At 41.2% G+C, this 140,519-nt stretch overlaps 12 protein-coding genes and 1 pseudogene across 20 annotated transcripts; 9 read left to right on the top strand and 4 right to left on the bottom strand.

Annotated features, from left to right (window-relative positions):
- Positions 1-12,396: 12,396 nt before the first annotated feature.
- On the bottom strand, positions 12,397-15,213 carry LOC119727941 (tripartite motif-containing protein 45-like). The gene is made up of 3 exons (XM_038200020.1): positions 14,070-15,213; positions 13,769-13,932; positions 12,397-12,420 (listed from the first exon to the last, which is right to left on the bottom strand). Exons 1-3 carry the CDS (start codon positions 15,211-15,213, stop codon positions 12,397-12,399), a joined length of 1,332 nt encoding a protein of 443 aa, XP_038055948.1.
- A 3,879-nt stretch (positions 15,214-19,092) lies between these two features.
- Positions 19,093-21,192, top strand: LOC119728363 (retinol dehydrogenase 11-like). Its single transcript, XM_038200578.1, has 2 exons — positions 19,093-19,482; positions 19,923-21,192. Exons 1-2 carry the CDS (start codon positions 19,133-19,135, stop codon positions 20,107-20,109), a joined length of 537 nt encoding a protein of 178 aa, XP_038056506.1. The 5' UTR covers positions 19,093-19,132; the 3' UTR covers positions 20,110-21,192.
- A 5,263-nt stretch (positions 21,193-26,455) lies between these two features.
- LOC119728362 lies at positions 26,456-47,746 on the bottom strand. Of its 2 annotated transcripts, none has more exons than XM_038200575.1 (12): positions 47,629-47,746; positions 45,005-45,146; positions 44,201-44,503; positions 43,089-43,215; positions 41,410-41,579; positions 38,213-38,391; positions 37,297-37,441; positions 34,350-34,444; positions 32,694-32,823; positions 31,125-31,223; positions 30,537-30,676; positions 26,456-29,250 (listed from the first exon to the last, which is right to left on the bottom strand). In XM_038200575.1, exons 2-12 carry the CDS (start codon positions 45,117-45,119, stop codon positions 27,346-27,348), a joined length of 3,408 nt encoding a protein of 1,135 aa, XP_038056503.1. In that variant the 5' UTR covers positions 45,120-45,146; positions 47,629-47,746; the 3' UTR covers positions 26,456-27,345. The 2 variants fall into 2 exon arrangements, with proteins under 2 accessions (XP_038056503.1, XP_038056505.1); XM_038200577.1 differs by having other exon boundaries at positions 41,410-41,576.
- Positions 47,747-51,908: 4,162 nt separating this feature from the next.
- On the bottom strand, positions 51,909-56,624 carry LOC119728361 (monocarboxylate transporter 14-like). The gene is made up of 6 exons (XM_038200574.1): positions 56,396-56,624; positions 55,669-55,971; positions 54,995-55,440; positions 54,396-54,621; positions 52,904-53,050; positions 51,909-52,382 (listed from the first exon to the last, which is right to left on the bottom strand). Exons 1-6 carry the CDS (start codon positions 56,550-56,552, stop codon positions 52,216-52,218), a joined length of 1,446 nt encoding a protein of 481 aa, XP_038056502.1. The 5' UTR covers positions 56,553-56,624; the 3' UTR covers positions 51,909-52,215.
- Positions 56,625-66,767: 10,143 nt separating this feature from the next.
- On the top strand, positions 66,768-75,506 carry LOC119728355 (monocarboxylate transporter 13-like). 3 transcript variants are annotated; one of them, XM_038200570.1, is made up of 8 exons: positions 66,768-66,939; positions 67,577-67,806; positions 68,230-68,532; positions 68,736-69,181; positions 69,876-70,101; positions 70,597-70,688; positions 71,033-71,127; positions 75,450-75,506. In XM_038200570.1, the coding sequence occupies exons 2-7, from the start codon at positions 67,650-67,652 to the stop codon at positions 71,114-71,116; spliced, it is 1,308 nt and encodes a 435-aa protein (XP_038056498.1). In that variant the 5' UTR covers positions 66,768-66,939; positions 67,577-67,649; the 3' UTR covers positions 71,117-71,127; positions 75,450-75,506. The 3 variants fall into 3 exon arrangements, with proteins under 3 accessions (XP_038056498.1, XP_038056497.1, XP_038056496.1); XM_038200569.1 differs by lacking the exon at positions 75,450-75,506 and having other exon boundaries at positions 66,770-66,939; positions 71,033-71,408; XM_038200568.1 differs by lacking the exon at positions 75,450-75,506 and having other exon boundaries at positions 66,773-66,939; positions 70,597-70,743; positions 71,033-71,408.
- Positions 75,494-79,882, top strand: LOC119728353 (monocarboxylate transporter 14-like). Of its 2 annotated transcripts, XM_038200562.1 has the most exons (7): positions 75,494-75,582; positions 76,063-76,292; positions 76,705-77,007; positions 77,289-77,734; positions 78,299-78,524; positions 79,035-79,181; positions 79,515-79,881. In XM_038200562.1, the coding sequence occupies exons 2-7, from the start codon at positions 76,136-76,138 to the stop codon at positions 79,646-79,648; spliced, it is 1,413 nt and encodes a 470-aa protein (XP_038056490.1). In that variant the 5' UTR covers positions 75,494-75,582; positions 76,063-76,135; the 3' UTR covers positions 79,649-79,881. The 2 variants fall into 2 exon arrangements, with proteins under 2 accessions (XP_038056490.1, XP_038056491.1); XM_038200563.1 differs by lacking the exon at positions 79,035-79,181 and having other exon boundaries at positions 79,515-79,882.
- Positions 79,883-81,095: 1,213 nt separating this feature from the next.
- On the top strand, positions 81,096-90,250 carry LOC119728350 (monocarboxylate transporter 13-like). 2 transcript variants are annotated; one of them, XM_038200558.1, is made up of 8 exons: positions 81,096-81,674; positions 82,038-82,264; positions 82,715-83,017; positions 83,560-84,005; positions 84,720-84,945; positions 85,444-85,590; positions 85,920-86,014; positions 89,931-90,250. In XM_038200558.1, the coding sequence occupies exons 2-8, from the start codon at positions 82,108-82,110 to the stop codon at positions 90,207-90,209; spliced, it is 1,653 nt and encodes a 550-aa protein (XP_038056486.1). In that variant the 5' UTR covers positions 81,096-81,674; positions 82,038-82,107; the 3' UTR covers positions 90,210-90,250. The 2 variants fall into 2 exon arrangements, with proteins under 2 accessions (XP_038056486.1, XP_038056487.1); XM_038200559.1 differs by lacking the exon at positions 89,931-90,250 and having other exon boundaries at positions 81,102-81,674; positions 85,920-87,303.
- LOC119728354 (monocarboxylate transporter 14-like) lies at positions 89,975-95,900 on the top strand. 3 transcript variants are annotated; one of them, XM_038200565.1, is made up of 7 exons: positions 89,975-90,063; positions 90,557-90,786; positions 91,200-91,502; positions 91,781-92,226; positions 92,791-93,016; positions 93,529-93,675; positions 94,008-95,891. In XM_038200565.1, exons 2-7 carry the CDS (start codon positions 90,630-90,632, stop codon positions 94,139-94,141), a joined length of 1,413 nt encoding a protein of 470 aa, XP_038056493.1. In that variant the 5' UTR covers positions 89,975-90,063; positions 90,557-90,629; the 3' UTR covers positions 94,142-95,891. The 3 variants fall into 3 exon arrangements, with proteins under 3 accessions (XP_038056493.1, XP_038056495.1, XP_038056494.1); XM_038200567.1 differs by lacking the exon at positions 93,529-93,675 and having other exon boundaries at positions 94,008-95,900; XM_038200566.1 differs by lacking the exon at positions 89,975-90,063 and having other exon boundaries at positions 90,455-90,786.
- Positions 95,901-101,491: 5,591 nt separating this feature from the next.
- LOC119728360 (protein ALP1-like) lies at positions 101,492-104,175 on the bottom strand. The gene is made up of 2 exons (XM_038200573.1): positions 104,115-104,175; positions 101,492-103,561 (listed from the first exon to the last, which is right to left on the bottom strand). Exon 2 carries the CDS (start codon positions 103,435-103,437, stop codon positions 102,556-102,558), a length of 882 nt encoding a protein of 293 aa, XP_038056501.1. The 5' UTR covers positions 103,438-103,561; positions 104,115-104,175; the 3' UTR covers positions 101,492-102,555.
- A 915-nt stretch (positions 104,176-105,090) lies between these two features.
- LOC119728357 (monocarboxylate transporter 13-like) lies at positions 105,091-109,209 on the top strand. Its single transcript, XM_038200571.1, has 6 exons — positions 105,091-105,561; positions 105,986-106,288; positions 106,513-106,958; positions 107,658-107,883; positions 108,367-108,513; positions 108,836-109,209. Exons 1-6 carry the CDS (start codon positions 105,405-105,407, stop codon positions 108,967-108,969), a joined length of 1,413 nt encoding a protein of 470 aa, XP_038056499.1. The 5' UTR covers positions 105,091-105,404; the 3' UTR covers positions 108,970-109,209.
- A 1,203-nt stretch (positions 109,210-110,412) lies between these two features.
- Positions 110,413-116,887, top strand: LOC119728358 (monocarboxylate transporter 13-like). The gene is made up of 7 exons (XM_038200572.1): positions 110,413-111,108; positions 111,486-111,712; positions 112,165-112,467; positions 112,599-113,044; positions 115,008-115,233; positions 115,772-115,918; positions 116,247-116,887. Exons 2-7 carry the CDS (start codon positions 111,556-111,558, stop codon positions 116,378-116,380), a joined length of 1,413 nt encoding a protein of 470 aa, XP_038056500.1. The 5' UTR covers positions 110,413-111,108; positions 111,486-111,555; the 3' UTR covers positions 116,381-116,887.
- Positions 116,888-118,894: 2,007 nt separating this feature from the next.
- Positions 118,895-125,505, top strand: LOC119728356 (annotated as a pseudogene).
- Positions 125,506-125,649: 144 nt separating this feature from the next.
- LOC119728351 (monocarboxylate transporter 13-like) lies at positions 125,650-138,214 on the top strand. 2 transcript variants are annotated; one of them, XM_038200560.1, is made up of 7 exons: positions 125,650-125,806; positions 133,088-133,313; positions 134,193-134,495; positions 134,943-135,388; positions 136,634-136,859; positions 137,203-137,349; positions 137,744-138,214. In XM_038200560.1, exons 2-7 carry the CDS (start codon positions 133,157-133,159, stop codon positions 137,905-137,907), a joined length of 1,443 nt encoding a protein of 480 aa, XP_038056488.1. In that variant the 5' UTR covers positions 125,650-125,806; positions 133,088-133,156; the 3' UTR covers positions 137,908-138,214. The 2 variants fall into 2 exon arrangements, with proteins under 2 accessions (XP_038056488.1, XP_038056489.1); XM_038200561.1 differs by having other exon boundaries at positions 125,652-125,806; positions 133,092-133,313.
- The last annotated feature ends 2,305 nt before the right edge of the window (positions 138,215-140,519 follow it).

Here is a 140,519-nt window from a genome sequence, read left to right as displayed (position 1 = left end):
ATGTCAAGTCTGTAACGTGAATGATCTACTGAAACGGGGTTGGCAGAAATGAATGCTTTAATGTACTCTTCTGTTTTAGATATAGATTCATTTACTTCTTGTTTACATTTGCTGAATGCCTCATCAACACTGATGTGAGAATGAATGGATTCTCTGTGATTAAAGTTTGTGCATTCATTGCATATGAGGACTTCACATGTGTCACAATACAGACAGAGATCATGATCTGTATGCTTGTGACACTTGGGGACTTTCTTGAGTTCAATGTCCTCTGTTATTTCTTCTGACTCAACATTTAGCTCTGTCAATGCCACAATTTTGTGAGCCCTCAGTACTGCCATTCGATTGTGTGCCTTCTGGCATTCTTGACAGAGATAATGCTTGCAAACCATACATCGAGAAATGGCTTCATTTTTCTCATCGCATGCCTGACACATGACTTTTAGCCCCTGACCTTTAGTCAGCTCTTGTTGATTGACATCCTTTGATCCTCCAGGTAGCATGTCCACACCAGCTTCAGTCAGGGCAGTTTCCTTGCGACACAAAGGACAGACAATATTCTTGTCCTTATTTTGTGTCAGTCTGAGTTCTTGGAGACATTTCAGGCAGAAGCTGTGTGAGCAGTCTAGCATCCTAGGATCCTTGTACTCAGTGTAACAGATAAGACATTCTTGAAGTTCCTTCTGAGTCTCATCCAAGACAAGATCGGTCACACCCCCCTGTGCCATCTTGCTCAGTTGTCCTGTATAAGAATGAAAAATAAATATTTGAAGGACTATGCATGTGAACATACAGTACATGTACATATAGATTGGTCATGTTCAGTGAGTCCACTAATAAAACTTTATTCAACTCACTTCAATTTTCAATTTTTAATCCATTCAGAAGAAATCAACAACATGCAACTCAACGGGCGTGAGTAAAACACACAATATAGTAGTGCCTCTGTATTCTATACGCCTCAAGACCTTAGTGGCATAGGGAACACAGACGCATTATCTGTGTTCCGCGAGTGCAATAACAAAGTTGTCTTCAAGCAAACTTAATGCACAGTAATGTTGGAACACTCACCAGACATACAACTTTACAAGCATGAACCTTGAGCAGTTGTACGTTAATCATATCACTTGTTCGTGCGCTGCAGCAGGAATGGTGCAGGCATCGTAGAATATCGCAATATGTGCAGTGCGATAGGGATCATATGTTGTATATGGGATAATACCACACTGTTGTCGCCATGGATTGACCAATCAGGATCAAAGATTAAGTTTGCCTGAAGATAGAGATACATGTAGTACATTCAGAAAGAATCAAAGGACAATCAATTTTGTCTGGATGTGATACAGGGTCCCAAAAGTTAATTACATTGGCTTATTCCATTAGGGTCCCATGGTGCTGTATTTCTCCTGTGCTAGCTTGATTATCATCCTCCACTTACCTACAATGTAGCCGTTTTATGGGTCGAGTTCAAAACTTTTTTCCCCTTTATGCATACAGTCTGTCAGCAGAATCAGCCACACCCTACATGTACTGCTACATGTACTACGCTAGTGCTCACTGCTGTACTGTACGTGCTGTACCCGTTGTGTAGTGCCTCACTACCACAGTCAAGTTCACAGTTACTGAGTTGCAACAGCTATCATTGCGACGTCACAGTTGAACTGTCTCCTCATGAACACAATTTCTCATATGGGAAACTCCCAGGTTTTTACGAATAGCTTTTCATGAGACACCTCTGACCTCAAGCATACACGATGTTGTCGCTGTGTGCACATAATACTTGTACACCACCCAACTGCTTGTGCATGCATGTAGGCGTATGGATCTGTGTATTACAGTTTATTTTTAAAAAAATTGTTTAAACGTTATGAGGGTAACCATTCTAGCAAATGGTGATCAATGAGGTCCTTCTCATATGAATTAATGCTTTAAGGAACGTTAAAACATTAAAATGTAATAGAACATATTATACAAATACTATATTTTACCAAAAAAGTGTGCACATATTAAATAATCAATGCACTTGATTTCTGTAAGACATTTAGTGCAATATCCATAGCTCCCACACAGATCAATGAAACACACTGATCTATAAAACACCATCCAGTAGTTGAGGCCCATCCAATTAGACAAACAATTTCTTTTGAAAACAATATCCTTAGAATTGGAGAAAAAAAGCACAAAAACTAACTCCCTACAGCCTTATCCAATGACCAAAATAAACCATTGCTGAGGTGGCACCACACTAGTCTTTGTTCAAGACTTGGATTTTTTATTTTGATTCTCCTATTTTGCAGCCAGTGCCGTGACAATACTGTTCAGTTGCCATGGCAGTGGAGGCATCTATCAACAAGATGAATCGAATCTATAGTCTTGGCAATATTTGGCAGCACTTCCTGGGAAATTCTGAGCAAACCTCACGCACAGGCATTAACTCGATCGTATACAGCGCGTGTAAGGTATCAGATTTTCCTGGGTAGCACTGCCAATATTGCCCAGACTGGATTTGATTCATCTTGTTGGTAGCGACCTCGCTTGTCATGAACTGGCCTTATGAGGGGAATACAATCCAAATCCAGTTCTTGGATCAAGACTAGCACCACGCTTGTACACAGGTAGTATTGCATACACTCTGTGCTAATATGGTTTTCAAATTATAGGCATGCCTCAAATTTGTAAGAAATTGTAGAAAAAGCTTGGCAACCTGATTAATCAAGATTGTACTTCTCTAAGACACACAAAAACAATTGATGCAAACATTCTATCACAGTTTAAAATTCATCCTCAGGAAATTATGTATGTAGGTATAGACATCTTGAAATGCCTAGTTTAATTTTCCTATCTCATTCATGTCAGTACCCAGTCTGTAGGGCTGTCCATTTTCGAGTAATTTAGTATTCGATTTCTTGAACTGTGTTTGACCGAATATTCGGATATTCGAAACTACCACCTGCAACTGCATGCCACATCGGTCAAAAGTTGCATGCAAGTGTTTTGCAGTAATTATTTTATAACTGTCAAGCTTGGGTTTAACCTGCTAAACATGCTAAAAGGATAGCGAAAATGAACTGCCGTGACCAAAAAATTACCATCGACAAAAAAAGTTGCACCTGACAATAAAGCGCTGATCTTTATGATAAAATAACATCACAGTCGTGTGTGTACATGCGCAGTTGTTTTGTTTTCGTATTATATTCCAACCAGCAAAACGCTATTCAATTATTCAGTTGATGATCGAATATTCTGTATAATTGGGACAGCCCTACCAGTCTGTGTAAGTGTACCTCTAAACCCAATGAAGTTGCCAATGCATTAATGTGTATCAAAGCCAAAAGAAATAAGATTTTCCACACATTTTTCCGTGTGCCGCAGAGAGGCCCAGTGCATGTTATAGGCAGTCTGTTACATGGGCCCATAGCACTGGTCTGGGTAACCATCCATAGTGGTTAAAACTCAAAATGAAACAGAATTAACTCATCTGCAATAACCAATGTCTTTGGTAATCATTGTCAATGAAAGGTTTGTTTCCAGTGGTGCAAAACAATGTTACGCAGTCATTGAAATGTAGGTTAAATAAATAAACCACAGCAAGAAGGAGAAAACTAGTCAAACTGTTTAGGTTTAATGGAGAATCGTCCTTTATTCTGAGGCTACAAATGCCTGATCAAATTGTATGCTTGATCAATAATAAAGCCAAACTATTAAAGTAAATAAAACTAAAACTACCAAACCAAAGGCTCCAATGCATACCGGTACATGTGCTTATAATACAAAGCAAAGCAGTATAAAAGTTCTGATACATGTAGTGTTTCTGAATCTCCAATAAGAATGAAGCTGATCTTATCTCAAAAGAATATTTAACCGATTGTGCAGAATATTCCAAGGTAGGCCTATATAACAGTTCATTCTGATGGAGCTGGCCCTCCATGATTTGCATCTATTTTGGAAACATTTAGCACATCTTCCGGGGGTATTTCAGCCCAATGTAAAACGTTAAAACCTTTAGCCACGTCACACAGGCTGCATGCCACCTGCACCAGTGTTTGCACACGAACATGTTAGTTACAAGAATATACATTAAATAATTATGGTACACAGCAAACGAAGGGCAGCATCGACACTGATCTACAAAGAAGATCATTCATAATGGACTGTCTTTTGCTTTGTAAATAAAATGGTTTAAAGGTGCCCTTTAGTATTATTGTGTGTGTGTGGGGGGGGGGGGGGGTGCGTGTATGTGAACTATATACACCCCGAGGACAGACAGACAAAGGGAGAACAACAGATTCTTTGTTGTCCTTGAGAGTTCATCTTTTGTTGAAATCGGTCCTCGGTCGTGCGTTTGTGCGCTTAGTCCATGGGAGAGTGTTATATTACAGGGACAAAGGAAAAGACAAAGCATTGTCCTCGAGAGTATAGTAAAACACGACTGTGTGTGTGTGTGTGCGTGAGTATGTAAACACCGGCAATCGTGGAGGACAAAAGAATTGGGGCGCAAACAATACGTCCATGATTGACCGAACGTCCACGATCTCAAATCATGTACAAAACCAATGAGAGCTGTCGCTAAAAAGTTAGAGTACAAACAAAGGAAAGAGGATTAGGGACTATGGGGCATCCACGATTGCCGGCATTTACACACGTGTGTGTGGGAGTTCCTGTATTGTATTACGCTCGAGGACAGACAACAAAAGGAGCACAAAGGGGTCATTCATCCTCAAACGCCTATTTGTCCTCGAACGCAGGTTTGTGCACTTAGTCTATGGGAAAAGTTTAGATCAGGGAACAAAGGAAAACACAAAGCCAATCCTCGGAAGCATAGCAAAAACCGACTGCGTGTGTGTGTGAAATGCATACGTATGAGGGCAGATACATTACAAACATACAAATTATGTCACATTATACCTGTATACAATGCAGATTTCGTTTAAACATTTTGGAAAATTAATTGAAAATGGATTAAGAATGTTTATCGTTTAAATGTGTAGGTGGCACACAGTTTATCACCAACCACGCACAAGGGCAACAGCATGTGCGCCTCTCATGTCCTAGCTGCTCTACTCATATTCATAATACAAAACAGTTTTAATATTTGAGAAAAGTGCACAGAAACTGCAGTGAACCAAGTTACAAAGAAGGCTTGGTTGGGAAGTTTAACTTGCTGAAGTTAGTGTTTTTGACTGTCCAATAAGAATAAAGCTGGTCTGGAAATAGCCCTTGATAAATAAACCATTCTATTTGGCACCGCCCACCATACATGTATACATGTATGTGGGCAACAAATCGTGTGCCATGTGCCAGATGTGCACATGTACACTGTATGTGAATGCATGCATGTCTATGATTGGTCAAAACTTCATGGGGGGGTGTTTGAAATTGAATTCGTCTGTACTTTCCCATTTCTTTTCTTGACAAAGAGGAGAGTGTGGTATATATGTACCAGTAGCTGGAAAAATGGATACTAAATGAATGTTGCACGATAACCATCAGTATTTACACTTGTATAGATAGCAATACAAGTAGAGAAGAACATGCGACACATTATGCGGTATTTTTTCAAGGCTGACACCTCATGTTAGATTTATTGTTATATTTCTGAGGCAATGTGTTATCAGTTTGGGACAAATTTTGTCATTTTGGGAATTAAAAAAAAAAGGAATATCAAACTAGCACTTCTGTTAAAACACATGTACAAGCTCCAAATATTAATGTAAGATACCAAATGTAAGATTTTATAACGCATATAAACTTTCTATTTGTACAATCCATATCCGGCTCAAAGTGTTTAAGTCTGTCCTGTTTGTGAAGTTGCAATCAAAAAGTTTACATTGCACATGTTCATGGGTGCATGGCGCATCAATAATGTACATGTTTATGTAGATATTATAATGTGTTGATATCATTTTTGTACAAAATAAATGGGTTTTTTTTTTATTCCCTGCCTATTATTTTGATTGCTTGAATTTGCAAATTTTCCATTTATGGCTGATATTTCTAAACTGAGTGATACATGTACATAGTTGAGCCCCACAAGCCCCGCCCTGTACGGATAGTAACTACTAATTTATGTGCAGGTGTGTATGTGATATCAGAATTACCCTGACAGCCCCATGAATCAAAGTACACGTACTTGCCATCTGCACTGAAATGCTGAATTGTATTTGAGGCACGAAGGTAAATATCACCTGCATCATCACAACACAGCCCCTCAGGAGAAGTGCAACTTTCATTAAACAGTTTGTTGCCATGTAAGTCAACAGCCATCAACAAACCCTCCTTGCTGTTGGTGTAAATAAGTCGCTTGTTGCTGAAGATCAAATGTGCATCAATCTTTGGAGCAGGCAGTGTTCTGACGAGGGAACCATCTGGGTTGTGTAGAGATATCTGTTCCTTGTCCTTGTAACCCACTGCTATCAGATTGCTGCTGTCCACTGCCAGGCATGTCGGCGTGCCATCCACGCTGGCCTCTTTACCCGGTAGGAACTGATGAAGGAGCTGGTATTCCTTGTTGAAGATCTTGACTGCAGGATTGTCTAGGATCAGAAGTTGATCATCCTTGTTGGTGGCTAGAGCTGTTGCTTTCTGTATGTCATTAGGGTCATGGGGTTCGTTTGGTTGATCAGGGTCAGGTTTGTAGGTCTTTGTAGAAATTACCTTCCCCTCTGGATCCAATGTAACCAGTTTATCACTGCCTGCCACAACCATTTCACTTGTTGAGTATGCTGCTACCGGTAGATGTGTGGAACTGTCAATACTTGATGAAAAGGTCTTATCCCTCTCCCATTTCTCCTCCAAGAGCAGAGTCCCAAGCTGACCATCCTCTTCACTCTCCTTAAAGCCAAGGAATGACTTCCCATGCTTGATATCCAAACTCTCATGCACCTCCACCTGCTCATTCAAATCCCGCAGCATTTTCTTCTTGGACTTCAGGATCTCATAGCACGTCGCTGTAGTCATCACTTCATTAACTTCACTCACAGTCTGCTGTGGTGTTGCTGCATATGCAAATTCTGTATCTCGTTCAGTGGCAATGTCCCTGGCCTCCATTTTGAGCTGTTTTTCTTTATCTCTGATTTTGGCAATTTCCTTTTCTGCTTTCTTGGAAATTTGTTTGTACGTTTTTGCCAGCATCTTGTCAAGTCTGTAACGTGAATGATCTACTGAAACGGGGTTGGAAGAATTGAATGCTTCAATGTACTCTTCTGTTTTAGATACAGATTCATTTACTTCTTGTTTACATTTGCTGAATGCCTCATCAACACTGATGTGAGAATGCATGGATTCTCTGTGATCAAAGTTTGTGCATTCATTGCATATGAGGACGTCACATGTGTCACAATACAGACAGAGATTTTGATTTGGATGCTTGCGACATTTAGGAACTTTCTTGAGTTCAATGTCCTCAGTTATTTCTTCGGACTCAACAGGTAGCTCTGTCAAAGCCACAATCTTGTGAGCCCTCAGTGATGCCAATCGATTGTGTGCGTTCAGGCATTCTTGACAGAGATAATGCTTGCAATCCATACATCGAGAAATAGCTTCGTTCTCCTCATCACATGCCTGACACATGACTTTTAACCCCTGACCTTCAGTCTGCTTCTGTTGATTGACATCCTTTGATCCTCCAGGTAGCATGTTCACACCAGCTTCAGTCAGGGCAGTTTCCCTTCGACACAATGGACAAACAATCATCTTGTCATCACTTTGTGTCTGTTGAAGTTCTTGGAGACATTTCAGGCAGAAGCTGTGTGAGCAGTCCAGCATCCTAGGATCCTTGTACTCAGTGTAACAGATAGGACATTCTTGAAGTTCCTTCTGAGTCTCATCCAAGACTAGACATGCCAGATTGGTCACACCTCCCTCTGCCATTTTAGTTGTACTCTATAAGTGAAAACAAATTTTTAAATGTTAACTTGCATGTTACGGTAACTTGGTCTAGAGTGGCTGATGTTCAGTTACTCCACTAACAACAGTTTTCATGCAATTTCATTCTGTTTTATGCTGATGAAATCAACATCATGTGTATTGCGTATACAGACATGTAACAGCTGGTAAAGATAAGTCAATTGAACAGTTAGGCATTTTTTTTTTGATACAGAGCCCATTTCCATGGGAGTTCCATGGTGCTGTTTTTTATTTTCTTCTTCTACCGCATACTGTAATTGTATCCACTCACCTGTACAACGTATTGTAGATGTTTTCTAGGTACAGTTTGAAAGTCTTTTCCTGTATGCACTCTAGCTGTCAGCAGATTATCAGCCACACCCTACTTGTACAGCACTACTGTACGTTTCTGCTCACGTACATGTACTATGTACAAGTATGCATACAGCTCTATGATGCACCAACACTTCCTAGCAAAGCTTCCGTTGTGACGTCACAGTTAAACTGTATTTCTCACGAATACAATTTCTCATTGGGAATTCCCCGGTATTGAATGAAAAGCTTTTTATAGGACACCTCTGACCTCGCTTACACATGTACCGTACACACTTGTACATTTTGTACAATGTTGTTGTGTGCCCATTTCAAGTAGATGTACACCTGTATGTATACCCAGCTGTTGTTGTCCATGTAGATGTATGGGTCTGTGTACCACAGTTTAAAAAAATTGAAACAAGACTTTATGATGGTAACATTTCTAGAAAATGGTGATGAATAAGGCCCACCTCATATTTAATGTTTCAAGAAATATAAAAACATTGAAGGGTCCATGAAATGATTTTTACTCTGAAGCATATTTGAGGAAATTATACATTCTTCTAAATTGTGTACAAACTATGAGACTTCTTTTTTTGGGGGTAATATATTTTGCAAAGTGCACGTTTTTAATTTAAAATGTGATCGTGCTTTTCCTGACAACAGAGGGCGCAAGCGCGAAGCGTGAAGCCCTAACAGCATGGGTATGGGGCCCGCTGAAGGGGCCCAAAAAACATTGGATTCTAGACGATCTGTGGTGCGATCTGAGGCAATTTTCGACCACTTTAACCAATTTTTGTTAGCAAAAAGATAATTATCATTTTCCGGGATTTTTTTTAAGCGTGAGAAATCCGGCGAGGGCGCGAGGGGGGCGTGGGGGGGGGGCAACAGTCCCCACATGAAACCTTGTGGCCCCCCCCCCCCAGTTGCCCCCCACTGAAATTTTGAGTTTCTTAAAAAATTATCATTGATCTACATGATGCCCCCCCATGAAATGTTCCAGCCCCCCCCCCCCTTGCCCCCCCCCCCCCCCCCCCCCAGTGAAAAATTCCTGGCTACGCCACTACGCGAGAGAGTGTGAATAACCTGAAAATGCGGGAGTCTCACCGTTATGCGTGAGAGTTGGCAGGCTTGGGTGCAGTTGTTGTGATGTCACTTTAGGCCCACACCCTTCAGATCAGAGTTTTCTTCAAATGGTAAACCCACAATTCTGCTTATTGAACACATTTGTGCTGATTACAATGTAAAGCTTTCTCAAAGTCTTGCTTTCAGTAACAAAAATTGATTTGAAAATACATGTAGTTCTTAAAAAAAAAAAAATGGGGAAACAAAACAAATTGCCCTACAGACTTATCCTATAGATCTTTATCATGCTGCCACCATTTCAGTCATGTCCCCAGTATCCAATAACAGTAATGAATAATAATGTTTTTGTGCAAAAAGGAACCAGACTAGCTATTTTTCCTTCAAGCCTCGCTTCGGTTACGTTGATTTGAATGGAAAAAATCCTGATGGCCGCAACATGATAATAGTCTATGACCAGAATAAACCATATTACTGAGGTGGAAGCACGTTTGTTCGCAGTACCGGTAGTATGCATGCATTCAGTACTCCGGTACCTTCAACCAAGTGGGTTTTCTTTGAAAAGTTAAATTTTACAACATTATCTCTATGAAAACACTTTAAAACGTAACGCTATTCCAAATATATCGTTGATGATGAAAAATGTGACAACATCGCTTCACCAAGGTTTACCACGCCCACTTGGGGTCAACATGCAAATTGAGGTCAAAGTTATACAAATTAGTACATAACCCTTTTACCGTCAATCGTTCAAATTCTTACGATATGAATATTCAAAACCTGACTATACACGTACATGTATAATGAGCCCTTCTGAAAAATACGTCAATCGATGGCGCACCGATCCTTTGTAAGATTCACAGCAACGTTATATGATGATTAGCCTAATTCATCATCGTTGATAAATCTAAATTTTAACTTAAGGATTCCACCCAGCTACAGTATAGCGGATGCCACGACTCCACTAGCTCTTCACATGGCATCTTGCTAGTGTAAAAAGATCATGAACCAGATTTAGTCAAGAAACAGTTTAGACACCAAAAACCAATCAGTATCACAATTTTAAATTAGTGCAGAGTTCACACTTTCCAACTTTTCTTTTGGAAATAAGCGGGGGTACATGCACATGTAGAGTACCAGTAATTAGACAATATACTTCTTGAAAAGCCCACCTTTATTTTTTACATGGTATAAAGAGTTTGTGTTAAAAGCGTGCCTTTAAACTCCATTAAGTTGTAATGCATTAGAAAGTGTGTATCAAAGCCAGAAGAGATCAAATTGTCCACACATGTTTCCATGGGCGGCAGTGAGGCCCAATTCAGTTTAAAGAGGCAATCAAGTATCTGGACCCCATTTATGGTGCTTGGCCTGGGTAACCATAAGTAGTGGTTGAAAATCAAGATGCAATGCTAGTTTTTTTAATTGGTAATCATTGCCAACGAAAGGTTTGTTTTCAGTGGTAAAATAACAATGTTACACTGTCATTGAATGCAGGCCGGTTCAAAAGTTTTACAAACTACAGCAAGAAGGATAGAAAATAGTCAAACTGTTTGGGTAAATAAATGGAGAATCATCGTTTGTTCTGCCTGATCAAATTGAATGCCGTGGTAAACTACCCAAGACCAAGCCACTAAAACCAAAGGGTCCTATACATGTACATGCATGTGTTCATAATACAAAGCAGTACAAAAGTTCAGATAAAAGGGGCAATTAATTTAAACTATTGTGTAAAACCATTGATACAAAAAGGGCTTGGTTGGAAAGTTAACTTGTTAAAATAAGTATTTCTCAATCTCCAATAGAATGAAGCTGATCTCATGGGTTGCAAAAGAAATTTAACCGTTTGTATAGAACATTCCAAGGTATTGTGGTACATGTGTACATTCTTATGGAGCTGGCCCTTGATGAATAGACTGATCCATTTGGCACCGCCCACTATCATGACTATGGATGGGAATTGGCATTTAAATTGAAAACGTTTGGAAAATCTATTTATTAAAGCACAATTTAAACGATTAAACTTTTAGCCACTTCACATCACAGGCTGCTGCGGTATGGTTGCACTCGCATGTTAGTATGTCGGTATAAATAAGGGTGCCAATGCATCTTATATGCATAACTTTGTACTATAAGTATTTTCTGCACTCCAGTTTCAATATGGTAATGGTTTGTCCTTGTCACTCAAAACATGAATCATACAAATTAAATTTGTCTTCTTCAAATATGATGAAAACTTTGTTTCATGTGTAAGTCTCCGGTTTCTGGTATGGATCTTGCCCAAAAAGTGGCGCGGCGACGCAGCCTTTTTTTTTTTACTTGATTTGATTGCTTCAAATGTCGGCTGATGACTGCAAATGGTGCCCGACTAAACTTAGTGCAAATAATGGGAGTCCAGAGAGGCCACATAAAGCTTATTCTCGACCATAACCCAATTTAAAAACACGTTAAAATTGTGCAGCAGCAGGATTCCAGTCAAACCAGTGAGCTTGGCAGTTTTCGGACATCATCTTTCATTGAAAAAAAAACTTTTTCATTTTGCCGACGCGCATGGCTATGGCGACGCGCGCGCATACCAAAAACCAGAGACTTTTTGGGGGGGGCCTAAGCGTAAGATACATGTATAGGCTACATAAAAGTTACATGGTTTCACATGTGGGGACACCGACCTCTAAATATGGAAATAGTCACTATTTTGTGCAATATATCCATCTGAAAATGTCTGAGTTTTAATAACTGTCATTTATTAGCTTATGAAATGTATGCAATTCAGAAATTTTCAAAGAAAGCCAAATTTTGCTTAACACTGTAACAGACATTTGGGGGGACACCATGGTGTCCCTGTTACTTGTGACATTAGCAACTTATTTGCGCTATACCGGTATTTCTTAAGGGTAAGCCTGTCATTGAAAAGTCAAATGTTCATAACAGACACAAGTATCTTTACTGCTTTATATAATATATGAATTTTAGACATTTTTAATGAAAACCAACAGAAGTATGGCACAAATAAGTCACAAATTTCACATGTAACATGTTGGTGTCCCTGTTACACGGTAAACCATGTTTTGTGTCATGTAAAGAAGAAAATCAAGTCGGAAGATGAACAATTTATGTTTAAAGAACTAAGATCAACCAGTCCTACAAATTTAAACAGCAAAGGTTAAAGAATTTATTTTGCAACCAGACATAACAATGTCCCGCTTTGGACCCCTTATTAAATGCAATGACCCTTGAACATGCCCTCCCAATGTACATGTATGAGCTTTGTTGTGAAGACTAATTGATGTGCAGGTGTGTATGTGATATCAAAATGACACACATGGCCCCATGACACTATACGCTTGCCACTTTCCAGTGTACCCTTCACTATTTTACGGGCACGTTACTGCACTGGGAATGAAAATTTTGCAACTTAGTGGGCACGTAAAAATTTTGCAATTTAATAGACATGTTGCTGCAGCTTGTGGGCAGTAATTGCCTATTGCTGCAACTTTGTGGGCATGTAACTGCAACTTTTAAGGCACGTTTCTACAACTTTGTGGACCCATTACTGCAACTTAGTCAACAGGTTTTTGCTACCTTTTCACACGTTTCTACCACTCTGTGAACATTGCTGCAATGTTGTGGGCACCTAATAATGCAACCTATTGGATATGTTCGGAGATCTATACATTTCTACAAACAATAACAAAACAAATACACAGAGTTACTATTCTAATTTTTAAAAACAATGGAACTCAGTGATGCATGACCAGAGGAATGCATCCAAGATATCAATGGAAAGCTAACTACCCCTAGTTTATGATAAAATCATGATAACGCCCACTAAATTTATAACCTCTGCAAATTATCCCCCTGTTTGTGTGTGTTACTTTTTTTTTGGACATCCTGTACATGAATGTACACATATATATTTCCATATGGAGCATCAATACTGTACTTCTACATGTACGTTGACAATCATTCGGCTTTTAAGTTTGTAATTAAGTCGGCCTAAATGCCTTTTTTTATTGCCTGCCTAATATTTTGTTGGCCTGAATTTGCAATTTCATGTTGATTGATGTCTCTAAACCAAGTGATACATTCTCAACCACCCTGTTGACCTAGTTGCAAGTACTAATTTATGTGCAGGTGTGTATGTGATGCATGGTTGGATATACATGCAGTAAGGAGAATCATTGTATTTCCATGAGTCGGTGCACAAGTTGCCATCTGCACTGAAATGGCAAATTGTGTATGCTGGGGCAAGAAGGTAAATATCACCTGCATCATCACAACACAGCCCATGAGGATACCTACAACTGTGGTTAAACAGTTTGTTGCCATGTAAGTCAACAGCCATCAGCAAACCCTCAATGCTGTTTATGTAAATAAGTCGCTTGTTGCTGAAGATCAAATGTGCATCAATCTTTGGAGCAGGCAGTGTTCTGACGAGGGAACCATCTGGGTTGTGTAGAGATATCTGTTCCTTGTCCTTGTAACCCACTGCTATCAGATTGCTGCTGTCCACTGCCAGGCATGTCGGCGTGCCGTCCACGCCGGCCTCTTTACCCGGTAGGAACTGATGAAGGAGCTGGTATTCCTTGTTGAAGATCTTGACTGCAGGATTGTCTAGGATCAGAAGTTGGTCATCCTTGTTGATGGCTAGAGCTGTATGTCATTAGGGTCATGGGGTTCGTTTGGTTCAATTGGTTCATCAGGGTCGGGTTTGTAAGTCTTTTTAGATATCACCTTCCCCTCTGGATCCACTGTGAGCAGTTTATCTCTGCATGCCACAACCATTTCACTTGTGGAGTACGCTGCAAGTTGGCCGCTGCCGTACACATTTGCAAAGGTTTCATCTCTCTCCCATTTCTCCTCCAAGAGCAGAGTTCCAAGCTGAACATCCTCTTCACTCTCCTTAAAGCCAAGGAATGACTTCCCATGCTTGATATCCAAACTCTTATGCACCTTCACCTGCTCATTCAAATCCCGCAGCATTTTCTTCTTGGACTCCAGGATCTCATAGTATGTTGCAGTAGTCATCACTTCATTCACTTTACTCAGAGTCTGCTCTGGTATTGTTGCATATGCAAATTCCATATCTCGTTTAATGACAATGTCTCTGGCCTCTTTTTTGAGTTGTTTTTCTTTCTCTCTGATTTTGGTGATTTCTTTTTCTGCTTTCAGTGTAATTTGAGAGTAAGTTTTTGCCAGCATCATGTCAAGTCTGTAACGTGAATGATCTACTGAAACGGGGTTGGCAGAAAGGAATGCTTTAATGTACTCTTCTGTTTTAGATGCAGATTCATTTACTTCTTGTTTACATTTGCTGAATGCCTCATCAACACTGATGTGAGAATGCAGGGATTCTCTGTGATCGAAGTTTGTGCATTCATTGCATATGAGGACTTCACATGTGTCACAATACAGACAGAGATCATGATCTGTATGCTTGCAACACTTGGGGACTTTCTTGAGTTCAATGTCCTCTGTTATTTCTTCTGACTCAACATTTAGCTCTGTCAAAGCCACAATCTTGTGAGCCCTCAGTGATGCCAATCGATTGTGTGCCTTCAGGCATTCTTGACAGAGATAATGCTTGCAATCCCTACATCGAGAAATAGCTTCGTTCTCCTCATCACATGCCTGACACATGACTTTTAACCCCTGACCTTCAGTCTGTTCCTGTTGATTGACATCCTTTGATCCTCCAGGTAGCATGTCCACGCCAGCTCCAGTCAGGGCAGTTTCCTTGCGACACAACGGACAGACAATATTCTTGTCATCCTTATTTTGTGTCAGTCTGAGTTCTTGGAGACATTTCAGGCAGAAGCTGTGTGAGCAGTCTAGCATCCTAGGATCCTTGTACTCAGTGTAACAGATAGGACATTCCTGAAGTTCTTTCTGAGTCTCATCCAAGGCTAGATCGGTCACACCCCCTTCTGCCATCTTGTTCAGTTGTACGCTACATTCGTGTACATAAGAATGAAAACAAATTTGAACATTAATGCATACTACATGTACATGTAACTTTGATATGTACTGACTCATGTTCAGTAAGTCTACTACAGTTTACATACGGTACATGTATTCAATTCACTTCAATTTTATGCAGATGAACTCAACAACATGCTTGCACATGCGTGTACTGCAGATATAAGATAAGGAATCAAAGGACAGTCATTTTCTTCTTGTGTAAAAGGCCCATGCAATTAAAAGCCCATTGGTATATTTCCATAGGGGTCCCGTGCACGTCGCTATTCATTATATTTCTCATGTACAAGTTGCATTATCATCATCCACTTACCTACAATGTAGTTGTTTTATTGCAATGGTACGGATACAGTTTGGAAGTCTTTTCCTGTATGCACTCTGTCAGCAGAATCAGCCACACCATAGGTGTATTACAGCACTATACACTGTCCACAGATTTTTCAATACTGAACTCGATACCACAGTCAAGTACACAGCCACTGCATACATTTGTGACGTCACAATTGCCTGCCTTTTTCCTCATGAACACAATTTCTCATAATTGGAAATTCCCCTTATCATTTTGTTGATGGTTGTGTACATATGCCTAGTACTTGTACATTGTACCTGCTACTCTCTATCGAGTATCGTACCGGTATGTACGTACAAGCATAGATCTTGTATTAAAGGGAAAATACAACATTTGCAAACATCAAAAAATAAAACTACCAAATCATTTTAAAATACCTTGCTGGACTGTTAGTGAATGACAGTGTAAAGCACTGTCATTTTCAAGAAAAGTGGTATTTTTGTATCAATTTCCAACGCTGATCAGCCGATCAGCATTTGAAAAAACTGGCTTTTTTTTTCAAATACTGGCCCCAATTGACCATCGCACTTGTTTGCAATCGATTACAAACCTATGAACGGGTACGAGCCAGCTAGACTGGTTCCCTGACCTTACAATTCCCCAATGTATGTAAACTGCTCTGTTTCTTCTTATATGGAGTCAGGGAACCAGACTACAGGAAAATGATTGTTTTTCTTGTTTTTTTTTAGCATTTTCGAACCCAAAACCTCAAAAAAGTCAGCGTAACTATATTTGCTATATATTTCCAACCCCCCAATTCCATCCATTTCTGAAAATTACAGTAAAAGCAAATGATGTATATTCCCTTTAAGGCCAAAAAAAAAAAGTCTCCGGTTTCTGGTATGCGCGCGCGTCGCCGTAGCCATGCGCGTCGGCAAAATGAAAAAGTTTTTTTTTCAATGAAAGATGATGTCTCAAAACCGCCAAACTCACTGGTTTGACTGGAATTCTGCTGCTGCGCAATTTCAACGTGTTTTTAGATGGGGTTATGATCGAGAATAAGCTTTATGTGGCCTCTCTGGACTCCCATATATTTGCACTAAGTTTAGTCGGGCACCATTTGCAGTCATCAGCCGACATTTGAAGCACATTTGAAGCAAAAAAGTCGGGTAAAAAAAAAAAAAAAAAGCCGCGTCGCCGCACCACTTTTTGGACAAGCTCCATACCAGAAACCAGAGACTTTTTTTTTTGGCCTAAGAGTTGATTTTTACATTGAACATTTTATGAGGGTACTAACTGTTTGAGCAAATGCTTAGTGAGGCCAAAATTATAACTTACATGTACATGTACATGTGTAGTCAAGAAACTATGAAACCATTAAAACCTACATGTACACTAATTACAAGTATTATGCGTACAACAATTAAGAATTCTTGAATGTTTTTTTTGTAAATTACCCTATTTCTCAAAATAAAAATGTCATTAGTTTTGAATGAGTCAATCATTTACAAAAAAAATGGCCCAAATTTAGTTATGATACAATTACTTTACAAATGTTTGTTATTTGTTGCCTGATAATAGGGAAGGGATGACCAGTCTTCTCAAAGGCTGAAACTATTTGTTCACACAAGCAATCTAAAATAAGACTTTGTCAGAGGATTCCAGACACAAAAAATAGAGGGAAATAATGTATTTTAACAGTCAAATTAGGCCTAACTTTAGGAGACAAAATTGAAAAATATTGAATTGCACGGACAGAACATCTTTAATCAGTCAGTTTGCATGATACATGTGTATAGACAGCAACTCCTCCACCACACTATCTACATCTATGAAACTATTGAAAGTACTGTATTCCTTTCTCCAACGTGTTACAATGACTCAACTAATTAGACTATAATTATAGAAATTAGTTTCAATTCTTAATTCCATAAGAAAGTGGGCATGGCTGAAGATGGGAACTTTAATGAAAACTTCAGAATTACAAGCATCACAACTTCAAATGAGAATCAAATTAAAGGGAACATCAAGAACTTTCATTTGAGTGGTCTACCATTGAGATTGGATATGTACATATACAGGGTTCCTTATGGGGTAGAAAAGAACAATAGACCCCATGAGGAAGTCTTTAGAAATCAATCTACCCGATAAGGGAAACATTGAGGAGTTTCAGATTTCAATAGGAACACAGGAAAACAAAACAAAGGAAACAAACCTCTTCCCCACAATGTGTAACGCTGCGTGGTTGTGGGCGCCAGGCGGGCCGTCACTACGTTATGGGGAATTTTTTATTGTTAGGCAAATTAGGACTGAGTTATCGGGACTTTCTGCTGTCCCCACAATGTCTTCGGTCCCCATAGTACCATGGGACAACTCTTGTGTTGTCCACAGAACAAAGATGGGTGTTTGTGTGTTTTGGTTTTTTTTTCTTAAAAACCTTGGGTTTTTGTTGTTTTGGGGAGGTTTTAGATAAAATTATGACTTTAGGTAGTCATTTTGGCACCTTGTCCTTACGCGCAAATTACAAGTGTTATTGTGAGATTTTGGTTTTATATTTTGAGATTATAATATTCCGGTATGTTTTATCTTGCACCAAAGATGGATGGACAAATAAGTGATACGGTATCGTATGACATATACCCTAAATGATGTAAGGGCACTGAGAAGATTTTCCCAACAGTTCACAGTGTGAGGAAATTTGCAAGAGCATGGTTCTTAATTTTATTTCCTTTTCAGTAGTTCAATAAGAAAAGTTATTGCCAAACCAACAAAATTTTATTTTGTTTGCCGGGCTATTTTTTTGTACAAATGTACTATAAATCACTTAATTTTAAAGGTCCAACTTGAGAACAACACACCCTACATACATTTAAAAACTTTGACTTCATAAAATAGCAGTAGAAAGTTGACCGAAGTCCCCTTCAAAATGTAACGCTAGTTACCATGGAATTACCCTGTAGCTTTCTTAAATGATGATTAAAGGGAAAATACAACATTTGCAAACATCAAAAAATAAAACTACCAAATCATTTTGAAATACCTTGCTGGACTGTTAGTGAATGACAGTGTTAAGCATCCTGTAAAATCATGGCACCTGGTATACTGTCATTTTCAAGAAAAGTGGTATTTTGTATCAATTTCCAATGCTGATCGGCCGATCAGCGTTGGAAAAAAACTGGCTTTTTTTTCAAATACTGGCCCCAGTTAACCATCGCACTTGTTTGCAATCGATTACAAACCTATGAACGGGTACAAGCCAGCTAGACTGGTTCCCTGACCTTACAATTCCCCAATGTATGTAAACTGCTCTGTTTCTTCTTATATGGAGTCAGGGAACCAGACTACAGGAAAATGATTGTTTTTCTTGGTTTTTATAGCATTTTCGAACCCAAAACCTCAAAAAAGTCAGTGTAACTATATTTGCTATATATTTCCAACCCCCCAATTCCATCCATTTCTGAAAATTACAGTAAAAGCAAATGATGTATATTCTCTTTAATATATTATATCTCTTTTTTTCAACTTGAACCTGTTGTGCTTGCAGGTATAGGTCAACAGGGGAAAACAGAAGATGGATTTGACCTCATGTTTGGTGTCAATCACTTTGGTCCCTTCCTTCTCACCAACCTCCTCCTGGATCTGCTCAAGCGATCTGCGCCGAGTCGCATCATCAACTTGACCTCCCTGGCCCACAAGTTCTCGCCAGAGTTTAACTTTGTGGAAGCAGATGAAACTGACGCGGTACGCTACCCTAAGCTAGCCAGCTACCCAATCAGTAAGATGGCAGTCAACCTGTTCACGCACGAGCTCAGCCGGCGGTTGGCGGACACCCAGGTGACGGTGTGCTCTATCCATCCGGGTATAGTCTACACGGGGGCCATTGATGGTCTGTTACGCAGAGGCCGCTTGAGGAAGCTACTCATCCCATTGTTCAGGTAAGAACCTTGTTCCTTGCAAATCACTGCACTCTATAATTACTGGACTAGCTGTGCGAAACGCTGATCGGCCAAAACACCTCAAAGCAACTAATTGACCATCTTTGATCACCAAAACATCACACCATACGACGTACATGTACATTGTCATGCACTTGAGATTTTTTTTCACGTAATTCAATTTGCACTATTGTACGACTTTACACATGTTTCAGGAAAATAATTTTTCCTAGTAACGTATGAGATTTAAATCGGTTAGACGGTAGGGGATCATTAGCCATCCTAACTATCCCCCACCAAATCCCATCCCCCTTGAATAGTCATGTTGTCAACATGATAAAACAAGGCAAACGTGGACTTCACCGTACCAATTTTATTTCTTTACTTTTCTTTTTTTTATTTCCTTTTGGTTTTGGCCTCTCTTTGTGTTGGCACTTTAGATTGCTCATGCGTACGCCCGACGCCGGAGCCCAATGCGTGATCCACTGCGCAATCAACGATTCGGTCAAGGAACACACGGGAGCCTACTTTGTCGATTGTCAGCCGTGCAACGAGGCTGCCATGGCAACAGATAAGGCACTGGCAAAACAGCTGTGGGAAGTCAGTTGCCAAGCAACGGGGCTCTAGAAACAAAAATCAGCTGAAAAAGTACACTTTCTGCGATTTTAACGAGATGATGGTTAAATCCGTTTTAGAAACAAAAATTAGCTGAAAAAGTACACTTTCTGCGATTTTAAGGAGATGATGGTTAAATCCGTATCGGCAAAACATTAGCAGGGTCTGTACTTGAATACTTTTTTCTTAGGAAAATTTACCGAGACCATGGATAAAGTGTCTGAGCTGGGCGTAAACTTCGTATCTGTACAAACGACTGTCCTACATTATGTTCGTTGTGACATCGTGGAACATTATACGCTTATATCATAGAGCTAGGACCCTATAGAGCTCTATGCTTATATCAATGAGTAATGCCTTGTTAAAGTGTACACGATACTAGAATGATTTGTATCGGAAATGAACACAAAAATCCAGCGCACTTTGTGTAAAATGATTGAAACGCAAGCAAAAGAAATCATGCAAGTGCATAATGTGCCTTCGTAGTGTGATCTTCACGCTACGCAGGGATGTTAACAGCTTTCTCTTGCCACTCTGACCTAGGAAACTGGGCAGAGTTTATAGAGTAACTACCAAACTGGGGGAAATTAACCAAGAGGAAAGTATTTTCCAGTTCTGCGCTTGTCTTACCTGTAGAACCACTACATATGCATTATTCCCTAGAGGGCTCTAGCCATTCGTTAAGGTTTCCTCATCAACAAGTCAAAATCCCATCTCAACGGTCCACTTATCTCAGCACCGTCCTCGATCTACAACGGGGCATGACTTACCCGACGCAGGAGCGAATCGCCAATGTTTGTCAATGTGCCAACAGCACCAACCCTGACATGGTTGTGATTTCGTGGCCTACTTGTGAGCTTTGAGGACTTACTTCCGCTGTGCCGCCTATATATGCGACCCCTTCAATTCTATCTTCTGTCCCATCCTGTTTCCCATGTGGTACCGCATATCTGTTCACAGCATATCTGGTCGTATCTCCGGTGGTGGATCCAACCAGACAATATCCATTGGGCCTTTTTTCCAGCCCTCCAGTCCACCTGATCACGACAGATGCGTCTCTGCTGGGTTGGGGCGCGGTGATGGAATCTTACCTGTTGAGCATATTTTGCTTGATTCTGTTGGAGTGAGAACTGCGCTGGACATTCTAGTAAACTGATTATGCTTTACATGGTCATGTATACCACCATTTAATCAGAGTCCAACAGTTAGGGGGTTGAGTTTACCATATGGTGTTGAATTTTGCAAGTGTAAGGAAAGTTCCTAGTATCAGTCATTTAAGAAGATTAGGAGTTCATGAAATGGAAAATCATTGGCCCTATGATACACAATGAACCAATTCTGAAGAAAGTAATGTTTTTTTATAATTTTTTAATAGAACTGTAAATTTCAACTTTTTAAGGCTAAAAATAAATGTGTATATTTTGTTTGACATAAATCCTTAAAGGGAATATACATCATTTGCTTTTGCTGTAATTTTCAGAAATGGATGGAATTGGGGGGTTGGAAATATATAGCAAATATAGTTACACTGACTTTTTGGAGGTTTTGGGTTCGAAAATGCTATAAAAACCAAGAAAAACGATCATTTTCCTGTAGTCTGGTTCCCTGACTCCATATAAGAAGAAACAGAGCAGTTTACATACATTGGGGAATTGTAAGGTCAGGGAACCAGTCTAGCTGGCTCGTACCCGTTCATAGGTTTGTAATCGATTGCAAACAAGTGCAATGGTCAATTGGGGCCAGTATTTGAAAAAAAGCCAGTTGTTTCCAACGCTGATTGGCCGATCAGCGTTGGAAATTGATACAAAAATACCACTTTTCTTGAAAATGACAGTATACCAGGTGCCATAATTTTACAGGATGCTTTAGACTGTCATTTACCAACATCCTATTAAGGTATTTCGCAAAAACTTGGTAGTTTTATTTTTCGATGTTTGCAAATGTTGTATATTCCCTTTAAATGTTCATTAACTTCTCCATAATTATTACTAACATTGAGTGGTTTGTTGCTTTAAAGAACATTTGTGATGGAACATTCGATCCATACCAATACTGAGTTATATTTTGTAAAATAGGTTATGACAAATGAGCATTTAACATGTTAAAGTAAAATAAGCTACCAGTTCAATGTTACAAAGGGCTTTAAAGTTTCTTAACATAGCTTATAGTACCTGTAAAAAAACCAAATGCTTATGTTTTTAGTGTAAAAAAGGCAAAACACCAGTGTCACAGAAAGAGCTGCAGGAACTTTAAATTACATTCATAAATACCGTAGACAGTTTACCCATTCCGATTGGTTGAGCTCCGTCATGGGAGTGGTTTTAAACCGCGGATAAAACACTGGCTGGTTTTAAACACTTTCTCCTGCACCGAGCTGCGTTCTGCACCCAGTTGGGCAATACGAGCCCCGCACATGTCGATCGACATTTTCAGCACTACACGCGCACAGCTCGTACCATGGAAGTGGCCAGAGGGGTGTTTCACGAAACATGAACATACCCAAGAAATTTCATGACTATAGGTCAAAGGGTTTTGGAATTATGGCTAATTGATTATGTACGAATGGCAATTCTGCTCTGTGTACACGACGTATACGGGAACATTCAGTTTTCACGGCGCATAGCGCCGGAATTTTTTTTATGTTTTTGGTATCAAAAGATGCGCAAGGCTCGAGGCTAAAAAGTCATTACAGCTCGGGTCGCGAAAAAAAAAAAAAATTCAAGGTTATCTTGGAAAAAGTGGAGGGGGGGGCAGATTCTGCTTTCATTTGGTAAAATATTAATAACATTCCTCAAAGAGCATCAATATCCCTAAACAGGATTAGCACCAATAGCATGCAGCTTATGACATAAAACTGCATAATAAACATTATGGCAACTAGCTGTGGCAATACATGTAGTAAAATACTGTCAGCAAGATAAGTTCAGAATAATTATTTAAAGTTTGAACAAAGAAAAGTGACTGGAGCGGGGTTTGAACTGTGACCTCCGGATAACCATTCCGGTGCTCGTGACTTTGGGCGTGATCCCTGGCTACATGGCACACACGGGTTTATGGCTTCCGACTAGCACCCCTTGAACAAAGACACTGTTTAAAAATGAGGAGCCGCCAACACAGGGCTGGATGGCTCAGTTGGTATAGCACTGGAACAGTTATTCGGAGGTCCCAGGTTCAAACCTTGCTCCTGTCAATTTCTTTGTTCAACCTTAAAATAATTATAATACACCTAGTCAGTTTCCCTATGTGTCTTCTTTGAAAATTTAAGAATAATTTCACATATTTAGGTCAAAGTAAGTCCAAGAATCTGTCAAAAAAGCTATAAAACTACATATTTACACGTAAGCAGTGGCGTCGCCAAGGGGGGGCCAGGGGGGGCACGTGCCCCCCTCCCCCCCCCCCCCCATCAAATGCTGGTGCCCCCCTATCCTCTGCAAAATTCTGCGCGTTGTTAAAATCATTACCTCAAAAATAGCAATTTCTGGAGATATCTTCAGATCGAATTTAGCATCAAATGTGGCACCATTTTGCATCTAGCCCATCCTCCGTATGCGAAAATTTTCCAGAGGGGAGGGGGGCACCCCCTCCCCTTAGACCCCTCCCCCAGGACGGCGATCCGTATCCACCTAAGTGCCCCCCCCCCCCCATCAAATGCTGGTGCCCCCCCAGACTGAAAAGTCTGGTGACGCCACTGCACGTAAGCAGGAGGAAAAATACTCAACGTATCAAGATCAAAGTTTGGATTGTTGAAGTACATGTATATCTACGGTAAAGCTAATTCTAAATTGCAGTAATTGCATAAATACATATCTAATTGTATCTTAATTGCATTTATGGCATTAATTTACACAGCAGTTTGTGTAGCACCTATTTTTCAATAGCTCTTAATTTTGTAAAAAGAAAATTGAACCATTGCATGTCAAACCTCATACATACATGTACAAAATGTCGATATTGCAGTTAACATATAAAACAGTTATCTAAACAATGTACCTACAAAAAAATATTAATTGTTATTTATTTTTTTTGTTTCGATACAAATCAATCAATTGGTAAGAAACACTAGGGCAAAGCCACACTTTTTGTGATAATTTTCCCGGGTTTACCATGCAACAATGATGCCTTGATCCAAACATAAGCCTTGCTGTCCAGAACTCCCCAATTTTTGTATTTTTAATTTTACCAAAATACAGTTCTGATTTGGGCAAAATCCCTCTGTAAAAAGGTTTGCATCTACTTTGGGGTGCTTTTGCACACAATCGGATCCACCCTGCAAGTTGACTAGTTCCTAGACCCCACATTAATGATGCTGAGTTGGGGGCAGGAACCAGTCTAGCCTGTATTAGATATTAACAAATGTTTGGCAGCAAATACATGTACATATAATTCCCCATGTGTGTACTTTTCAACCATTTTTTTTTAGTGGAACTCAAAAATGGCACACACAGAATATTTTTTACATCCCATAAAAGAAAAAGAACATGACCTCAAGTTGACGCCCCACACATGGGACCTTGAGTGTTGAAATACATGCAAAACAAATTCAGGCCAACTTTACTCTCTGGCTGACGAAATTCTCCAAATTGTTTAAAAGGCAAAGACTTCGCATCACCAAACGTCGCAAACCGGTAAAGTTCACTTATTCCATCCACAACCATCCTCTGAAGGCAGTACCATCAGCTAAATACCTAGGGGTAGAACTCACTGACAACTTATCCTGGAATAGACATGTAGACACCACCTCCAAGAAGTGCTTGAGATCTCTTGGCTTCCTACGACGCAACTTGAGCAACTGCCCTCGTGAAGTAAAGACCCGCTGATATACCACCCTTGTGCGGCCTATTGCCGAGTATGCCAGTTGCGTATGGGACCCTTCCACAAAAAGGAACATCACCAAAATTGAATCTGTCCAGCGTAGTGCTGCCCGGTACATCATGAATAACTACTCCAGAGACAGCAGTGTCAACACCATGCTGAGTAAACTGGGTTGGGAGTCTCTACAACACCGAAGAGCCATCTCTAAAGTTGCAATGATGTACCGGATCACCAACAAACTCATCGACATCCCAGACAACCACCTTATCCCGGTCAACTCATCTACCAGAGGCAACAGCCAGAAATTCCTCATCCCACCCACCCGTACAACCTTACTGAAGGGCTCCTTCTTCCCAGACACCATCCGCCTGTGGAACTCACTGCCCCAGCAAGTTGTTGAGTCACCAACCCTGGATGTCTTCAAGACCAGAGTGAACGGTGTCACCTTCAGATAACCAACCTGTCCCAAAATAGCTGTTTTTACTTGCACATATTTGTCTTTTTATGCCTCGAGTTATGTCTGCACCTGCTTGTTTGCACTTCAACCAATGTGCGAGTATACTCCAGCGGAGGTTTCTGCACAGTATAGGAAGATGATGATGATGATGACTCCTTAGTATTTCACTGACCAAGTTTGAAGTCTAAATTCAATTTTTAAAGGAGACTTTTCTTTAAAAACAAAAATGTTTTTGCACGCGAGAGTGAAGTCAAGAGATATCATTTTGAGGCCAAAGACCTGACTGGTACATTTCCAACCATGATCCAACCATTTGAAAAGACTGACCTCTTCGCGGCTGACCGTCTATGGAAAAATGTGATGCAGTACTGAAGGGTTGTTGGACTGGTTGTTTCATACATGTGCCAGTCTATTTGTTTGTATTGCATGCTTCCATATGGCACTGTACCTTAAGTTTTGGGTCTCTCATACACAGTATTGAGAGTCCTAAATTTTCGGACTAGCCCTACACTAGTTTGCATTAATCTCGACAAGCAATAAATATACATCCAGCTATATGTTGAATGTTTTTTCCATCCACAAATTTCAGTAAACTTTCAAAGTTTACAACTTCACTCCAGTATTAAGTCAACTGTTTACACCACTGGTCTTAAAGTGGAATGAATGTCAATGCCTGTGCAATGAAGCAACCAACAGCCATCTTGAATCAACCACATGACGCAGGTTTTTTAAGTGTACATCGGGTATTGTGCTCAAGCATACAATACGGCGAGATAGTATCATGCCGCGGCAAGATACTATTTTGCTGCGGCAAGTTACTACGGGAACATTTACTTGCAGCAGCAAGACAGCATCTCTCCATGGCGAGATAGCATCTTGGCACAGCATGATACAAAATTGTCACAGTAAGATAGTACCGGTGTATGCAAGTCCCTGCGGCAAGATACAAATTGAGATTTTTTGAAATTGCTTGCGGCACTTTGATGCTTTTGTACCAACATGCAAAGAATAACAGATTATTAGGGAATTGTTGTTTTAAGTTTAAAAAAATCAATTGCAGAACCATGTACATTGTATGTTACAGCGTGAGATTTTGGGGATCCAAGATGGCGAAATCAGTTGCTTCAAAGTGCAAATCAGGTATAGCATCTAGTCCAGTTAGTATACAGTTCAGTTGTTTATACTCTACACATATGTACATTTTTATGCCTCTTAAATATTTGACCTATTGTGTACTGGCTGATCACAAGTTACATGTAATTCATCACACACACAAACTTGGACGGTCTTGATTTCAAATACTGTTGGCATGATTTCTTTTGGCAAGTGGTTTGACTGCAAATAGGAATTTTACTTCTTCATAAAATACATACATTACATGTACTGTGAGGCAAGCATTATTTTATAAAACATGGAATGTTAAAAATGGCAGAATGGTAACTATATACATGGCAAGCAAAAAGCCGTAACAACATCCACTTTTTTCAATGTAACTTAGTTGGCAAAGTATTATATGCAAATGTGATCTAATGCATTCATTTAATACATTTCTCATACTGTTTTCTCAAAAATGCATGTAAGGATGTTGTCCAGCATAATGTTTCAGGCTCTGCTTTCCCGAGCAACCGAAATTCCTGGCGAAAGCTTTCCAATGCAATATGTCTTGATCTTGATTTTCAAGATAGTTGCACTGTTGACCAGATGCTGTGTCACTGGAATGTGTAAGCTGACAACCACTGGGCAGCTCTTTTGTGGCATTCAGTATGCGTGGGACAGAAAATGACCGTACAGAAGTAGCAAATGCGCTCTTGTAAAACTAGAAGATTTCACAAGATTCCCTGCACATTGTTGCTGGCTCGCGGTTCCTGGGTGATAGCAGTTCATTGTGATAGCTTTCGTGGCGATGGCTTATCGCATATCAAATCACAACGACGTCTTGCCCAGGACTAAACAAAAACAGAAAGAGATGAAGCTGCAGTTCATGTTACCGGTACTTGCTTTTGTTGTTCTTCGAAGCCTTCATCTGAAGAAAGAGCTACATCGCTTGGCCTGTTATCACTCTCAGCAAGACGGTCCTCTAAACTTGTAATGATGCCCTGGCTGGAGTCCCTTTGCATGATTGAAGCATCGGAATTGTGAAGGGACCGTGTGGCCTCACTTGTTTGTTGTTCCTCCTCTTCTTCATCACTGCCATCCGTGCAAACAGAGATATAATTCAGACTTTCATAATCTTTAAGAAGACTAGAACCCTGTAAACTGCCATCTTCACAAAGGGGTGAGGAAATGCTGGAACCTGGACTGAGTAGGGGATCCTGCTCAGACGGAAACACCTCGCCATCACCTGTATCCCTATTCCACTGTGACCAATCATTCCCTTTGTTGTTTCCTTTTAAAGTCTCGGTAAATTCATTCAACCCAATCGGGTTCATCTCGCAGTAATCTGATGCTGGAGTGCTTTCTCCCTCGGACGTGGCTCTCTTTGAGCCCACCTGGTCCATCCTACAGTAACCTTCTGAAGGAGATAATTCTCCTGTCTCGGACACAACCAATGAATCGTCATTCTTTCTTGGAGGAGCAAGAGACGGGTGGTTTGGATTGCCGTTACCTTCAGCCTGACAATCTGCTGAACTGTTGTCCCTTTGCTTAGCTAAATCATCGGAATCATTGAGGGGCTTGCTGGTGTTAAGCTGTGAACTTGCTTCCTGTTCCTCCATGTCTTCATCACTTCCATCCGTGCAAACAGAGACATAATTCAGACTCTCATAGTCGATGGGCAAAGAAACAGTCGAATCTGGACTGAGCAGGGGCTCTTGGTCGGAAAGAAAACCCTCGGCATGACATGCATCCCTAGGCCACTGTGACCAAACACTTCCATCAATTCCCTCTGGAGACTTGACAGATTCATCCACGCCAATCTGGCTCTTCATCTTACAATAATCTGATGCAGCTGTTCTTTCTACTTTGGCCACTTTCTCTGAGCCCCCCTGATTCATCCCACAGTAACCTGCTGCAAGATTTAATTCTCCTCTCTTAGAATCCATCAGCGGTTCTGTTTTCGGTCTTGCAGCATCACTTCTTGGGATATTGGGAAGGCTTTCCCACATTACTGAAGGCTCCCCCCAATCGAAGAAAACATCTGGATTTTCTCTCTGCTCATGTGTTTCTTCCTTCTCATCTTTCTCCTCGGCAACTGGTACTAACCCCCATCCTGGAGACCTACTTTCACCTGTGACTGAGGCATCAGTTTGGGACTCATTAGGTGCGTGTCTCTTACCTTGAATGATTGAGTGGCAATGAGGGCATTTTTTAGGGCTATTTAAAGAAGAAGTAGGTGACCCCAAGGGATGGTCACCAGTTTCTGTGAAGATACTAAGACGTAAGGATCGTCCATCAATGATCCCTTCATCCCAAACAAAGCGGGAGGCCGACCCAGTGACATCATCCTTGACCACAAGGCCTGGTGACGGATCGCTTCCCATCCTCTGTCGATCCCTGTCATCCGGAGATAGACCCTCCCGAATGTGAGAGTGGATGGGATCCTTTAGAATCATGTAGCTGCCGCCACTGGCCACGCTCAATGGACTGTGGGGCGAGGAGGCTTCTGACGAGGGATACCTGATGCGGCTGCTAGGGAGTTGCTTATTGCCTGGCGAGATGGTACTTAAGCTGTCTGTATCACTGCCCGCATTCACTTGGCCGAGGCCTTGCAATTCCAATGCTACTGGTTGTGATCGCCCACCACAAGCGCCTCTGTGAGCCCCAATCAGAATCAATCCTCCATCCTGGCTACTGTCGCTGTGGACCTGCTCTTTGATAGGCAGCTCATCAAACACCTCCCTCTCTCGGACCAGTGTGAGACCCCGAGCATGGGTAATGTTGTTATTCTGCATAACCACAAAAAAGGTAGAATTTTCACATACAAGATAAAATACACGGTGGAGGGCATATAAACCCTAACAGATCACCCACCAAACCCCAACGGCATGTTTCATTGGAATCTGTAAGGATGGGCACAGTAAAAATGGACAGTCTTTTACATTGGGTTGGCACACCTCCAGAATCAAAGTCAGAAATACAATGTATGTGTGTGCAGTTTTTCATAATGGTGTTGCAATTTGCCAGGATGGGTATGGTTCCTAGTAAATCATGCTAGTGAGTTAGGGTTAAACTGCTTCACTTTACAGTGAAAATGAGCCAAGAGCATTATTTTCCCGAAACTCATTTTGCTCAATACTTTTTGTGATTTCTCTTTCTTGTATTTATGGGCTGGATGTCCTTTTTTTAGTATATTTTTCACAGCAATGCCATCAATGAATTTCACCATTTAGATAGCTAAACTGTACCAAATGGGGAACTGACTTTATATGAAGGGTATGGGCTCCAAGTTGGACAAGTTGAGAGAGCTCTTACTTCCAACTGTACTTCCTTGGAGGTACATGAGTTCTGGTTAGCATTGTACTGAAGTAAAACCTCAAACATTAAGTTGGTGCGATTCATTTCCATTTCAACATGCACAAAAAGCACAGCACCTACAGAGTAGCATGCAGTACATGGAAGCACAAATGCAAAAATGGTGCAACTACTGGGTTTTTTTAATACAGGTAAAAATCATGTGTCCATTTTCAATGTGCGTAATGCATTGTGCGTTTACTGGTTGCATATCTGTGAAGCTCTGAAAATCCACAGGGGTATATACACTCAGCAGGTCGCAAATAAAATAAACAAGTCATAATGGCATTGGATAATCGTTGGCAAAGTACATGATCTACGAAAACAAAAACTAACATTAACAATATTAAAAAAAATCTTGATAAGGTATTAACAGAGAGTATTAACGGAAAATTGAAAAATGAAAAACCAATAAAATTGAAACACTAAAAGTGCTTCCTTTTTAGGCCTACCATTAATATTTATCTTTCCAACCCACCACTACATTGTTTCTTTGAGTTATTCAAAAAAGAGCATGTGTGTATTGGAAGGGACCACCTATTTCAATTGCAAACGGAGTGCGTGAAATTAAAACAGATAACGGAACGTGAAAACATGCGCCAATTGCTTTTCAAACATATTTTTATGCACCACACACTACACAATATGCTTAATGCATGGCGGACACATGGATTTATTCAAACTTAAGACATTTACATTATGAGACGTTTACAACACTCACTATGAATTGCGTGGGCAGTCTGGCTGCAGGCCATCTCCTGATGGAGCTTTTGTATTTCTTCTTGGCCCAAACCATACACAACACAACGAGCAGGCAACACAGGATAGGTACGGACACAAACACTGGCCACAAGGATGCACCTTAAAAGGTCAGAATAAAGCTTTGTATTATTATTATTAAGGTGACCATAATGCCCAGTGTATGGCACAAGAATGCACCTTAACAGGTCAAAATAAAGCTTTGCATTATTATTAAGGTGACCATAATGCCCAGTGTATGACACCAAGGACGCACCTTAAAAGGTGAGAATAAAGCGTTGAATTATTATTTTTAAGGTGACCATAATGCCCAGTGTATGGCACCTTAACAGGTCAAAATAAAGCTTTGCATTATTATTAAGGTGACCATAATGCCCAGTGTATGACACCAAGGACGCACCTTAAAAGGTGAGAATAAAGCTTTGTATTATTATTATGAAGGTGACCATTAGATAGAAGTCATGCAGGATCAGGCTCAAATACATGGATTCCAGTATATGCATACATTTAAGGATATATGTGCAGTTTCTGATATGATTCCAAACATTACCTGGTGAAATGCTTGGTACAGAACACCACTTGGGGTCAGACAGTCCCATGGAGTTACGTGTCTGTAAGCTGATGTTGTAATGTCTACTAGTGAGCAGGCCTGCAGGGTCATAAAAAGAAACAAATCATGATCCTGCTTTATAACTAACAGTTCAACACTGCCTTGCGCAACATCTGTCACTTCACTTGAGGAACATTTTGTACGTTGGGCAAGTCTGTGACTTGTGCAACACTACCGGTAGTCTCAGTTGCACCAAATGGCCATTTTACTGAAAATACCGGTACGCGAAAACTATTTGTGAACATATCAACTTAAGCATGATTCAAACAGGAAATTTACAAGTTTCTGATTCCGAGTTCAATAAAAGGCTTGCTCCATCCATCAGAGGGTTGCGCCTGATTCATACAAGTGTAAGAACAATAAGTCAGTTCAGTATTTCAGCTGCGCATGCGCTAATGATATGGGTAACGGGTCATTTGGGATAATCGCAGGCGTATGAACGCGCACGGAGACGGTCGCACGATGACCATGCGCAAATTACAACAAGAATCGGCATCAGCGTAACATTGCGTATCGTCACGTCAGTGATTTTCTGCCGAATCACCTTTGACCTGGACTACTTCATCGAGAGTCCCAACTGGCTTATTGGTAGGAAGAGCAAATTTGCAACTTTTAGTTTTGTGACATTTTCCATAAAATCTTTGAAGTTGTGATATTTCTCATGGAGATTATTTTAAATATCCCCATTTGTTATTTTTTTTTATGTTACTGGGTCAATTCAATAAATGTGTGGTCCAAAAACTGACGTTTTTCCTGTCCCTGTTACCTTGGTATTTTGTAATTTGCCATTCAAGTATCAAAATATAAATAATAATCTGGTGATAGCGCTTTTAGCAAGATCAAAGCATTGAGCAGAAGACACAATCAAGAAGAGCTAGTGGTAAGAGCAAAGAGATGGGTTTTGAGAAGCTTCTTGAACATGTGGATAGATTGGGAGTCTCTGATGTGTGATGGGATCTTGTTCCATTCTTTTGGACCTGCAATGGAGAATGCTTTGTCTCCTGTTCTCTTGGTGATGATTGTTGTCCGAAGACCTGAGCCCCTCCCTACCAGGTTCATGAAAGGAAAGAAGTTCAGCCAAGTAGGGGGAGCTGTGCAATTCTATTCAATGTTGGGTAGCTAATAATAATATAATAATAGAATACGGGAGTCTTATATAGTGCACGTATCTGCTAATTAGGTACTCAATGTCTTTTTACAGGGAAATAATAATGATGAGAAATATGAGACCCATTATGTAGCACCTTACAAGTTCACTCTTGGAGGACGACTGCATTAAGGAAGACTGGATACCTCAGACTTATAAAATCACAGATGTCAGGTGTAAACAAGAACAGGAAAATGAGCGGACCCCAAATTTAAAGAATGACCCAACAGTGAATTTGTAGGAAAAAAGTAAGTTGGGAAGAAAAAATAGTCGACTCTGTTTCTTGCATTTTCCTTGGCTTTGGCCTGCACCCCGACTCCCTCTGATTTAAAGAAAATATTGCATCAAATATTTCAAATCACCTTGGATCCTGTGACTGGTGATGTTAGGTCCAACGGCCACTTCCGTAACATGATGCTTCACATTCTGGTTATGAACCACAATCTGATAGCCGAGGATTTCTCCATTCTGTTTGTACTCATTGGGCACTGCCTGGAAAATTTCAATGAAGGTTCCAAAGACTTCAAACATGTTTCATTGTCTTCTTCTTTTCATTCTTTCCATCAATATTGTCATCCAAACCATTCATTTTACATGACCACAGGATCAAAACAAAATTCTAAAATGGTAAATATACATCATTGCTATTACTGACAAACTAAGTCGGTTTGATTATTCATAAGACGGACTTTGTGTTTGCGTGATAATCAATATTAGGTTTTGCCCTTCACCAATTTATAAACACGTCGGTGAAAGGTACAATTTAACATAGAACTGGTTTGATTGTTACTTGAATAAAAATGAGAACTTCCAATTATTTGGGGTGGTGAAAGGTTGTATTTTAGTGTTGCGTCTATTTCTTTGTGGTCGTCTATTTTTCTCCCCAGTTGTGGGTTGTTTGATTTTCGTACCATTTGGTTTTGGGATATTTGATTCCATTGCCTTTGGGTTATTTATGGTGCAGTCACTCAATAAGTTACATCTACCAAGTATTTGTCCAAGTTTTTGAAAAAAGTTAATAGGATTTCAAAATTTATCTTGGCTGCAGCTGAAAATAACACTCACGCCTATGGAAGCAGACCAATGCAGCCACTTCCCATAGAGTAAAGTAAAAAGTCAATTCTGTCACAAACAAATGTGACCCATCAGGCCAGCGTTTTTCAGTAGCTTGAAACAACTGAGAATATTTCTATTCCTCCTTGATGGGATGCTAGTCCATCGCCGGTTACTCACCGGCTAATGCCAGTACCCATTTATACTCCTGGGTGGAGAGAGGCAAGTGGGGGTGAAGTGGCTTGCCCAAGAAATCAACATATGGCCAGCAGCTGGATTCGAACCCCTGACCCTTTGATTATGAGTCACAAACCCTAACAACCGGACCACACTCCCCACACTTCCCACAGACCCGTGTGTTATTTTCAGCCGTACAGCTAAGTAATTCAGACGCGGCCATTGTTATTTAGTATACTAGGGTGAGAAGAAAAAAAAGCGAAACCCAAATGTTTGGATTATTGTTTTAGTGAAGTTCTTCATGTAGCACTTCCAAATCTAGGACATGAAAGCCCAATTCATAAGCTTTCTTTCAGTGCAAGAATCATTCAAATCACTTATGTACTTTTCAAGTTACGGAATTTGAAACACAACCACCGTTTTAAAGTTCTGTCCACAGATCACAAAAAAAGGTGTGCGTTCTTTCAGCAAAACGAAAACAATTTACAAACATCCCTATGTGATTCATTTTTGTTTTGCTGAAAGAACACAAACCTTCTTGTGATCCGTGGACAGAAGTTAAAAACGGTGTGTGTGTTTGTAATTCTGTAACTTGAAAAGTACACAAGTGATTTGAATGATTCTTGTAGTAAAAGAAAGCTTATGAATGGGCTTTCATATCCTAGATTTTGAAAGTGCTACATGCAGAACTTCACTATTTAAATGGTTCCAACATTTGGGTTTCGGGGTTTTTTTACTCACCCTATAGTGCAAGTATCTTGCGGATCTATCTGAACCTGAATTATTACCTTCCAGCTGAGATCCACGTTCTGGATATCCTCCTGGTCAACCCCCTGGTCAAGAGAGACTGGACAAGTGAAACTCCCAGGAGAATTTACAGGCGCTGTTGACGGGAGGGGAGAGCAATTTGCCAGATCAACCACAAAGGGAAGAGTGAGTAAGCTCATTTTCATTGATTTCAGGCAAAACAAAGAACTTCAAGGGAGTTTAACATGTGACCTCCAAAATACGTGTACATGTACCAGTCACTCAAGTTTTGCAATTTACTTGATCTGGTGTAAAACAAAACTTGGAAAGACATTTTAAGGTTTGAAGGTTTATACTAGGGCTATCGGTTTTCCAATAATTAAGTATTTGATTATTTGAAACCGCAATTGACCAAATATTCGAATATTCAAAACTTGCCGATCAAGTTTTACACACGCCAGCTGCAGCTGCCTTCCTCGCTGGGAACCCTGGGCGGAGTGACCTGATGCCCCTGGGGCATCAGGTGACCGAATTTTTTGAATAAAAAAAAAAATTGATTGCCAATGACGGTCACCTCCTATCTAATCCTCATTCAACCCTTGCCAAATCAGCTGGTTCAATGAACTTTGCAGCCAGGGCTTCACCCAGGCCGTGTCAACAAACTTTCAAACAGGCCTCCTGCCAAGTCTCATTGAAACATCAACAAAGACCTGTAACTTGACACAGCCATCTCCCTTCATTACTGCATACCTAGGCCACCAGTCAAGTATCTTTCCAGTGCACTGTCTGGACACTGTCTGGACACTGTCTGGACACTGTCTGGACACTGTCTGGACACTGTCTGGCACGTGGCTTTTTGTTGTATTGCTATGAATAGGGTCTTGCGTAGTGCGGGAAATACCTGCTGCCCAGAGGGCCCCCGTTGACGAGTTGTATAGTTTTTTTGTAAACGCTGCGCAGGGTTTTAATTGAAAGTTGCATTCAAAGCGCGCGGATTAAAATTTGCAAATACCAATGGATATTATGGGCCACTGGAGGTTTTGCAGTAAGTGCTTTGTAACTGCTAAGGGACTTGGACCAAAGAATGGGACCAATAAATAGGCGTCAACAAAAACGATACAGTCTACAAAAAAAACATGGTGTCCGACAATTAAAAAACCCGCAAATTTACAATAAAAAAAACATCACAGTCTTGTGTGAACGTGCATGTTTATTTCTTTTTAAATATTTAAACCGGGGTAAAGCTATTCAAATATTCAGGTGGTGATTGAATATTCGGTATATTTGGGTAAGATATACTGGTGATCTACTTAATTGGGGGAAGATTGCAGGGAAGTTGTTACAAATCCTATATTGATATATTTAGAGCCAAGCCCTAAGGCCAAAAAAAAAAGTCTCCGGTTTCTGGTATGGAGCTTGTCCAAAAAGTGGTGCGGCGCCGCGGTTTTTTTTTTTTTTTATCTGACTTTTTTGCTTCAAATGTCGGCTGATGACTGCAAATGGTGCCCGACTAAACTTAGTGCAAATATATGGGAGTCCAGAGAGGCCACATAAAGCTTATCCTCAATCATAACCCCATCTAAAAACACGTTAAAATTGTGCAGCAGCAGGATTCCAGTCAAACCAGTGAGTTTGGCGGTTTTGAGACATCATCTTTCATTGGAAAAAAAACTTTTTCATTTTGCCGACGCGCATGGCAACGGCGACGCGCGCTCATACCAGAAACCAGAGACTTTTTTTTTTTGGCCTAAGGGGACTATAATATATCCATCAGTGTCAAATATTTTGGCCGAGAAGAGACTTAAGCAAGTCCAACTCACGAGTGACAGTGAGGCAGTCACAACCTCATTCCCCATGGGTACGATCTTGCTGCGCCATTTTGTTTCCCATCATGCCTTGCGCGATCTTAACCCCTGGAATCGTGTAATTTAAATGTGTCAAAATATGGCACATTATAATTAGGCTGCAGTTTATCCGTTTTACGTGCCGACGCCATCTTAAAATGTTAAAAGTTGTGATTTTGAAGAATCAATCCTTTCAAACATAACGTTTGGACGTTGCGTTATTTAGCAAAGATTTGTATTAAATGTACGTACCCCTTTCGTCCCTTTACAACCGAAGATACAGGGATTTTTTAGCGAAAAACGAGGCTGCCATAATCCATATCGTACAGGCATCGCGACTTTTGAATAACACTTTTTTTTCGAACGTGACATTTACGTGCAAAGCACGCGAGCGCATTATGGGCGCGCCCGGCGTGCAATCTTCGAAATGCGCGCAGTACGCAGTGAATAGCCAATCAGCGTCATTTACGTCATCATCACGGCCAGGGGTTAGTGTAGGGAATGCGCACGCGCCCATGGAGTCGAGGCTGAGGCACTGATCTCTATATAAAGACTGGATAGCGGATATGCATACAACATTCACACAGTAGACTTTGCATATTGACCAATTCGCCCCCGATCTCACGAAGATGGCCGCGTATAACACGAACGTTCTACGTGTAAATACGCGCGCGTTGTATCAACAGTTGACGCGCATTTTGGTCACGTACACATATTATGATGTTCTAAAAGGGACACATTTCCATAGTGATTATTATTTCAAAAACGCCGAAAAAGTGATTTGCGGCATTATAAAAGTAACCACGACGTTAGAAAAATTGTAGTAAACCTTGGTCAGTGGTGGTGGCAAAAATTTAAGTCAAGTGAACCGCGACGTTACAAAAGAAATCATGCTGTCTATAAAGACGGCAACTTGTCCTTTGTAGATCACCAGCCGGTCTCACCAATATGGCGTCAAATTCATTCATTGTGCGGCTCTTTATAAGCTATCCAGTCTTTATATAGAGATCAGTGGGCTGAGGCAGTCGGGGAGTGAGTCAGTCGGGGAGTCAGTCAGTCAGGTTAAAAATGGACAGTAGGTTGGCCCTCTGGGTCCCACAAATAAGGAGAAGGAAATAAAGGAAATAAAACTTGAGAAACTTACCAACTTCTGTTGTACGACCAAAGACCTTTTTTGAAAACTTCCAGCATTTTTTTTTTTCAGTGTGTTTTAAGAAGGTTCCAACCTTGACTTGGTACAGGCCGTATGGATGTGTTAGGTTATTTATTGTGTAGTCCGTAGAGTCAGCCTGGTGGGATTGGGAAGGGCAAAAAAGTACACATATTTCATTGCTACTTCAGTGCGATTCTGTGGCGTACAAAACTGCCAAAGTACAAAGAGACAGATTTCATTTAATCAAAAATTCTTCTAAAACCTGCAGCACACATTTCTGATTTTACCAGTTGACCACATATCCGATATTTTTTTTTCACTCTTGCTGTTACACCACAATGTTACCAGCACACGTGCCCAAATACGTTTTATAATTGGTCACATGATGTTCAGACACATGATGACCAGTAACATGATGCAAAGAAGCAGCCGTCAATTTTAAATCATGCGACTTCCTTCGTGAATCTGATTGGTTAACATAAATATTGCATAAAATATGGCATCCGATGTCACGGGAATGGTGCGCTGCCCACACACCTTTCCGATGACATCCGATCCGGTGACATCGGATGCGAAAAAAATCAAACATGTTTGATTTTATGCGGTCGTCTTGTGAACAGTCAGATCGGTCAGATTTTTCAGCGCACTTTTACAGCTTCAGTTACTTTTCTTGAAATCATCTCTAGTTTGATAAAAAAAAAACACAAGGGTTTACAATGGAGTATTTGAGGAACTTTTCCAGTTAACAAAATTTCCAGTTAACCAAATTCTTGCACGAACAAAGGCTTGTACCGGTACATTGGTGGGTGACATTTTGGGATATGAAATTACTAACTGAACTTATTACTAAGATAATCAAAGTACAGACAGACACACAGAGATTCCTGGAATTTATAGTTAGATGTACCTTGATTTTGGTGAAAGTCTTACTGCCCTCCCACTTGTATTGGAGACAGAAGCCAATAAGGTTTAGGGCCCCCTCCTCGGTATGATGGTGGGCCAATGCCGGGGGGGTGGACCAGTGAACGTTGAGGGAGGAGTAGGATCTGTTGGTCACAGTTACACCTGTCGGAGGATCCGGTATTGCTGTTGAGGAAGAACATATCATTTTGGTTTGCGGTAACACCATGTGGTGATAACTACTGTCGCTCAGTAAATATGTAGTTCAGATAAGAAATTGTTCTGCTTATTATCAACTTTCGCTAAGAAGTTTTAGAACAGTCTTGCGTTAAGTTCTAAACAAAATTGTCTTTGGTGTCAGTGTTTCGACTAGCCTGCTCTAGTCATCGTCGGGAGACTGACCGAGGAAGGCAATGTTGACACTAAAAAAGATTGTGGCCCTTTTAAAGGGAATATACAACATTTGCAAACATCGAAAAATAAAACTACCAAGTTTTTACGAAATACCTTACTAGGATGTTGGTAAATGACAGTCTCAAGCATCTTGTAAAATTATGGCACCTGGTGTGAAGTAATTTTCAAGAAAATGGTATTTTTGTAAACATTTCCAACGATGATCGGCCGACCAGCCTTGGAAAAACCTAACTTTTTTCAACTACTGCTCCAAATTAACCATTTTTTCAGTCCAAATTTTCAGTACCATTTTTTCAGTTTGCTATTGGTTACATGTTCATGAACGGGTGCAGGCCAGCTAGACTGGTTCCCTTGCCTTACAATTTTCCATTATCTATAAATTGATCCATTTTATCTTTTGTGGAGTCAGGGAACCAGATTGCTTGAACATTTTTGTTTTTCTTCGTTTTTCCAACCTTTTCGAACACAAAACTTAAAAAATGTCAGTGTAACAATATTTGATCTATTATACTAACCCCTCAAATAGTTCATTCCTGACAATTACAGCAAAAGCCAATGATGTAATTTCCCTTTAAAGATGTTCTGGTACTTGTCCAAAGTGTCTATTCTATTTTTGATTTTTAAACAGCTGAAGTTAGACTTGGCACGAGTCTGGTGTTGGGATTGGCATGTGCAGTATAATATTACTACTGACACCCGATACAAAATTTGGGGTTTGGTTTTTCCTCTTTGTTTTCATGTCATCTTTCATTTCAATTGATATTTCTGTTATATTCTCAGAAATTCTAGCATGTCTAGGTTTCCCAAATTTGAAACCTGAAACATGCCTTCTTTTTTTATTATTATTTTCATCCTGTAAAAGGTGCGCTTTTGGGGGTGGGGTTGCTTTTAATGTTAATATTCCGGTGATTTTTCTACTTTTTCTATATTTTCTTAGAGGTAGTGATTCTTAGAGGTAGCGCTTTTTTTATGCTCGAGCTGAAGTTAGACTCGGCCCGAGCCTGGTGATGCACATACGTAGTAAATGGCTGCAGACACCTGATACCAAATCTAAGGGGTTGTTTTTTCTTTTTTTTCCTTCATTTTATTGCTCATGCCACATGTTATTTCCTTTGCTTTCAAAGGAAATAACAGGGGCGGGGGTGTTGATGTTAATAATGGGGGAGGTTGAGTTGAATGAAGCTCCAGCACACCCTGCTATGGGATCCGGAAGAATGCCTCCCAGAACATTGTGAAATCTGCCATGCTTTCTCTTGCATTCGAAGGCAATTCGAGAATAACTTACCGGGTACCAAACTTTAGAAATCCATTTACTATCTTTGGACCCACTTTACAGGAATTATATCCTTAGTCCGCGGCTGAACAATGGTGGTGGTCTGCGGCTGAACAATGGTGGAGGGGGGTTGCGCAATGTCCCTTTAATTGCATGTACATGTAGCTTATCTGTGTCACCAACTCCTGTGCTAATGGGAGCCATTTTAGACTGCTACCAGTAATGCAATGGGCCTACAAAGGAGCTGGCTACTGTGCCATGTTGCTAAATACTGTACGTATGCTGTAATATCCAAAGTGAAGGTGGGCAATTCTCAGACTGGGACCTTGTGTGCATTAAAACCTTACGCTGGCCAACTCTGCTGATGTGTATTGTAACCCAAGGGAACAGTACATGTGACATATAGGCCTTGTTATCTGGTGACAGCAGCTTTGAAAAAGAAAATCTACAGTTTTATGTATTTACAACAGCAGACTCAATTTAAAGAGGCCCTTGGGATTAAGGGGGAACCAGACTGGTTAGGATTATAAGTTGACAAAATACTCTTTTTGTTTAAAGTTTGGCCACAAAATGTTGTGTTTCTAATGTTGTCAGAAAAGAAAGTGCAGCTTGGTTACGCTTTTCTTCTTATAGTTTCATACAAATATACTTATCTATAGAGTAGAAGTACATGTAGAAATACATGAACTGTACAAGTTAATGTACCAAAATACATAATTGTTGCCAGACTTTATTTTGGACATTTATTTCACAACTTACCTGGGCCATTCTTTAATCTTTGGTCACTGTGTGACGTAAAATTGGGCTTGTCTGATTTTTGAAGCTTTGCCCCTTGTTAACTACATCTGGCATATTACTTTCACCATGTTCACTGATTCATCAGGTTAGTAAATTTTACTCCCTTCCTCAGAGTATAGTTTCTACTTTCACAAACAGTGTCCAAATATTTGGAGTGGACATCAAAGTTTGGTCACGTGCGTGACATCAGACATAAATATGTTGTCCAGCCCATACTGGACATTCACACTTTTTCCAAAGTTCTAAGGACTCAAACACCAATACTTATTTTGATGTAAGACTATAGTCTTTTGTGATTTACAGAATGCATTCACAGCCTGTTTTACTTTTACTAAATGGAAATTGTGCTGTGGTTACGTGTGTGACATTTTGTTCGGTCACGTGTGTGACATTTTGTATGGTCACGTGTGTGACATTTTGTACTTAAACTTATGCTAACTTATGCAAGGAAAGACCAACTTATGACACATCTTAAGAACTTTGCATCTTTACTTACTAGCAACACTTTACTACTTTAGTGAACAATAATCATTTGTAATACATCACATAAGAAAACAAATTCCAAAAATTAATTTAGTTTCAATTTCTGACATGTATGTGCATGTTGTATGAAACGCTTTGTAAATCTACCATCTAAAATAACACAAGCATTCAAAATCATGTTCTGGACACAAATACTCGTTCACGCACAATTCTTCAATTCTAGGAGCAGTACTTACTTTCAGTGTCGAGATTAAAGATGGTTTCATTGGAGTAGACGGTAGCAAGCACATTGGAGGATTCCACACGATAGGTGTGCCACATATTGGCTTCAGAGCAGCACAAATGACAGGTTGTGGCCGTGCAGACGGCATCTGCCTCATCATTGCACAGCTGCCACTCTTTTCTACTGGAAAACAAAGGGGCAAATCCATCGTTAGGCCAAAAAAAAAATAAGTCGGTCTCTGGTCAGCGCGCGCATCGATTTTAATCATGCACGTCAATCTTTTTTTTTTCCAAAATGTTCCGCGGTAGCTCCAACAGCGCCCTCTATTTCCGCACCTCGTAATTTTTTTTTTACCAAAGAGCACCAAGGAATGGGAAATTGCACCGAGGCAAATGATCGAAAGCACCAAGGCAAATTATGGAGGACACCAATGTAAATGAGTACACCAAAAAAGCAAAATAGTACCCACCTTGTCTGTACAATCCAAGCTTGAAGAAAAAAAGAAAAGAAAAAAAAAAAAAAACGTGTGGCCGCGTCAATTCCGGAACTTTGGTCTGACCAGAGACCGAATATTTTTTTTTTGGGCCTTACAGACATTACATTTAGAGCTAAAAAAAAACAATTTCTAACAACAAAATAAAATACTTGCGGTATTAAAAGCAATTTTTTTTATATTTTGGCACAACTCTTGCTTGGGCTTTAATGTACAAGAGCTTACCGGCAAGAGCTTTAATACCCAAATGTGTATCATCTGCATATCAAGAAAACTTGCACAAAGGCACCCGGAGATTGACAGAAAAAAACATACATTGATGGAATTTGCAATTACACAATACTGACTGATATAGGCCTAAATTCAGTTAAATGTGTACAATTAACACATAACCAACCAATCAATCACATACACATTGATTTCCTCTTAACCCTAACTCCTTAGCATGATTTACTAGGAACCATACCCATCCTGGCAAATTCCAACATCATATGGATGGGCAATTCCATGGTTACTCACGTTACATTTTTTATGTACATGTACTTTTGAGTTTCCTTGGGCTGTAATTACCTTACTGAAAAGGTTTAATAACTGTTATCCCCATGGTAGATAGAGTAGACCTAGACCTACCTAAGCACCAAAGATGACATCCAGAAAAAAGTGTTTTGTATGATGAACAAGACGCACAAAATCGGTTACTCACGTTACGAAAATGTAACGTGAGTAACCGATTATGTGTGTCTGGTTTATCATACATAACACATTTTTCTGGATGTCATCTTTGGTGCTTAGGTAGGTCTAGGTCTACTCTATCTACCATGGGGATAACAGTTATTAAACCTTTTCAGTAAGGTAATTACAGCCCAAGGGAAATTCAAAAGTACACCAAAAATGTAACGTGAGTAACCGTGGAATTGCCCATATGGGAAACTGTACACAACTGTACACAGATTCCAACAAATCATGCTGTTGGGGTCTGATGGGTCGAGTTCTGTTAGGGTTAATGGCAAAAGCTGTACTGTCAATTGTATTGCATGCATGTGTAGTTGGCGCATGCAGTACAATAGCCTAAACGTTTTGAGTACATTGGTAAAATGCAGAGGGGAATCCAAAAAAATCCCTGACCGACTGACCCTCCTGATATGATTTTTTCATGTGAGGGTAACACAACCATTTTAATTTTTTGGGGGTCTTATTACCTTGCTTTGCGTTTTAGGACATCTTTGCTTGGGAGGTTACTGTGCTGTCCACCCCTTGTCCACGTGCAGTTTGCAATTTTGAGATCGTTGCTTGTGCATCGCAAATCTGTCGCTTTCTCCGGCGGCCCTGCATCACGATATCAATACCTGGTCAACACCGATCAAAACTCTGGGATTCATATCCCTGTTTCTGTTTCTTACTCAATTTATATTGGCATTAAAGTCATTAACCATCTTCTAATCTTGCATTTGTTTTTATTTATACTTTTGTATTTTTGTATTTGCTTATTTGTGCTAGTTTCATATGAATTCTTCACCTCTTGTTAAACTCTTCAGTTCCATTAATTAACGTTCTTGTAAGTTTTACATAAACAATGTGAAAAACACACAGAAAAAGAAACACAGGATCTTCCTTCATTATGGAACATATGTTTCCACATGGTTTCCTGGGTTTTTTTTTTTTTAGTTGGCTTGTACTACAAGTAACTTTTTCACTGTTTTTGTTTATCAGTCCATCATTTGTAATTCATGCATTTTGTTCGCTTGAAGCAACAAACGTACTCAAAATCTAGAGAAGGGTGCTGAACAACTAACCTTATGAACTTTTAGCTCAGCTTCAGCTGTATATTCCGAGAAAAACACCATTCTAGGTTTTCGATTTCATGCTGAATCATGTTTTGAATTGGGCCTGAATTCAGCGTCCGAGACATGTTCTCACTGAGCCGATTGCAGTTACGCAATGTCCCGCACCGATCCAACGAATTATAGCAACTGTGCGCCTGTGTGCGTCGTGCCAACGCTTGCGCGTGCTTTGCCGAATAAAAAAAAATGAACTATAGGCCTTCTAAAGAAAATTTCCAACGGTGCGTCTTTAGACGCACCGTTGGAAAGGGCTTTTTTCGTTGATTTCTTCAAAATGAAAGCTTGCCAGGGAGTTTAGTCCCCTTACTATCTTTCAACCAAGTATTTTTTTCAACAATTTTTACGTCAGTTACTTTTTTGATTGCTGCAAATGATGGACTGTAGCTTTAAACCGCCAACTTTTTGATTTTGAAAGAGTTCTGTTTTCAGGGATGGGGGGTACCAACTAGAAGGCCTAACCATTTACTTACAGCCTATGAGGATGTCTAGGCTGGCAAAGCAAGCTTCTTCGGCGCAGGACGCATTGAGACAGCAGCTGTACCTTCCGCCATGCTCAATCCTTACTCCATTCAAAATCAGTTGAGAAGTGCCTGCAGCTTCCACGTTCTGGATCCGGACCCCCGGCATCAGGCTGCTGCCATTGTGAAACCACTGCACGTTGCTGGCATTGTACATGTAGGGCCTTCTTTGCAGGTCTGATTGCGAGCCAAGGCTGCAGTTGAGACGAACAGTGCTGCCTGCTTGGGCGACCTTGGGGTCAGCCTCCAGGGTCACTGCATGTAAAAGATTTGTCACTGTGTCAATTTTAGGTTAACCAAGGGCAGTCCTGCATCAAAAATATTCCCGAATTTCAGGGCACCGACTGGGGGGGGGGCCTCATGTGACGCCAGACGTGCCTTTTTTTTTAAACCAATTCATTTCAATTTCATAAAGCCATAGGGTTAAGGGAGTTAAGGGGATTAGAATCAAATAAAAGAAAAAAATTACATTCTTCTTCTAATACAAGTATAGATCTCCAAAAGATACTTTAAATTTTTGGGTTTTTTTTGTGGGAGAAGGGGGCACGTACCAGTACCTTGGGGGGGGGGGGCACTGGGATTCTTTTGGGGGGAAGGCACGTTACTTCCCCCCCCCCCCACCCCCGCTACAGTGATAACATGTAGCTTTTGTGTTAAAGTTGTGATGATCAGTTATGATTACTTTTTTTTCACTATGTACATTAATATTTTCCAATTCTGATATTTAATTCCATTTATTGGTGCCTGCTAACTTACAAAGTGTGCAGTTGTAAGAGGTAGTGGTTGGAGCCAGAACGGATGCAGGTTGCCATGGCAACATGAGCACAATACAAGACCAGTACAGCCAGATGATCAAGCTAGATGATGCCATCTAACCGATTGACCCGTTTAAGTCCATCTATTTTTGAGATACATAAAATGAAATTAAGTGAGAAATCTGAGTTTCGACAGTTTCTTACCCTTTAGTCGGAATAATTTGGGACTCTCGAATATATCCTGTGTATATATGACTATGAGTGTCCTGAAACTAAAGATTGTAAAAACATGCAATACAAGAAAATCAGAGTTGTAACGAGTCACTGATTTTTGTGACTCGAGTCGAGTCGAGTCATTTTAAAGAAGTGACTCGAGTCGAGTCGAGTCATTAGGTCAACAAGGTCGAGTCGAGTCGAGTCGAGTCACAGAGTGTGGTCGAGTCGAGTCGAGTCGAGTCAAGTATTTAGCTCGAGTCAATTCGAGTCACAAATATTTGAACACTAAATTACAATAAAAAGCAACAAACACAAGAGAGAAAGAATACAAGGCACCAGTCTATTACGGAAATCCAAAGACATAAAGTATGCTGTATGGTACCCAACCAACAGTTTCCATTGCTAGCTCACGTCACAGAAAAGAAGATGTGAAACTTCGGTCTTATAACTGGTTTGGCTTCGGGTCTAGATTTTGTTGTTCGCTGATCGCTGACAACGTTAAAACCTAATTGCATTATACAAAACTGTTTCTGATTATTTAAAGGTGGGCCCGTCCGTATCCATTTTTTTGTGTGAAATCGGGACATGAATTTAGCCAGCGTTCCACCAAGAACTTCAAAATCACCCGAAACCAATGATGAAACCACGGATTGAGAAATGCGTTTTAAGTCTGGTTCCGGGTTTAGCATTACATGCTATAGAACCACAAGGTGGGAGTCCGCGACACGGTGTATGTTTGTTGTTTTATTATGGAGGAAGGAAACAGACTGCCGCTGTATATAAACGTACATTATTCGCGAACATTAACGTGACGTGAACAAAAACTGGCAACGCGAACGGCGCAGCGTAAGTCATTGCAAATATTTTTCGCAAGTAAGTTTTGCTTTTATTTTGGGACTCGAGTCTTATTAGCCTTCCTCGAGTCGAGTCGAGTCATTCTGATGAGGGACTCGAGTCGAGTCGAGTCATTTGCTCGCAGTGACTCGAGTCGAGTCGAGTCATTTACCCGTCGGGACTCGAGTCGAGTCAAGTCGCCAAAAAATGTGACTCAAGTCGGACTCGAGTCGAGTCATTGACTCGAGTCATTACAACTCTGAAGAAAATAGACTGGCACATGAAACAACCAATCTTTAGTACTACATGTAGCTGCATCAGTCAACTGTGTCAAAAGAAACATCTGGTACAGGCCTCTATTTCTACACATTTCCATAGTCATGCCACCATGACTACTGACGGGTCAATCTTGTTGGACATGTACCGGTCTAGTCTTGGGCTTCAAATTGAAATCACCTGACTTCACTTTCATGTGCAAAATGTCTTAAAAATAGTCTCCTTTAAAAATTGAATTGAGACCTCAAACTTGGCTGGTGAAATACTGCCTTGTCTTTGACTCATGAAAATGTTGGAGAATTTGGTTGGCTATAGAGTGGTCCGACTCCGCTGTTTTACAGGTTTTTCTGCATGTCAAAGTCCCACTGTGACCCTTTACAACTCCCTATTCTTAAAAGAATACAAACGGAGTGAAGGTATTTTAGCTGAATATTCCAAACATAAACAGTTATGAAAAGGCAAATAGGAATGAATGTTGCAACCAAGAGTTTGCCATGGAAAGCCTATGGAGACTCAAGAAAAGTTTCTCCAAGTATTTCCTAGCAAAATTGGAAATGTTTCTCAGTCCCAGATTTATCATCATTTTGCAACTGACCTTCATTGAGATTTAGATGATATATAAAAAAAAAGCAGTGTCAGGTTGCAACATTCTTTCCCACAAATATGGCTCTAGACTAAAGGCTTAAACCTGCAATTGAACTTATCACAGATCCATACAACTTTCTGGTGTCAGGCCTTAGTAAAATTTTGAGAAAATAGCTGGTATACATATAGGCATCATGTGATGAGCACCGACAATACATACAAAATAATTTTACATTAACTTAGACCTCATGTGTTCTTGAAACTCAATGGTTCCGAAGTGAGTCTGATGTGCTGACAGTGAATGGTGACACACCAAATGGTGTGCAAATATAAAATAAATGTTTTCAAGCTCCTGCCCCCCCCCCCCCCCCCCCATGCCCCCAAACACCCACGTAGCATAATGTGCGCATGCCCATTTACACTCAACATGTGTATACACAAACTGTAGTGTACAGTTGTTGGGCCTTCGTCGACCCATGGAGGAACCATGTTGAACGCAACTTTTCTCAGTACGCTGTACAGTATAGCCTACCGTACGTACCAGTATCACTGCACAATGACCACGTGTTCTACATGAGGTTTGTTGGTTTGATCATTGATCAGTCACTTTCTAGTTCTACAATAGTACAAAAGTTCGCCAATGTAAACTCTCTCCTTAAAAAGCTAGAAAACAAATACACGGTATAGTACGAAATTCAGAGATCAATTTCTTACCTGTTTACAATCCGATCTGATGACTTACCGATCGGGAAGCAGGAAGTAATAATGCCAACCTGTAGGCGTATACAGTAAATACGTACTGTGTACCATTCTCACAGCCATGACAGCCCGACGTCGCGCCCTCATTCGGTTTTTCACGACCACAACATGTGCAAACCACTGAGTCAACTTCCCATAGACATAAATCTCTTCAAAAGCAATCGGGGAAAAAATGATACTCTGAATTCTTACAGGTGTTCCAGAAATACACCAAGTAACTTGATTTACCCTCTTTCACCTTCTATTCCAATTTTGGGTTGGCCGATGATTTTTGGCTGATTTTTTTCCCTCCAATTTAAAATGATCATCATCCGGCCTTCAAAGTAATCCCGACTAAAGTACTCCCGAAAGCCCATCGCCGACCATTAAAATCATTGCAAAAATGAATTGAGTGTCCTTCGGGTCCATTGCCAAGTAGTTCAAAGACCGGTATTACTGCCTTCGTTACCTTTCTTTCCAGCCTATTTCACTCCACTGCATGCAGAAGGAAGACCCCTTCATCAATATTCTGTCCTGTGCTGTTCTCAGGCCCCTTCCATGTAACGCATTATTCTCTGATGTCATCTATCCACCTTCTGTTTAGTCTGCCTGATATGCGCTAGTGTGCAGTCTGTCAGCTTATGGGTCCACCTGTCTTCTAGATAGATAACCAGCCCACACTGGTTTTATTTCTTGTATTATATCTTTTGTTTTCTGCTTCAGGTCTTGGTTGCTAACTCTGCATGTCCTTTCTTGTAACACCAATCCAGATTCTTTCCATTGCTCTCTGTCTGTGACTCACTTTCTCCAGTCTCTTGGTTGCTGACCAAGTTTCAGCACCGTAAGAGAGCACCGGAAGAATTACACTGATTAAAGATCTCTTGTTTGGTTTTGTTTTCCAGCGTTATGGGAGCTCCTCGTGACGGAATTTGAGTTTGCCAAATTTCACCCAAGCCAGCTGGATATACTTCCCATTTCTGTACTACAAATCCTCAATTTCAGGAGCCACAAACCTCTTTATCAGAATTGCCGGTCGAAGGCAAGTGGGCCAATACTTTACCGTTTTCTGTACTGTGAAAACGCATTAATTTCTGTGGATGTTTAAATGACATTGGACCCAACAGTCATCATGGAGTGGGAGGAAGCTTTAATTTTGACCTGTTTCATGCAAAGGGTTTCAATGAGTATAATAGGAATATTCTTCTCGAGTTTTAGAACGGATGGTAGGCCTAATTACCAGTGCTGTTGTAACGAAGAAAAACGGTTCACTAAAGAAAATATCTGTAAAGGCCTGGTTCAAATTGATAAGTCGCGAAAAATTTAATAGAAAACTGGGACAAATTTTTTAAAAAAAGAAAGAGACAGACTGAATTGGGATGGAACTTTACAAAAAAAAAACAATTTAATCCACGATTAACTGCAAGTTTTACATTCACACAAAAAAACCTAGAAATGTGACCCAAAAAAAAACCTTTTGGGAAAACAAAACCAGAAATTAATAACTTTGGAAAAAAAATCAAATTGGAAACAAAAAGTAATTGGAAATGAAAAGTAAATAAACCCAACCAAAAAAAACTAAAGAAGACGGAATAAAACCCAAAAACCAACACAGTGCCAATAGCGGATTGCCTTCGAGTGCGTTCAGACAGAGCACATGATATCTAAACACAAAAAATACAAAAGGAATATACTTTTAAGAATTGGAAAAAATACACAAAGCAAACAAAGTTGGGCTACACTAAAAAGAATACTGGTTAAAAACAAGATAACAAAATTCTAATAACACAAGCAGGCCTTCATGAAGTATGTCTCTTATCTACCAGGCACTGCTAAACAACCCAACTTTTCGTGAATATCTAATGAGTACTAATCCTTGGCTCTTATCTGTTCCACATAACTTCTAATTAGACTTCACCCAGTCTACGACAATCAAACTAAGCCTCAATGTAAACAGGTGGTAAAAGTGGATTTAAACATAAAAGAAAATGCAGTGAAGGAAGTGGGACTAAGACAAGTCTAATTTCATGAATAAACATCTGGTGATCTTCTAAGAAAGGAATTTATACACTTGGGTCTCTAGATCTGTGGGAAAGTCAAACCACCTAGCTTAAACAATGGTAGAGATACACTACAAAAGTCATTCAATCTACATGTTCTAGGGGTAAAATATGAATCTTTCTCAACAAAAAAATCAATTCTCCAAGCAAATCATGTCATCTTTCAAAGAGGAACCAAAAGTTATAAAACAAAACTCAATAAATGTAAACTCATGAAAAACATTCTTCCAACCTGTAAAACTATAGTCAAAGAAACTTAACTCCTTTAAAAAACAATACTCATCCTTACCCCATGTATGTCAAAAAGGTAAGAAAGAAAATATAATTGTGCAGAATCCAAATCATAACCCATCATGGAACAGTAAAATCTCAATGCTTCAAAATTAAACTTTCACAAAAACTTTCCAAAGACAAAAACACACTTTAGACCATAACTAAGTAAAAACCTTCCAAAAACTGCCCTAGAACTCAAAACATGATTATACAATATAAAAGAACAACAATTTCACAATAAAACTCACCAGACGTGACTTGAGCAGATAAACACACAGGGCAGGCGCTCCCAAGAAAAGGGGAAGAGTGGATATATAATACACAGTCCTCTCTCTACTGCCGCTGGTCTGCTAAGTGAGGGGCTGTGGACTTACAGGGTGGCAGAGCACATGGGTCTTATCAAAGGGGCTATTGTTCTAAGGGGTCATGTTACTGGGGAAGAGGGAAAAGTTAATCAGGGGTACACACTCTATGAAAGGGTAGGGGACATCTAATAAAAAGGGGTGATTTATTCAGGGGAGCTACACCTATAACTAAACACTAAAAGCAATACAGTAAAAACTACAAGTTCAATTTGGCCCTGCCACACTGTCTGCAACTAATTTGTATTTGGTTTTTCGGAATTTGAATACTGAATACAGAAGTATTCAGTAACAGCCATGCAGGGTTCAGCTTTAAAGCCTTTTTTTATTTTTATTTTTTTAGAAAAACCACCGGATCCCAGTGAGTTTTCCACAAATCGGTTATATGTATTTCCTTGCTTTTGAACTTTCTGTAACCTAAGCTGGGATGTAACGTATTGGTCTGATGGTTGCCGTCAATACTGAACTCAGCAATTGAGACCTGACAATATCATTTTGAACTGTTCTGTTTTGATTAATGAATAACAATTATCGAGAATTGTTGATAGCGCCCCCCCCCCCCTAATTGTTGAAAGAGAATCTGACTCATGTCTTCACGTTAAAAGTTGCATGTTGTATAACATGGGACCGATGACGTATACGATGGCATTATATTGCTTGCTGCATACCACAGCAGTTTGGGGTAATAATGTAACCTGCTTTAAGGCTGTGGTATATATCACAACTTGGTTTTATACACTATAAGTAACCCATACACTCAGGCGCATTTGTATGCTGTTTCGTCCTGAACAATTCTTTATTTTTAACAAAAACGTAATATAAATCCCGAGAACTTTAACCTTTATGAATGAGACTACATGACTTTGTATCTATAACAGTACGGCACGGACTGAGCCTAAGCGCGGTTTCCTTTTCGGGTGCTATGCGCCCATCGGATGTTAAAACGGCATAGGCCTATCCCACATCACAGCAGTCAACAATTGTCAAGTACCGTTTTCTCTACTGAAGTATATCTACAAGCTTCTTTCCTCGTACGGAAAGAGCGTGCTTCTCATAACTTATCACAGTTCAATCAAAATATCAACTGATTTCTGTCTCTTTAAATTAATACTTTATTTCTTGTTTGTAGTTGTCACCTTCAGTGGCCCTTGCCTTTGCTGTTGACGATTGCAGCAAACTAAAAAAGTATCGTACCGATGTGTTTACTTCTTTATATTGAAAGTTGCTCTCCTCGTACGTGCTCTTGAACATAGTTTTTCTCCTAGCGAATTTCTGTTTCCAATACAGTGCGAGTAAAAACTATTGGCCATATTTTTTTTCTGTAGTAATATAGACAAGATATTTTCATATGTACTTTTAGAGTAACGCTTCCTGCTTCTTTTGGTGACATTTTCAATGGATTAGTTTTCATGCATGACTGCACAGGAGACAAGTCAGATTTCACCGACCCCTTTGTCTCCTGTGCAGTCATGCATGAAAACTAATCCAGTGAAAATGTCGCCAAAAGAAGCAGGAAGAGTTACTCTAAAAGTACATATGAAAATATCTTATCTTTATTGCTACAGAATAAAACTATGGCAAATTTTAAAAGTGTATAGTTTTTTTGACTCGCACTGTATGTTCGTCATCTGCAACCCTGTAAAAAAAAACGTCTGCTGGCTTATATCAAAGGGCTACTGTTATGATTCGGGCCTTATAATGAATAATGCACATAATGTGCATTATTCATTTAGTTAGGTAGTGTCCATCTTGGAATATGGCCAAGATCTATTTTAGGTATCGTCATCTGATGAGGTCCACTTCTGTGATTGTCACATCATTTTCCAGTTCAGTATCCTGCCGGACCTATATGATTTGACGACGCTATGACTTTATATGCTTGTAACGTTTGCAGAGGGTGGGCTTGATCTGTGTGCAGCACGTCGACGAAATCTCCTCCGTAGTGGTATGAATAAACAGGCTGCGGCGGCGCAAAGGAATATCGCAGCAATGACAAGAAGACTGAGGACGTAGTCACCCGTGGCGTCATACAGTGCACCTAGTAACAAGAAACGAGTACAAAAAAATGATCTTATTCAGTTTCAAATTGCAATTGCAAACAAGGACTTGTATAGTGCAGGTTTCAAGGCAACTGATCCCTTCTTTTCTAGAAGGAACACAAAATATTGATGGTGAACTTCAACAAATTAGCACTTTTTTTAAGCGAATGCCGCGAATTTCGCATGGCTTGTTTGATTTTACAGGTGCGGGTCCAGCTTAAAGTTTGGCTGGGGGCGGGGTTAGCTTTAAGGGGTAGTTTAGCAGACGTGTGTTGCTTTTTTTCCTGCTTTATTTTCCTATTGTTTCGGCTCAAAACTGGGGGGGGGGATAAGACCCCTGACACCCCCCTCCCATCAATACCCCGTTGATCCACCACTGTTCTAAATGAGAACGTCTTCACATGAGCACCAAGCGTGCAGACGGCATACGTTCCAACTCTCTTTCTTAGCTTTGAAACCGAGTGAGGTGGTACTATGTACACATTATCCAAAGTGTGAAATTAAAGATGATTAAGTTAACCTGCTAAGGGTGCACTGATGAGACTGCCCACTCCATTTGGAACAAACGATATAACCATGACGCCTTTGGTCCCGTACTGCTCGTGGAAAAGTTCTGCTGCGCTGACGAAAAGTGTTGCGTTGATGCCCGATCGTAGAAATCCAGAAACTAAAACAATAAAAATATATATAATAACTTAGCAAAATTGATATGCTAAACAAGAATTCTCTGAGAGGCAATATAATATTGCATGAGAAACTGCTTTTTGTCTTAGCAAATGTTGACGCTCTCTCTGCACGCCTGCAAGTTACATGACCAATTTCATGGCTCTGATTCTACTCTGAGCTAACTTTATGCGCTCATGCATAGCGTCAGCATTCAAAACTTCTATACCCTGACGCAAACTTTATACAGGTACAGTAAACCTTTTACAGATGGGCAAGGGCGGATCTGGGGGGCCCCCCCCCCAAAAAAAAAACCGAACCCATTTTTGTTTAAGTGCCAACGCAATAAAGGCAGGCACTGCGTACACCACCCTCTTTTCCTCCGAAAAAAAATTGGTCACGGTGGGCAGAAATTGCCTCAGATCGCACCACAGAGCACTGGCTAGAATAAAAAAATATCGAACCCCACGCCGTAATTTGTTTGGGACCAAAACAAGTTTGCCCCCCCCCCCCAAAAAAAAAATTGTGTTCTGGATCCGCCCTTGCAGATAGGGCGTATTCGAAACCCAGTTCTTGTGTCTAATGAACACGAGAACGGCTTTCGAATGGGTTTTGAATGATTTTCACTCCCCATGACTTATCGGGTAGTAGACGAAGAACGTTAAGAACAAAAGTGGAGCTTAGGCCCCTATCGCAACTTGCGTTAATTTTGTATGCATAAGATTCAAAGCACTCATTCAATGCAGGAGCAGCATGTGCAGATGATACAAAAAAATTGTTCGTGATCAATGAGTGGGTTTGTCTTTGCCAATTTTTAAAGCTGTCCCAGATTTAAATAATTTTCATAAGATCATTACTTTCCCATCACTCTCATTCGGCGTTTTAATATGGCGGCTGCCATCTTGAAATTTCGCATAGTTGCACTCCACATTTCGTAATCGGGAACCTGAAAACAACGCTGTTCACGAGTCACTCGAGAACGGGGTTCCGAATAGTTTAACAGGGTAAAACCAGACGACGCCTGTAAAGCCAAAAGAACTGGTTCACCCGTAAATGAGTTCTAGACTTCTAGTATAACTGATCGATGAAATGTTACTTTTTTCTGATTCGTGGGTTTGGAGAATTTTTTTTTACGAGAAGATTAAGAACCATTTCGCTATACCAAGTGATGCTTTCGCATTATGGTCATTGACTATAGTACTATACTTCGTTGCAGACAAGGTACATAATTGCACCCGAGACGTTTAAGAGTGTGTCTCCAATGGCTCGTGTACTCGATGGACCAGGTCAGTTCTGCACATAAACGGACCTCGAAAGATAAGAGATCAGAATTATATGCAATGCCTTACCTACTGCAAGGAGAACCATGACAGCAAACGTCTTGGCAATGGTCAGAAACCCCAGAACGACGGTTCCCAGGAGACATGAGGCCATCAATAGATAAAGATACAAGAAAGGCAGACGATCTCCAATTACGGCTATCAGGACCTTCCCGCCAAGTTCCCCCAAAGCAAAGTATACGATGACGGAGGCAATGCTGTTGCTGTCCAGACCAAGTCCGTCCATAAAACTAGCCTGCAAGAACCAAAGCAAGTTATATTCAGTCTAACATCAGTCCATGCTGCATTATGGAGCCTATTGTACCAAACTTACAATTGTTACTTGCACTTGCCTTTTATATTCTAATAATCGGCATTTCTCATACGATAAACTGGTGCATTGCAATGGCATTTACTATCTAAGTCGATTTATGAAAATGTGATATAAATGTTGTCGACCGTCAAAGGACCATAGTAATGCAGGTATGTTCACAAAGACCTATCAACTTTAATTTAGCCATGTGATGTAAATTTTGCTCCACCATGCCTGGTCAAACGAAAGCAGTCAAAATACATAGGCCTAATTTGCTTTGCTGATACAGGTAAACCACAAATTGTGGGAAACGTACGTAATTAATGTTGAAGAAAGTCCAGCCCACGTATGAGAACATTACAGCACAGTACCACGCCCAAGCCTCAGGGTTCGTTAAAGCACTAATCAGCCTTCCGAGAAAATGTCTCTCATCTCCAACTTCGAGCGATGCTTGATTTGAATTGTTCGCTTCCTCGTTGTTGGTAATTTTATCGTCAGTTTCTCGTGCATCATCGTCAGTCTCTTCAATGCAGCCGTCATCATGAACCTGCTTCCCCGGGACCATGCTCTCCAATTCAAGTTTCTCATCACCAGGAGACTCATCGGGCGCCCAAGCGTAGTCCTCGGTTGATGGTGGGTCAGCTAGCAGCAGACCGTCAGCTATCCCGATCACGAGTATTCCACCGCTGAGAATTCTCAGCGCATTACGCCATCCGTAGTGAGTTATTAAGGCTGTCAACAAAGGGCTAAAGGCAAGCATGCCTGCATATCAGAAAGATTAACAAAGAAAATTGCCATTAAAATGAAGTATAAATTAGTCTAGTAGACTAGAATATACTAGTGCATTATTTGAACGAGTCAAACAATCATCAACGTGTGTCTTTTCCGACTCTTAAACACTCTCATCGCTAGAAATTGGATTCGTTCTATAGAAGACAAGGAAAATCTGTGTATGTCTACATAGTTGTGGGAAACTATAATCGCATTTACCGGCTGTGGATCCCATTAGAGCGAGGGCGCTTGCCCGCGAGAAGTTCGCCTTGGCAAACCAGTCCAGCAGCAGGGCCAAGGAGGCATTCGTGGCCAGGTTGGCGCCCACGCCCGTCAAGATCGAAAACGTGAAGAACGCGTATCCCAGCGTTGGCACGGGAACGAATGACGTCGTCAACAGTCCTGCGCAGAAGGTAATCACTCCCAAAATGGCGACGGTTTGACTGCTCAGTTTGTGTGTAAGGAGAGAGCAGAGAGGACTAGCAAGACAAGTCAGTGCAATTGACAGAGACCCTAGCCAACCTGAAAGCGAAATGGGGATTATAAAATTACCCTGAGGTTTCTTTTTTACCTGAACAAATATTCTTTTAGTAGGCATTAAACAACTATAGAAGAGAAGCCTGTTTTTAAATCGATGCTATTCTTCCCCTATCTATAGTCTATGGAATCGTGAAATCCGAATAATCGGGCCCCTCCGACTGACCAATATAGTATATTGCCCCCTCCCCCCCCCCCCATTTTTTTTTCTCACTAAGATCCCTTAATAACGTCATCACTCTGTCTTGCAAACCTTGATTCACCGCTTCAGGCCTGCGGTCCTTTTTTATGGCGGCTCTTAGTTTCCAAACGCTACTTGGCAACGCGGTCCACGAACGGCCCGGTCTAGCCTGCATCAGGCATACCCAAATCAAGTTCTCATCTCGCTGGATCATATTTCCGTACTAACCTGTCAACGCCGAGCTGGAATGGAAATCCTCCTTCAGACTCACAAACAGTATGCTGAAGTTGAACAGGGGTCCAAGAGTGAAGAAAAACTGACCGAAAGTCGCGAATGTGACGACCCAACGCCACCATCCGCAACGGGACCCTGATGGGCACACCATATCGGCCGTACAATGCAGCCTCAGAATGCGGAGCCTTCACCGTCGCTTCTCCTCGATGTTCTCAAACGTCCGTCTAGAGAATAGAAAGAAAATGACTCTGGAATGGTATATACTGAAGTTGAACAGGGGTTAGGAAAAACTGACCGAAAGTCGCGAATGACACGACCCGGCGCCACCATCCGCAACAGGACTCTGATAATGATGGGCACACCATGTCGGCTATACCGGGCTCAGAATTTGTCGCGTTTCATTGCGGTCTTTAGTCCTTCCTGTTTAAAAAATGTGTCACTTCCTGAAACCGATGAATTCTTGGGAAAGCTTAGTGTTGTTCCCAGACCAAAAGATTCCGACAATTATCTGACGAATAACTTAGGTATAGATGCCAAGCAAAGCAGACATATAACAGCGTTGAAAGTCAAGTAGGCATAATTTAGTAATACACGATTGGACGAGGGCCGGGCAGGGCAATTTACTGTGTCGTGTTCTATTTTTGATTGTGTCGTTTGTATCAACCAATGATCGTTTAAGAGACGTCATTGGATCGTTTAATCAGGGAACTAAGAAGAAACCTCACCAGGGTATATATACTGCATGTACTCATCAGAGCAGTAAACTCCAGGCAGTCAGTCCGTTGTTTTGTAGTTCCACACATCCAACCAATCCACCACATGAATTTCTTATCGTTTTGCCAAAAAAGGAAATCCAGCATTTCAAAGTGCTTCTTACCATGAGTTTCTGATGTCGCACACTGATGTTGCACAAAAAAATTATTCATAACAAATTTCTTTGCACAGTTTTTAACATGGTGCGAATAGACTGCTGTGTGTGCACTCTCGGTGTCCGGCCTCTATCGATGGTTTCTGCAAAAAGCCTTTAAAATAAACAATGATCGTTACGTTTGAGCAAAGGTCAAGATAATAATCTGTACAATAAAGTCTGAGAAAAAAAAAGGAAATTCAAAGATTATAATAATATTGCACAATCGCTGGCATAATCAACAAAATAAAGGGCAATCTCTGTCTCTCTCTTTCTAATTGGAGTTCGTAAAACACAGACTTTAAGAATTGTATTAGTCCCACCATAAGTGTTACCATCGAAGAGGTTAAAGCATGTGACTATTCAATACATTCTGGGATCATTATGTTGCTACCTTCCCGTTGGCGATCCTGCTATGACGTATTAAGTCAAACTGGAGCAACACCCTGAAGTCGATATTATCGTGATTTGTTCGCCATTACATCTCAAGACTTAAGGGAGTCAGGTTGGCGTAGCAGTACTTTCCTCGCCTTCCACCGCTGTGGCCCGGGTTCGAATCCCGCCTGGGTCAATATGTGGGTTTTCAGTCCCTACCTGATTCCGTGGGTTTTCTTCAGAATATCTTCTGGGCTTTTCCTCCCACCTCTAAAACTGTAATTTCTTCTCATTGTCTTCTCTCTATTAGTTGGTGTCATGTTTCCCCCGGGATGCTTTACCGACAATAATATATGCAGATACATGTATACAGCTTTACATCCTCACAAGAGTTCCTGCGCAGTTCATTGGAGCACGCGCCCTCATGAGGACGAGCTGTCAAGCCTATGAGCGTTTTCGAAACGACTGGCTTTGGTTCGTTTTCGGCTTAATGACATTTTAGGCCCCCGACTTCGGGGACTCCAGCTACATTTTGGTGCCTGTTATGCTTCAGGAACATTCAATCGGTTGATATATGAAGACAAAAATTGGAATAATTTCGTTTAGTTTGCCTCTCAGTGATTTAGAAGTAGGAGGCGAAGCCGAAGCCGAAGCAAAAGTTTCGAAAAACCCCTTAGACTGGTACCTGGGTACTCCGATTCAACGTAAACTTGAAAGGCCTTACTCGCCCGAAACGAGACCTGATTCAACGTTTTGCTAGCCCTTTAGTGCCTGAGAGTACTTGCTGGCTACTAAAATTGATACTACTGGCTGTGTGTCTCACTATAGGCTCACTAATTGGAGAAATATTCACATTTGCCAATTTGCATATTTAATTTTCAATTTACGAAAGGTCCACATATGTGGACGTCAGGCATTTACAGTTGCGTTATACACTATATTCCTCATGAATTAGGACTGATATAAACTGCGCTGTGGACACGTGTCTGGTGTAAAATTCAACTTCAGTTGCAACATTTATTCATTAAGATGGTTAGTGACAAGCATTCTGGCAATAATTGCAGAAAATGGCAAGAATAGAATGTGGAAATAATGTAAAATTCTGAGCAGGCATACATGTCGTCAGGCATTTACAGTTGCGTTATACACTATATTCCTCATGAATTCGCTCTCATCCGACATGCGTTTTAAAATACTGTTAAATAGACAAATGAAAAATAACTATCAACATACAACAATTAGTGATGAACACTAAGGAAAGTACAAAACAAAACAAGAATATAAGTATTTTCGAGATTGCCACTGTTGTTGATATAACATTTATAGAAGTACATGTAGGTGCACACAAATTACAGTGCCACAATGCCCGACGTCCACATATGTTGATAGGCGCCCTATAGTGCCCCGTGTCCACAAAAGTGGACGATATAAATCACATAAAAATATATGATATTTTACAAAGTAAAGTGTCCCCTTACATTCCTGAATCACTACCTCAACATAAATTGGCCACCAACTGACCATTACTTAGAGAAAGAAGAATTTCTAAAACAAAATCTTAAGAAACTCACCACGAAATTTTACTAGTGGAGGCTGCCATTTTGATGAGTTGTATATAGCCCCCTCAATTGTCCACATTTTGATAGTTATGGTCACAAATGATCACTTTGGGGTACAGAGATCACTATGCAATACTTAACAGTTGTTGACTGATGTGATGTGGGATATGACGTTTTGAACACCCGAGGGACGCATAGCGCCCGAGGCGAAGCCGAGGGTGCTATGCGTCCCCAAATAATACGCTGAGGTGCATATTTGGCCACCAAATAATACGCTGAGGTGCATAGTCAGGCTCGTACGCGACCAGACGTGTTCTATTTTGCTCTCCAAAATCTATAAGTAAATTGAGATAAAAGCAAGTTACCGTCGTGAACTTTGCAATACGAAAAGTCATCACAGTAAGTCATTCCGGGATCAGACAAAATTACCGAAAAAAACCTGTGTTTCGTTAGAAATAAGACAAAACCCAACAGCAAAATCAACGTACTTCAATGGCGACATACGCTACTGTTACGAGCACGGGGGGTGCCACCCCTAACACCACTCGACCAGTGTTCTTCCAACAGAAATCAGTGATGCAGGCGGAAGGGTCCAGTAGATTAGACACCTACGAAATCTGTATGGCCGCCGAAAAGGTTTCAGGCTACAACACCCTGGAAGGAGCACAGCTCATAAGGGGATTATGGCGCATCTACCCCACCAATAAGGAGGCCAGAATTACCCTACTAGCAACCGGTATCTCCCTTCGACAGCAACACATACGACTCCTAGACAACAACCCCTACCTGTCAGAAGATGATCAGTCTACCAAGGTCATCATATCCGATCTACCCCTATCAGTCTCCAATGAAGATATTGCACCCGAATTGGAACGGAACGGAGCCAAGCTTCTGTGCTCCGTAAAAATGGAATGCGCAAGAGACTTCAACGGAAGACTTACCCGTTTCAAGACCGGTAGGCGTTTTGTGTACATGGCTATCCCTGCCAAACCACTTCCTAACAAACTTAAAATATCTAACTTCCTGGCATCCATATACCATAAGGAGCAAAAGATTCAAGAAAAGAAGGATCGTCTCAAGAATCACACTTGCCTCAACTGTTTCGAACTTGGCCACCATGATGGGATGTGCAAGAATCCCCCGAAATGCCTCCATTGCCACCAATCTGGGCATAGACGGGGGGACCCCTGTTGCCCAGCATTCTCAAAAGGATACCCTGTATTCAGACCCTCCATCCTGGAACAAGGTTCAGCACCTGGGACTCCGTCAGCTATTCTGCCGAGTGAATCCCATTCAGAGGAACACTTGTTACAGACAGCTGACGACAATGAAGTCAACATACCAAACATGGTTGACACATCACCGAACACAGCTGATGCAATCCGGGTCATTGAATCGGCGTTTCAAAGTCACATTGAGCGACAACCGCTTACAGCTCATCCAGCCGAGACCGCCAACACTCCCAAACGACCTCGACCAAGCCCCACAACCCCGATCGAGAAAACAGACGACGGAACAAGACAAACGAGACGCAGGAAACGCAGGAAGCGTCACAGCAAGCAGCAAACATCGACACACCAAGACATCCAAAAGAAACAAGCTACAGCAACATATGACACCGACGAAGAGGAGTTCATCAGGTACAAAACGAGCTGAATCCTCTCAACAACCAAAAATATAAAATAAACAAGTAATGAAGTAAATAAATAAACCAATAATGATTAAATCGATGAAATAAAGAAAATCTAATCAAAGCTCCTAATTGTTTGGCACAGCTTCTCTCCACATAATTAGTTTGAATGTTTGAGGTTTGAGGGATAGAGGCAAACGCCTGGCAACATATAAATGGTTCCAGGATCAAAAAGCCGACATCCTATTTACACAAGAAACACACTTCACAGAAGATACAGCAAATACTCATGATATGTATGACTGGCAAAATGGGAAAAGTTATCACTCATATGGCAACTCTTATAGTCGAGGTACCAGTATTTTAATTAGAGATTCAGCTAACATTGAGGTAAAAGATTCACATTGTGATTCGTTTGGAAGAATATGTTTAATTAATGCAATCCATGAAGATAAATGCATCTCATTTATGAATATTTATGCCCCTAACACTTGCAAAGAAAGGGTTCAATTCTTTAAAAAATTGGAGAAGTGGATCTTTAAATACATCCCCAATACCAATGAGTTAATATTAGGAGGTGATTTTAATTGCATACTTAACCACAGATGTGATAAAGAAGGAGGGATTAAACTACGAAAACAGGATACGATTTCACTGATAGATTTGTGTAAAAAGAAACATTTAACAGATATATGGAGAAATCAACATCCAGATACTTACCAGTACACTTTTAGAAAAAAGAATCCCAGTATAAAAACACGGATTGATTACTTTCTTATTTCAACCTCTCTTGTTGATGCAGTTACTTCGAGCGACATAAGACCAAGCATTAAAACCGATCACCAAGCGATTTCAGTTAAATTAGCTAGCAGCAAAGCTCAACGAGCGCCAGGCTATTGGAAATTCAATAGTTCCCTTCTTAACGATAAAATCTTTGTAGATAAAATGAAGTCATATTTGCATGAGTTAACGAATAACTTAGTAACGGAATTTGAAGATCAAAGATTCTGCTGGGAAATATGTAAATTAAAACTTAAAGAGTATGCCATAAATTATTCCAAAAAGAAGAAAAGGGTGGAAAATACAGTAAAAGAATTATTAATAACAAGGCTGAAAAACATGAATGACTGTGAAGAAGAATCAGAAGAGCAAAACAAACTTCAAACAACTTTAGAGATAATGTACGAGAAAGAAATAGCAGGACAAATGGTTCGGTCTCGAGAACAGTGGTATGAAGAGGGTGAACGAAACAGTAAATACTTTTTGGGACTTGAAAAGCGTAACGCATTGAGAAAAACTATTACAGAATTAAAGAATGAAAATAATAAAATAATCAGAGATGAAGTTGGCATACTCAATGAACAGAAAAAATTCTACCAAAGTCTGTACTCTTCAAACAGCGTAGAAATAAATGAAGTAAACCAATACTTAGATGATACTCAGTTTGATTTTGTGTTAAACGAAGAACAGAAAGAGGAATGTGAACGGGTTATTACCGAAGCAGAATATGAGAAAGCACTACAAAGTTTGAAAAAGAACAAAAGTCCTGGAACAGACGGTTTAACAGTTGAATTTTACCTTGCATTCTGGAAGCAACTTAAAAACCTCTTTGTGAATTCAATGAATAGAAGTTACCTAGAAGGGGAACTTTCGATATCCCAACGCCGTGCTATAATATCATTACTGTATAAAAAAGGTGAGCGAAACAATTTAAAAAATTGGAGACCAATCAGCCTTCTAAACATTGACTACAAAATAGCTGCTAAAGCATTAGCAAATCGACTGTCAGGCGTAATTGGAGATATCATTCAAGATGACCAGTCAGGCTACATCAAAGGAAGATTTATCGGAAATAGTATTAGGTTAATCGATGATGTTATTCATTTTAGCCAAGAAAGTAATAAAAATACTGCAATTCTTTTTTTAGATTACGAAAAGGCTTTTGACACTGTAGAATGGAGCTTCCTAATAAAAACACTAAAAAAGTTTAATTTTGGAAATAGCTTTATCAGTTGGATAAAAACAATGTATAAAAACATTCAAAGTACAATTATTAATAATAACTATATGTCTGAATTTTTCACATTGAAACATGGGCTTAGACAAGGTTGCCCTCTCTCAGCCTTATTGTTCCTAATCGTAGCAGAAGTTCTCGCGAACAGAATAAGAACAAACCATGAAATACATGGGGTACAATTACCAAACAAAACAAATCTTCGTATCTCTATGTATGCAGATGATACCACTCTTTTTATGTCAGACTCTAAATCAATCAACAACGCTCTTGACGTTGTTAAAGAATTTGGACGAATAGCAGGTCCAAAGCTGAACCTTCAAAAAACAACAGGACTTGTTATTGGCGATATTAATCTGGACCAGAATCTCCAAGAAACTATAAATTGGCAGCAAAGACCAATCAAAACACTAGGCGTTTACTTTGGAAAGAACATGTATGAATGCTATGAATTAATCTGGGAAGAAAAAATAACTAATTGTGCAAATTTAATTAACCAGTGGAAAAGACGCAACCTGACACTACCAGGTAAAGTAACCATTGTAAACAACTTGGCAATACCAATATTTACCTTTCTAGCATCAGTTATTCCAACCCCACAAAAACAAATTACAAAAATAGAAAATCTGATTTTTCCTTTCATCTGGCAAGGGAAAATAGATAAGATTTCTAGAAAAACTTTGATTCGTGGTTTAGATGAAGGAGGTCTAAATCTAATTGACTTTGAATCACACAATGCAGCGCTAAAATGCAACTGGATCATTAAATTGATTAACAAAAAAGCTGGTAAATGGACAAGCTTATGTGACTACTTCCTTAATCTATGTTGCCCTGATTTAGCTGTCCTAAATATGAACCTTAAAAATACAAAATGTTTTTCAAATCTTCCAGGTAAATTACCGCAATTTTACAAAGAGATAATACTCTGCTGGCAGAAACTGAACAAACAAAAGAAAACGCAAGCAGATTTATCCCGAACTGAGATAAAGACACAAGTACTTTGGGGTAATCAACACATAAAGTATAACGACAAACCTTTGTTCTTCAGAAATTGGATCAAATCCAATATCATTTATGTAAATGACATTTTGAATGAAAAGGGCGAACTCTCCATCAGGTATGTGAGTGGTAAACTAATTAGCAAACAGAACTGGCTAGTTGAAATGTATATACTAAAGAAGGCCCTACCCAAAGTATGGTTAACAAAACTCTTAAATAAAGATAACATTCCAACTGAAAGGCATGTTCATATCAGTGAAAAACTCGGTAAGTTGGAAAATATAAACACAAAAAAAATGTATAAGATTTTACTCGAGTATAAAAGTAAAACACCTGTCGCACAAGAGCGTTGGAACGAAATACTGCAGACTGAAGGACTCAATTGGAATTCAGTGTGGAAACAAAAAGTTATGAATGTAAAAGAAGCCAAATTAAGGAATTTTAACTTCAAGTTAATACATCGCATTATGCCAACCAAATACTTACTGTATAAATGGAAAATCAAAGATAGCCCACTATGCAGCCTGTGTAATACCGTAGATGATTATGAACACGTATTTATTTCTTGTGCACACACAGTTAAATTTTGGAATCAATTTATTAAGTATTATCAATCAGTAACAAAGCATTGTTATAACTTTCCATCAATGTCAGATTTAATACTAAACCCGGACTTTGACCTTGAAACAAATTTGATTACTACAATAGCGATGTTTTCTATATTAAAAGTTAGACTGACAGCATACCAAAACAATACATGGAATAGCACTTTTTATATTTTTTTACGCGAACTCGTTTTTAGAGCTAAATTACAAAAGACAAATAAGAAGTTTTGGAATTGTTTCTTGTAAAATTCAACACTCCGCCAAACACTTAAATGACATTGTACCCTGGTCAGGCTTCCCCAACAACCTGGACATCGACTGCGGAGTGCAACCAGAGCGTAAAATATCTAACTACACATGTATTATTTTGTTAAAAGTTATGTTAATTGCGTTTTCCTGTTGGATACATTTTAAAGCCACTTTTGGAATGGAATGTACGTGTCGTTATATGAAGGTTTAGTTAAATGTCATATTTATTATAGAATAATACAGGTTTGATTATCGCAAAGAATGTCAACTGTTTTCAAATGAACTCAAAGTTATATTTATAAATATATAGATATACATTGTTTTGTTAAAATCATTGTGTTTTGATGGAATGTAAGTGCCCCTTTCTTAAAGCTATTAGATCATATTTAATAGAGAATAATACAGGTGTGTATTTTGTTGTAATGTAAAGCGGAATTAAAAAAAAAAAAAAAAAAAAAATCCTGAGACGAAAAAAAAAAAAAAAAAAAAAAAAAAAAAAATACGCCTTTGTTTACATGTGCTATGGCAGGTTACCAGTCTGTAGCATGTAGCATTGCTACAGGATTTGTGGTAAGAGTCCCCATGTCTCAAAAGTTGCTCCATATGCCTATCTAAGATGATCAGCAAGTTGGGTCAAAGGTCGCCTAGTGGTCACTAGTGGTTCTTCAAAAATACAAAATGCTTTTGCTCCCACAGTCTGTATCCAATTAGTCTCAAACTTGGTCAGTTACATGTCTGAACAAGGCCTCGTCATATAGGTTTTACACATAATTTGGCCAATGGTCACCTAATGGTCACTAGGGGTCATTTTACACAATGATTTTTTTATGCAACATTCTTGAGCTGATTTGAACCACTTTCTTTAATTATATCCTTCGCCCCGTACAGGATTTTAGCGGATTTAAGGCAGTGGTCACTCAGTGGTCACTCGGTGGTCGTTTCATGGAAACGCCGATTTGTCCTTTCCCAACGTGATTTTCAACACACATACGTCCCATTCATACGTTCCAGTCGTTACTGAGCCATTCATGTCCCAAAAAACCACACCACATAGGTACAATGAGGTAAAAGGTACGATTACTTTGTGGTCAGCAGCGACAATACTGGCTGGCATCGCACGTCCTTGTGTTGTTTGAACGTAGATTCGGGTTTCTAAAATCTCACTGACGAGATCTATACGAAGTCAAGCCGTGGTGCACTAAATAAGATGACGAAAACGCGATTTGAAAATTAAAAATGAGACCTTGAACTTGGCTGGTGTGTATATTGCTTTGAAGTAATCTTGGATGATAAAAAAAAAAAAAAAAAAAAAAAAAAAGTCTGGCCACCAAGAAGTTTGATGTCACTGGGGACAGTGAGTTTGGCGGTTTTGAGACAACATCTTTCATTGAAAAAAAAAAAACGTTTTCATTTTGCCGACGCGCATTGCTGCGGCGACGCGCGCGCATACCAGAAACCGGAGACTTTTTTGGGGCCTAATGCGAGGCCACTCATGTAGAGATAATTGAGAGGCTCAGAGACCAATCACTTATTAGAGGCTAATTTAACGAGAGGTCCAGCATATGACATGATTCTGTGTAAATAAATCAATTAGTAATGGAGGTCATTGACTGTTGTGTACTAAATTGTCTGTCCTTGTCCAGGAGGTTGAGGGGCGTGGGTGAGTGCTGCTACGCGTATAGGGCGGTATATTTCCATCCAAACGGGCCTGCATTCCCGGCTGCTGGGGTACTGATCCCAAGCTAGGTTGTCTGGGTAAAGGGACGGATCGGGTGACAGATATACCCGCCACAGTATTAAATAGTCACATGCTTTAACCTCTTCGATAATCGTTGGGTAACACTTATGGTGGGATTAATACAATTCTAAAAGTCTGTGTTTTACGAACTCCAATTAGAAAAAGAGAGACAGAGATTGCCCTTTATTTTGTTGCTTATGCCAGCGATTGTGCAATATTATTATAACCTTTGAATTTCCTTTTTTTCTCGGACTTTGTTGTACAGATTATTATCTTGACCTTTGCCCAAACGTTACGACCATTGTTTATTTTACAGGCCTTTTGCAGAAACCATCGATAGAACTCGGACACCGAGAGTGCACACACAGCAGTCTATTCGCATCGTGTAAAAAAACTGTGCACAGAAATTTGTTATGAATAATTTTTTTGTGCAACATCAGTGTGCGACATCAGAAACACATGGTAAGAAGAACTTTGAAATGCTGAATTTCCTTTTTTGGCAAAACGGTAAGAAATTCATGTGGTGGATTGGTTGGATTTGTTGAACTACCTAACAACGGACTGACTGCCTGAAGTTTACTGCTCTGATGAGTACATGCAGTATAATATTTTTATATACCCTGGTGAGGTTTCTTCTTAGTTCCCTGATTAAACGATCCAATGACGTCTCTTAATAGATCCTTGGTTGATACAAACGACACAATCAAAAATAGAACACGACGCAGTAAATTGCCCTGCCCGGCCTTCGTCCAATCGTGTATTACTAAATTATGCCTACTTGACTTTCAACGCTGTTAAGTGTCTGCTTTGTTATGCGACCTTGCTTGGCATCTAGAACAACACTAAGTTATTCATCGGTTTCAGGAAGTGACATATTTGTATCAATTTTTTAAACAATAAGGACTAAAGACCGCAATGAAACGCGACAAATTCTGAGCCCGGTATAGCCGACATGGTGTGCCCATCATTAGCAGGGTCCTGCTGCGGATGGTTGCGTTGGGTCGTGCAATTCACGACTTTCGGTCAGTTTTTCCTAACTCTTGGACCCCTGTTCAACTTCAGTATACCATTCCAGAGTCATTTTCTTTCTATTCTCTAGACGGACGTCTGATAACATCGAGAAGCAGCGACGGTGAAGGCTTCGCATTCTGAGGCTGCATGGTACGGCCGATATGGTGTGCCTATCAGGGTCCCGTTGCGGATGGTGGCGTTGGGTCGTCACATCCGCGACTTTCGGTCAGTTTTTCTTCACTCTTGGACCCCTGTACAACTTCAGCATACTGTTTGTGAGCCTGCAGGAGGATTTCCATTCCAGCTCGGCATTGACAGGTTAGTACGGAAATACGATCCAGGGAGATGAGAAATTGATTCGGGTATGCCTGATGCAGGCTAGAGCCGGGCCGTTCGTGGACCGCGTTGCCAAGTAGCGTTTGGAAACAAAGAGCCGCCATAAAAAAGACCGCAGGCCTGAAGCGGTGAATCAAGGTTTGCAAGACAGAGTGATGACGTCATTAAGGGATCTTAATGAGAGAGAAAAAATGGGGGGGGGGGCAATATGCTATATTGGTCAGTAGGAGGGGCCTGATTATTTAGATTTCACGATTCCGTAGACTATAGAAAGGGGACGAATAGCATCGATTTAAAAACAGTCTCTAATTCTCTTCTATAGTTGTTTAATGCCTACTAAAAGAATATTTGTTCAGGTAAAAAAGAAACCTCAGGGTAATTTTATAATCCCCATTTCGCTTTCAGGTTGGCTAGGGTCTCTGTCAATTGCACTGACTTGTCTTGCTAGTCCTCTCTGCTCTTTCCTTACACACAAGCTGAGCAGTCGAACCGTCGCCATCTTGGGAGTGATTGCCTTCTGCGCAGGACTGTTGACGACGTCATTCGTTCCCGTGCCAACACTGGGATACGCGTTCTTCACGTTTTCGATCTTGACGGGAGTGGGCGTCAACCTGGCCACGAATGCTTCCTTGGCCCTGCTGCTGGACTGGTTTGCCAAGGCGAACTTCTCGCGGGCGAGTGCCCTCGCTCTAATGGGATCCACAGCCGGTAAATTTGAAGATAGTTTCCCACAACTATGTAGACATACACAGTTTTTCCTTGTCTTCTAAAGAACGAATCCAATTTCTAGCGATGAGACGTTAATGATTGTTTGACTCATTCAAATAATGCACTAATATATTCTAGTCTACTAGACTAATTTATATTTCATTTTAATGGCAATTTTCTTTGTTAATCTGTCTGATATGCAGGTATGCTTGCCTTTAGCCCATTGTTGACAGCCTTAATAACTCACTACGGATGGCGTAATGCGCTGAGAATTCTCAGCGGTGGAATACTCGTGATCGGGATAGCTGACGGTCTGCTGCTGGCTGACCCACCATCAACCCAGGACTACGCTGGGGCGCCCGATGAGTCTCCTGGTGATGAGAAACATGAATTGGAGAGCATGGTCCCGGGGAAGCAGGTTCATGATGACGGCTGCATTGAAGGGACTGACGATGAAGCAAGAGAAACTGACGACAAAACCACCGACAACGAGGAAGCAAACATTTCAAATCAAGGATCTCTCGAAGTTGGAGAAGAGAGACATTTTCGTGGAAGACTGATTAGTGCTTTAACGAACCCTGAGGCTTGGGCGTGGTACTTGGCTTCGGTTTTCTCATTCGTGGGCTGGACTTTCTTCAATACTAATTACGTACGTTTCCCAACAATCCAAATATTGGGGAAATGTTGCCTTTTTCTAAGGAGCTTTGGTTTTATAACTGTGGTAATTGAGGTCCAGTATTGTTTCTGATCAGAATTATACAATTCAAGACAAATATAACTGGAAGGTAATCTCAAGTCGTCTGTTGAAATTGTACAGAAGACATTTTTTTGCCCTATGTGGGAATCAATGGTGCTCAGTCATCTGCTAATGATGTTGGTTAAGAATCAACGTAAAGTTTCTAAACCACCATCTCTTGAGATTACCATGTTTGACATATTCTTTGTATTATTTGTACGTTTTTCCATGTTTTTCTCCGTAACCGGAAGTGCCTTATCATTTGAAAGTAGAAGACATGTGAACTCGCTTTGAAACGATGTTAGCCTCTTGCTAGATTGTAACTTACAAAAAATACTGGTGATGTCTTAAATTGCCTTGTAATATGAAATTGGTAAAAGATATGCTCCTGCTTTCAACGATGTTTTAAAAAGAAAATTACCACTCTGCATTTTTCTATTCCATTTTTCTATCATTCTATAACACAACATAAAAAATACAACAAAATATTGCCGAAACAGCCCTGTGTTTGTCCACAAACATAAATTTGGTTTATTTTTCCCTTCTTTTGGTGAAGGGTAATGTTTCTCGAACGCACAACAAAACAAAATTGCTTTGGTTCTTGCAGGCTAGTTTTATGGACGGACTTGGTCTGGACAGCAACCGTATTGCCTCCGTCATCGTGTACTTTGCTTTGGGGGAACTTGGCGGGAAGGTCCTGATAGCCGTAATTGGAGATCGTCTGCCTTTCTTGTATCTTTATCTATTGATGGCCTCATGTCTCTTTGGAACCGTCGTTCTGGGGTTTCTGACCATTGCCAAGACGTTTGGAGTGATGGCGCTTCTTGCAGTGGGTAAGTCAAGGCATGTTCTCAGTTTTTTTTTAGTGCAAGACAACAGCTTATCTCTTAATTATTGCTACTTCGAGATACTTAGGGACCATATAGAAATGGTAGGCATTATTGAGAGCGTGTTCCGGATGCTCGGATTTTGGGTGCAACGTTTGAAATGAAATCGAGATCCTAGAATATTGTTTTCTCAGAATGTACAGCATCTACCCATCAGGTTACCTGTTAAGCACCCGTCTTTACAGAGTTTCAAAAAAAATTGCCACTCGCTCGCTGATGAAGCAAAACGATAGAATGCACATCAAGACAATTAAAGGCCGCTCCATGTTGGCTGATATTGTCTTTCAACGAAAATTCTCGAAGCGGTCAAACATTTTCCATTATTCGTTCTGGCATATAGCGTGAACACTGTGTCACACAACTTTATAACGTCCGTGGAATGTTTGATTCACATTGTTCGGTTTGTTTGTCTTATGCTTGTTTGTTTGTTATGGCTTCTAGTTTCTGGGGTTCTACGGTCAGGCGTCTTTGCGACACAATTTACAGCCGCAGCTGAACTTTTCCACGAGCAGTATGGCACTAACGGTGTAATGGTAATGTCGTTAGTTCCCTCCGGAATCGGAATTCTGATCAGTGCACCGTTAGCGGGTAAATACGTCCAACACATAGGTGTACATGTTATTTCAACTAGAGAAAGAGTTTATTAGACACAAAAAGTACCATTCGGTACAGTGCTGTCGTATAGGATTACCCTGTAACGCCGGTGAATGTGCTAAATCTGGCCCATTGTACACAGATACAAGAACAGTCTCCTCCATGCAGTGTGAACACACAGCCTGAATTATTGAAAAGAATTGTGTGCATTCAGTGAGCAGCTATACTATATGTTGCGTTGTCTAGCATAAGTGCTTATTTTCTTCTCTTTTCTTTTTGCTAGGTGCAATCTATGACGTCACAGGTGACTACGTTCTTAGTCTTCTTGTCATTGCCGCCCTCTTCCTTTGCGCTTCAGCGGCCTTGATTTTTATTCCAGTAAGGAGGAGAATTAATCAGGCCGTGCATGTTGTGTAAACACGCCCACCCTCTATACGAATTTGTAGATTGTGTCCCGAATTTCGTTTCAAAAATAATAACGAATCCTGGCACGTCATCACTGTACACTCCCGAGGCCCCCTTCAATGGAGAAACTATTGTGCACCCTAATGTACAAAGTAACTTCCCCGTGACGGATTATCAGAACGATAGCTACAATCCCGGCCAAAATGGTTGGGACACTTCCTGAGCCTGCCACGGTCACCCACTCCCCCGCTCCCCCGGTCAATGTTGTTCTCTCCAGCTGATGGAGCACACAACGCGCAATGAGAGACAACATTGAACGGGGGGGGGGGCAGTGAGATTTGGCCAGGATTGTAGCTCAGTGCTTTTGCCATAGCTGGGGTTCCAGCTGATGGAGCACACACCGTGCAATGAGAGACAACATTGAACGGGGGGGGGGGGGGTCCAGCGAGATTTGGCCAGGATTGTAGCTCAGTGCTTTTGCCATAGCTGGGGTTCCAGCTGATGGAGCACACACCGCGCAATGAGAGACAACATTGAACGGGGGGTTGGGGGCCCAGTAAGATTTGGCCAGGATTGTAGCTCAGTGCTTTTGCCATAGCTCGGGTTCCCACGGTGAAAAAAGGAATGGCATAATAATGGCTTACGATAATATGAATAGAACAGAATCCGTAATTTTTAAGCAAACATGCCATGGGTCCCATCAAAGTGCCCGATATTTTAAACAGAAACGGCCCAAGCCTCAACATTATACCGCTGCTTTTCTCAATGTGCAATTAATCGAAAGTACAGTTCATTCTTTCCGCAAAATTATTTCAGTAATTAGGAATCCACGATGTCCGCATGGTCTATAGATTCGGCAGAGAAATGAGCCTCTGGTTTTTATATTCATGCATATTCAGGATGTATTTTAAGGGTGGAGCGCTGTGGTCCAATGTTAACGGTGTTCGACTCGGGTGCCGTGGTACGCGGATTCGAACCCTGATGGGGAACATGATGCTTGTGTTTTGGGGCAAGACACTTTACTACTATTGCCTCTCTCCACCCAGGAGTATATATGGGTACCGGTGAAGGTAGAGACCAGAATACGATCAGCTCCAGCTGCTGCAAAAACTGGTCTCGTAGCCTGACGAACAGAGGTAATATTGTTGAAGCGTTTGAGACCTTTGGTATAAAGCGCTATATAAGCACTACATTACTGTTATCATTTTAGCGATCTTTTTTATGATTTCCGATTTGGATTTGTTGACTGCCTTGATTATTAAACGTAGACCTAATAAGAATCGGTATCTTTTGAGTGGATTTATTGTTGTTGGCTGGATCTGTTGTGGATCATGTAGTAGTTGGTCTCGGAAATAGAATTAAAAACCACAGGAGACTAAAAGTTTCCCTCTTAGATCGCTCCTTGCAAAAAAGAATGAACACAGAATGAACTATCTGTTTGTTATATAAAATTCTTGAAATTATTTTAGTTAGCTGGTCTCCACTACAGTATACGTGTATGTACCCAGGCAAGGGCGGATCCGGGGGGGCCAAAGGGGGCCATGGGCCCCCCCCCCCAAAAAAAAAAAAACGAAACCAATTTTTTTTTTTTTATGTGACATCGCATAAAGGCAGGCAATGAGTACACCACCATCTTTTCCTCAAAAAAACATTGGTTAAAGTGGTCAGAAATTGCCTCAGATCGCACCACAGAGCATCTAGAATCCAAAAATATTTCGGGGCCCTTAAGCGGGCCCCGAACCCCACGCCGTAATTTTTTGGACCCAAAAAAAAATTGCGTTCTGGATCCGCCCTTGACATGGGCGCGTGTCATGTTTACTTCCCGAACGCGCGGTGGAATCGGCAAATGAAGTGATCAAATTTTGATCATGACTAAGGGAATAAATGTGTGCTCCGGAGGTTTTTATCACTCGTTTAATACCGCTTAGAGTCTGGGTGCTGATAATTACCCGAGCCGGAGGCGAGGGTAATTATCAGCACCCAGACTCTAAGCGGTATTAAACAGAGTGATAAATACCGACCGAGCACATATTTATTCCCATTCATAAATACCTTATTCCGTAAAAAAAATATCAAATAATTCGTTCAAAAAATCCCGATTTTGTTCAACAAGTTTACTTCATGCTTTTTGAAACATCCCTCTAGCAAAATAATGGAGTGTTCAGCTGGCGAGTAAGATGTAAACAACCCTTTTATGGAGATTGACGCGCGCGTAACATGTTCTGCGCGATGTCACGCAGAACGCACCTGGGGCGTTGCGTTTTGAATTTAGAACTATGAAATTCTGACTCGCTTGTAGTGTTGTGCATGCCTACGTGAGGATTGTGAACGTTCAACCAATGAAACGGTAAGAGGCACTGGATTTTTAGGAGTCCACATTTTATTGTGACACTGGAAAAGTGTTTAAGACCAGCTAGCCATGTCTTTATCATCCGTTTAAGACCGGCCACGTGACGGGCTCTCGACCAATAGGAATAGCTAAACTGTCTGAGGTATTTATGAATATAAGGTATAGTAAAAAGTCCAGGCCCTTCTTATCCCCCCCCCCCTTGACAGCGCCAGCAAGCGGTGATTACACCATTCCCCAATGTGCATTCTCCCTTGCCGCTGGCCCAGGCTGCGCACCGCTTGCTTTTATCATGTAAACATTTTCCTTGATGATCATCGAATCCTCATTCATGAACCAGCAATATTTCAACATATTAGGGACTCTGTCACAATATAATGAAGTAGAGAGATCAAGTTTTGTTATGAAACTTGGCGTAATTTAGGATTTTCAGCTCAGCTCTCCGTTGCTCATGAAATTTGATGGAGGCCCTCTTGCGTTCACATTGAGAAAGTTTATTTGACATGTCGCTTTGAATCACGGTGTTTTCATCATAATTACTGGTCAAAGTTTTCTGTCCTTGTTTTTAATTGTTTAATTGTTTCCCCAACGTGCTGTCTCCCTTGCGGCTGGCCTGCGCACCGCTCGCTTTTAACAGAATAAAACCGTCCTATATGCTATGGAAACATGCATTCTGAGCCATGCTGTTACTTAGGTCAATATTGGTCAAGTGACTCATTGGTTTGTTAAAAGTAGGCCAGGGGAAGTGGAAGAAATTTTTGACCATTTGTGACCCGTTTTAAACAGCAGGTGAGTTAAAGGAGTGACTCGAACCCGGGTGTTGGTGTGTTTATTTATTTATTCTCACATCACACTCCAGCGGCCCCCACACAAAGAGCAAGTCAAATTTCCAGGAGGGAAACTTTAAAAGTCTCATGTGGGTTTTGAATTCTATTGCCGATCGAGTCCAACAACTGCATGATCCACAACACAGGTCAACAACAATAAATCCACTCAAAAAGATACCAATTCTTATTAGGAGGCCTGCGTTTAATAATCAAGACACTCAAAAATCTAAATCGGAAATCCTAAAGATCGCTAAAATAATAATAATAATGTGGCGCTTATATAGCGCTTTATACGTTAGGCCTCAAAGCGCTTCACCATTATTACCCCTGTTCGGCAGGCCACGAGACCAGTTTCTGCAGATGAGCGTATTCTGGTCTCTACCTTTACATGTACCCATATATACTCCTGGGTGGAGAGCGGCAATTGTAGTAAAGTGTCTTGCCCAAGAACACAAGCATCATGTTCGCCGCCAGGGTTCGAACCCGCGTACCACGGCACGTGAGTCGAACAGCGTAAACATTGGACCACAGCGCTCCAGCCTGAAAATACACCCCGACTATATGGTGCATAAAAACCAAACACTCATTTCTTTTTCTCTGCCGAATCTATAGACCATGTGGACATCGTGGATTCTTAATTACTGAAGTAATATGCGGAAAGATGGAATTGTACTTTCGATTAATTGCACATTGAGAAAAGCAGCGGTATAATGTTGATGCATGGGCCGTGTCTACACTTTGATGGGGCCCATGGCATGTTCGCTTATAAATGACGTATTCAAACACAACTTATTTCAGTGTGTTGTAGCCATAGTTTCGTAAACAATTATCATGCTATCATTTGTATCACCGTGGGACCCTCTTCAATGGCAAAAGCACTGTGCTATAACTAATTACCTATTTTCTTCGATAATCGTTCGCTAAGAGTGATACGGTGGGACTAATTCAAGTCTGTGTTTTTACGAACTGCTATTAGAAAGAAAGACAAAAATTGCATTTGATTTTGTTGATTATGCCAGCAATTGTGGAATAACCTTTGAATTTTCTCTCTTTTTTGGGTCAGACTTTATCGTATTATCTTGACCTTTGCTCAAACGTTAGGTTCATTGTTTACTTTAAAGGTTTTTATGCAGAAACCGGACACCGAGAGTGCACACACAGCAGTCTATTCGCATCATGTTAACAACTGTGCAAAGAAATTAGTCATGCATAATTATTTTGTGCAACATCAGTTAGCGACATCAGAAACTCATGGTAAGAAGCACTTTGAAATGCCGGATCTCCTTTTGGCAAAACGGTAGGAAATTCATGTAGTGGCTTGGTTGGATGGTGTGGAACAAGCAAACCTCGGATTCACTGCCTGAAGTCCTTTTATTGCTTTAATGTGTACATGCAGTAGTACGCTGGCGAAGTTTCTCGTAGTCTAGTTCCCTGATTATTAATCAAATGACGTCTCTTAATAGATGGTTGGTTGGTTGGTATAGACGTCACATTCAAAAATTGAACACGACGCAGTCCGGCCTTCGTCCGATCGTATGTCAATAATTATGCCTATATATATACTTGAGTTTCAACGCTGTTACATGTCTGTGTCGTCATGCAGCCTTGACATCTACTGTACCTAAGTTTAATATTCGTCAGATACGTCGGAATCTTTTGGTCTGGGAACAACACTAGTTTTCCCAGGAATGTATCGGTTTCAGGAAGTGACACATTTTATAAATTTTTGAACAGGACTAAGGACTGAAGACCGAAATGAAATGCTGCGACAGTAACGGATGTGTATTCTGAGGCTGGTACAGACGACATGGTGTGCCCATCAGGGTCCCGTTGCGGATGGTGGCGTTGGGTCGTCACATTCGCGACTTTCGGTCTGTTTGTCTTAACTCGTGGACTCCAGTACAGCTTCAGCATACTGTTTGTGAGCCTGCAGGAGGATTTCCATTCCAGCTCGGCGTTGACAGGTTAGTACGGAAATACGATCCAGCGAGATGAGAACTCGATTTGGGTATGTCTGATGCTGGCTACAGCCGGGGCATTCGCAGTCGTTGCCAAGCAGCGTTTGGAAACTAAAGCGCTGCCAAAAAAACAGTCTGCGTGCGTAAAGCGATGAATCAAGGTTTGCAAGGTTGGTGACGTTTATATTTAGGGATTTTTTTTGCATTATGTTAACATTGGTTAGTCGCAGGGGCCTGACTTCTTTAGATTTCCGATTCCAGACTAACCAGGGGACGAGTAGCATCTACATTGTATTTAAAAACAGTGTCTCCTCTTTTAGTGGTAAAAATATTAAAGAGTGTCTGCTAAAAGAATTATTGTGAAGGTACAACAAGTATGCTTTAGGATTATTTTATATAATGCCTGTTTCGCTTTCAGGTTGGCTAGGGTCTCTGTCAATTGCACTGACTTGTCTTGCTAGTCCTCTCTGCTCTCTCCTTACAAACAAGCTGAGCAGTCGTACCGTCGCCATCTTGGGAGTGATTGCCTTCTGCGCAGGACTGTTGACGACGTCATTCGTTCCCGTGCCAACGCTGGGATACATGTTCTTCACGTTTTCGATCTTGACGGGCGTGGGCTCCAACCTAGCTACGAATTCCTCCTTGGCCCTGCTGCTGGACTGGTTTGCCAAGGCGAACTTCTCGCGGGCAAGCGCCCTCGCTCTAATGGGATCCACAGCCGGTAAATGCGATGATAGTTTCCCACAACTATGTAGACACACAGTTTTTCCTTGTCTTTTATAGAACTAAACGCAGTTTGATCCAATTTCTAGCGATTAGAGTTATTAAAAGTCGGTAGAGACGTGAACGTTAATGATTGACTCCATAATGCACTGGCGTGGACCTTATACAGAAAGGAACTGTATGATTTATTCTATATAGTGTACTATATTCTAGTCTACTGTAGACTATTTTAATGTTATTGTAATTGCAAATTGCTCTGTTAATCTGTCTGATATGCAGGTATGCTTGCCTTTAGCCCTTTGTTGACAGCCTTAATAACTCACTACGGATGGCGTAATGCGCTGAGAATTCTCAGCGGTGGAATACTCGTGATCGGGATAGCTGACGGTCTGCTGCTGGCTGACCCACCATCAACCGACGACTACGCTAGGGCGCCCGATGAATCTCCTGGTGTTGAGAAACATGAATTGGAGAGCATGGTCCAGGGGAAGCAGGTTCATGATGACGGCTGCATTGAAGGGACTGACGATGAAGCAAGAGAAACTGACGATAAAACTACCAACAATGAGGAAGCACACATTTCAAATCAAGGATCTCTCGAAGTTGGAGCTGAGAGACATTTTCGTGGAAGGCTGATTAGTGCTTTAACGAACCCTGAGGCTTGGGCGTGGTACTTGGCTTCGGTTTTCTCATACTCGGGCTGGACTTTCTTCAATATTAATTACGTACGTTTCCCACAAATCCACATGTAGGGGAAATTTTTAACCTTTTGGGGCATGTTTAGTTGAATAGCTTTGGTTTTTGAGGAGGTTCAATATTGCTTCTTTTCAGAATTGTAAAATTTCAGAAGAATGTAACTGGAAGGTAATCTCAAGTCGTCAGTAAAAATGTTACAGAAGATTGGTTTTGCCTTATGTGTTAGAATCAATGGTGCTCAGTCATCTATTTATGCAGTTGTACAATTAAGTATCAACGTAATACTTCTGAACCACCATCTCAAAATAATATAACCACACATCAACTGTTAAATTCTAAACTATAACATACTAATCTATAAGTTTGGGATTACCAAGTTTGATACATGAACAATTTGTAATATTTGTGCCATTTAGGTCTCGTCTATAGACGGTTTGTACATACGGTTTGTGCAGTTTCTTTCGGTGAGGTACAACACCTTCCCCCCCCCCCCCCCCCGTCGTCTCTACCCAACTTTGGTAAGCCAACGTTCTCGATCTGATCGGCTCAAAGTTCGAATATAAAAGTAAACTTTGGGTTTTTTTTTCTTGCAGGCTAGTTTGATGCACGGACTTGCTCTGGATAGCAACCAAATTGCCTCCGTCATCGTGTACTTTGCTTTGGCGGAACTTGGCGGGAAGTTCCTCATAGCCGTGATTGGAGATCGTCTGCCTTTCTTGTATCTTTATCTATTGATGGCCTCATGTCTCCTGGGAACCGTCGTTCTGGGGTTGATGACAATTGCCAAGACGTTTGGTGTGATGGTGCTTCTTGCAGTGGGTAAATCAAGGCATGTTCTCAGGTTTTTAGCCCAAGACAACAACTTATCTCTTAATTATTGCTACTTCGAGATACTTAGGGACCATATAGAAATGGTAGGCATTCTGTTATTGAGAGCGTGTTCCGGATGCTCGGATTTGGGGTGCAACTTTTGAATTGAAATCGAGATCCTAGAATATTGTTTTCTCGGAATGTACAGCATATACCCATCAGGTTACCTGTTAAGCACCCGTCTTTACAGAGTTTCAAAAAAAAAATTGCCACTCGCTCGCTGATGAAGCAAAACGATAGAATGCACATCAAGACAATTAAAGGCAGCTCCATGTTGGCTGATATTGTCTTCCAACGAAAAGTCTCGAAACGGTCAAACATTTCCATTATTCGTTCTGGCATATAGCCTAAACACTGTGTCACACAACTTTATAACGTCCGTGGAATGTTTGATTCACATTGTTCGGTTTGTTTGTCTTATGTTTGTTTGTTTGTTTGTTTGTTTGTTATGGCTTCTAGTTTCTGGGGTTCTACGGTCAGGCGTCTTTGCGACACAATTTACAGCCCCAGCTGAACTTTTCCACGAGCAGTATGGCACTAATGGTGTCATGGTTATGACGTTAGTTCCCTCTGGAATCGGAGTTCTGATCAGTGCACCGTTAGCGGGTAATTCAAGGTCCAACACATAGGTGTACATGTTATTTCAACTAGAGAAAGAGTTTATTAGACACAAAAAGTACCATTCGGTAATACATGTAATACCTTTTTTTCACTCATTGACCTACTCACCAGGCAGTGCTGTCGTATAGGATTACCCTGTAACGCCGGTGAATGTGCTAAATCTGGCCCATTGTACACAGATACAAGAACAGTCTCCTCCATGCAGTGTGAACACACAGCCTGAATTATTGAAAAGAATTGTGTGCATTCAGTGAGCAGCTTTACTATGTTACGTTGTCTAGCATAAGTGCTTATTTTCTTCTCTTTTCTTTTTGCTAGGTGCAATCTATGACGTCACAGGTGACTACGTTCTTAGTCTTCTTGTCATTGCCGCCCTCTTCGTTTGCGCTTTAGCGGCCTTGATTTTTATTCCAGTAAGGAGGAGAATTAATCAGGCCGTGCATGTTGTGTAAACTCGCCCACCCTCTATACGAATTTGGAGATTGTGTCCCGAATTTCGTTTCAAAAATAATAACGAATCCTGGCACGTCATCACTGTACACTCCCGAGGCCCCCTTCAATGGAGAAACTATTGTGCACCCTAATGTACAAAGTAACTTCCCCGTGACGGATTATCAGAACGATAGCTACAATCCCGGCCAAAATGGTTGGGACACTTCCTGAGCCTGCCACGGTCACCCACTCCCCCGCTCCCCGGTCAATGTTGTTCTCTCCAGCTGATGGAGCACACAACGCGCAATGAGAGACAACATTGAACGGGGGGGGGGGGGCAGTGAGATTTGGCCAGGATTGTAGCTCAGTGCTTTTGCCATAGCTGGGGTTCCAGCTGATGGAGCACACACCGTACAATGAGAGACAACATTGAACGGGGGGGGTCCAGCGAGATTTGGCCAGGATTGTAGCTCAGTGCTTTTTGCCATAGCTGGGGTTCCCACGGTGAAAAAGGGATAGCATAATAATGGTTTACGATAATATGAATAGAACAGAATCCGTAATTTTTAAGCAAACATGCCATGGGTCCCATCAAAGTGCCCGATATTTTAAACAGAAACGGCCCAAGCCTCAACATTATACCGCTGCTTTTCTCAATGTGCAATTAATCGAAAGTACAGTTCATTCTTTCCGCACAATCAGTAATTAGGAATCCACGATATCCGCATGGTCTATAGATTCAGCAGAAAAATGAGCGTCTGGTTTTTATATTCATGCATATTCAGGGTGTATTTTAAGGGTGGAGCGCTGTGGTCCAATGTTAACGGTGTTCGACTCAGGTGCCGTGGTACGCGGATTCGACCCCTGACGGGGAACATGATGCTTGTGTTTTGGGGCAAGACACTTTACTACTATTGCCTTTCTCCACCCAGGAGTATATTATGAGTACCGGTGAAGGTAGAGACCAGAATACGCTCAGCTCCAGCTGCTGCAAAAACTGGTCTCGTGGCCTGACGAACAGAGGTAATATTGTTGAAGCGCTTTGAGACCTTTGGTATAAAGCGCTATATATCAGCACCACATTACTGTTATCATTTTAGCGATCTTTTTTTATGATTTCCGATTTGGATTTCTTGACTGCCTTGATTATTAAACGTGGACCTCCTAATGAGAATTGGTATCTTTTGAGTGGATTTAGTGTTGTTGGCTGGATCTGTTGTGGATCATGCAGTAGTTGGACTCGGAAATAGAATTAAAAACCACAGGAGACTTAAAGTTTCCCCCTTAGATCGTTCCTTGCAAAACAGAATTAACACTGAATGAACTTTGTTTATTATATAAAATTCTTGAAATTATTTTAGTTAGCTGGTCTCCACTACAGTATATGTGTATGTACCCAGGTGGCTTCGGAAACGAAATGGGTTGGGGGGGGGGGGGGGGGATAAGAAGGCCTGGCTGGCCCGCGAATCTTTTTTATCCCAAGCGACATTCATATCCCATCTTCTGTTTGGTCCATTGCATGCATATCTAATGCCTTGTTCTCCACAACACAAACCCAAGATAGGCTTCACGTCTTTTGAGAAATATTCCTTCCTCACTTTAATTATTTCATATTAAAATACCTGAGACAGTTTACCCATTCCTGTTGGCCAATAGCCCGCCACGTGGGTAGACTTTTAACACCGATCAGAGTTCAAACAACGATGTCCCGACTCCGATAGGCTCGGTCACTTTTTTTATCGGCGGCCAGGTAAGCCACCAATCCATTTTTATTGTTATTTGGCGGGACTAATACAAATATACACTTTATCGCGCTGATTATTATCTTGACCTTTGCTCAAACGCTACAATTGTTTATTTTAAAAGGCTTTTTGCAGAAACCATCGATAGAACCCGGACACCGAGAGGGCACACACTGTCTTTTCGCATCATAATAACACTGCAAAGACATTTGTTGTGAATTGTATTGTGCAACATCGATGTGCGACATTAGAAACTCATGTTAAGAAGACTTTGAACAGCGTGAATTCCCCTTTTGGCAAAACGGTAAGAAATTCATGTAGTGGCTTGGTTTTATGGTGTGGAACCGTGACGAGCAAACACCGGATTGACTGCCTGAAGTCTTTTCATTGCTCTTATGAGAACGATCCAATGACGTCTTTTATAGATCATTTGTTGGTGTAGACGTCACATTCAAAAATAGAGCACGACACAGTAAATCGCCCTGTTCTCGTCCGATCGTGTACTTGAGTTTCAACGCTGTTCCGTGTCTGTTTGGTCATGCGACATTGACATCTACAAATTATTTGTCAGATATGGCGGAATCTCAAGTGGTCTGGGAACAACACTAAGTTTTCTCAAGAATTCATCGGTTTCAGGAAGTAACCAATTGTATGATTTTTTGAACAGGAAGGACTGAAGGCCGGAATGAAATGCTGCGACAGTAACGGATGCGTATTCTGAGGCTGGTACAGCCGACATGGTGTGCCCATCAGGGTCCCGTTGCGGATGGTGGCGTTGGGTCGTCACATTCGCGACTTTCGGTCAGTTTTTCTTAACTCTCGGACCCCTGTTCAACTTCAGCATACTGTTTGTGAGCCTGCAGGAGGATTTCCATTCCAGCTCGGCGTTGACAGGTTCGTACGGAAATACGATCCAGCGAGATGATAACTTGATTTGGGTTTGCCTGATGCCGGCTACAGCCGGACCGTTCGTGGTCGTTGGCAAGCCGTTTGGAAGCTTAGGTCTGTCATAAAAAGACCGCATGCTTAAAGCGGTGAATGAAGGTCTGCAAGACAGAGTGATGACGTTACTCAGGGAACTTCATGAAAGAGTTTTTGCTTTATGTTAATTTGCATTATGTTAACATTGGGCAGTCGCAGGGGCCTAGATTTGTTTAGATTCCCGATTCCAGACTATTAAACCAGGGGACGAGTAGCATCTACATTGTATTTAAAAACAGTCTCTCCTCTTGAAGTGGTAAAATTATTTAAAAGTGTCTAGGCCTACTAACAGAATGATTGCTATAAAGATTAAAAGTATACTTCGGGGTTATTTTATCATTGTTATGTCTGTTTCGCTTTCAGGTTGGCTAGGGTCTTTGTCACTTGCACTGGCTTGCATTGCTAGTCCTTTATGCTCTCTCCTTACACACAAGCTGAGCAGTCGAACCGTCGCCATCTTGGGGGTGATTGCCTTCTGCGCAGGACTGTTGACGACGTCATTCGTTCCCGTGCCATCGCTGGGATACGCGTTCTTCACGTTTTCGATCTTGACGGGCGTGGGCGCCAACCTGGCCACGAATGCCTCCTTGGCCCTCCTGCTTGACTGGTTTGCCAAGGCGAACTTCTCGCGGGCGAGTGCCCTCGCTCTAATGGGATCCACAGCCGGTAAATTTGAAGATAGTTTCCCACAACTATGTAGACATACAAGGGCGGATCCAGAACACAATTTTTTGGGGGGCCAAAAAAAATTTTGGTCCCCCAAAAAAGTGGGTCAAAAAATTACGGCGTGGGGTTCGGGGCCCGCTAAAGGGCCCCGAATTTTTTTTGGATTCTAGATGCTCTGTGGTGCGATCTGAGGCAATTTCTGACCACTTTAACCAATGTTTTTTTGAGGAAAAGATGGTGGTGTACTCATTGCCTGCCTTTATTGCGATGTCACTTAAAAAAAAAAAAAATTGGTTTCGTTTTGGGGGGGGGGCCATGGGCCCCCCCCCCTGGATCCGCCCTTGTAGACATACACAGTTTTTCCTTGTCTTCTAAAGAACGAATCCAATTTCTAGCGATGAGAGTGTTTAAGATTATTAAAGATAAGAGCGTTAATGATTGTTTGACTCATTTAAATAATGCACTAGTATATTCTAGTCTACTAGACTAATTTATATTTCATTTTAATGGCAATTTTCTTTGTTAATCTGTCTGATATGCAGGTATGCTTGCCTTTAGCCCTCTGTTGACAGCCTTAATAACTCACTACGGATGGCGTAATGCGCTGAGAATTCTCAGCGGTGGAATACTCGTGATCGGGATAGCTGACGGTCTGCTGCTGGCTGACCCACCATCAACCGAGGACTACGCTAGGGCGCCCGATGAGTCTCCTGGTGACGAGAAACATGAATTGGAGAGCATGGTCCCGGGAAAGCAGGTTCATGATGACGGCTGCATTGAAGAGACTGACGATGAAGCAAGAGAAACTGACGAAAAAAGTACCAACAATGAGGAAGCACACATTTCAAATCAAGGATCTCTCGAAGTTGGAGAAGAGAGACATTTTCGTGGAAGACTGATTAGTGCTTTAACGAACCCTGATGCTTGGGCGTGGTACTTGGCTGCGGTTTTCTCATTCGTGGGCTGGACTTTCTTCAATACTAATTACGTACGTTTCCCAAAAATCCAAATATTAGGGAAAATGTTGCCTTTTTCTAAGGAGCTTTGGTTTTATAGCTGTGGTAATTGAGGTCCAGTATTGTTTCTGATCAGAATTATACAATTCAAGACAAATATAACTGGAATGTTATCTCAAGTCGTCAGTTGAAATTGAACAGAAAACATGTTTTTTTGCCGTGTGTGGGAATCAATGGTGCTCATTCATCTGCTAATGATGTTGATTAAGAATCAACGTAAAGCTTCTAAACCACCATCTCTTGAGATTACCATGTTTGACATACTTTTTGTAATATGTGTACGTTTTTTCCATGTTTTTCTCCGTAACCGGAAGTGCCTTATAATTTGAAAGTAGAAAAACATGTGAACTTGCTTTCAACGATGTTAGCCTCTTGCTAGATTGTAAATTACAAAAAATACTGGTGATGTCTTAAATTGCCTTGCAATATGAAATTGGTAAAAGATATGCTCCTGCTTTCAACGATGTTTTAAATAGAAAATTACAATTGGCTCTGACCACTCTGCATTTTTCTATTGCATTTTTCTATCATTGTATAACATAACATAAAAAATACAACAAAATATTGCCGAAACAGCCCTGTGTTTGTCCACAAACATAAATTTGGTTTATTTTTCCTTTCTTTTGGTGAGGGGTAATGTTTCTCGAACGCACAACAACAAAACAAAATTGCTTTGGTTCCTGCAGGCTAGTTTTATGGACGGACTTGGTCTGGACAGCAACAGCATTGCCTCCGTCATCGTGTACTTTGCTTTGGGGGAACTTGGCGGGAAGGTCCTGATAGCCGTAATTGGAGATCGTCTGCCTTTCTTGTATCTTTATCTATTGGTGGCCTCATGTCTCCTGGGAACCGTCGTTCTGGGGTTTCTGACCATTGCCAAGACGTTTGGTGTGATGGCGCTTCTTGCAGTGGGTAAGTCAAGGTATGTACTCAGGTTTTTAGTGCAAGACAACAGCTTATCTCTTAATTATTGCTACTTCGAGATACTTAGGGACCATATGGAAATGGTAGGCATTCTGTTATTGAGAGCGTGTTCCGGATGCTCGGATTTGGGGTGAAACTTCTGAATTGAAATCGAGATCCTAGAATATTGTTTTCTCAGAATGTACAGCATCTACCCATCAGGTTACCTGTTAAGCACCCGTCTTTACAGAGTTTCAAAAAAATTGCCACTCGCTCGCTGATGAAGCAAAACATAGAATGCACATCAAGACAATTAAAGGCCGCTCCATGTTGGCTGATATTGTCTTCCAACGAAAAGTCTCGAAGCGGTCAAACATTTCCATTATTCGTTCTGGCATATATATAGCATAAACACTGTGTCACACAACTTCATAACGTCCGTGGAATGTTTGATTAACATTGTTCGGTTTGTTTGTCTTATGCTTGTTTGTTTGTTATGGCTTCCAGTTTCCGGGGTTCTACGGTCAGGCGTCTTTGGGACACAATTTACAGCCGCAGCTGAACTTTTCCACGAGCAGTATGGCACTAACGGTGTCATGGTAATGTCGTTAGTTCCCTCCGGAATCGGAATTCTGATCAGTGCACCGTTAGCGGGTAAATACGTCCAACACATGATGTACATGTTATTTCAACTAGAGAAAGAGTTTATAAGACACAAAAAGTACCATGCGGTAATACATGCAATACCTTTTTTTACTCATTGACCTACTCACCAGGCAGTTCTGTCGTATAGGATTACCCTGTTACGCCGGTGAATGTGCTAAATCTGGCCCATTGTACACAGATACAAGAACAGTCTCCTCCATGCAGTGTGAACACACAGCCTGAATTATTGAAAAGAATTGTGTGCATTCAGTGAGCAGCTTTACTATGTTGCGTTGTCTAGCATAAGTGCTTATTTTCTTCTCTTTTCTTTTTGCTAGGTGCAATCTATGACGTCACAGGTGACTACGTTCTTAGTCTTCTTGTCATTGCCGCCCTCTTCCTTTGCGCTTCAGCGGCCTTGATTTTTATTCCAGTAAGGAGGAGAATTAATCAGGCCGTGCATGTTGTGTAAACACGCCCACCCTCTATACGAATTTGGAGATTGTGTCCCGAATTTCGTTTCAAAAATAATAACGAATCCTGGCACGTCATCACTGTACACTCCCGAGGCCCCCTTCAATGGAGAAACTATTGTGCACCCTAATGTACAAAGTAACTTCCCCGTGACGGATTATCAGAACGATAGCTACAATCCCGGCCAAAATGGTTGGGACACTTCCTGAGCCTGCCACGGTCACCCACTCCCCCGCTCCCCCGGTCAATGTTGTTCTCTCCAGCTGATGGAGCACACAACGCGCAATGAGAGACAACATTGAAGGGGGGGGGGGCAGTGAGATTTGGCCAAGATTGTAGCTCAGTGCTTTTGCCATAGCTGGGGTTCCAGCTGATGGAGCACACACCGTGCAATGAGAGACAACATTGAACGGGGGGGGGGGGGGTCCAGCGAGATTTGGCCAGGATTGTAGCTCAGTGCTTTTGCCATAGCTGGGGTTCCAGCTGATGGAGCACACACCGCGCAATGAGAGACAACATTGAACGGGGGGTTGGGGGCCCAGTAAGATTTGGCCAGGATTGTAGCTCAGTGCTTTTGCCATAGCTCGGGTTCCCACGGTGAAAAAAGGAATGGCATAATAATGGTTTACGATAATATGAATAGAACAGAATCCGTAATTTTTAAGCAAACATGCCATGGGTCCCATCAAAGTGCCCGATATTTTAAACAGAAACGGCCCAAGCCTCAACATTATACCGCTGCTTTTCTCAATGTGCAATTAATCGAAAGTACAGTTCATTCTTTCCGCAAAATTATTTCAGTAATTAGGAATCCACGATGTCCGCATGGTCTATAGATTCGGCAGAGAAATGAGCCTCGAACAGAGGTAATATTGTTGAAGCGTTTGAGACCTTTGGTATAAAGCGCTATATAAGCACTACATTACTGTTATCATTTTAGCGATCTTTTTTTATGATTTCCGATTTGGATTTGTTGACTGCCTTGATTATTAAACGTAGACCTAATAAGAATTGGTATCTTTTGAGTGGATTTATTGTTGTTGGCTGGATCTGTTGTGGATCATGTAGTAGTTGGTCTCGGAAATAGAATTAAAAACCACAGGAGACTAAAAGTTTCCCTCTTAGATCGTTCCTTGCAAAAAAGAATGAACACAAAATGAACTATCTGTTTATTATATAAAATTCTTGAAATTATTTTAGTTAGCTGGTCTCCACTACAGTATACGTGTATGTACCCAGGCAAGGGCGGATCCGGGGGGGGCCAAAGGGGGCCATGGCCCCCCCCCCAAAAAAAAAAACGAAACCAATTTTTCTTTTTTTATGTGACATCGCATAAAGGCAGGCAATGAGTACACCACCATCTTTTCCTCAAAAAAACATTGGTTAAAGTGGTCAGAAATTGCCTCAGATCGCACCACAGAACATCTAGAATCCAAAAATATTTCGGGGCCCTTAAGCGGGCCCCGAACCCCACGCCGTAATTTTTTGGACCCCAAAAAAAATTGCGTTCTGGATCCGCCCTTGACATGGGCGCGTGTCATGTTTACTTCCCGAACGCGCGATGGGAATCGGCAAATGAAGTGATCAAATTTTGATCATGACTATAAGGTATAGTAAAAAGTCCAGGCCCTTCTTATCCCCCCCCCTCCCCCTTGACAGCGCCAGCAAGCGGTGATTACACCATTCCCCAATGTGCATTCTCCCTTGCCGCTGGCCCAGGCTGCGCACCGCTTGCTTTTATCATATAAACATTTTCCTTGATGATCATCGAATCCTCATTCATGAACCAGCAATATTTCAACATATTAGGGACTCTGTCACAATATAATGAAGTAGAGAGATCAAGTTTTGTTATGAAACTTGGCGTAATTTAGGATTTTCGTTCAGCTCTCCGTTGCTCATGAAATTTGATGGAGGCCCTCTTGCGTTCACATTGAGAAAGTTTATTTGACAAGTCGCTTTGAATCACGGTGTTTTCATCATAATTACTGGTCAAAGGTTTCAACTGCAGTTAAATCGATTATTTTTGTGTGTAAAATCAAAGTACATTAAATCTCTAGGTCAGTAACAATGTATTTAGCTGATAAATTCACAGATTATGAGTGACACAAAATAATCTCAGAATTTCGATGAATTGGATTTAATCTCTGAAATAATTATTGTCTTTAGAGAGAAATCCCTTGCTACAGTTTGTAATTGATTCACGGTCTTTACTTTTACTGTATAGCTTAACTTATGACTGTTTAAAGACAGACTGAATTAATTCCCTGTTATCACTGTCAATTTAGATAATTTGGATTTTTACAATGAAATGTATGTGTTTCTTGAAGAAATGTACAGTTAGGGTGGGTATTGTGCTCTTACACCTCGACAATTCTTTCTCGTAAGTGAAATACTCTCCTAGATATTTATAATTTATGTTCAATCGGGTCCCCCTCGGGAACGATGTTACATTTTATGGTTTTCGTTTCGTTTTTCTCCCTTTTCTGTCCTTGTTTTTAATTGTTTAATTGTTTCCCCAACGTGCTGTCTCCCTTGCGGCTGGCCTGCGCACCGCTCGCTTTTAACAGAATAAAACCGTCCTATATGCTATGGAAACATGCATTCTGAGCCATGCTGTTACTTAGGTCAATATTGGTCAAGTGACTCATTGGTTTGTTAAAAGTGGGGAAGTGGAAGAAATTTTTGACCATTTGTGACCCGTTTTAAACAGCAGGTGAGTTAAAGGAGTGACTCGAACCCGGGTGTTGGTGTGTTTATTTATTTATTCTCACATCACACTCCAGCGGCCCCCACACAAAGAGCAAGTCAAATTTCCAGGAGGGAAACTTTAAAAGTCTCATGTGGGTTTTGAATTCTATTGCCGATCGAGTCCAACTACTGCATGATCCACAACACAGGTCAACAACAATAAATCCACTCAAAAAGATACCAATTCTTATTAGGAGGCCTGCGTTTAATAATCAAGACACTCAAAAATCTAAATCGGAAATCCTAAAGATCGCTAAAATAATAATAATAATGTGGCGCTTATATAGCGCTTTATACGTTAGGCCTCAAAGCGCTTCACCATTATTACCCCTGTTCGGCAGGCCACGAGACCAGTTTCTGCAGATGAGCGTATTCTGGTCTCTACCTTTACATGTACCCATATATACTCCTGGGTGGAGAGCGGCAATTGTAGTAAAGTGTCTTGCCCAAGAACACAAGCATCATGTTCGCCGCCAGGGTTCGAACCCGCGTACCACGGCACGTGAGTCGAACAGCGTAAACATTGGACCACAGCGCTCCAGCCTGAAAATACACCCCGACTATATGGTGCATAAAAACCAAACACTCATTTCTTTTTCTCTGCCGAATCTATAGACCATGTGGACATCGTGGATTCTTAATTACTGAAGTAATATGCGGAAAGATGGAATTGTACTTTCGATTAATTGCACATTGAGAAAAGCAGCGGTATAATGTTGATGCATGGGCCGTGTCTACACTTTGATGGGGCCCATGGCATGTTCGCTTATAAATGACGTATTCAAACACAACTTATTTCAGTGTGTTGTAGCCATAGTTTCGTAAACAATTATCATGCTATCATTTGTATCACCGTGGGACCCTCTTCAATGGCAAAAGCACTGTGCTATAACTAATTACCTATTTTTTTCGATAATCGTTCGCTAAGAGTGATACGGTGGGACTAATTCAAGTCTGTGTTTTTACGAACTGCTATTAGAAAGAAAGACAAAAATTGCATTTGATTTTGTTGATTATGCCAGCAATTGTGGAATAACCTTTGAATTTTCTCTCTTTTTGGGGTCATACTTTATCGTATTATCTTGACCTTTGCTCAAACGTTAGGTTCATTGTTTACTTTAAAGGTTTTTATGCAGAAACCGGACACCGAGAGTGCACACACAGCAGTCTATTCGCATCATGTTAACAACTGTGCAAAGAAATTAGTCATGCATAATTATTTTGTGCAACATCAGTTAGCGACATCAGAAACTCATGGTAAGAAGCACTTTGAAATGCCGGATCTCCTTTTTGGCAAAACGGTAGGAAATTCATGTAGTGGCTTGGTTGGATGGTGTGGAACAAGCAAACCTCGGATTCACTGCCTGAAGTCCTTTTATTGCTTTAATGTGTACATGCAGTAGTACGCTGGCGAAGTTTCTCGTAGTCTAGTTCCCTGATTATTAATCAAATGACGTCTCTTAATAGATGGTTGGTTGGTTGGTATAGACGTCACATTCAAAAATTGAACACGACGCAGTAAATTCCCCTACCCGGCCTTCGTCCGATCGTATGTCAATAATTATGTCTATATATATACTTGAGTTTCAACGCTGTTACATGTCTGTTTCGTCATGCAGCCTTGACATCTACTGTACCTAAGTTTAATATTCGTCAGATACGTCGGAATCTTTTGGTCTGGGAACAACACTAGTTTTCCCAGGAATGTATCGGTTTCAGGAAGTGACACATTTTATAAATTTTTGAACAGGACTAAGGACTGAAGACCGAAATGAAATGCTGCGACAGTAACGGATGTGTATTATGAGGCTGGTACAGACGACATGGTGTGCCCATCAGGGTCCCGTTGCGGATGGTGGCGTTGGGTCGTCACATTCGCGACTTTCGGTCTGTTTGTCTTAACTCGTGGACTCCAGTACAGCTTCAGCATACTGTTTGTGAGCCTGCAGGAGGATTTCCATTCCAGCTCGGCGTTGACAGGTTAGTACGGAAATACGATCCAGCGAGATAAGAACTTGATTTTGGGTATGTCTGATGCTGGCTACAGCCGGGGCATTCGCAGTCGTTGCCAAGCAGCGTTTGGAAACTAAAGCGCTGCCAAAAAAACAGTCTGCGTGCGTAAAGCGATGAATCAAGGTTTGCAAGGGTGGTGACGTTTATTTTTAGGGATTTTTTTTGCATTATGTTAACATTGGTTAGTCGCAGGGGCCTGACTTCTTTAGATTTCCGATTCCAGACTAACCAGGGGACGAGTAGTATCTACATTGTATTTAAAAACAGTGTCTCCTCTTTTAGTGGTAAAAATATTAAAGAGTGTCTGCTAAAAGAATTATTGTGAAGGTACAACAAGTATGCTTTAGGATTATTTTATATAATGCCTGTTTCGCTTTCAGGTTGGCTAGGGTCTCTGTCAATTGCACTGACTTGTCTTGCTAGTCCTCTCTGCTCTCTCCTTACAAACAAGCTGAGCAGTCGTACTGTCGCCATCTTGGGAGTGATTGCCTTCTGCGCAGGACTGTTGACGACGTCATTCGTTCCCGTGCCAACGCTGGGATACATGTTCTTCACGTTTTCGATCTTGACGGGCGTGGGCTCCAACCTAGATACGAATTCCTCCTTGGCCCTGCTGCTGGACTGGTTTGCCAAGGCGAACTTCTCGCGGGCAAGCGCCCTCGCTCTAATGGGATCCACAGCCGGTAAATGCGATGATAGTTTCCCACAACTATGTCGACACACAGTTTTTCCTTGTCTTTTATAGAACTAAACGCAGTTTGATCCAATTTCTAGCGATTAGAGTTATTAAAAGTCGGTAGAGACGTGAACGTTAATGATTGACTCCATAATGCACTGGCGTGGACCTTATACAGAAAGGAACTGTATGATTTATTCTATATAGTGTACTATATTCTAGTCTACTGTAGATTTTAATGTTATTGTAAATGCAAATTGCTCTGTTAATCTGTCTGATATGCAGGTATGCTTGCCTTTAGCCCTTTGTTGACAGCCTTAATAACTCACTACGGATGGCGTAATGCGCTGAGAATTCTCAGCGGTGGAATACTCGTGATCGGGATAGCTGACGGTCTGCTGCTGGCTGACCCACCATCAACCGACGACTACGCTAGGGCGCCCGATGAATCTCCTGGTGTTGAGAAACATGAATTGGAGAGCATGGTCCCGGGGAAGCAGGTTCATGATGACGGCTGCATTGAAGGGACTGACGATGAAGCAAGAGAAACTGACGATAAAACTACCAACAATGAGGAAGCACACATTTCAAATCAAGGATCTCTCGAAGTTGGAGCTGAGAGACATTTTCGTGGAAGGCTGATTAGTGCTTTAACGAACCCTGAGGCTTGGGCGTGGTACTTGGCTTCGGTTTTCTCATACTCGGGCTGGACTTTCTTCAATATTAATTACGTACGTTTCCCACAAATCCACATGACTTTGTAGGGGAAATTGTTAACCTTTTGGGGCATGTTTAGTTGAATAGCTTTGGTTTTTGAGGAGGTTCAATATTGCTTCTTTTCAGAATTGTAAAATTTCAGAAGAATGTAAGTGGAAGGTAATCTCAAGTCGTCAGTAAAAATGTTACAGAAGATTGGTTTTGCCTTATGTGTTAGAATCAATGGTGCTCAGTCATCTATTTATGCAGTTGTACAATTAAGTTTCAACGTAATACTTCTGAACCACTATCTCAAAATAATATAACCACACATCAACTGTTAAATTCTAAACTATAACATACTAATATATAAGTTTGGGATTACCAAGTTTGATACATGAACAATTTGTGATATTTGTGCCATTTAGGTCTCGTCTATAGACGGTTTGTACATACGGTTTGTGCAGTTTCTTTCGGTGAGGTACAACACCTCCCCCCCCCCCGGTCGTCTCTACCCAACTTTGGTAAGCCAACGTTCTCGATCTGACCGGCTCAAAGTTTGAATATAAAAGTAAACTTTGGGGTTTTTTTTCTTGCAGGCTAGTTTGATGCACGGACTTGCTCTGGATAGCAACCAAATTGCCTCCGTCATCGTGTACTTTGCTTTGGGGGAACTTGGCGGGAAGTTCCTCATAGCCGTGATTGGAGATCGTCTGCCTTTCTTGTATCTTTATCTATTGATGGCCTCATGTCTCCTGGGAACCGTCGTTCTGGGGTTGATGACAATTGCCAAGACGTTTGGTGTGATGGTGCTTCTTGCAGTGGGTAAGTCAAGGCATGTTCTCAGGTTTTTAGCCCAAGACAACAACTTATCTCTTAATTATTGCTACTTCGAGATACTTAGGGACCATATAGAAATGGTAGGCATTCTGTTATTGAGAGCGTGTTCCGGATGCTCGGATTTGGGGTGCAACTTTTGAATTGAAATCGAGATCCTAGAATATTGTTTTCTCAGAATGTACAGCATCTACCCATCAGGTTACCTGTTAAGCACCCGTCTTTACAGAGTTTCAAAAAAAATTGCCACTCGCTCGCTGATGAAGCAAAACGATAGAATGCACGTCAAGACAATTAAAGGCAGCTCCATGTTGGCTGATATTGTCTTCCAACGAAAACTCTCGAAACGGTCAAACATTTCCATTATTCGTTCTGGCATATAGCCTAAACACTGTGTCACACAACTTTATAACGTCCGTGGAATGTTTGATTCACATTGTTCGGTTTGTTTGTCTTATGTTTGTTTGTTTGTTTGTTTGTTTGTTTGTTATGGCTTCCAGTTTCTGGGGTTCTACGGTCAGGCGTCTTTGCGACACAATTTACAGCCCCAGCTGAACTTTTCCACGAGCAGTATGGCACTAATGGTGTCATGGTTATGACGTTAGTTCCCTCTGGAATCGGAGTTCTGATCAGTGCACCGTTAGCGGGTAATTCATGGTCCAACACATAGGTGTACATGTTATTTCAACTAGAGAAAGAGTTTATTAGACACAAAAAGTACCATTCGGTAATACATGTAATACCTTTTTTCACTCATTGACCTACTCACCATGCAGTGCTGTCGTATAGGATTAGCCCGTAACGCTAATGAATGTGCTAAATCTGGCCCATTGTACACAGATACAAGAACAGTCTCCTCCATGCATTGTGAACACACAGCCTGAATTATTGAAAAGAATAGTGTGCATTCAGTGAGCAGCTTTACTATGTTGCGTTGTCTAGAATAAGTGCTTATTTTCTTCTCTTTTCTTTTTGCTAGGTGCAATCTATGACGTCACAGGTGACTACGTTCTTAGTCTTCTCGTCATTGCCACCCTCTTCGTTTGCGCTTTAGCGGCCTTGATTTTTATTCCAGTAAGGAGGAGAATTAATCAGGCCGTGCATGTTGTGTAAACTCGCCCACCCTGTATACGAATTTGGAGATTGTGTCCCGAATATCATTTCAAAACTAATGACGAATCCTGGCACGTGATCACTTTACACTCCTGAGGCCCCCTTCAATGGAGAAACCATTGTGCACCCTAATGTACAAAGCAACTTCCCCGTGACGGATTATCAGAACGATAGCTACAATCCCGGCCAAAATGGTTGGGACACTTCCTGAACCTGCCACGGTTACTCACTCCCCCGGTCTGCCGGTCTCCCGGTCAATGTTGTTCTCTCCAGCTGATGGAGCACACACCGCGCAAGGAGAGACAACATTGAATGGGGGGTTGGGGGCCCAGTGAGATTTGGCCAGGATTGTAGCTCAGTGCTTTTTGCCATAGATGGGGTTCCCACGGTGAAAAAGGGATAGCATAATACTGGTTTACAATAATATGAATAGAACAGAATCCGTAATTTTTAAGCAAACATGCCATGGGTCCCATCAAAGTGCCCGATATTTTAAACAGAAACGGCCCAAGCCTCAACATTATACCGCTGCTTTTCTCAATGTGCAATTAATCGAAAGTACAGTTCATTCTTTCCGCAAAATCAGTAATTAGGAATCCACGATGTCCGCATGGTCTATAGATTCAGCAGAAAAATGAGCGTCTGGTTTTTATATTCATGCATATTCAGGGTGTATTTTAAGGGTGGAGCGCTGTGGTCCAATGTTAACGGTGTTCGACTCAGGTGCCGTGGTACGCGGATTCGAACCCTGACAGGGGACACGATGCTTGTGTTTTGGGGAAAGACACTTTACTACTAGAGGTCCAGCATATGACATGATTCTGTGTAAATAAATTAATCAGTAATGGAGGTCATTGACTGTTGTGTACTTAATTGTTTGTCCTTGTCCATCTTGGAGGTTGAGGGGCGTGGGTGAGTGCTGCTACGCGTATAGAGCGGTATATTTCCATCCAAACGGGCCTGCATTCCCGGCTGCTGGGGTACTGATCCCAAGCTAGGTTGTCTGGGTAAAGGGACTACGGATCGGGTGACAGATATACCCGCCACAGTATTGAATAGTCACATGCTTTAACCTCTTCGATAATCGTTGGGTAACACTTATGGTGGGACTAATACAATTCTAAAAGTCTGTGTTTTACGAACTCCAATTAGAAAAAGAGAGACAGAGATTGCCCTTTATTTTGTTGCTTATGCCAGCGATTGTGCAATATTATTATAACCTTTGAATTTCCTTTTTTTTCTCGGACTTTATTGTACAGATTATTATCTTGACCTTTGCTCAAACGTTACGATCATTGTTTATTTTACAGGCTTTTTGCAGAAACCATCGATAGAACTCGGACACCGAGAGTGCACACACAACAGTCTATTCGCATCGTGTTAAAAACTGTGCAAAGAAATTTGTTATGAATAATTTTTTTGTGCAATAAAAATATATTGTGTGCAATATCAGTGTGCGACATCAGAACCACATGGTAAGAAGAACTTTGAAATGCTGGATTTCCTTTTTTTGGCAAAACGGTAAGAAATTCATGTGGTGGCTTGGTTGGATGTGTGGAACTAGCAAACACCGGACCGACTGTCTGAAGTTTACTGCTCTGATGAGTACATGCAGTATAACCTGGTGAAGTTTCTTCTTATAGTTCCCTGATTAATCGGTCCAATGACGTCTCTTGATAGATCATTGGTTGATACAAAAGACACAATCAAAAATAGAACACGACGCAGTAAATTGCCCTGCCCGGCCTTCGTCCAATCGTGTATTAATTATGCCTACTTGACTTTCAACGCTGTTATGTCTGCTTTGTTAAGCCCGGTTCATACTCGGCGCGAAAGCGAAAGCGAAGCGAATTTGACGTCACCAAGCCCTCGAAATAGCTCCGCAGCGAAATTCGCGGCGAAATATACAAAATGTTGCGATTAATAATTGCATCGCAATCAGATTCGCTCAAGTTGAAATGATTTCAACTTGAGCGAAAGTTCGCAAAGTTCTCAGCCAATCAAATGGCACCATTTTATAATCACTGGAGGGCGGACTTTTAAGCCATAACAGAAAAGACTGGTGCCGCAAGTGAAAGGGCATTCCTCATCACATATGTAGTCTGGGGGACTACCTGAGCAGACGACAACTTGCAAGTGATGATTGCGTGTGTGCTTGCGCCCGCCTAGCCTAGAGCTGGCCGACCGATCGTACATACAGTACAGTTGCATGATGGAGCCGGAGGTTGCCGACGGGGATGTGTCTGCTTGCTCTAGTTTTGTCACTAAAAACACTATAAACGCAGAAAAGCTAGTAGAACTTGTGAGAGGTTTCCCGCACTTGTACAACACATCACTAGTAGACTACAAGGATCAGATAAAGAAATCCAACAGCTGGAGGAATATTGCCCAGACTATCGGAGAAGGGTACTCGCCGACAGGCAAGTTCAACTTTCAATTTTGGTTGGCCTGTGCTGTGTCATGTGTGTGGATAGCCCCATAAATGTGGCCTATTTACTGGACTGCCTCCGTAAACATAGTCCACACATCCACATGTACAAAAACGTGTCGCACTTTGCCAAATTTTGATTTTCACATTTAGGCTTAGTTTGTAGTAGGCCTATTGTTTTGCTTTAGAAGCATACCCACCCTCTTTATAATTATAGGCTAGTCAGAAAGTGCTGCCTTTTTCAGATGTCTAATTTTTGTGAAATTTCATCTTGAAATTTTGATACGCAAACGTGTAAAAATGAATCTGGAAATTTCACGAAAAATATACATCTGAAAAAGGCAGCACTTTCTGATTAGCCTATAAAGAGGGTGAGTATGCTTCTAATTTAAGCAAAAAAACCTACAAACTAAATGCAAAAATCAAAATTGTGACCCGCTCTGCAAAAATGAGTCTGATGTCGCATAATTTGAATTCAAGCTTTTGCCATTTTGAAATGGAAACAGTAAAAATTTCTCAAAATTTGGATTTTTTGTTTTTGTTTTATTTTGGTTGTTTGATAGTTTTAGTTCCAATATCTTACACAGAAATGTAAATATTGTAAGAAAAAAAAAAAAATATGAATCTTTGGTGCTTTTCTTGGTTAGTTACAGTGTATTTGTCATTTTTCAAAGCCTATTTTCTCCATTGAGACACTTCTAGCTTTGCAAAAACTTGACAGAATGAAACAAACACAACAATGCAACCAAATGTCCTAGAGAGGTCCGTGATATACCAAATGAAAGCTTATTTCATTCCCATTTTATTAATGTAGTTAACTCAAAATGTCAGTTTTGACACAACAGACTCATTTTTGCGGAGCGGGTCACAATTTGGCAAAGTGTGACACGTTTTTGTACATGTGGATGTGTGGCCTATGTTTACGGAGGCAGTCCAGTAAATAGGCCACATTTATGGGGCTAGTGTGTGGAGATTCCTTGCTGTTGTAAAATAGTATGGGAGATGTTGCACCCCAACTGTGGCAACCGTGCCGACTATGGCTCATACATCCTACTCGGTCCCAGTCCCATAGTACAGGGTGGCTAAAAAAAACCAAACCGAGATATTATTGATAATTAGGCCTAGGCTAGGGCCTACATGTTACTGTAGGCCTACTAGTACTAGTGTTAGTAATTAGCATTAGTACAGAAGTAGGGCACATGTGAATCAAAGGGAGATATCCTCTGTTAGGGTTGAATCTCCTCTTTAACATTACACCCTCGGCCTAATAAGTAATATCTCAGGGTTTTTTTTATCCACCCTGTAGTTTGGCTATTAGTGCCCAACTGTATGGTTAAACTATGTATTAAGACTAGGGCTAGGCTGTACCCAACAACTGAATGAGCCATATCCGCCCTAGGATAGGCTATAGCATAATTGGCGTAGTGGCACAGGGGGTGACTGCTAGATCCAACTATCAGGCCACACAAAATTAAATTTTCCCCACAATAGTGATTTACTGCTGTATGGCTAATTTTACCATGTTTACAAATTACAGAGGAAGTCTAGTAATATTTGAGCCAAATTTATGGGGCTATTAAAAGTAAACAAGAGCTTGAACTCTTGAAGTTGTGTTTAAATGGTGAGTGACCCTATGTACAGTTGGTCTTTACTTCTCATAAGTTGATTGATTGTGCCCTTGAATAATAGTTTATTTGTTTCTTTTAATCAAAGTCATTCCTGTTTATCTCTCAGAATGTCAAAAAAGATTCAAAGGATTGAAAGACACATATTTGAAGGAGAGAAAGCGTCTGAGGACCTTGAAGTGTGGGGCAAGTGGGAAGCATAAGAAGCTGTGGACATATTACTACACAATGGACAGTCTCTTAGGAGAGTTTCAGGATTTAGTGGAGTAAGTGTTCAAGCCCATCCAAATAAATAATATTGTGTGAGGTGGGGAAATAGTACATTTTCTTTGCCCTTATTGCCAAAAACAGGAAGGGAATGAGGGGGTCCTTTATTATGCCCTTGCCTTCATATGCAGTCATTCAACAAGTAGATAACTGGATAATTGTTTTGCTTTGATGTCACATGTTGGTTTATATGGTTACTTTGTGTTTCAGCTTTTACAAATTGATCAGAATTTTTTTTTTTTTGTACAGCTGTACTGTACGTACTCTAATCTTGCAAAAGCATAGAAAAAAATACAGCTGAAATTACTGCTGCTTTGAAAAATAACATACATGTAAATAGGCATTGACTTTACAATTTTTCTTTTTTTAGGAATTGCCTTCAATTTTTTTTCCTTTTTTTTTAAAGAAAAAAAAAAGAAGATTCTCATGATTTGCTTTTGTGGGTCGGGTACATGTATCTGGAAATGGGTAGTTTTAGACCCCAACCAGTTGCAGGAGTAGGAGGCGTAGTGGAAAGGGGACTGTTATCTGCTGTGTAACCCATTTCAAAAGTCTCCTCTTTGTTCCCCTTTTTTATTTCAACCTTTAGAACACATGGCAATATTGAAGTTTGCTTCGAAGAGCCAAAAGATGACACCAGTAGTGGCACAACAGGAAACGAACTTCCATGCTCGAATATTCTTGCTGTTCCTTACCCACCCAAGAAGCGAATCCAGGAATTTGATATTTTGGAAGATGCACTCTTGAAAAGCATCAATGCCACAAATGAGGATAGCTTGTTTGCCCAATCAGTTGGGCAGACTTTGCAAAGGTTGGGCAATGCCCAGAAAGCTTTGGCAAAAATGAAGATAATGCAGATCCTCTTTGAAGCCGAAGCAAGTTCCCCCGCAGAATAGTAAAATCTAAAAACAAAACACAATTCTAAATTATATTTAAAGGGAAGATACAACATTTGCAAATATCAAAAAGCGAAATGATCAAATTATCACAAAATACCTTTCTGAATTGTTAAGGAATGATCAAATTGGGCAAACAGGCTTTCCTCATTTGTAGCATCCTGTTAAATCGTGGCTCCAGGTGTGCTGACATTTTCAAGAAAAATTGTATTTTTTCAAAGCTGGTCGGCCGACCAGCGTTGGAAAAACTGGCTTTTTTCAAAACTACTCCAAATTTTTCATATTTAGAATTCCAAATTTTCTTTGCAGTTGATTACACCATTTAAATGGTCCGTGATTACACACCCATCCTATGAAGGGGTACAAACCTTCTAGACTGTTTTTTTATACCTTTCAATTTTCCAAAGTCTCTAAATTGCTTTGTTTCATCTTAAGGGGTGTCAGGGAGCCAGACAACAAGAACATGATTGATTTTCTTGGTTTTTCCAGCATCTACAAGCCCAAAAGTGAAACAAGTCAGTTTAACAATATTTGTTATATAACCAACATACAGACCCTTGTCATTTGATTGGTGGAACTCACATCACATGACATTCGTTATTGCTCCCATTCACGCCGCGGCTCAAAAAGTACTATCCGCCCATGGGGAATGGGAAATACTATTGAACAGTTAAGATCATAATGCGGTATTTGTGTGCAAATGCATGCTGGTGTGCGCGTTCAGCGTTGCGCGTAGCGCGTATTGTTCCAAAGAGCCAGTGCTACAGCATTTTTGTGAAGGGGTGGTTTGGAAGAGAGAAATACATTTTCCTCCAGTTTTGTATTGAATAAAAGTTCACATATATATCAAATGACAAGGATCTTTATGTCAGTTATATAACACAAATATTGAATGGCTTTAAATTGTGAAATGGGAGGAATATTCTTGCTCAGTAAACTCGGGAGTTTTCCAGTTCATATGGAAAAGTCCAGGTTTTTAGCTTGCGATAATATTCCTCCCATTCCACGATGATCCACTCAATATTTGTATACTATAACATACTAATCCTCCAAATCCATTTATTTCTGGGTTTTTTTCCAATGTACCATGATGTCTCAAAACCACCAAACTCACTGGTTTGATTGACTAGAATCCTGCTGCTGCACAATTTTAACGTGTTTTTAGATGGGGTTACGATCGAGTATAAGCTTTATGAGGCCCCTCTGGGCTCCCATACATTTTGCACTAATTTTAGTCGGGCACCATCTGCAGTCAACAGCCGAGATTTGAAGTTGTCAGTTGTCAGCCGAGATTTGAAGAAAAACAAAGTAAAAATAAATAGCCGTGTCGCTGCATCACTTTTGGGGCAAGCACCATACCAGAAACCAAAGACTTTTTTTGGCCTTACTATTGTAACCGGGGAGAGTGAAATATATAAGTTTTAAAATGCGGCACTCTCCTTACAACCGAGTGGTTCCACTAATTTAAAATAATTTGGGTGGAGCAAAGTTTTGTGTTTGTCTCAATAATATCAAATGTTTTATTTACAGTACAAATATGAGACAATATATATACAAATGATCAGGTATTTACAAAAAGAATTATAGTAGGAACTTTGGGTATGCACAATAACATCATTCAGTACTGTTATTGGATACAGGGAACATGACTGAAATTGTGGCAGCATGATAAAGGTCTATGGAGTACGGAAGTGAATACGCCATGCGCACAAATTAGCAACGTTTTCGACAAAAATACACTTAACAATATTCAGTCCTGCTGCCACATCACTGAAATTGAAAGTGGTGTTGTTCCCTTTAATTTAAATCATATTTGTGGTACTTTTGCTTTGATAATTTTGATAACTTTCATAACGTTCCACTTTTCAACGGTGTCCACTTTTGCCAGCACTTGTCAAAAAGCATTTTGTAGGCCAGGTTTTTCACCCTATTCTTCGATGACACTGGTCCTTAAAATTGAAATTAAAACAGAGTATTATTCAATTATTTAATGTACATTCACCTCACAGTTAAAAAGAGATCTATGCATTATTTATTGTAATATAATAATTTAAGCTTTATAGTGTGCACAGCGTACATGTAGTTTGTCATGTCTGTATACTAATTTATGATTTTGTTTAAAATTATTATGATATTTTAATATATTTACAACTTCTTGAATATGATTACAAGTGTAATTTCAATTTTACAACAGGCAATGAAATAAAAAGTTATGTTAAGAATTTAGAAGTTTTGTAAAGCGTGTGTTTCTGTTTATACACAGAAGGTCAGTACAACTCCAAGGGTCCTTCTTCTTGCCATTATGTTCAGTAATACATTTTGTTTGGATGTCATTGCAATTTAATCTCGTTACCTCTGCTTGCCTTTAGAAAAATAAACATCATCAGGTCTAGTTTATTTTACAAAATCTTCATAATTACAAGATGCCCTTTAAAGGTGTGACAGGCATAAATTTACATAATTATAGCACTTGCACAGTGCCCTTGCTTGACATGTGTTAGTTAACAATCTTGCATGCACCATCAGAGTGACCGATTTTCAGCTAGATCTAACAATTGTTTTTGAAGAAACGAAAGTAGCAGAAAATATAGCATTATGATATTTAAGCAGATTTCTAGCAGAATTCTGTAAAATTGGTGATCCTAGCAGAAAAAAATGTACAAGTTTCAATCGCTTCAAACAAACCCTTGAACAGCGGGAATACACATGTAGGCAGGCCAGTCTAAGAGTAGCAGCTCTCTGTACACCTACACACTGTGCAGTAAAGTACGTAATTAGAATTTTAGACGGGCAATATAGACACGTGCCAATTTAAAAAAAAAATATTTAAGATTTCTTTTTTATGTTGAAGGTTTTGTGTAATTCTAGGTAATTTAGCAGATTTTTGTAAAATCTGGAAGAATTTTGAAATTGATTTAGCAGAATTGTGTGATTTTCATCTGGGATCGCTAGCCCTATGCAACATAAAACAATAAAACTACCAAATTATGATGAAAAACCTTACTTGACTGTACGCGAATAAGAGTCTCAAGCATCCTGTGAAATCATGGCACCAACAACCACCGTATATTACCTTTAACCTTCAAAGATACACACACCCCACTTTCAAATGTCATGTAATTGGAAGCAGAAATATTATTTTGTTGGCGCAATCACTGCAGGATGGACTGCAAACGTAACACAAAAAACAGGATTAGACTACAGTGTATTAGCAGGAGTTTGTGATGTGAAGCCTCGTCTTACATGGGCATACTGCCAAGGGACTTCTCCATCTGGTGATACAAAATACTCACAGAAACTTTCTCTTATGGTTGCAGAGATAAGACTGTAGTTGTTACTACCAAGGTGTTGGATCTCTCTCATTCCATCAGCTTCAGTAACTTCATCCCGCCAACCTCCTGGAGCAGTTGTACCATTTTCACTCTCAGCATCTGTGAAATTCTGCGGACAGTAATGCCTACTTTCTCCAGGTACTCGCTGATCGGCACCTTTTAACCAGTTGTGGAGGACACAAGTGGCCTTGACTATGGAGATGACTTTAGGGATGTTGGCATGGATGGGACGGCGAAATACTCGCCATCTTGCAGCTAAAATACCAAAGGTATTTTCGATAGTTCTTCGTGCCCGGGACAGCCTGTAATTAAAAATGGCTTTCTTCTCTTCCAGGTGTCTTCCAGGATAAGGCCGCATGATGTGGTGCTGAAGCGGAAAAGCTTCATCAGCTGTGAACACATACGGTACTTCTTCTTCACCCCCTGGGAGCCTTCTTGGTGCCGGAAGCTGTAGGCAACCGCCTTCAAGAGCTCGTCCAAAGCCTGACGATGCAAAAACACCACCATCGGAATTGCGACCTGGGCTGCCAACATCTAACATCGTGAAGCAATAATTAGAATCGCAGGCTGCCATTAAATTAATGCTAAATGTATGTTTATAGTTAAAGAAGGTTGAACCAGAGAGGGCAGGACACTGGATAACAACATGCTTGCCATCTATAGCTCCACAGCAATTTGGGAAGTTCCATCTTTCTTCAAAGCCCTTGCTTATTTTTCTCCACTCATCTGGTGTAGATGGAGCTACCATGGAAGAAGTACTGAGGACATCCCAGATGGCATTTGTTGTTTCCTGGATGATGCCACAGATGGTGCTTTTGCCAACCCGATAGTGGAGAGCAATAGACTGTTGGTCATTTCCAGTGGCAAGATATCTGTAACGAAATAAATGATACAAATTAGGGCCCCTGTTTTGTTTTGATCAAATTAGGGTCAAAAATGTTTTTTTATTGCTCAAAAATCACCTTTACAATCAAAAGCAGACTTCTCTCAATTCTAATGACACCCGTTTTGCAATTTTGAACAGATTCTTGGGGTAGAAATCAGGATTTTCCTGCGCAGTTTGTGCCTTGCAATTCAGCACGCCGTGTGTGCTCACTGTACATTGCGCGGTGATCGCCATCTTTATTTTCGAGTCGCATGTTGTCACCGCGCTGTAATGGTCATTTTACTCCCAAATTTCCCTCAAAAATCAAAACCCTGCCCCCTCTCATGACATACCTTTTTATTGAGAATGTCGCCAACTAGTTTGGTTGGTCCAGTAATTTTAAAGTGGATTTTGTTCCCTACATGATCGCCAAAATTAAAATAAAATTAAAAATTAAAAATAAAATAAACCCCTTGTTTATCCTAAAATTAATGATTTATAATCGGAAATGTCTAAGTTGGAGAAATGCCAACACATGTTTCAGACTCACCAGTACTTACATGGAGTGGATATTTTTCGAGAAGACGCTGAGGAAAGAATGTTGCAACCTGACGCCACGTTTTTCTTCATCTCAATTAATTGGTCAATGAAAAAGTTGAAAAGACATGCATGAATCTGAAGAACTTAAATTTTTGAGAAACATTTCCAATTTTCTCAGGAAATGTTTGACTCTCCATAGACTTTGTACTCAACTGTTGAAGTGACGTCAGGTTCCAACATACTTTCTGGTGCTGGTTTAGTTTAATATTAACTATTCAGCCTTCAGATATGAGAATAAAAACAAACACAATCACGATCGCGAGACAGCTGCACAGTGCAAAGGAAGGAACGCGCGGCGGTATCCTGTTGGTTTGTTTACATATCTATCGCCCTCAAGAGTTTCCAGTTAAAAAGTAAACAAAGGGGATAAGACATACATACCGGAGGGTCATCGACAGTCGTTCGACTTCACTTATCGGCCAGGCGTGGGTACGGTGGTGATGAATTTTCGGGGCAACTAATTTCAACAAATTTTCAAACTGGCAAGGATTCATTCGAAATGAACTAAAAAACGTAGCGTGGTCCGCTAATATCATCTCACGAACGAGCGTGTGGTGGGCTCCCTCCTGTTGCCGTAATTGATTTATCTCACGAACATAAATTGACCTCGGCTTATGCATTCTTTGTTTTCTTTTCCGCAAGAGATGCGCGGCAAGTAGAATTTGTTGAGGTGCAAGCCCTGCCATCGTTGTGGTTGTTGCTCAGAGAATTGCTAGTCGCGATAAAATTTCCTTTGCGGAAATTCGCAAGAAGTATGAACGAGATTTTTCGCTGCGATTTCATCGCGTAAATTCGCTGCAAAATATCTGCGCTCGCCCCGCGATTTCGCCGTCCAGAATTCGCTTCGCTTTCGCTTTCGTGCCGAGTATGAACCGGGCTTCATGCGAACTTGCTTGGCATCTAGAACAACACTAAGTTTTCCCAAGAATTCATCGGTTTCAGGAAGTGACACATTTTTATCAATTTTTTAAACAAGAAGGACTAAAGACCGCAATGAAACGTGACAAATTCTGAGCCCGGTATAGCCGACATGGTGTGCCCATCATTAGCAGGGTCCTACTGCAGATGGTTGCGTTGGGTCGTGCAATTCGCGACTTTCGGTCAGTTTTTCCTAACTCTTGGACCCCTGTTCAACTTCAGTATACCATTCCAGAGTCATTTTCTTTCTATTCTCTAGACGGACGTCTGAGAACATCGAGGAGAAGCGACGGCGAAGGCCCGGCTTTCTGAGGCTGCATTGTACGGCCGATATGGTGTGCCCATCAGGGTCCCGTTGCGGATGGTGGCGTTGGGTCGTCACATTCGCGACTTTCGGTCAGTTTTTCTTCACTCTTGGACCCCTGTACAACTTCAGCATACTGTTTGTGAGCCTGCAGGAGGATTTCCATTCCAGCTCGGCATTGACAGGTTAGTACGGAAATATGATCCAGGGAGATGAGAACTTGATTTGGGTATGCCTGATGCAGGCTAGAGCCGGGCCGTTCGTGGACCGCGTTGCCAAGTAGCGTTTGGAAACTAAGAGCCGCCATAAAAAAAGACCGCAGGCCTGAAGCGGTGAATCAAGGTTTGCAAGACAGAGTGATGACGTCATTAAGGGATCTTAATGAGAGAGAAAAAATGGGGGGGGGGGCAATATGCTATATTGGTCAGTCGGAGGGGCCTGATTATTTAGATTTCACGATTCCATAGACTATAGAAAGGGGCCGAATAGCATCGATTTAAAAACAGTCTCTAATTCTCTTCTATAGTTGTTTAATGCCTACTAAAAGAATATTTGTTCAGGTAAAAAAGAAACCTCAGGGTAATTTTATAATCCCCATTTCGCTTTCAGGTTGGCTAGGGTCTCTGTCAATTGCACTGACTTGTCTTGCCAGTCCTCTCTGCTCTCTCCTTACACACAAGCTGAGCAGACGAGCCGTCGCCATCTTGGGGGTGATTGCCTTCTGCGCAGGACTGTTGACGATGTCATTCGTTCCCGTGCCAACACTGGGATACGCGTTCTTCACGTTTTCGATCTTGACGGGAGTGGGCGTCAACCTGGCCACGAATGCTTCCTTGGCCCTGCTGCTGGACTGGTTTGCCAAGGCGAACTTCTCGCGGGCGAGTGCCCTCGCTCTAATGGGATCCACAGCCGGTAAATTTGAAGATAGTTTCCCACAACTATGTAGACATACACAGTTTTTCCTTGTCTTCTAAAGAACGAATCCAATTTCTAGCGATGAGAGTGTTTAAGAGTCGGAAAAGACGTTAATGATTGTTTGACTCGTTCAAATAATGCACTAGTATATTCTAGTCTACTAGACTAATTTATATTTCATTTTAATGGCAATTTTCTTGGTTAATCTGTCTGATATGCAGGTATGCTTGCCTTCAGCCCTCTGTTGACAGCCTTAATAACTCACTACGGATGGCGTAATGCGCTGAGAATTCTCAGCGGTGGAATACTCGTGATCGGGATAGCTGACGGTCTGCTGCTGGCTGACCCACCATCAACCGAGGACTACGCTAGGGCGCCCGATGAGTCTCCTGGTGATGAGAAACATGAATTGGAGAGCATGGTCCCGGGGAAGCAGATTCATGATGAAGGCTGCATTGAAGAAACTGACGATGATGCACGAGAAACTGACGACAAAAGTACCAACAATGAGGAAGCACACATTTCAAATAAAGGATCTCTCGAAGTTCGAGAAGAGAGACATTTTCGTGGAAGACTGATTAGTGCTTTAACGAACCCTGATGCTTGGGCGTGGTACTTGGCTGCGGTTTTCTCATTCGTGGGCTGGACTTTCTTCAATACTAATTACGTACGTTTCCCAAAAATCCAAATATTGGGGAAAATGTTGCCTTTTTCTAAGGAGCTTTGGTTTTATAGCTGTGGTAATTGAGGTCCAGTATTGTTTCTGATCAGAATTATACAATTCAAGACAAATATAAGTGGAAGGTAATCTCAAGTCGTCACTTGAAATTGTACAGAAGATGTATGTGGGAATCAATGGTGCTCAGTCATCTGCTAATGATGTTGGTTAAGAATCAACGTAAAGTTTCTAAACCACCATCTCTTGAGATTACCATGTTTGACATATTCTTTGTATTATTTGTACGTTTTTCCATGTTTTTCTCCGTAACCGGAAGTGCCTTATAATTTGAAAGTAGAAGACAAGTGAACTCGCTTTCAACGATGTTAGCCTCTTGCTAGATTGTAAATTACAAAAAATACTGGTGTTGTCTTAAATTGCCTTGTAACATGAAATTGGTAAAAGATATGCTCCTGCTTTCAACGATGTTTTAAAAAGAAAATTACAATTGGCTCTAACCACTCTGCATTTTTCTATTGCATTTTTCTATCATTCTATAACATAACATCAAAAATACAACAAAATATTGCCGAGACAGCCCTGTGTTTGTCCACAAACATAAATTTGGTTTATTTTTCCCTTCTTTTGGTGAGGGGTAATGTTTCTCGAACGCACAACAACAAAACAAAATTGCTTTGGTTCTTGCAGGCTAGTTTTATGGACGGACTTGGTCTGGACAGCAACCGCATTGCCTCCGTCATCGTGTACTTTGCTTTGGGGGAACTTGGCGGGAAGGTCCTGATAGCCGTGATTGGAGATCGTCTGCCTTTCTTGTATCTTTATCTATTGATGGCCTCATGTCTCCTTGGAACCGTCGTTCTGGGGTTTCTGACCATTGCCAAGACGTTTGGAGTGATGGCGCTTCTTGCAGTGGGTAAGTCAAGGCATGTTCTCAGGTTTTTTCAGTGCAAGACAACAGCTTATCTCTTAATTATTGCTACTTCGAGATACTTAGGGACCATATATGGTAGGCATTCTGTTATTGAGAGCGTGTTCCGGATGCTCGGATTTTGGTTGCAACTTTTGAAATGAAATCGAGATCCTAGAATATTGTTTTCTCAGAATGTACAGCATCTACCCATCAGGTTACCTGTTAAGCACCCGTCTTTACAGAGTTTCAAAAAAAAATTGCCACTCGCTCGCTGATGAAGCAAAACGATAGAATGCACATCAAGACAATTAAAGGTCGCTCCATGTTGGCTGATATTGTCTTCCAACGAAAATTCTAGAAGCGGTCAAACATTTCCATTATTCGTTCTGGCATAATAGCCTAAACACTGAGTCACACAACTTTATAACGTCCGTGGAATGTTTGATTCACATTGTTCGGTTTGTTTGTCTTATGCTTGGCTTCCAGTTTCTGGGGTTCTACGGTCAGGCGTCTTTGGGACACAATTTACAGCCGCAGCTGAACTTTTCCACGAGCAGTATGGTACTAACGGTGTCATGGTAATGTCGTTAGTTCCCTCCGGAATCGGAATTCTGATCAGTGCACCGTTAGCGGGTAAATGATGTACATGTTATTTCAACTAGAGAAAGAGTTTATTAGACACAAACAGTACCATTCGGTAATACATGCAATGCCTTTTTTTCACTCATTGACCTACTCACCAGGCAGTGCTGTCGTATAAGATTACCTTGTAACGCCGGTGAATGTGCTAAATCTGGCCCATTGTACACAGATACAAGAACAGTCTCCTCCATGCAGTGTGAACACACAGCCTGAATTATTGAAAAGAATAATTGTGTGCATTCAGTGAGCAGCTATACTATATGTTGCGTTGTCTAGCATAAGTGCTTATTTTCTTCTCTTTTCTTTTTGCTAGGTGCAATCTATGACGTCACAGGTGACTACGTTCTTAGTCTTCTTGTTATTGTCGCCCTCTTCCTGTGCGCTTCAGCAGCCTTGATTTTTATTCCAGTAAGGAGGAAAATTATTCAGGCCGTGCATGTTGTGTAAACACGCCCACCCTGTATACGAATTTGGAGATTGTGTCCCGAATTTCGTTTCAAAAATAATGACGAATCCTGGCACGTCATCACTGTGCACTCCCGAGGCCCCCTTCAACGGAGAAACCATTGTACACCCTAATGTACAAAGCAACTTCCCCGTGACGGATTATCAGAACGATAGCTACAATCCTGGCCAAAATGGTAGGGACACTTCTTGAGCCTGCCACGGTCACCCAATCCCCCGCTCCCCCTGTCAATGTTGTTCTCTCCAGCTGATGGAGCACACACCGCGCAATGACAGACAGCATTGAACGGGGGGTTGGGGGCCCAGTTAGATTTGGCCAGGATTGTAGCTCAGTGCTTTTGCCATAGCTGGGGTTCCAGCTGATGGAGCACACACCGGACAATGAGAGACAACATTGAACGGGGGGGGGTCCAGCGAGATTAGGCCAGGATTGTAGCTCAATGCTTTTTGCCATAGCTGGGGTTCCCACGGTGAAAAAGGGATAGCATAATAATGGTTTACGATAATATGAATAGAACAGAATCCGTAATTTTTAAGCAAACATGCTATGGGTCCCATCAAAGTGCCCAATATTTTAAACAGAAACGGCCCAAGCCTCAACATTATACCGTTGCTTTTTTCAATGAGCAATTAATCGAAATTCCATTCATTCTTTCCGCAAAATCAGTAATTAGGAATCTACGATCTCCGCATGGTCTATAGATTCAGCAGAAAAATGAGCGTCTGGTTTTTATATTCATGCATATTCAGGGTGTATTTTAAGGGTGGAGCGCTGTGGTCCAATGTTTACGGTGTTCGACTCCTGATCAGGTGCCGTGGTACGCGGATTCGAACCCTTAAGTGGAACATGATGCTTGTGTTCTGGGACAAGACACTTTACTACTATTGCCTCTCTCCACCCAGGAGTATATATGGGTACCGGTAAAGGTAGAGACCAGAATACGCTCATCTCGAGCTGCTGCAAAAACTGGTCTCGTGGCCTGACGAACAGAGGTAATATTGTTGAAGCGCTTTGAGATCTTTGGTATAAAGCGCTATATATAAGCACCACATTACTGTTATCATTTTGGCGATCTTTTTTTATGATTTCCGATTTGGATTCGGTTGACTGCCTTGATTATTAAACGTGGACCTCCTAATTAGACTTGGTATCTTTTGAGTGTATTTATTGTTGTTGGCTGGATCTGTTGTTGATCATGCAGTAGTTGGACTCGGAAATAGAATTAAAAACAACAGGAGACTTAAAGTTTCCCCCTTAGATCGTTCCTTGCAAAACAGAATTAACACTGAATGAACTTTGTTTATTATATAAAATTCTTGAAATTATTTTAGTTAGCTGGTCTCCACTACAGTATATGTGTATGTACCCAGGTGGCTTCGGAAACGAAATGGGTTGGGGGGGATAAGAAGGCCTGGCTGGCCCGCGAATCTTTTTATCCCAAGCGACATTCATATCCCATCTTCTGTTTGGTCCATTACATGCATATCTAATGCCTTGTTCTCCAAAACACAAACCCAACATAGGCTTCACGTCTTTTGAGAAATATTCCTTCCTCACTTTAATTATTTCATATTAAAATACCTGAGACAGTTTACCCATTCCTGTTGGCCAATAGCCCGCCACGTGGGTAGACTTTTAACACCGATCGGAATTCAAACAACGATGTCCCGACTCCGATAGGCTCGGTCATTATTGATCGGCGGCCAGGTAAGCCACCAATCCATTTTTATTGTTATATGGTGGGACTAATACAAATATAAAAGTCTGTGTCGTACGAACTCCAGTTGGAAAGCCAGAGTCAGAGATTGAACTTGATTTTGTCGATTATGCCAGCGATTGTGCAATTGTACCCTTTGAATTTCCTTTTTCTTTGTCAGACTTTATCGCACTGATCATTATCTTGACCTTTGCTCAAACGCTACCATTGTTTGTTTTTAAAGGCTTTTTGCAGAAACCATCGATAGAACCCGGACACCGGGAGTGCACTCACTGTCTTTTCGCATCATGTTGAAATTGCAAAGACATTTGTTGTGAATTGTTTTGTGCAACATCGATGTGCGACATTACAAACTCATGTTAAGAAGACTTTGAAAAGCGCGGATTTCCTTTTTGGCAAAACGGTAAGAAAGTCATGTAGTGACTTGGTTTCATGGTGTGGAAAGAGCCAACATCGGATTGACTGCCTGAAGTCCTTTTATTGATCTTTTGAGAACGATCCAATGGCGTCTTTTAATAGATCACTGGTTGGTGTAGTCGTCACATTAAAAAAATAGAGCACGACAGGAAATTGCCATGCCCGGCCCTCGTCCCGATGATCGTGAATTAATATACTTGAGTTTCAACGCTGTTCCGTGTCTGTTTGGTCATGCGACATGACATCTACATTTCCTAAGTATCCGTCAGATATGGCAGACTCTTTTGGTCTGGGAACAACACTAAGTTTTCTCAAGAATTCATCGGTTTCAGGAAGTGACCAATTTTATGATTTTTTGAACAGGAAGGACTGAAGGCCGGAATGAAATGCTGCGACAGTAACGGATGCGTATTCTGAGGCTGGTACAGACGACATGGTGTGCCCATCAGGGTCCCGTTGCGGATGGTGGCGTTGGGTCGTCACATTCGCGACTTTCGGTCAGTTTTTCTTAACTCTCGGACCCCTGTTCAACTTCAGCATTCTGTTTGTGAGCCTGCAGGAGGATTTCCATTCCAGCTCGGCGTTGACAGGTTCGTACGGAAATACGATCCAGCGAGATGATAACTTGATTTCGGTATGCCTGATGCCGGCTACAGCCGGACCGTTCGTGGTCGTTGGCAAGCCGTTTGGAAGCTTAGGTCTGTCATAAAAAGACCGCATGCTTAAAGCGGTGAATGAAGGTCTGCAAGACAGAGTGATGACGTTACCGGCAGGGAACTTCATGAAAGAGTTTTTGCTTTATGTTAATTTGCATTATGTTAACATTGGGCAGTCGCAGGGGCCTAGATTTGTTTAGATTCCCGATTCCAGACTATTAAACCAGGGGACGAGTAGCATCTACATTGTATTTAAAAACAGTCTCTCCTCTTGAAGTGGTAAAATTATTTAAAAGTGTCTAGGCCTACTAACAGAATGATTGCTATAAAGATTAAAAGTATACTTCGGGGTTATTTTATCATTGTTATGCCTGTTTCGCTTTCAGGTTGGCTAGGGTCTTTGTCACTTGCACTGGCTTGCATTGCTAGTCCTTTATGCTCTCTCCTTACACACAAGCTGAGCAGTCGAACCGTCGCCATCTTGGGGGTGATTGCCTTCTGCGCAGGACTGTTGACGACGTCATTCGTTCCCGTGCCATCGCTGGGATATGCGTTCTTCACGTTTTCGATCTTGACGGGCGTGGGCGCCAACCTGGCCACGACTGCCTCCTTGGCCCTCCTGCTTGACTGGTTTGCCAAGGCGAACTTCTCGCGGGCAAGCGCCCTCGCTCAAATGGGATCCACATTCGGTAAAGTAAAATGTTTAATTCGTTCAAAATTATCTTGCACCGTACCTTACAGAAAGCGACTGTATGATGATAGTTTAATATAATTCATGGCAATTGATGTTCTCTCTTACTCTGTTCGATAATTTATGCAGGTATGCTTGCCTTTAGCCCTTTGTTGACAGCCTTCATAACTCACTACGGATGGCGTAATGCGCTGAGAATTCTCAGCGGTGGAATACTCGTGATCGGGATAGTTGACGGTCTGCTGCTGGCTGACCCACCATCAACCGAGGACTACGCTAGGGCGCCCGATGAGTCTCCTGGTGATGAGAAACATGAATTGGAGAGCATGGTCCCGGGGAAGCAGGTTCATGATGACGGCTGCATTGAAGGGACTGACGATGATGCACGAGAAACTGACGACAAAACCACCGACAACGAGGAAGCAAACATTTCAAATCAAGGATCTCTCAAAGTTGGAGATGAGAGGCATTTTCGTGGAAGGCTAATTAGTGCTTTAACGAACCCTGAGGCTTGGGCATGGCACTTTGCTGCGGTTTTCTCATTTTTGGGCTGGACTTTCTTCAATACTAATTACGTATGTTTCCCACAAATCTATATGTTGGGGAAAATGTTGCCCTTTTCTTAGCGCCTTTAGTTTCATGGCTTTGGTTATTGAGGTCCAATATTGTTTCTGTAAAATTCAAGAAGAATGTAACTGGAAGGTTAATTTAGTCGGCAATTCCTATTGTATAAAAGATGTTTTTTGCCGTATGTGTGAGAATCAATGGTGCTCAGTCATGTATTACTTCTGTTGTGCAATTACGAATCAACGTAAAGCTTCTAAACCACCATCTCAAATGCAAAATCTATTAGTTTTGGATTACCTATGTTTGACACACTCTTTGTAATATTTGTACTGTTTATGGACGTTTTTAAGTCTCCGCTATAGACGGTTTGTACATGCAGTTTGTGCAGTTTGTACAGACCACTCTGATTTGGCTGTTTCGGCAAACAGCCGAACCAGCCATTGTTTTTGCTCTTTTATTGCGATTGTGGAGTATGGGACACATTTCCCGATGGCTGAACACAATCTATACTTGTACGTTTTTGTTGTGAACAGCCATGTCGTAGACAGATTGCAGGCTTTTTTTGTTGAGCCGAAATCTGGGGTTAACTGGTCAAGAAATGCGATATTGCGCAACATCCCTTTATACACGTCAATGCGCCTGGCGGCGGGATAGGGGTTGGGGTAGTTTTGACCCAGCCGAAACGTAACTTGCGCAAGAAAATCGCATTTTCCACCTTCAAAAACTTTCTTAAATTACAAAAGCAGGTGTCATTCGGAATAGGTCGGAAAAGTCATTTTTAAATAGCATTTGTACACTTTTTTTTTGTTCCTGGCACTTTGGCCTCTAAAATCAATCCGATTGCCTTTATACTTGGCACACTTAGACAAACAGCTGCAGATGTGTGCCAAATATTGACGTCATCATGACATCATCACGTGTCACTTGACGTCACAATAAAGGTGCATATTTAGAACGTCTATATCTCCGGAACTACATGTCCGATTGGAGTGCAACTTGGTATGTACCTAGACCGGGATGTGTTTTAAATGACAAATGGAGTGACGTCATGATGACATCATCATGGGTCACGTGATGTCACGCTAAAGTATAAAATCAACCGTGGGAGACCTGAACTTGACTTTTGCGGGAATTGATGAAATATCCAGGATCTTCATTTTTTTTTTCGTGTGTGTCAAATCACGTGACCCTTCCTTCCGGTCCAAGGGGGAAGTGCCTTGTAATTTGAGAGTAGAAAAACAAGTGAACTTGCTTTCAACGATGTTAGTCTCTTGCTAGGTTGTCCTTCAAAAAAAAATTCTGGTGACATCATAAGATATTATTAGCGGCAGGTTGAAAAATGTTTAAAATAAATAATCAGTTGATGTGTATGGCGAAGGGCAGAAAAATTGATGACGTCACCGAAAATCACGAAATTTACTCCTGTTTTTTGCCTCAAATAGCACAGTTAGCATAGTTCTCGAGCTTTTTGGTAATGACGTTACAATGAGGTAATTAAGTATCAGATTACAAGCAACCAAAGATTTCTAGATTTACTCTTTTAAAATCAATATAAAATCAACTGTGAGAGATCTGATTTTGTTTTTTGATATAACGTTCTAAATCACGTGACCCTTCCTTCCGGTTTTAACCGGAAGTGCCTTGTAATTTGAAAGTGGTAAAATATGCGCACTTGCTTCCAACGATTTTTTTTTTTAACCATTGGCTCTGATCACTCTGCATTTTTCAACTGCGTTTTTCTATCAGTCTATTACATGACATAAAAATGCAACAAAAACATGCCGAAACAGCCCTGTGTTTGTCCACAAACATAAACTTGGTTTATTTTTCCTTTCTTTTGGTGAGAGGTCAGTTTTCTCGAACGCACAACAGCCCCCCCCCCCATCGTCTCTACCCATCTATGGTTAGCTGACGTTCTCGATCTTACAGGCTCAAAGTTTGAATTAAAAAACAATGCTTTGGTTCTTGCAGGCTAATTATCTGGACGGACTTGATCTTGACAGCAACCGCATTGCCTCCGTCATCGTGTACTTTGCTTTGGCGGAACTTGGCGGGAAGTTCCTCATAGCCGTGATTGGAGATCGTCTGCCTTTCTTGTATCTTTATCTGTTGATGGCCTCCTGTCTCCTGGGAACCGTCGTTCTGGGGTTTCTGACCATTGCCAAGACGTTTGGTGTAATGGTACTTCTTGCAGTGGGTAAGTCAAGGCATGTTCTCAGATTTTTAGTGCAAGACAACAACTTATCTCTTAATTATTGCTAATGCACAGATGACAAATGATCTGTAAACAACCAAAAAAGACAGGACAATTCCGGAAGGTTAGTGAGCTGTATTCCGATCGAGAAACGTGATACGTGCCGCGATTGATACAGCGTCCCGTCCTAAGTGGTGCCCGGTACGAATACGTTCACAGCCTAAACTTGCACTGTTCACTGTGTGATCTAGAAGTGTAATACGCAATATTAATGAGGGAATCAGTAGACAGAGTTTCAAACAAGAATTGCCACTCGCTCGCTGATGAAGCAAAACGATAGAATGCACATCAAGACAATTAAAGGCCGCTCCATGTTGGCTGATATTGTATTCCAACGAAAATTCTCAAAACGGTCAAACATTTCCATTATTCGTTCTTGAAAAGCCTAAACACTGTGTCACACAACGTTATAACGTCCGTGGAGTGTTTGATTCACATTGTTCGGTTTGTTTGTCTTATGTTTGTTTGTTATGGCTTCCAGTTTCTGGGGTTCTACGGTCAGGCGTCTATGCAGCACAATTTACAGCCGCAGCTGAACTTTTCCACGGGCAGTATGGCACTAACGGTGTTATGGTTATAACGTTAGTTCCCTCCGGAATCGGAGTTCTGATCAGTGCACCGTTAGCGGGTAAATACGTCCAACACATGGGTGTACATGTTATTTCAACTAGAGAAAGAGTTTATTAGACACAAAAAGTACCATTCGGTAATACATGCAATACTTTTTTCACTCATTGACCTACTCACCAGGCAGTGCTGTCATATAGGATTACCCTGTAACGCCGGTGGATGTGCTAAATCTGGCCCATTGTACACAGATACAAGAACAGTCTCCTCCATGCAGTGTGAACACACAGCCTGAATTATTAGAAAGAATTGTGTGCATTCAGTGAGCAGCTTACTATGTTGCGTTGTCTAGCATAAGTGCTTATTTTCTTCTCTTTTCTTTTTGCTAGGTGCAATCTATGACGTCACAGGTGACTACGTTCTTAGTCTTCTTGTCATTGCCGCCCTCTTCGTTTGCGCTTCAGCGGCCTATATATTTATTCCAGTAAGAAGGAGAATTAATCAGGCCGTGCATGTTGTGTAAACACGCCCGCCCTCTATACGAATTTGGAGATTGTGTCCCGAATTTCGTTTCAAAAATAATGACGAACCCTGGCACGTGATCACTGTACACTCCCGAGGCCCCCTTCAATGGAGAAACCATTGTGCACCCTAATGTACAAAGCAACTTCCCCGTGACGGATTATCAGAACGATAGCTAGCTCAATGCTTTTGCCATCACTGGGGTTCCCACGGTGAAAAAAAGGATAGCATAATAATGGTTTACGATAATATGAATAGAACATCGGCGTGACACTGAAATAAGTTGTTTGAATCCGTCATTTTTAAGCGAACATGCCATGCGTCCCATCAAAGTGCCCGATATTTTAAACACAAACGGCCCATGCATCAACATTATACCGCTGCTTTTCTCAATGTGCAATTTATCGAAATTACAATTCATTCTTCAGACGCTATAACTGAGCAGTGAAATTCACGAACCCCCCAAAACATGGCATTTTGAACGTTGTGTTTCTCAGAAAAATATGCTCGGTATGATTGAAATGTTACATTCCAACTGAAGAAGAAATTCTAAACTTCATGGCAGTAAAAAAAATCGCGGTCATCCATGCCGAAACCTCAGTACTGGTTACTATCAAAGCTGACCTTCAAGCCTGGAAGAAATCGTTCGAAAACTTCCCCAAATGTATGTATTTATCCCAATTCCTAGGAATTTATCCCAGTTGTTGAACTGGGAGTGAGTTGAACACTTATATCGTCTAAGTATATTCCGAATTTCAGCTTAATCTGTTGTTGCGGAGGCTAGTGTTACAACAATCTCCATCGGGAAGAAAAACAAAAAAATTGTTTGCCGACCCAACCCGTGTGCATTGTTCAGCAAAGCGCCGTAGGCGCTACGGCTGACCGATTTCGGCCCAGCACACATTGATGACGGGCATATTAGCATATTCATTAGCGTCACTCGGCGTGACATGGCGTGGGTCTCGGCATCGACCAATGGAAGCCGGCAAAAAGGGTGATATTTGTTAATTAACAACTCGTGAAGGAGGCTTTTATCCCATTGTTTACTGCACACCGTAATGGATAGGAACCTAATTAATATTCGTGAGGCTTGAAAAGATTGATAGATATTGCGCACGCCAGTGTTACAATTTTCAAAATTGCACGTAGCGAGACCTATTTTTCCGATTTCAACGAAAAGTAATGAACATATCACAACGACTTTTAGCACATACTTGGATCATTATGGGGGAAATAAATCCTGAAAGTTGTATGAAGATACGGTCTTCCAAACTGGAGAAATTAATTTTCAAAGATTTCACCCGCCAACGTGACCATGTCTGTGAACATGTAGTTTCATTCAAAATAAAGTGTTATCGTAACCTTTAGAAATCGCCCTTCGCAACCATATGGCTGATATTCAGGGTGTATTTTCAGGCTGGAGCGCTGCGGTCCAATGTTTACGGTGTTCGACCATGGAGCAAGGAAAACGGATTTCCTTGCTCCATGGTTCGACTCACGTGCCGTGGTACGCAGATTCGAACCCTTACGGGGAACATGATGCTTGTGTTCTGGGCAAGACACTTTACTACAATTGCCTCTCTCCACCCAGGAGTATTATATGGGCACCGGTGAAGGTAGAGACCAGAATACGCTCAGCTCCAGCTGCTGCAAAAACTGGTCTCGTGGCCTGACGAACAGAGGTAATATTGTTGAAGCGCTTTGAGACCTTTGGTATAAAGCGCTATATATAAGCACCACATTACTGTTATCATTTTAGCGATCTTTTTTTATGATTTCCGATTTGGATTTCTTGACTGCCTTGATTATTAAACGTGGACCTCCTAATGAGAATTGGTATCTTTTGAGTGGATTTATTGTTGTTGGCTGGATCTGTTGTGGATCATGCAGTAGTTGGACTCGGAAATAGAATAAAAAACCACAGGAGACTTAAAGTTTCCCCCTTAGATCGTTCCTTGCAAAACAGAATTAACACTGAATGAACTTTGTTTATTATATAAAATTCTTGAAATTATTTTAGTTAGCTGGTCTCCACTACAGTATATGTGTATGTACCCAGGTGGCTTCGGAAACGAAATGGGTTGGGGGGATAAGAAGGCCTGGCTGGCCCGCGAATCTTTTTTATCCCAAGCGACATTCATATCCCATCTTCTGTTTGGTCCATTACATGCATATCTAATGCCTTGTTCTCCACAACACAAACCCAAGATAGGCTTCACGTCTTTTGAGAAATATTCCTTCCTCACTTTAATTATTTCATATTAAAATACCTGAGACAGTTTACCCATTCCTGTTGGCCAATAGCCCGCCACGTGGGTAGACTTTTAACACCGATCAGAGTTCAAACAACGATGTCCCGACTCCGATAGGCTCGGTCATTTTTTTTATCGGCGGCCAGGTAAGCCACCAGTCCATTTTTATTGTTATTTGGCGGGACTAATACAAATATACACTTTATCGCGCTGATTATTATCTTGACCTTTGCTCAAACGCTACCATTGTTTATTTTAAAAGGCTTTTTGCAGAAACCATCGATAGAACCCGGACACCGAGAGGGCACACACTGTCTTTTCGCATCATAATAACACTGCAAAGACATTTGTTGTGAATTGTATTGTGCAACATCGATGTGCGACATTAGAAACTCATGTTAAGAAGACTTTGAACAGCGTGAATTTCCTTTTTGGCAAAACGGTAAGAAATTCATGTAGTGGCTTGGTTTTATGGTGTGGAACCGTGACGAGCAAACACCGGATTGACTGCCTGAAGTCTTTTCATTGCTCTTATGAGAACGATCCAATGACGTCTTTTATAGATCATTTGTTGGTGTAGACGTCACATTCAAAAATAGAGCACGACACAGTAAATCGCCCTGTTCTCGTCCGATCGTGTACTTGAGTTTCAACGCTGTTCCGTGTCTGTTTGGTCATGCGACATTGACATCTACATTTCCTAAGTTATCCGTCAGATATGGCGGAATCTTTTGGTCTGGAAACAACATTAAGTTTTCTCAAGAATTCATCGGTTTCAGGAAGTGACCAATTTTATGATTTTTTGAACAGGAAGGACTGAAGGCCGGAGTGAAATGCTGCGACAGTAACGGATGCGTATTCTGAGACTGGTACAGCTGACATGGTGTGCCCATCAGGGTCCCGTTGCGGATGGTGGCGTTGGGTCGTCACATTCGCGACTTTCGGTCTGTTTGTCTTAACTCGTGGACTCCTGTTCAACTTCAGCATACTGTTTGTGAGCCTGCAGGAGGATTTCCATTCCAGTTCGGCGTTGACAGGTTAGTACGGAAATACGATCCAGCGAGATGAGAACTTGATTTGGGCATGCCTGATGCTGGCTACAGCCGGGCCGTTCGAAGTCGTTGCCAAGCAGCGTTTGGAAACTAAAGCGCTGCCAAAAAAACAGTCTGCATGCGTAAAGCGATGAATCAAGGTTTGCAAGGGTGGTGACGTTTATATTCAGGGATTTTTTTTATTTTTTTTTTGCATTATGTTAACATTGGTTAGTCGCAGGGGACCAGACTTTATTTATTTATTTTTATTTATTTATTTATTTATTTATTTATTTATTTATTTATTTATTTATTTATTTATTTATTCTCATCATGTAAAAACATGAAACTTGTCTCCTCGTTCTGCACACAAATATAATGTATAAAACACTTAAAAACTTCACATTAAAACCAAAAAAACATATAACGTAAATGTACAAATAGGCGTATAAGAACACTGACAAGAGTACACGTAACCAGAAATAGAACAACAAATTTAGCCTAATTAAATAAATAAAGACTTCTTTAGATTTCTGATTTAAGACTAACCAGGGGTCGAATAGCATCTACATAGTATTTAAAAACAGTGTCTCCTCTTTGAAGTGGTACAAATATTAAAAAGTGTCTACTAAAAGAATTATTGTGAAGGTACAACAAGTATGCTTTAGGATTATTTTATATAATGCCTGTTTCGCTTTCAGGTTGGCTAGGGTCTCTGTCAATTGCACTGGCTTGCCTTGCTAGTCCTCTCTGCTATCTCCTTACAAACAAGCTGAGCAGTCGGACCGTCGCCATCTTGGGAGTGATTGCCTTCTGCGCAGGACTGTTGACGACGTCACTCGTTCCCGTGCCAACACTGGGATACGTGTTCTTCACGTTTTCGATCTTGACGGGCGTGGGCGCCAACCTAGCTACGAATTCCTCCTTGGCCCTGCTGCTGGACTGGTTTGCCAAGGCGAACTTCTCGCGGGCAAGCGCCCTCGCTCTAATGGGATCCACAACCGGTAAATGCGATGATAGTTTCCCACAACTATGTAGACACACACAGTTTTTTCTTGTCTTTTATGGAACTAAACGCAGTTTTGATCCAATTTCTAGCGGTTAGAGTTATTAAAAGTCGGTAGAGACGTGCAGGTTAATGATTGACTCCATAATGCACTGCCGTGGACCTTATACAGAAAGGAACTGTATGATTTATTCTATATAGTGTACTATATTCTAGTCTACTGTAGACTATTTTAATGTTATTGTAATTGCAAATTGCTCTGTTAATCTGTCTGATATGCAGGTATGCTTGCCTTTAGCCCTTTGTTGACAGCCTTAATAACTCACTACGGATGGCGTAATGCGCTGAGAATTCTCAGCGGTGGAATACGGTGATCGGGATAGCTGACGGTCTGCTGCTGGCTGACCCACCATCAACCGAGGACTACGCTAGGGCGCCCGATGAGTCTCCTGGTGATGAGAAACATGAATTGGAGAGCATGGTCCCGGGGAAGCAGGTTCATGATGACGGCTGCATTGAAGAGACTGACGATGAAGCAAGAGAAACTGACGATAAAACTACCAACAATGAGGAAGCACACATTTCAAATCAAGGATCTCTCGAAGTTGGAGATAAGAGGCATTTTCGTGGAAGGCTAATTAGTGCTTTAACGAACCCTGAGGCTTGGGCGTGGTACTTGGCTTCGGTTTTCTCATACGTGGGCTGGACTTTCTTCAATATTAATTACGTACGTTTCCCACAAATCCACATGTAGGGGAAATTGTTAACCTTTTGGGGCATGTTTAGTTTAATAGCTTTGGTTTTTGAGGAGGTCCAAAATTGGTTCTGATCAGAATTGTAAAATTTCAGAAGAATGTAACTGGAAGGCAATCTCAAGTCGTCAGTTAAAATGTTACAGAAGATTGGTTTTGCTTGATGTGTTAGAATCAATGGTGCTCAGTCATCTATTTATGCTGTTGTACAGTATAAACGTAAAGCTTCTGAACCACCATCTCAAAATAATGTAACCACACATCAACTGTTTAAATTCTAAACTATAACATACTAATCTATAAGTTTGGGACAACCAAGTTTGATACATGAACAGTTTGTAATATTTGTACTACAGCTGTATAAGGTCTCGTCTATAGACGGTTTGTACATGCAGTTTGTGCAGCTTCTTTCGGTGAGGGGTCATGTTTCTCGAACGCACAACCCCCCCCCCCCCTCCCCGTCGTCTCTACCCAACTTTGGTAAGCCAACGTTCTCGATCTGACCGGCTCAAAGTTTGAATATAAAAGTAAACTTGGTTTTTTTTTCTTGCAGGCTAGTTTGATGCACGGACTTGCTCTGGACAGCAACCAAATTGCCTCCGTCATCATGTACTTTGCTTTGGCGGAACTTGGCGGGAAGTTCCTCATAGCCGTGATTGGAGATCGTCTGCCTTTCTTGTATCTTTATCTATTGATGGCCTCATGTCTCCTGGGAACCGTCGTTCTGGGCTTGATGACCATTGCCAAGACGTTTGGTGTGATGGTGCTTCTTGCAGTGAGTAAGTCCAGGCATAATGTTTTCTGGTTTTTAGTGCAAGACAACAGCTAATCTCTTGATGCGAATTCGAGATACGTAGGGGCTATATTGAAATGGCAAGCGTACGAAATACGTATGCGACTGAAAACACTTTCCGGATGCTCGGAATTCGGGCAATTTATTTCTTTTCTCCTTCTTTTTGAAATCGAGATCCTAGATTAGTGTTTTCTGGGAATGTACATATTCACACAGAGCTAATACTTCATCAGGTTAGTTGTTAAGCACCCGGCCGTCTTTAGATTTGAGTACTTTTGTTACTCCAAACGAAACAAATGCATAACAAATGACCTATTCTACCCGTTAACAACAAAAAGGCAGGACAAGTAATATTCTCCTTAACATACGCGTTATTCATGAGGGAATAAGTGGTAGGAGGTTCAACATTTTTGCCACTCGCGCGCTGATGAAGCAAAACGATAGAATATATGCACATGAAAACAATTTTGTGTCTTTCGGAGGGAATGGTCGCCACATGTTGGTTGACATTGACTTCCAACGAAAATTCTTGAAACCGTCAAACAGTTCCATTGTTTTGATCTGATAGCCTAAACACTAAATCACACAACTTTGTAACGTCAGTGGAAATGTTTTATTCACACTGTTTAGATTGTTTGTCTTCTGTTTGCTTGTTTGTTTGTTTGTAATGGCTTCCAGTCTCTGGGGTTCTACGGTCAAGCGTCTATGCAACACAATTTACAGCTGCAGCTGAACTGTTCCACGAGCAGTATGGCACCAAAGGTGTTATGATTATGACGTTAGTTCCCGACGGAATCGGAGTTCTGATCAGTGCACCGTTAGCGGGTAAATATCTTAAGTACATAGGCGTATACACTGAGTAAAAGGTAGTTATATTTCAACTAGAGAAAGAGAGTGTTTAATAGACACAAAAAGTACCACTCGGTAATATATCTGGTCCCAGAGGGTCACTTTGCACCTATTTCACTGACTGACTCACCGGGCAGTGCTGTCGTATAGGATTACCCTGTAACGCCGATGAATGTGCTGAATCTGGTCCATTGTACACAGATAAATGAATAGTCTCCTCCAGTGTGAACACACAACCTGAATCAATAATTGAAAAGAATTTTGTGCATTTAGTGAGCAGCTGCTTTACTATGCTTGCGCTGTCTTGCATAATTCTCTCTGACTTTCTTGATGCTTATTTCCTTCTCTTTTCCTGTTGCTAGGTGCAATTTATGACGTCACGGGTGACTACGTTCTTAGTCTACTTGTCATTGCCGTCCTCTTCGTTTGCACTTCGGCGGCCTATATATTTATTCCAGTAAGGAGGAGCATAAAACATGTTGTGTAAACACGCCCGCCCCTTTAAGAATGTATAAAGCTTGTGTCCCGAATTTCGTTTCAAAAATATAGACAAATCCGGGCACGTGATCACTGTACACTCCCGAAGCCCCTTAAATGGAGAAAGTATTGTGCACCCTAGTGTACAAAGCAACTGCCCCGTGACGGTTGAACAATAGCTAGCACAGTGCTTTTTCCATTGAAGGGGGTCCCACGGTGATACAAGTGATAGCATAGTAATGGGTTCCTATTCATTGTGGTATGCAGTATAAATTTGGAGAAGAGCCTCCTTCACGCTCTGTCCCCCAAAAAAATTATCATACAAATTCCTAAAAAATAACTCGAAACCCCACACTACAGCCCCCCCCCCCCCTCCCCCAGTTTTTTATTTCACGGAGGTCCGTGACTGCGGCACGTCGGTTGTGTCAACAGAAAAGCCTCGTCGAAAATTTCCATGGAGATGGTTCTGGTTGGTATACTGGCTTTTGCAACAACAGATTAAGCTGAAATTCGGAATATTCTTAGATGATATAAGTGTTGACTGTTGAACTACTTCTTAAATGACAACTTGGAGAGATTCCTAGAAATTGAGGTTAATACATGCATTTGGGGAAGTTTTCGAGCGATTTCTTCCAGACTTGAAGGTCAGCTTTACCAGTAACCAGTATTGACGTTTCCGCATCGATGACCGATATTTTTTTCACTGACATGAAGTTTAGAATGTCGTCTTCCGTTATAATTTCATATTTCAATCACACTGAGTATATTTTCTGAGAGACACAACGTTCAAAAGGCCATGTTTTTGGGGCGCATGGATTTCACTGCTCTATTATAGCGTCTAAGTAATCGGATTAGCCTTGCCTAACAACGCCAATCAATCAATCAAAATAGAAGCCGTTTTGAGTTTTCACTAGAGTGATAGTTATTTTAAAGTACATGTATTTCAATGGATATGGCCATTATTATTCATTGCGGCTTGCAAATAAATGTTTTTTTGCCCATGTGGCAATGATTTTACCGACATAGCCAAGTTATTGGTGGGTGGTCACACCCAACCCTCAACCCCAAGCAATGCCCCCGGGGTGGGGGAAGGGGAGGCTGTGAAAAGGAAGTCTATGTAATTTCTAAAGTGTTCACTTGCAAATTATTTATTTTCATTTGCTTTGTTATGCTCTTCAAAGATGTACACACAAATTGGGTGTTCCACATACACCACATGACGTTCGACATTATGGGAATCCTTTCTTTCAATTGACAGAGACGACGTACCACGTGAGTAATTTTGCATTATAAGAAAAGACTTTTACATCATGTACATTAAAGTAGGCTACACACACTACAACAGTAACTGTCAGAAATCATTTTTGTTGTAATGCCTATTTATATTATAGTAGTCTTGCAAATGCAGAGCGGCATAGTTCAAAAATTTCTCCACGTGATGTGACTGCATAGCACACGACGGACATAGCACATATGAAAGGGAGCGGCCGGTATTACGCATATCGTCTGGATAGTCGATAGAACGTAATCGCAATGACCAATCAGAAGCCAGCATTTAACCTACTTAGCATAATTTGGCAGGCAAGTTTGAGGAGCCAACTGGTCCGACCCATAGGACTTTTAGTTCTGATAATATAGCTTTAGAAAGATGACGGGCAGATTTAATTGTTTTGGAATGCTTGTGTGCTGATGGTTTGGTATACAATTTTGTTATGCTCCTGTATATAAACCAGACTTTGTGAGGAGAGACACATACAAATACGTTGTGTTCCAGGATTCCTTGTTTCTTGTCTCATCTGGTCACATCTAGCACAAAACAGGGTGTATCTCAATATGCACCCTTTTGTCAAAGAAACTGAATCAAACGAGCACATATTTGTGCACAAGATACACCCCGCTATCTTTAAAACGGAAGGCCGTGTGGAATTGAGGGTTCGTTTAATGGAAACCCCACCCTCAATAACTCAATAATGACTTTATATCAAAAACGTCAATATTGAAGTTACACCCTAAGTTTGCCGTGAGGGGGCCTCCTGACACCTTTCTTGGCAACTATAACCTCGTTGTATACTCAGTGTCACATTTGTCATTTTGAGGCTCCCGTACCGATATGCTAGCGCATAACCCACACTACCCACACGTAAATACACCGTGTCAGAACAGAAGTTTTGGACCCCAAAACTCAGTAAAGGCGGGGAAACCAAGCAACCAGAACTTGTCTAGTAGTAGTACATGGCAGGAAAGCATCTGAAAAAGACATCCAATGAGTGAGTAACAGAAACTGTAGTTCAAAGTGACTAAGTTCAAACTCAAAAATAAAACGTCAACCGTTACGCATGGCATGGCAGCTCGTGATTTAGCCCCACTAGTGTGGCCGCGGTATGCTGCGCTGAACCTCTGTTCAGCGCAGCATACCGCGGCCACACTATAGTGGGGCTACTCGTGATTAGCATTGTACTTTATCAGTTTCGTGAAACAATTTCACATCTAGTTTTGCAGTGCAACAAATCTTCGGAAGACAGTTTCAAATGGAAAAAGGAACTGAAACCGAGAATCTCTAAAGCAATAACAAACACATTGTAAAGAGATTCACTGCTAGACTGTTCAAATCTGTCTGCAAAATAGCCCACCAAAAATCTCACGGCCGAAAACAAAACTACGGAGGCCTATATCAGGCATGTCAAGTTAACAGAAAAAAAGAGCACCTGATCTGCCAAAAGAATGGAAGAGATTAAAACAGCAATGCACATTCGCATTCAAGGACCCTGGGCCCTAGCTCAAAAGTCGGACGTTGAAAGGGTGAACTTACTTATGAAATACGTCAGAGATAAAGGAGGGAAAGCCTTCACAACATTCCAGAGGGCCACACCAGATGAATGGGACAAGCTATAGGCAGCTGGTTTATGCCAAATTTGAGGGGAAAACCAGATCGGTGCAACCATCAACCAGCGGGTGCTAGTCAAAGACTGTGTCTATGACGACGAAGAATACATGATTTGAGATGCCGAGTTCTCCGTGCATTTAATCATTAAGTTCAAGAGAAATGCCTGGAGAAAGGAGACGAGCTGACTCTTGCTCTGGCCATCTCAAAAAAGCTTGAGAGAAATCAACAAGGATGAAGATCGTAAAGTCAACGCCATGAGATCAGTGTATTCCCAAAAACCCAGTCGCTTAAGTCCCACCCCAAGCAAAAGCCACACTCACCAAGAGGCAGTCGCAACCCAAGGAAGTCCAGTAAAACTGAGGCAAAACCTGGCATGGGGAACAAGTGCCACAAATGCGGGGCAGACAACAGGAAATGCCCCGGGAAAGATTTCCATATACGAAGTTCACTAATTTTCCTCTGTATTGACTAACAAGCCCCCAGATAGCAATTTCATGTCATCAAAGTCAATTTGAGCAGTGAGAAAATACAAGCATTTTCTTAGAAAACACTTAGAATTGTTCAGTCCAATCTCATAGGGTTTGTACACAGGGTGTTGAGTGAACTTCGTATATAGAAATCTTTCCAATGCCCCGCAAAGAACCAAACCTGCGTCTACTGAAAAGAGCCAAATCACTTTGCATCGATGAGCAGAAAACGGCTTGTAGCACACGGGATGGAAAGCACCACAGCCCAGGGCACATCAGAAAGTGATGACTTTTCTTCAGACGAAGAATATGCCCATTGTCAGTGCGCTGGAGGATGAGTCTGCATCCTACAAATGGTACAAGAAAGTCTGAATCAACAACAAAAACATCGAGGTGCAGACCACACTGAAACAGCGCTATCCATTATGCCTCTCCACATCTACCAGACACTCGGGAACACCAGTTGTGCTCTAGTGAACGCAAGTTCGAGTCATACTCGAGCAACAAGCTGAAGGTGGAAGGGCACATCACGTTGCCTACATGCCACAAAAATGTGTGCATTGATATGCCATACTACGTAATACAGGCAGAAAGAAAGCCACTACTCCTCAGCGGAGATGCCAGCAATCAACTTGGACTCATAGACAGAGTCTACGGGCTCGAGCAGTACACCAAGTTAAAGATGATCACTGGCACACTTCCAGGAAAATATTCCTCGAAGATTGATCCATCAGTAGAACCAGTAGTGCACGGCCCCAGATGAGAGGCACAGGCGTTCATAATGCTAATTATTATTATTTATTTAGCCATTCTTAAGTACAAAGTTACAACATTAAAAGAAAGGCAAGGAACAGATAAAGCACAAGTACTGTGGTCCGAGGACCTGCTGCAATGATAAATCAAGCAAAAAAAAAAAAAAAAGTAAAAAAAGCTTTACATGTATATATATAAAACATCAAAACATAAATAAAAATAGCACGTACATTATAAATATGGTAATCCTTACTTTTAGGACCCCGTTCCTATATAGGAAGGGAAAGACTCACCAAAACAGTTGACTAAATGACACTCAAAATTGACATTCTGATATTTCTTGACACATCTGAACAGTTGGCAATGACACCTTCTTGAATATCAGCAGGTTTAATTTTGTGGAAAGAGGGCATGGGCTTTGATTTATGAGGGAAATTCAGGGGTAAAAGACGACGATGACAACCAGAAAACAGACTCAAAAACCAAGGCCAAGTTCGGGCAAGGACCATTAGTCGACTAGTGGTTGATTTGTGATGTACCTTACGCCTGCGCTCTGATAGCAACGTGCAAACGTCTCTAGTCAAACGCTGGTCAAAATGTCATCGCAAAACTTCTGGATCTTGGCTCTCTGCTAGCGTTATGGATGCGTGCGGCTATTGGTTACCAACGAAGCAACCAACCCCAGGAGGCTGGTTCCAAATAGTCGACTAGCGTAGTCAACCATCGTCGACTAGACAGAGTTCGGGCAAACGTTAGTTAACCATTGGTCAACTATAGTCCTTGCGGGAACTTGGCCCTAGATGGCAAACGTGAAAGCTCGATGCGATGAAAGCTCGATGCTGATTGGCTGATTAAAAAAAACATCTTATTTATTTTTAGTCTGGTTCCCAGCCAAAAAGATTCAGGAATAGTCAGAATCTTTTGGTCTGAGAACCAGACTAACTTATTTATTTTAAGTCTGGTTCCCAGACCAAAAGATTCAGGAGTAGTCAGAATCTTTTGGTCTGGGAACCAGACTAATTAATTTTTTTAGCAGCCAATCAGCATCGGGCTTTCATTATGTAAAGCTTTCACGCATGTGAGAACTACAACATGCACGTCTGACTGCGAAAAAAGGTAGGAAAGTCACATTTTCTTAGAAAGTGCTTTCAAAACTTCAACTATCATGAGTTTATATGAAGAAAAAAGACTGCTTTAGCCTGCAAAAGTCACTTTGGTACTGGACAGTTATCTGCAAAAGTCAGTTTTGAACAGAACTTGTAAAAATTAGAGGTGTCCTAAAAGTAAGGATTACCATAAATATACAAGACGACATGCACTAAGACATTTCGTAAGATAAAAAAATGACAGAGAAAAACAATGAATTAAACACTAACACAATAAGGGAGATTACCGAGATAAAAAAAAAAAAAAAAACACAAACAAACAAACAAAAACAAACAAATAAAAACAAACAAACAACCCCACACGTACACCCACGTTTGTTTATGGTGTAAATAAAGAATTTTTTGTTCCTCTTCCCTTTTCCTTTGTACTCTCTTTCGCAACTGCTCTCATTGGTTTTGTACACGTTTTCTAATCGAGGTCATGCTTGATTTGATTCCTGTCCTCGATTCACCAATGATGTTGCACGTGTGTGTCCTCGATTTACACCATAAACAAACGCACATACCCACACACACACACAACACAAAAAAAGACTGAAACGAGGAAGGATGATTGAAAAGGCAAACAAAAACCCCAAAAATTTATAAATTAAAACGTCGAAAAATGTCTGAGATGACTTAAGTGGGGAGGATAAAAAAAAGCAAAGCAAAAACAAACAAAAACAAAAACACAAAAAAAACTGACAAAAAAACAAAAAAAAGGTTAAAATTAAATACAAAAATGATACACTGGAGATAATTACCGTGATCAAAAGACACTCACACAAAATATAAGAACGGGGAAGGATGATAGAAAAATGACAGAAAACAACACTGAATTTAAACAGGAAAAAACTGAAAACTATGCAAAAGAAAAAAAACGTTGAGAAAAGTGATTAATAAAGACATTAATGATGGGGGAAAAATGAGTTAAAAACAATGATTAAAAACACACACACACAAAATTATACAATGAAGAAAAAAAGATCTAAATGCCGAAGATAGTCAACAGGCTACATGAGATGGAGCCTGACAACCACATCGTGAAAGTCACCGAACCCACAGACTGGGTGAGCTCCATGGTTGTCGTGGTGAAGAATGGGATGGTGAGAATCTGTTCCGACCCAATGGATCTCAACAAGGCGATTCGTCGTGAACATGCACTTCCCAATCCCATCAGTTGAAGGAGTCATATCATCCAGGGGTGTGAAATCTCAGCTGTAAAGCTGATTTCAACTTTTTTTACACCTTTTCCAGCTGTTTCCAGCTATTTTTATCAGTGGTCACTCACACCCCTGAGCATCTTTGCTGGATGCCAAGATTTTCTCCGTCATAGACGCCAAGTCAGGGTTCTTGCAGATTGAGCTTTATTATGAGTCAAACCTCCTTACAACGTTTAACACACCAATTGGGCCTTTCAGATGGCAACGTCACGAATTAATTATCCAACGTAATATTCGTTTTTGTCCAGTAATGAAACCATGTTTTCTGTTTTTGATCATTGAAATTGTTGCACAAACAACGGAAATCATGAATTTGTCAGACTGTGCCTGTACATGTAACATGTATGGGGTTTCCAAAAGGTAGATACAGCAGGAAGTAAACAATACCATTTGGACTGGCCTCATGTGGTGCAACTAACTGCCTTTAAGGGATTAACCAGATAATGTTACACTGGACTCAGTGAAAGATAAACATCAAAAGCCTGGTATGAAAAGGCCCAGGTTTTTAAAAGGAAAATCACCTCATGTCATGAAGGCTGTTGTAACCAGAGCAACTGAGTGGAACTTGAAGCTCAACTTCGATAAATGCCAGATCAAACAAACGCAAATCAAGTACGTTGGTTATTTTGTCACTGCCAGCGGATTGAAGCCAGACCCTGACAAGGTCAAAGCGATGAGAGAGATGCCCGAGCCACAGACAAAGGACGACATCTGCAGATTTCTTGGCTGTATCCAGTACCTGGCAGTTCATTCCAAGCCTCAGTGAGGTTGACCAGCCACTTTGCCAAATGATAAAGACAGACGTGACATTTAATTCACTGGGACAAGCCACAGCAACAAAGCTTTTCCAAGCTTAAAGAGGTTTGTATTGCAGCTCCAGTCCTGGCATTCTATGATGTACGCAAAGAGACAACCATACAGTGCGATGCTAGTAGCTACGCTCGGAGTGGAGTTCTACTTCAAGAAGGCAAGCGAATAGCCTACACATCCAGAGCCATGACACCCACAGAAATGAGGTGCGCACAGATAGAGAAGGAGATGCTAACGATTGTCCACTCGTGCAGGAAATTCCATCACTACGTTTTTGGCAAAACTGTGACCATTGAGAGTGATCACAAACCACTGCAAGCAATCTGCTCCAAACCTCTCCTGTCGGCTCCCATTAGACTGCAGTCTGTCATGCTCCTTAGACTTCAGCCATATGACTTGAATGTCGCATACAAGCCTGGCTAGGAGATCCTGATCAGAGACCTGCTCAGCAGAACAAGCCTACCGGACACAGAACCTGACATCAAGCCAGTCATCATCAAGATGAAAGATTATATGTCTCAGTCACACCAACACACTGCAGCGAGTTCCAGAAGAAAACAGCAGACGAGCTGAATGAGCTACACACGATGATCCTGAAAGGCTGGTCGGATACCAAACAGGAGACTCCACTTATCCAACGGTATCATCTACAAGGGCATGAGAATTGTCGTGCCATCGAGCATGAGGCTTGACATGCTTGCCTTGATCCACGTGTCGCACCTGGGCATCGTCAAATGTAAGCAGAGAGCACGAGAAGCCCTGTTCTGGCCCGGAATGATGCAACAAAAAGAGAAACTGGTCCAGGATTGCAGAGCCTGCAATACACACCAGAAGAGACAGCCTTCTGAGGCACTTAAGCCAACAAAGGTACCTGATCTTCCATGGATTGAGCTGGTATCTGACATATTCCAGTTCGAAGGCTATCAGTACCTACTGACCGTCTACAATTTCTCCAAATCTATTAAAGTTGACAAGCTCACAGACACAACCAGCGCGACAGTCATGGACACCCTGAAGTCAAAGTTTAGCCATCACGGCATCCCTGAGAAGCTGCTAGACACATTCTGCAAAGAGTGCCGGATCATCCATGTCACCTCTCCTCATCACCCTCAGTCCAACAGGGAAGCTGAGTGTGCAATTCAGACAGTGAAGCACTTTTAGAAGAAATGTCAGGATAAACACCTTGCGATGCTTGACTATCGCACTGCCCCACTCGCAAGCTGTGACCTCTCACCTGCTCAGCTGCTCATGAGTCGCAGACCACGAAACAAGCTACCTGTTGCAAAAACTCTGCTTCGTCCCATGGCGCAGAAGACATCTGACATAAAACATCGAATCAACCAAGACAAGGATAAACAACAACAACATTACTTCAACAAGAAAGGACATGACTTACCACCACTTAAGTCCAGAGACCCGATGAGGATGGCACCATTTCCAGGTGCTAAACAGTGGGTTCCGGCCACAGTAGTAAATCACCATGAAGCGCCAGGGTTGTACATAGTTCAGTATGGCAACTGCAAAGTACTGATGCAATCAACGACACCATCGTCTCTCTACCTACCTGGCCAATTAACCACCCCCACCAGCAGTTTTCCAAAAGCCAAAGCCAGACCATCCATCAATTCCTCAGACGACCACACCTGGAAAACCCCCAAACCTAACGCGAAATGTCGCGAACCCCAATCCAGCAAACCAAGGCATCAACCCACAAAGCCACCCTACATAACCAGACACATCGTCAGACCCCCATCCACATGGACTTTAAACTGGACCTGAACACTCTAGTATCACAAACTACTAATACTCATACTGAAGTCAGTCTTATCCTCAAATTAAGTTAGACAACAAGCACAATTCACAAATGCAACTCAGTCACACAAAGTCAGTTTCCTTCACATCAAGTGCCAGATTTTATTGGAAACTCGCTCATGGCCATTGTTAAACCTTTGCCGTTCACCTCCATTGCAAATGTTTATTCAAACATACTTACAAACATTAAATGGACAGTTAAAGTTTATGATTAAAGTTGACCGTTAAAAGTTTACAGTTAAAGTTACAATTTTACAACTCCTTGTATAAAACAGGGAGATGTCACATATGACGTATCATTTTGAAGCTCCAGTACAATGTACCGATATACATTTTTGTACTACTATGTTCACAACATGAACATTGTAATAAAGCATTGCTTCAGAACCCACCCGTAAATACACAAGTACGTTACACTCAGAACTGCCAGAGTCACTTTCTTTTTATTCTCTAGATAGTCGTCTAAAAACATCAAGGAGAAGTGACGGTGAAGGTTGCGTACTGTGAGACCGGTACGGCCGATATGGTGTGCCCATCAGGGTCCCGTTGCGGATGGTGGCGTTGGGTCGTCACATTCGCGACTTTCGGTCAGTTTTGCTTAACTTTTGGACTCCTGTTCAACTTCAGCATACTGTTTGTGAGCCTGCAGGAGGATTTCCATTCCAGCTCGGCATTGACAGGTTAGTCCCGACATACAGTGCACCGAGATGAGAACTTAACTCCTATTGTGAACAAAACTAGTGCTGCTGTAAGCAATGGTTAATGTTATGCATGTACATTTGTAGTCACAAGCAATGTGCATGTGGTAACAAGCATTGTACCAAATAGTGGTTTGTGCTGGTAAAGCCTTTTGCCACTTTGCTTAACCAGGCTGTTCTCAACAAAACGTGAACGTTTACGAATGCGTTAGGCATTTGCTGGTTTTAACTGGGCCAGCCTATATTATCCTCGTTGTACCTAGCTACACTGACTGACTCGCTGTCATTTATATGAATAGGACTGACTGTCTCTTGCAGTGGTCGGGGATAAGCCGAGACTTGCCTATTCATGTATGTTACCTTGCATCATGTGCATTAGTCGGGCGCCACTTGCTTCATATATTAAAGCTACTTTCAAAATACATGTAGCAAATAAGTCCACCCGGTCCAACTACCCACCGTCGTTTACTAAAGTTAGACTTTTGCGTCACAATTCCACGTTCCGGGCCTGGCGGTAATATGTTGTGGTAATCGTGTTATAATTGACACGGCTAGTATTTTCTTAGGGGGGTGACCAAAAGTCCTAAAACTGCCTATCCGCCATTCGCCGACACAGATTTACGCCACTGAGAAGGGATGATATGTCATGTCTCCATGTGAACGACGAAAGGAGATTATTGAGTACCATCACTTGAATACATGTACCACATTACCTTGTTCCACAAACTTTGTAGCCATTCTGATTCAATTGAATATAATTTTGTGTGCTCTGGGACCTGCTTCGCTAGGCTTGCCTTGTCTATTAGAGGAATGATGATTACTTTATACATAAATTAGTACATGTATCTGTTTTGTTTTCAGGTTGGCTAGGGTCCTTGGCAGCTGCACTGGCTGGCCTTGCTAGTCCTCTCTGCTCTCTTCTTACACACAAGCTGAGCGGTCGAATCGTCACCATCTTGGGGGTCATTGCCTTCTGCGCAGGACTGTTGACGACGTCATTCGTTCCCGTGCCAACGCTGGGATACGCCTTCTTCACGTATTCGGTCTTGACGGGCGTGGGCGCCAACCTGACCACGAATGCCTCCTTTGCCCTGCTGCTTGACTGGTTTGCCAAGGCGAACTTCTCGCGGGCGAGCGCCCTCGCTCTATTGGGATCCTCATGCGGTAATACGTGGTCAATTTGTTTTCTCGGACCACTGTGAATTATATGTGGCGACCACGATGGGGGCCATTTACTGAGGTTGCACGATGCTCGCGTACAGGTCATTGGGACGCACTCTGTGCTCCTTTATGGGAGGCCTGCCACCTCATGCCTGCGATTTTTGGTGCCACCTTAATATTGGCTTCTGATTGTGGTCCCCGTTTTTGACTGAACAAAAACCCTATATCTAAAATTGAAAATCAAAATTATAACCCAGTTTATAGCAGTGACTGGTTTGAATAATGTTAAAAAGCTGATGTCCTTTTGTTTTCAATGGCCAAAGTCAGGCAATATTGTCGAACTTGTATACAGGAAGGGAGGATTTTGAATTATTGCATTTAAATTGAACAGTGGATAATTAACATGATTTTTAATGGCAATTTTCTCTTTTAACTCCGTGGGATATGCAGGTATGCTTGCCTTTAGCCCTTTGTTGACAGCCTTAATAACTCACTACGGATGGCGTAATGCGCTGAGAATTCTCAGTGGTGGAATTCTCGTGATCGGGATAGCTGACGGTCTGCTGCTGGCTGACCCACCATCAACCGAGGACTACACTAGGGCGCCCGATGAGTCTCCTGGTGATGAGAAACATGAATTGGAGAGCATGGTCCCGGGGAAGCAGGTTCATGATGACGGCTGCATTGAAGAGACTGACGATGATGCACGAGAAACTGACAACAAAAGTACCAACGACGAGGAAGCACACATTTCAAATCAAGGATCTCCCGAAGTTGGAGAAGAGAGACATTTTCGTGGAAGGCTAATTAGTGCTTTAACGAACCCTGAGGCTTGGGCGTGGTACTTTGCTACAGTTTTCTCATTTTTGGGCTGGACTTTCTTCAATATTAATTACGTACGTTGCCCACAAATCCACATTTAGGGGAAATTGTTAACTTTTTCATCATGTTTAGTTTAATAGCTTTGGTTTTTGAGAAGGTCCAATATTGCTTCTGATCAGAATTTTAAAATTCAAGAAGAATGTAACTGGAAGGATATCTCAAGTCGTCAGTTCAAATTGTAAAGTAGATGGGTTTGCCTTATGTTTTTACCCCTCAGCCGAGAGGCTCGAGGGGTATTGTTATCGCCTACGGCGTCCATCCGTCAGTGCGTCTGGCCGTCCGGACGTCCGTACCGTCTGTCCGTCCGGGCAGCTTAGTTTCCGGATGATAACCTGAGTTAGAAATGTTGTTTGGGATTGAAACTTGGGTAGGGGTTGCCCTTAGGAGTAGGCAAGTTGGGATTGGTTTGAGGTCAAAAGGTCAAAGGTCAAGGGCACCGTGGTGAGTTAAGGGTAAAAGGTTTCCGGATGATAACTTGAGTTAGAAATGAGATTTTGGTGTCTAACTTTGGTAGGGGGTTGCCCTTGGGAGTAGGCAAGTTGGGATTGGTTTTACGGTCAAAAGGTCAAGGTCACCGTGGTGAGTTAAAGGTAAATGGTTTCCGGATGATAAGTTGAGTTGGAAATGAGATTTTGGTGTCTAACTTAGGTAGGGGGTTGCCCTTGGTACAGGCATGTTGGGATTAGTTCTGGGGTCAAAGGTCAAGGTTGAGTTAAAGGTTAATGGTTCTCGGATGATAACTTGACTCTGGCTGAGGGGTTTCAACAGCAACGCTGTTATATTTGAATCAATGATGCTCAGCCATATGCTGTGGTGCAGTTCATCAACGTATAACCACTGAAATGCAACGAAATGGCGAGTGTTGAAATTCATAATTAGAATTACGGACTAATCTTTGAATAAGTTCATCTGGATTGTTGATAAAGCATGAATTAAGGAGGTTCGAACCTCCTTCATATCACTGCTAAATTATTATTTTGGAATTACCATGTTTGATACACTAGCTCTTTGCAATATTTGTATTTCTTTGTTACATAGATCTCCAGTACATAGTAGGTAGTTTGAACAAAGTCATCATCATGCAGCTTTTTCGTACCACTTTTCAAATGTCTTGTTCCTTTCTTTCGGTGAGGGGTTATTTTGGGCTGGAACACCCCCCCCCCCTCCCTATCCCACTAATGGTTTATAGCCAACATTCTTGATCTAACCGGCTCTAAGGTTGAATTCAACTTAAAAATAAACTTGCTTTGTTCTTGCAGGCTAGTTTCATGGACGGACTTGGTCTGGACAGCAACAGCATTGCCTCTGTCATCATGTCCTTTGCTTTGGCGGAACTTGGTGGGAAGGTCCTGATAGCCGTGATTGGAGATCATCTGCCTTTCTTGTCTCTGTATCTGTTGATGGCCTCATGTCTCTTTGGAACCATCGTTCTGGGGTTTCTGACCATTGCCAAGACGTTTGATGTGATCGTGCTTCTTGCAGTGGGTAAGTTAAGTCATGTTCACTGGTATTACGTCCAACACAACAGCTGATCTCTTGTTGCCAAAGTATGGACCATAAAGCGCGTACTAGATACTTATGCGGCTCAGAAAAAAAAGACGCTTGTTAAATCGTGGCTGACTGAGAACGTGTTCCGGATGTTGATTTCGGGCGCAATTTTTGAAGTCCTAGAATATTGTGTTCTCGTAGTGTACAGCATTCACAGAGCAAAAATTTCCATTATTTCGTTCTTTCGTGACCAGTGTGTCACCCGAATTCATAACGTCCGCGTGGACAGCTTATTTCACTTTGTTTTGTTTCATGTTTGTTTGTTTGGTATGGCTTCTAGTTTCTGGGGTTCTACGGTCAGGCATCTATGCAGCACAATTTACAGCTGCAGCTGAACTTTTCCACGAGCAGTATGGCACTAATGGTGTCATGGTTATGACGTTAGTTCCCACCGGGATCGGAGTTCTGATTAGTGCACCATTAGCAGGTAAATACCTCAAGTTCAACACAAAAGGCGTACACTGAGTAAAAGCCGGTATTTTATTTTAATTACAAAGAGACTGTTTATTTGACACAAAAAGTACCATTCGGTAATATAATAATATCCGGTCCCTGAGGGCCACTTTACACCTATTTCACTGACTGACTGCCTCACCGGGCAGTGCTATCGTATAGGATTACCCTGTAATGCCGACGACTGTGCTAAATCTGTCACATTGTTTACACAGATACATGAAAAGTCTCTTGTAGTACCAAATAGGAATTGCCATTCTGAATCCAAGAATTTTGTGCGTTTAGTGAGCAGCTTTTCTTGCATTGTCTTGTACAAAATTTCTCTCTGACTTTCTTAAAGCTTATTTTCTTCTCTTTTTTGTTGCTAGGTGTACTGTATGATGTCACGGGTGACTACATTCTTTGTCTACTCATCATTGCCGGCCTCTTCGTTTGCGCTTCAGCCGCCTATATATTTATTCCAGTAAGGAGGAGAATTAATCAGGCCGTGCATGTTAGTGTAAACACGCCCACCCTCCAGACAAACTCATAAAGCTTGTATTCCTACTTGTTTCAAACACAGACGAATCCGTGCACTTGATCGCTGTGCACTCCCGAGGCCCCCTTCAATGGAGAAACTATTGTGCAACTTAATGTACAAAGCAACTTCCCCTGGACGGATGAACGATAGCTAGCATAGTGCTTTTGCCATTGAAGGGGGTCCCACGGTGATAAAAGCGATAGCATTATTGGTTTACGATAATGACTAGACATATCGGCACGACACTGAAATAAGGCAGTGTGTTTGAATTGGTCATTTATGGTTGCAGACCAGTAAATAAACTTAGACCCCAATGGTAAATGCTCCCACTTCAGAAATTCGGGAAAAATACTCACAACTCTCCAAGGTGTTCGAAACACACATCAAATTAAAGCTTATTTCATCATCTTTCAAGTGTTTTTCAATTTTCGGGGGGTCAACTGATGACTTTTAGGAGTAATTTTCCATCCGAAGATGATCACACCTGAAAATAGTCCTGTAGCCCATCGCCATTTTGAAAAACGATGCGTACACTCCATTGCAAAATACAGCGCTTTAAGGGCCCCAATTTCATCCAAATTGAATAAAACTACAAGCTCAGAGTCCTGTGCATGGCCCCCACCCATATTTTTTTTTAACAAACCCTCAAGTTCATGGCCCACAGCATGTTCAAATACTGAAGATTTTGAGGGCATGCAAATCGTGATTTGGCCGGCGTAGGCAATAACGGACCGATTTACTGGTCTGCAACCTTAAGCGAACATGCCATGGGCCCCATCAAACTGACTCGTGCCCGATTTTTTCTAATAGACACGGCCCATGCATCAACATTATACCACTGCTTTTCGCAATGTGCAATCAATCGAAAGTACAATTCATTCTTTCTGAAAATTATTTCAGTTATTAAGAATCCACGATGTCCACGTGCAGTGGTCTACAGATTCGGCAGAAAAAAATAGTGTCTGGTTTTTACACGCCATAATTTTATTCAGGGTGCATTTTAGCAAATACTTTTTTTTATGATTTCTGATTTCGATTTTTGACTTTTGATAATTAAACGTAATAAGAATTGGGATGATTTGGATTGGTTAATTTATTGTTGGTTCTGTTGTGGGTCATAGTCATATATTCTCTTTTCCCCTTTCTTTCCCCAATTTTCTTAATCTTTTCATTCATATAAATATTTTACCTGAGACAGTTTACTCATTCCTATTGGTCGAGAGCCCGTCACGTGGGTGGTTAAACTGCCGGTAAAACACTGGTCACGTCATTTACGTCAGGGTAAACTGGTCGCGGTGACCGTTTTTAGCCGATTTTCGGCTAACTTTGACATTTTTTTTTGTTAAACGAGTTTGACAGAAATTTGACAGAATGGATTTTTTGGCAGATTTCTGGCAGAATTCTGCACAAATGGTTATTTGACAGAAAACCATAGCAAATTTGAAAAAAAATGGTACATTTGTATAAAAAGCTTCAATCTTTTTTAAACAAACCCTTGCATAATGGGACAGGACGTTGGCTGGTCTAGGTGCTGAGGTTTACTGGGAACCAGACTTCGTCGTGACGCGCGTTTTGCCTGAAATTTACGCAATAGTTTTGTAACATCTTTGAGTGACTATAGATTGTTTATAATGTAATTTGAACCTTAATTAAGGAAATACTACAACATCTGCATGTGATTGTAAGTGTTCACGGTGTTTTTTCGAGTAATTCTGGGGAATGTGGCTGATTTTTGACAAGTGCATTTTAAGCAGAATTTTGCCATGACCTTACGGTCACCCTGCGCCTAAGATTCGGCTCAGGAATTATCGCCGGTCAGGTGCCTAACTGGTTTTTACCACACGAATATAGCCATGTGGTTGCGAAAGGCGATTTCTAAAGGTTACGTAACACTTTATTTTGAATGAAACTACATGTACACACATGTTCACACAGGCGGGCGAAATCTTTGAAAATTAATTTCTCCCGTTTGGAAGACCGTATCTTCATGCAACTTTCAGGGTTTATTTCCCTTGTAATGATCCAAGTAATGTGCTAAAATCGTTGTGATATCTTCTTTACTTGTCGTTGAAATTGGAAAAATAGGCCCACATGGCTACGTGCATATTTGAAAGCTGTAAGTGTAACACTGGCGTTAGCAATGTCTTTTAATCTTTTCAAGCCTTACAAATATTAATAAGGTTCCTACCCATTATAGTGTGCAGTTGCATTAAAGCCTTCTTCACGAGTTTTTAATTGATAAATATCACCCTTTTTGCCGGCTTCCATGCATTGGTCGATACCGAGACCCACGCAAGTCACGCCAGGTGACGCTAATTATGCTAATTAATATACCCACCGTTATTGCGCTGTGCCAGGCCGAAATTGGTCAACCGTAGCGCCTACGGCGCTATGAAAACCATGCAAGTGGGTTGGGTCGAAAAAATCCTCGTCGAGATTTTCCTTAGGAGATATTTTGAGCTGTAACACAAGCGTTAGCGCCAACAGATTAAGCTGAAATTCGGAATATACTTAGATGATATAAATGTTCAACTACTCGTGAAATAACAACTTTCGTAAATTCCTAGAAATTGATATAAATACATAGATTTGGGGACGTTTTCGAACGATATCTTCCAGACTTG

The sequence above is a fragment of the Patiria miniata genome, unplaced genomic scaffold (genome assembly GCF_015706575.1).
Source record: "Patiria miniata isolate m_02_andy unplaced genomic scaffold, ASM1570657v1 HiC_scaffold_20, whole genome shotgun sequence".
In the NCBI taxonomy this organism is placed as follows: domain Eukaryota; kingdom Metazoa; phylum Echinodermata; class Asteroidea; order Valvatida; family Asterinidae; genus Patiria; species Patiria miniata.
The sequence above is the reverse complement of the archived record's forward strand: the minus strand, read 5'-3'. Positions and strand labels throughout refer to the sequence as shown.

What these genes read in the sequence shown, in the direction of transcription:
- LOC119728361 (XM_038200574.1), bottom strand. Translation starts at nt 56,552, where the DNA reads ATGGTGTGCCCATCAGGGTCCCGTTGCGGATGGTGGCGTTGGGTCGTC. An exon ending in TTCCAGCTCGGCGTTGACAG is followed by an intron (nt 55,972 to 56,395) that starts GTTAGTACGGAA and finishes TTTCGCTTTCAG; the next exon opens with GTTGGCTAGGGTCTCTGTCA. An exon ending in CTTTCTTCAACATTAATTAC is followed by an intron (nt 54,622 to 54,994) that starts GTACGTTTCCCA and finishes TGGTTCTTGCAG; the next exon opens with GCTAGTTTTATGGACGGACT.
- LOC119727941 (XM_038200020.1), bottom strand. Translation starts at nt 15,213, where the DNA reads ATGGCAGAAGGGGGTGTGACCGATCTAGCCTTGGATGAGACTCAGAAA. An exon ending in ACTTGCAGCGTACTCCACAA is followed by an intron (nt 13,933 to 14,069) that starts GTGAAATGGTTG and finishes AATGACATACAG; the next exon opens with CTCTAGCCATCAACAAGGAT. An exon ending in ACAGCAGCAATCTGATAGCA is followed by an intron (nt 12,421 to 13,768) that starts GTGGGTTACAAG and finishes TTAAATTTGTAG; the next exon opens with GACTGGTTGATCTTAGTTCT.
- LOC119728358 (XM_038200572.1), top strand. Translation starts at nt 111,556, where the DNA reads ATGGTGTGCCCATCAGGGTCCCGTTGCGGATGGTGGCGTTGGGTCGTC. An exon ending in CTTTCTTCAATACTAATTAC is followed by an intron (nt 113,045 to 115,007) that starts GTATGTTTCCCA and finishes TGGTTCTTGCAG; the next exon opens with GCTAATTATCTGGACGGACT. An exon ending in GATCAGTGCACCGTTAGCGG is followed by an intron (nt 115,919 to 116,246) that starts GTAAATACGTCC and finishes TCTTTTTGCTAG; the next exon opens with GTGCAATCTATGACGTCACA.
- LOC119728355 (XM_038200568.1), top strand. Translation starts at nt 67,650, where the DNA reads ATGGTGTGCCTATCAGGGTCCCGTTGCGGATGGTGGCGTTGGGTCGTC. An exon ending in CTTTCTTCAATACTAATTAC is followed by an intron (nt 69,182 to 69,875) that starts GTACGTTTCCCA and finishes TGGTTCTTGCAG; the next exon opens with GCTAGTTTTATGGACGGACT. An exon ending in GATCAGTGCACCGTTAGCGG is followed by an intron (nt 70,744 to 71,032) that starts GTAAATACGTCC and finishes TCTTTTTGCTAG; the next exon opens with GTGCAATCTATGACGTCACA.
- LOC119728357 (XM_038200571.1), top strand. Translation starts at nt 105,405, where the DNA reads ATGGTGTGCCCATCAGGGTCCCGTTGCGGATGGTGGCGTTGGGTCGTC. An exon ending in CTTTCTTCAATACTAATTAC is followed by an intron (nt 106,959 to 107,657) that starts GTACGTTTCCCA and finishes TGGTTCTTGCAG; the next exon opens with GCTAGTTTTATGGACGGACT. An exon ending in GATCAGTGCACCGTTAGCGG is followed by an intron (nt 108,514 to 108,835) that starts GTAAATGATGTA and finishes TCTTTTTGCTAG; the next exon opens with GTGCAATCTATGACGTCACA.
- LOC119728350 (XM_038200558.1), top strand. Translation starts at nt 82,108, where the DNA reads ATGGTGTGCCCATCAGGGTCCCGTTGCGGATGGTGGCGTTGGGTCGTC. An exon ending in TTCCAGCTCGGCGTTGACAG is followed by an intron (nt 82,265 to 82,714) that starts GTTCGTACGGAA and finishes TTTCGCTTTCAG; the next exon opens with GTTGGCTAGGGTCTTTGTCA. An exon ending in TCTAATGGGATCCACAGCCG is followed by an intron (nt 83,018 to 83,559) that starts GTAAATTTGAAG and finishes TCTGATATGCAG; the next exon opens with GTATGCTTGCCTTTAGCCCT.
- LOC119728362 (XM_038200575.1), bottom strand. Translation starts at nt 45,119, where the DNA reads ATGGCATCATCTAGCTTGATCATCTGGCTGTACTGGTCTTGTATTGTG. An exon ending in CTCTTACAACTGCACACTTT is followed by an intron (nt 44,504 to 45,004) that starts GTAAGTTAGCAG and finishes TTTTACATGCAG; the next exon opens with TGACCCTGGAGGCTGACCCC. An exon ending in GTCCTAAAACGCAAAGCAAG is followed by an intron (nt 41,580 to 43,088) that starts GTAATAAGACCC and finishes TTTGTTTTCCAG; the next exon opens with TAGAAAAGAGTGGCAGCTGT.
- LOC119728360 (XM_038200573.1), bottom strand. Translation starts at nt 103,437, where the DNA reads ATGGTAGCTCCATCTACACCAGATGAGTGGAGAAAAATAAGCAAGGGC.
- LOC119728351 (XM_038200560.1), top strand. Translation starts at nt 133,157, where the DNA reads ATGGTGTGCCCATCAGGGTCCCGTTGCGGATGGTGGCGTTGGGTCGTC. An exon ending in TTCCAGCTCGGCATTGACAG is followed by an intron (nt 133,314 to 134,192) that starts GTTAGTCCCGAC and finishes TTTTGTTTTCAG; the next exon opens with GTTGGCTAGGGTCCTTGGCA. An exon ending in GATCGTGCTTCTTGCAGTGG is followed by an intron (nt 136,860 to 137,202) that starts GTAAGTTAAGTC and finishes TATGGCTTCTAG; the next exon opens with TTTCTGGGGTTCTACGGTCA.
- LOC119728353 (XM_038200562.1), top strand. Translation starts at nt 76,136, where the DNA reads ATGGTGTGCCCATCAGGGTCCCGTTGCGGATGGTGGCGTTGGGTCGTC. An exon ending in TTCCAGCTCGGCGTTGACAG is followed by an intron (nt 76,293 to 76,704) that starts GTTAGTACGGAA and finishes TTTCGCTTTCAG; the next exon opens with GTTGGCTAGGGTCTCTGTCA. An exon ending in TCTAATGGGATCCACAGCCG is followed by an intron (nt 77,008 to 77,288) that starts GTAAATGCGATG and finishes TCTGATATGCAG; the next exon opens with GTATGCTTGCCTTTAGCCCT.
- LOC119728354 (XM_038200565.1), top strand. Translation starts at nt 90,630, where the DNA reads ATGGTGTGCCCATCAGGGTCCCGTTGCGGATGGTGGCGTTGGGTCGTC. An exon ending in TTCCAGCTCGGCGTTGACAG is followed by an intron (nt 90,787 to 91,199) that starts GTTAGTACGGAA and finishes TTTCGCTTTCAG; the next exon opens with GTTGGCTAGGGTCTCTGTCA. An exon ending in TCTAATGGGATCCACAGCCG is followed by an intron (nt 91,503 to 91,780) that starts GTAAATGCGATG and finishes TCTGATATGCAG; the next exon opens with GTATGCTTGCCTTTAGCCCT.
- LOC119728363 (XM_038200578.1), top strand. Translation starts at nt 19,133, where the DNA reads ATGTTTGGTGTCAATCACTTTGGTCCCTTCCTTCTCACCAACCTCCTC. An exon ending in CTACTCATCCCATTGTTCAG is followed by an intron (nt 19,483 to 19,922) that starts GTAAGAACCTTG and finishes TTGGCACTTTAG; the next exon opens with ATTGCTCATGCGTACGCCCG.